The following is a 130995-nucleotide window of genomic DNA, read 5'->3' as shown; positions in this document are numbered from 1 at the left end:
AGTTCGTACAATTTCCTCAAATCGAAACCAGATGGTGGAAGTTTTAATCCGAATCACACGTGTACATGACCTCATACAAAGTATAGGCTACTCAAATGCTCACCGTTAATGGAAAGATAAGAATAATCACGTTCCCGTTATAAACACCCCAGACCAACAGCAGACAGGCCAAGAATAAATACGGTAACGCAATTACGTAACATCTTAACGTTCGTTCCCTGAAAGAACACGGTAATAGTGTTTTAAATAGACTTTTTGCGGTACTAGAGTATCTAGTTATAATGTAGGGATGCACCGGAAAAAATGAGGCCGGGGAATCGTTCTGGAAAGGAGAGGATTCGCTAAGTTGGCTGTTCGTGGCTAAATTTTGCGGCAGCTGAATGTCTATTGGGGCGTGATTCAAGGGGGTTGCATCGGTATAATAAAGCGTGGTAGGGGTGATCAACAGCGGGCACGCGCCACTGGCTCGGAAGAGCAACCCTTCATCGGGTTATCCTAGGCTTTCCAGCCCACGAACGATAATCTCGACCCCCTTCGGAGAGAGACGGTTTTCTCTGTCGCCTTGTAGGCTGCTGAACCCTTGGACGTTGCTACAGTTACGTGACATAACACCTTGCCCCGTAATTTTCCCTTCGGTGCACGGCTATTTAAACGCGCCGATTGAAAAGGGGAAAAGGAGGCAGAGACCAGTTCATTACGCAACGGAGATCGTACGATTATCATAAATGTTTACGGATGAAACTAAGGAAGAATGTTAATTGCCTTCGATCCTCCGTGGACCGCAAGGAGGTTACCTGTAATTGGGACCAATGGAGAACAAAGACTACCTTTGAAGCTATATACAGGGTGTCATTTACATAGTCACATGCTGTACATACATATGTCATGTACATAGTCATATGCTGTACATACATATGTCATCTATATAGTCACATGTTATACATACATATGTCATCGATAAAGTCATATGCTATACATATGTCATCTACATAGTCATATGCTGTACATGCATATGTCATCTACATAGTCATATGCTATACATACATATGTCATCTACATAGTCACATGCTATACATACATATGTCATCTACATAGTCATATGCTATACATACATATCTCATCTACATAGTCATATGCTATACATACATATGTCATCTACATAGTCACATGCTATACCTACATACATGTGTCATCTACATAGTCATATTCTATACATACATATGTCATCAACATAGTCATATTCTATACATACATATGTCATCTACATAGTCACATGCTATACCTACATACATGTGTCATCTACATAGTCATATTCTATACATACATATGTCATCAACATAGTCATATTCTATACATACATATGTCATCTACATAGTCATATACTATACATATGTCATCTACATAGTCATATTCTATACATACATATGTCATCTACATAGTCATATTCTATACACATGTCATCTACATATTAAAAAAGATATGCGTGGATTGAAAATATTATGTACGAAAAATCAGGATCATATTTAAAAATCTGTGACTTCCTGTAAAAATTAATGAAAGAGTGAATATTTTCGTAAAATATTACTACAATTAATAGGAAGTAGAGTCAAGTTTTATTACAAGTTCAAAGGATATTTTGAGAAGGGAAAGCTTTAAAGAAATATAGAAGTAGATTTTGAGATTTTGTGAAGTTATAGAACACCCGGTATATCCGAATCCATGAGAGCAGACGGGTCACTGGTTTTCGTAGTTTATCCACCATAATACCTTCTCGTGCACCTACATAAATCTACTGGCTCCCAATATATACACGGTTACCGCTGGACCAGAAGGTAATTCCATCTTCGTGCCACTTTTCTCTTTCTCTCGCGTCAGCCCACCCGTCCTTTTCTTTGTTTCTGTGTCTTTTCTGTGCTTTTATACCTGGTCCGGCTCGACAGCCGGCCGACAGTGAAATTATTAGAGGATACACGGTTTTCCCTGAGTTCGGTTTACCGCTGGCATTGGTCAATCGCAATTAAATATGAGTCTGAAGATTTCGAAACTTGGCATACGGAGAATTTAGAAATTTAGGTGCATCTTGAAAAATTTGAAAATTTAGAAATTTATAGATTTAGAGACTTAGAAATGTTGTGGATTTATAATAGGATGTGGAAGTTTGGAAATATTGAATGTAGGAATTTGAAGATGACAGAGTCATCCGAAGGAGTCAGCTTTTTGCATCAGAAAATTTTGCAAGTTAACCCTTTGCGCTCGAGAGGTGCCTCTCAGGCGCCATTCGATCTAATACAATAATTTGAGATAAGCATTATTTAATTAATTCGATAATAGTGCTCATGTGATGTAACATAGTGAAATAAACAATAGTGGAAATTATTAGTAGAGAGATTGCTGTTTGCAATCAATAAAATTATCTTCGAGTGCAAAGGGTTAAAAATATCTACGCCAAAAAAATTTCAGTTCTTCAAACCTCCATTTTGTTCTCTATCGAATATTCCTGAATTCGAGCTCGAATCGCCTATTTCTCGGAAGTCTACTTAGCAACTAGAGAATTTGAATCAAAATAGGGACCTGTGGTCTGTAGTCTCAAAGGGGATGATAGAATTCGCGGTGAACATCTGCGAATAGAAGGAACGTATATCAGCCGGTAGCGGTTCACGCTAAGTACTATCGAGGATGCCTAGACCAAGGTGAACAATAGGCACAGAACTAGAGACGAATAGAAAAAAAGGGTCAGCTAGTAGATCCGAAGACCGGCAATTTGTTCGTCCATCAGATGGCGTCTTCGTGACCACCGGATATTATGGTCGTTGTATAGTTGAGCTCGAAATTCAAATTGAACTGCACGGTCCACGCGTGGATATACGTGTACCATATAGCTCGCGGCTACTTTCCTACTAAATCGTTTTGATTATACTCATTACCCGAGGCCGGGACCATGCTGTTCTTTCTTCGGTGAACAGGGATCACCTTCGTATTCTATTATTCCCGGAAATCGTAGCCAAGAAACCGTTTTAATAGTATCGTATCATTTTGTCCAGACGATATTCTAGGATGTCTGACCGCGAGGTCTTACAGTCGGGTAATTAATAAAGTATAGCGTGTCAGTGTGTCGATGCGAAAAAACCGATCAATGAAATTACCGGGCGAATTTAATGGAAAGAAATACATATTGTAATTATATGAGTCATGTTTAGGACCAGAAATATCTCTTTTAACGGTGCGTGAAAGTTTCTGAGGATATCTAATTATGTTTTCTAAATTGTTTTATTTTGCGTGACATTATTTAACGCATAAATATTTAGAACAGTTGCACGGAAACAAGTAGGAACATTATCGATAACTTTCTCCATTTTATTCGTCGCGAACATTAAATTCGAAGAACGTGTATTGAGAATGTTAATGTAGAACAGCGAGTCAAAGGCGGTCCATTAGGCGAGCTTGTCGCCCGTTGCTTTGCATCATTTTTATCCACCGGAGGGAAAACGGGGCCACTATTTCCACGTACATACGTATATCTATTTAGTAGCTTTACAAGGTAGATAAGATAAAGGCTGGTTCGAATAGTGGAGCTGGTATCTAGGCGCAGCGACAGCCTGAAACGTCAATAATTGTCGGCGAGATTATCGGACGAATCGAAAGAAAGACAGAGCAATTAAACCGACCCCGAAAAAAGAGACAGATACATTCTCGATTTGTATAATCGCTCGGATACGTTGAATTCCTCGTTTGTCGATCGATAATTTCTGCAAAGAAATACATATCGAGCAACGCCTCGATTAGAGATAACGCGATCGAAGCTGGTAAAAAAAGAAAGGAAAGTTAGCGGGATTTACATATTTAATAAATACGCAAATGAACGGACAAACGGATTATTAACACGAGGTTCGCAATAAACGGACACGCCCGATGATTTACGGCCATTGAAGAAGTGAAATCTCCGTAGAAACATCGAAAGTATCTAAACGAGCGCTGATAATACCTCTGTCGACGAACGATCATCGTTTTGCTAAAACGTGTCGAAGTAAATCATCGAATAATTGGTTTTATTTGAGAAAAAGACGATTGCAAATTCACGTTAAAATGTTTCTTTTACAAACGCAGATCTTGAATGAAAGACTTAACGAATATAAAAAGATATTAGTTCGAAGGATATATCAGATTTATACCTCCTTAAGATGTAAATTTGTCGATTATTAATTGGGGCTCCCTTTTTAATTGGCAGTAAAAGTTTTACTCGATAAGGAAGATACAGAAAAAAAGGTCTTTTTTCCTTCGTTGAACAGATCTAAATATAAGCATTATTTATGCGCCATTGCAACTGTATTCCCTAGAAGGGTGTCAACGGAAACGCATTGCCGAACTATCGATCGACTGCAGTCGCTAGAATGCACAGGCGGTACACATAAAGGAGTATACGTGTACCGGTGGAAAGTTGCAGCTAGAACCGGGATAATCCAATAATTATCCAACGCGAGACGTTTATCCAATTTTTGTCCCCACGGTTTACTCAATTCTGAACTACCTGTGACACAATTTCGAGATTGAAACGCTAAGAGGCAGCGATGCAACGTTATTATGTTTTCTGTGCGACTTCGCGATTTCAATTATGTCGAGAATATCATATTTTTCAGAGAAAAGTATTATTTCTTAAATGTCAGATATATATTAAAATATTAGGTATTACTAGCAAATTTGATATTAATATCATATATACTTAACATACAAATATATTTAATGTGCGACAACTTCGCGATTTCAATTATGTGAATATCATATTTTTTATACAAAAATATTATTTCTTAAATGTCAGATATATATTGAAATATTAGATATTACTATCAAATTTGAAATTAATATCAAATATACTTAATGTGCGACAACTTCGCGATTTCAATTATGTTAATATCATATTTTTTATACAAAAATATTATTTCTTAAATTTCAGATATATATTAAAATATTAAATATTACTATCAAATTTGAAATTAATATCAAATATACTTAATGTGCGACAACTTCGCGATTTCAATTATGTCAATATCATATTTTTTATACAAAAATATTATTTCTTAAATGTCAGATATATATTGAAATATTAAATATTACTATCAAATTTGAAATTAATATCAAATATACTTTATACCTAAAGTCAGATACAAGAACCCACATGGAACCCTTTGCACTCCTCAATTTCCTTCACCTACCGACTCCTGAATTTATAAAATAGATCAAGAAAGAGGTTCTCAATAAAATGCATTGCAACAGGGCGCAGTACGTGACAAGTACATTTTTCTTTTATTGCAAGCAATAAATAAATGATAATATACATATTTAACTAATCTATTTATCTGAATTATTTATGAAATCCAAGAAAAATGTGATGTCGAGCCACAATCGGCATAGAAGTCCAAAGGGTTAAGTAAAAGTTGATCCAAAGAAACTGTACTTCTAAAGTAAGTGAAATACGAACCTGAAAATACAAATTTAAAGATACTTGCTCCACGGAACCAGTTTTTGTTAATTTCAACATAAATTTGGTTGAAACATGTTTCTTTCTGTATCAATCTCGAACGTCGAAAATCTAATTTTTGATCATAAAATTGCTGAAAATATGTGGAAACAGTTACCTCAGTTGCAGTAGTCAATGATCGGTGATAAATGATCGGTGAATTTCGAGATTGAAATCTGTTACAAAGCTCTGCTAGTTTTAATAAAGCGTGTCAAAGGGACATCGAAAAAGCATTGTCGATCGATGCTTAGCCGTAACGCACTTTTGAAGCGTAGAAACATGTTGGATACGTGGCCATGTTTCGTTCGCTGGCATGGGGACAGCCAGCGGACAATATTGTAGGGACTTGCGACATGCGCCGCAATTATCCGCTCGCCGTCTCATTTGCGATTGTAATTAAGATCAGCCACGGCTCTGAACGCGAGCGCATTCGAGCGTGCACCGATCGGAGCCGATTGCGCCCGCTTAGGTGCGAGTTGCGCTTTCATTGCGGCGCTAACGCGACTAACTGCCTCACACGCGAGTCTTCTTTCTCCTTTTGCTTTCTCTCTCTCTCTCCTCTTTTCTATCTCGGAACAGGTAGACGTATCATAGAATAGAGAATTTCATTCTGGAGAGAGAGAGTTTAATCGCGATTCAATTGGCAAAAAAAATCTTGGAGAAGGTTCAGAAACGCTATCGCGACGATCTTGTAATTACACGTTACAGAGGCGTGCACACGTCGCAAATTATTCTCGGGTCTCGATCGAAATTATCGTTGAGCAACGAGCCTGAGGAAAATCGATATTATTAATTCGCGTGAAACTAGTTCCATGTTTTTCGGTTTTTCACGGGGAAAAGGCGAGGCAGGGAAGGAAGCGTGAAGTTTGAATTAACGGCACGAGAAAACGCGTAGGTGTATCGACTTGACTACGTAATTACAAGACCGTTGGATCGAAGTACACGTGTTAAAGCGTACGGTAAACTGGCCGGGCTGAAAAAGCCCGGTTGCGTTATCAGGAAATATCGTGTTGCAAGAAAATCCTTGCTCGTAGCGGTACACATTTAGAACTAGTTTTTAACGAACTGCTTATTGCCGATCGGCCAGCTAGATTTTCCCTCGTTTGAAAGGATCGCCGCCCGGTATTCGCGGAGCGTTCACTCGTACGGTGACGTTTAATAAATTTCGTTTTGTTCCACGCTTTATCTCTCGATTAACTACCTTTTTCGTCCCGCTCGACCGACAGTTCCAAGCAATTACCGTATGACTTGTCTACATGCTACGCAGACGTGCCCGCGAGCCTTATTCTTGGGTTGGGCACTAAATATTTCGCGCAAAGAAATCGTACTTATTATACATTTTATTCATTACAACTTCGACATATTTCTCTGCTACGCTAACGTTGCCCACAGGGGAGCTCATGGTACTTGTGCAGTGTTACAGAGAGATACCGATTCAAATTATTTTATCTTTCAACTTATGATTATGTAACGATCGATGAAAAATTTCCATGTAACCTGAAAATGTAGAATTTTCAATTTCAAATTGCACTGTCACGTATCCTTCGAGACGCGTGAATTCCTGAATCTCGAAGTAGCGATTGTGCATCACGTTCGTAGATGAAATCTCCATCGATCGACACCCCAAGCAGCTCATGAAAACGCAGAGAAAATCATTCAACGGTCCCAAAAGGCCAGCATGCATGTTGCATAAAGAAGCACAAGGCACCCCAAAGAGCGGGGGTTTCTCTCGTGTTTCCGCCTCGGTAACCACATGTTGCGACTTTCCATCGGCTTTTGTTGCGTCCTTTGATTTCAAGTCACGCGGCGGCCCCGTGGATCTGTTTCTACGGGCGTTTCTTATTCCTTTCGTTTCCTTGTTCGGCGCATATTACTTCGTACCACGCGTGCAATTACAGGCGGAATCGGGCCGCGGCGCGTACGTGCGACGATCGCCAGCGGCAAGACGCGCGACCGATCTCTGATTGCACCGGCAATCAACGTAATGAGGTGGACGTGCAAGCCGACACACGGTGGCCACCTTACTTCGTTACATCGTGCCGCAACACTGTGCTATATAACGAGTTTCGTGCTTTGGGCTGAAGAAAGGTATCGGCCGCGGGCTGACAAACGGATGATAGACTGACACGTTTCATCGAACACCGGTTAAACATTCTTATGAAATTCTTTTTCTTTTGTATCAACATTCGTTTCGCTGTTTTATTTGCTGCGGTATCAAATAATATCTCGTACTCGAGTTCTCTAATTGTACTTCTAGTTCTACAGTTATCGTGCTTGGTCATCGGACCAGGGGTTCTCAGTGTTAAACGATGTACAGGAGGCATAGATTTTGTACGATAACAATTTTATTGTCCAGAATTTTAAATTAAATATTAAACTTAACACTAAAACTACCAAATGACCGCTCCACAAGTTTCTTATTATAAGGTACAAATTTTGTTAAAATACATTCATTGAAATCAGAATTGTTTTTCGTCAAGATAAATAAATGTGGGTACTCATTTATGTTTCATCGTTTGTTTACTTATTTTAGAACTTCATTTTTAATTCCAAGTTAAATACATATTATATGTTGGTAGGTTTAGTGTTAAAAATATTTATAAAATCAAAAATATTTGAGGTGGTTCAAAACGATATGTAAAATGAAAGAGCAAGAGAACTCAAGTAAATACGACTGTGTTAAAACACTTTGTTTATGAATTGTTTGACACAATTCAACTGTTTCGTATAAACTGACAAAATTAAGTTCCTATAAAGTTTACATCCATTTTCCTGTGCGAAAAGCTACGCATAAAAGCTGCCGAAGCTAATTAGCGAATGTATGCACATTGAGGTCTACGAATTCATAACCGATAAACTGTGGGCCTGATTCATTACACGATGAATTAAGCTGGATATTAAATTCACGAGCATAAATTTTGTCCGAAAAGCAGGTTAGCCATTTCAATCCAGCGTGTACACGATTCGCAGTAAAAGGATTAAACCCCATGAAGATTAAATCCGCCTTAATCCCGTAATTCAAAGAGCCACAAAGTTGCAGAAATTTTCAGCGTATAATTTGAACTCCGGGCCGAGTCGTTTAAATTCAAACAACGCGTCCTTTTTTCTGACGCCAAATGGTGGATGGTAAAGACCCGCAATATTGTCGCTCGACGATAATCGCGGGGATTAAGTCGCGACCAAGATCCATCGAGCAGGTGAGCCACTCTAAAAGCAAGCACGTCAAGTAAGAGGCAGATCGCGCGGAGCACGGGTTGCTTTTAGGGCTAACGACGCGGCCGTGAAGCGAGAACGATGAAAATGGAGAGTGGAAACGAGCGTTCTAAGCCTGGAATGCAGCATAAGTGCACGAGGGAGAATCCCTCCTTCGGCTTAGGTTAGGATGGTGTGTAGTACGAATGGGCAGAGGAAACGTCGAGGATTTGACTTTGCAGTTGGTGCCGCGCACGGTATCCTCTCTTTTTTTCCATGTGTTTAACTTGCAGCATAGTAGAGAACGAGAGAGAGGAGGAAACGAGGGTGGGAAAAGGAGGGTGAACGCGTGGTCTGGTAGCGAGAAGGATAAAAACAACGACGAGCAACGAGGACAGAGAGAGGGCCAGTAAAAGTGACGAGGGTATGATGTTCGCTTTAATATCCACCAGCAGGTATATATTCTCACTTGCTCTGCTCTTCTCTCTGTCTCCTTCCTTCTCGTTCGTCTTCCTTCCTGTTCTTCGACTCTTCTCTCTCTCTCGCTTGTTCAACGAGTGTCGATGGTATGACGCTCTCTCTTCGCATGGGAAACTCTAGCAATAGCTGACTGTTCGAAAAGAAAAGGGAGATAAATTTTCCGGGACTAACGTCGTACCCTGTGAAGTCGAAAAGTCCAAACCGAGAAAATGGGTAAAGAGGCCTTTTCATGCCCCGTACCCTGCAACACGCTGATGCGTAAAAGATGACACGCGGAATTTCACCACCCTCGAACGCAACCAAATAAATTACGGGGCAGAGAGCTCGTCATTTGTCAACCATCGGACGTTTAGAAAGATAAGAAACAATAAAGGGGTAGCAATAAAACGCATCTATAAAACGACCAGATTGCTGGAAGCCGACTAATTAAACCTGTCCCTTCTGCGTTTTTCCGACCATCCTGGAGGATCGTAAATAAATAAATGGTTACGCAATACTGCACTGCCGGGACACGCTAGACAAATATTAGATTCAACAGGGTGATGTTTTTTCAGTGTTAAGAAGGTTTTTTACACAAGTAACTTTTAATGGTTTGTAGCTGTGTGTTTTGTGGAAATTCTAGAATATTGATCGCAAGGTTTTTAGGCTTCAAACATGAAAGTTCAAAAATTCAAATTCAATAAATTTTCAAGTTTAAAAATTCAAAAATTCTACTCTCAATATTCGAAACTTCAATAATTGCAAATCTCAAGAACCTCAACTTCAAAGTTCCCAAAATGCTAAACTTCAAAAGTCTCAAAGTCTCAACATTGCAGCATCTAAAAATTCCAGAGCTCCAACATTAAAAGATACCAAAATACCCAAACCCTCAAAGTTCAAAAAATTCAAGAGGTGTAAAGTCCTCAAACCCCAAAGCAAATTAAAAAATGAAGTACTAAAATCCAAAAGATAAAAAGTGTAAAGACGCTTTGACCTCGCATCGTTCACCATTTTAACTAGGCACTTACGGACGGTAGCGTAAATGGCGTCCGGTCCTCCATCGTCGTCACGGGTCCTTTGTCGCGCGGCCATACGCGTCGAGCAATATTTCGAGGTCCTGGCATTAGGATTAGACACGGTGCGCAACCGAGAAACTGAACAGTTCAGAACAGATCCGTTAGCGCGACGAGAGGCCAAGTTGCAAGGGCACGGAGGCTGCAGGTCCTGCGGGATTATGTCCGCGCCAGTTACTGCTTTTATTGTTTCTCGCAGGACTAGACTGGCAGGCCGAGAAGAGGAGGGATCTTGTATCTTAGCTGGATCTACGCGTATTTTCACTTAGCGAGTTACACGATACCGGATACCGTCGATGTTCCTTCGCCAGGTTGGATCATTAGTACCGACTGTTGGAGGGAATCCGCAAGTACCTTCTCTTTCTTGACCCTATGGATCTTTGTTTTCTTCCCTCGTCTCTTTCTCTTTCTAGGATCGACACGCGGCCCCGTAGAATCGTAAAGGGAGAAAAAGGTAGGGTCAACTGTACAGAGGTTCCTTTTTGTTCTCCTCGTTCGAGGGCTGGCCGATCCTTTCGACGATGAAACAGTGAAACAGTGTTCGATGAAGGATTTCGTGTAGACAGGCGGGAGAAAAAAGTATCTTTGGCTGGTTGGGCGTAGCCGACCATCTAATGGTGTTTAGCTTTTAATACTATGCATGAGATTATCGAAATAAGACCTCTATAGGCGTGGGAGCGTTATGCCTGATCGTCAGAATAGTCAGCAAAATTACAAATTACCAAATGTCTCAATTCTTAGTCACCCTGCATTCTTAATTAATAAAAAATTTAATAACAAAAAATTATTTATCAAGAAGGAAGATGAAGTTTGAAAGAACCTTTCTAAATCCAATTACCTGACGTGATTTATTTACTTAAATAAAAGTGCACGCAAACAGTAATTGAATTCTGTTAATCTATCTTTCAAAGTCACGGTAAGCCTTCAATTAACAGCCTGTTATCTCCAACAGGTATTTATTTCAAGAAATTAGAAGGAATCTTATCTTATCTATGATCCTTCATTGCTCTTGAAACTCTGAAGACTATCTAAAAAACCTAATGTAATCCTCTACGAAGGATTAAAGCCAGCTCACGGAAATTGTTTCAATGTTATAAGAATTTGATGGACTTTCAGGAAAGGTCGAACGGAAGGGCCACGCTGCACGAGGGTCGCGATGATCTGCAATTAGTGAATCTGTGCGTGCCTCCGAGATCGACGATCGTCGTAAGTAAATTTCATTGGCGCGACTCTCAGAAGCTTCAATCTTGAACGAACGAATGAAAAGAGACTGTTAAAAAGAACGACGCCTCTAATTGCACCACGAATCTTCACTTTCAATAAGCTTATTCAAACTTTCTGTCTGGCACCTCTTCGCTTCTGTTCGATTTGCACTTGGACGCACGAGGGTTGTCTTTATCGGACCGATTGGTTGGCTGACTGTGCGAAACGAACCGCAAAATAATACTTACGGCTGCACGCAAAAGAAAACACGCCAGAATAATGGCACCGCCTTTAATTCTTTTCGGGGAAGAGAATCGGGTACGCTCGGGGCGCGCTAGTAGCCGCGACAATGGTACTAACGAGGGCCCCTAAACGGCCGAAAAAGAAAGCGTTAATTCCGACCTTTCAAGTGTAAATTCTTAACCGTGCTCTCGTTTTCGAACGAGAGAAACCATACCAGGTACGGATACTTCGTTTTCACCTTCCTCCGCTCCTTCGCCACCAAATGCACCCCCAACTTACAAGACATTTGTCCAGTTAACTCATGACGGTGCAGATGCTAAATTTTTCACAAGATTTTTAAAAAATTTTGACAAGAGATTTAGCTAATTTAAATTTATACATGGTCCAAAATTTTCCATATATTTTTCTATAGTTTAAATTATTTTTCATAAGTAACCCTTAAAAGTTACCATAAGTGAAACTTAAATTTAAAGTCTGACCCTTCCTCATATTGTAACAAATGAATTCTGTTTTAATACTATTATAAAGTATGATAACTACAATAGCTATCGAGTCAATAGCGATGACGCATTGCCGTTAGCAACGATGATTCGCGAAACACGAGCTCCTTTCGATAGGATAATTTCGTGTTCGTGACGTCCACGATGATTCGAGAAGCTGAGATTTGAATGGAAAGAGGAGGGTTAACTATCGTTCGATACAGGAGGGGATTGCATTTGGCAGCTGCAGTTTGTCGTTGCAGCAACGTTGCAGCCACACTTGCATTAGTGCAATGAGACGACTGGATTGAGTGGGGATGAAGGGGGAGGTTCTGTTGGAGCGAGAGGAAAGGATCAGGGTAGGGAAAGGATCTCTTTGTCCTCACCGAGATCCTTACGGCAGCATTGACCTGCTGCCCCACTGGCGTAGACCCACTGAATCTCGATTATCGAACGCTTCCTCGAATACTGTTAGCCTCTTTTCAAAAAAGGATGACACATGGTTGTGGCGCCATTTTATTAGGGAAGTTGGAGAACTTGGGATTTAGGATTTTGGGAAAATGGAATTTGGGGATTTAGGTGCTTAGAAACTTGAGCTCTTGAGAACTTGCAAATTTAACTTCAAAAATTTAATTTCAAAAATTGACAAATTGAAAATTCACAAATTTAAAGTTTGCAAAATCTGATCTGACAAAAATTAGTAAAATCACAGAGAACAGATTAAAAAATTTGGAAGTAGAACACGCCTTGAAAATTTGTAAATTGAAAAATTTCCTATTAGATAACCTCGCTACCCATAGTTACCAAGTTGCTCATATTTACTAAGACGAAAGTGATTCGGACGATTCCACGCCACTGGGTGACTTATTTCTCTCGCGATACGCAAAAGGCCCGGTCTGAACTGGCGAACTGGCCCTAGTAGTCCTGCTGTGCTGCGGTTAACTTCTGCCAAGGGGGCCTCCGGACCTCGGGCATTGTTGCAGCGCCAGTTTTTGACAGGTACCATAGGCTGCGTGCGCCCACCTACGTACGCTCCACGGATTAACATCCAGAGATGCTGTGCGAACGATCAGACAGAGAGAGTAGATCCACGTGGAAACAGGTCTTCCAACTTAGCTCATTGGTATTTTATTATCGGCTCCAAGTCGACCGAGAGAGACTCGCTCCCTCCAACGTCTGGCTATTAAGCCAGGGATGATAAGTTTCGTATACAACCGTTCTACCGTTAATAGTCACTTACTTTTGGTCAGATTCTCGGGGAACCTGTTTCGTGGGACCAGTCCAACGCCTATCGAATTTCAAACGTATATCGGAATCAACTTGCCGGATTATCGATCGATTTCTAGGTCACCGTCACTTTCCTCTTTGCAGAGAGTCCATTTACGATATTCCGTCGTTTCGATCTAACCGCAAAGGGACTGTTTCGCCTGAGACAAAAGTGGAATGGGCCTGAAGAGGGTCAGGTGAAACTCTTTTGACGAACCAGGTCCACGGTCAATCTCTAAGGGAGAAACGAGATGCACAGGTCGGGGTTGCCTGAACCTGACCTAACTCTTGACCATCCCCACAGGCGTACGCAAATGACCGGAAAACCTGGCTGTTGTTCGAGTCATCTTAACGTCGGCAAGTGTAACAGTTCAACTGGACCCTTTTGAAAGAAGAGCGATTTTTCCAGCCGATGCAAATTGCAGCCCCTTCTTCCATTATCCTTGGCGATTTCTCTTAAGTCTCTCGAAAGTTAAGCCAGCCTTGACGGAAGGGTCAGTCTCCATTGTTGCCTTGAAATCTCTTAAAATAACGCATCCCTGTCTGCTTCTTTGTCGGAGGGGTGGATTTTGCAGCGTCGATTTTAGATAACGCTTTCACCCTTCGAGCTACAACAATGGGTGACAAGTTATGACATTCGAGGATCTTCGAACGATGAACAGATCAATCGATGATCAACAGATTCATCCAACTTTTCCTGAAGATCATGATTTTTCCAAGTAACAACGAATACCCGTAACCCCATCCAGAAAGTAACGCAATCCATGTAACCAATAGCGTTGTCGGTTGCTCTACCGATCCCCTCCACCCGCGCCAGTGGACCAGAAGCTAAAAAGGCCCGAATCTACCCACGAAGCGTAAAACCCGGCTTCCTCTTCTCATCTACACGTGAACATCCGTTCACGCCACAAAACAGAGGCGCAAGTGTATATGCGCGTTCGGGGTTCGGCAAGAAGGCGCAAACTGAATCGACGTTTCCTTTGTGCTGCCCCGAAGCTGCTAGTTTTGGATGGATGATGCGGTCCGATTCACAATACGGCCGCTAATGTCCACTTACCTTCCCCGCGGGCCCTTCACAACTATCAGGCTGTTTTAGTGCTTTACGGCGGCCATAATGCCGTCTTTCTTGAACGGCAGGTAGAAGAAACCTCCGAGGGAGAAGAGGCTTGATGATTTGCTACAATATTACGACGTGGTTAGGTGGCTTGCTGCCATTGTTCCTGTTGATTGCGATCCGGTATTCTTCAGCTTTCGAAATTGGAAAATTGAAAGCACAATTATTATTCGCACCGCGTTTATTTCATTTTATTCGTACAGTTAACTGAATTTCATCGTTTGCAATATTGATATTCGTCCATGAACGCGGTTGACTTAAAACGTGAAATATCGACGATAATCCTCGTGGAAGGCTGACGAGAGTCACAGAAGGTGAAGCTACAGCATAATGAAGCCATTTCGATTTGTGTTTCCGGTCGGACGGTGATCGCCGCGAAACGCTCATTGGGTGGTCTCTCATTACGGCGGTTCCTTCAATGACTTCTTAGCACATTCGGCCAGGAACATATGGCTTCTGACCGTTGAATCGGGATGACTGGCCGCACAGAGGGCAGTATTGTAGGAGCCAAAGTGATTTTTCATGGGAACCGTACCCGTAAAAAATCCTATATCCTCTGTTGCACGGGATAATGAGTACTTTTGTAGTTTATGAATTTCTGACTCATGTCTGTTGCTTTTGTTCAGCATATTTGGATGCAATATTTGATGTTCACGATTTTTTGAATTTGGGATATTGATATTTTTGCCGATAGTTCAGTTGGAAGTATTAATATCTGGTCAGTAGTACAGATTATTGATTTCAAAGTACCGATATCTGTACGGTAACGATTAAGGGTATGGATGTGAAGTCTCAATGTGCAGTGAAATGTAAATACACTTAAGTGACCACAGTACAGACTGAATACCGATTAGGGTGCTTTAATTAGGGTAGTGACTTCCACGAATTCGATTGAAAGAGAGACGTGCCAGTATGATATCGGCACGTGCGATTCGAAGCTTCAGAGATTCCTAAGAAGTAGTGGGGACACTTAAAGGAACAAAAGTGCAGACGTCCAAAGCACACTTCTCAGCTCTACCTATTAAAATTTGACTTGACACTACCGATATCTCCTCCAAATCTATTCGATCCATCCAACGAAGAAGCATCACCTTCGCTTTCCAATTAAGACCATCGAAAAAAAGCGACGATACTTTGTCAAGCGATCGCGATCTTGGTAAGAGATCAAAGTCGAATCCGTGACGAGTAAACGGTCCGAAATAAACGAGCAATTGGCGGGGAAGGAAGGAAACGAAGAGGACAAGGAAGAAACGTGGAAAGGGGGCGACGAGGTGGGCGGAGGGGGCCCGACGGTAATTATCATTTCTTGTACAAGCCGCTGGTGTGGGTATAGTCACGGATATAGGCGGTTTTGCAACATTCGGGCCCTCATTGTGGCGTGGTTCCTCTCGTTCTCTCTCTTTCTCTTGTCGCTTCTCTCCTTCTCTCTCGCGAGTATACCCTCCTTTCTTTCTTCTTCTCTCGGTCGCACCCGCGCGCTAAAACAAAACGAAACACTGTGCACGGGCCTCTCAAGGATAACGACTATGAGGCCTAGGCTGAGACGGCAGCCATATTGCGGACAATTGAAACCGTTGCACTGGCTTTTAGGTACCTGCAGCTGCAACTCAGCGCCGTTTATATTATATCACGCACGTTTAACGCGCAGATGCTCGTCGCACGGCCCAATTAATGCCGGCTCACGCACGTTACCCGGAAAAAGGGAATTCTGGATAATTAGATTCCAGCCGAAAAATAGCCATGAAACCCCGTACGAATTTTTGCCTCCCGATAGATTTTAATCTTTTGCACGGCCTTATTCGACGGCGATTTTTTTTCTTCCTCAGCCGAATTCGCGCAGCTGCAGCCTCTATGCGGCGAGGTATTCATGAGGAGGACATTTAAATCGGCTAGCAAGAAGTGGCTGTCATTTCTTAATGAGGTGCCTTTTTAGCCAGATGTAGCTCTACCTACACCGCGACTTTCTAAGATAGCAATTCGCCAGACTTTTACTTAGGGCAGAGTATTTTTTCAACCGGACAGAAATACACGGCAACAAGCTGCGTTCACAGTTGTATGTACCCGAACAAAGAATGCATTTGGCGCATTAAGCGAGGACTTCTCGGCCAGGGAAGACGGGGGAGAGGGGTGGGTAACTTGATGCCCGTGACGCCGGTAAGTTCAGCACCGACGCTGTAAACCATATGGCAAAGCGGGGAGGTTCGTTTTATGGCGGTGGTGTGTGTATTTACGTACACCGACGAGCGGACGTCCCTAGGGAAAATGGCGTACATGAATATTCGTCGACCTGTAGTTAACCAAAAAATAATTGGACTTCGGAGATTTAACAATTTAAAATGATGTGTTCTCATTTCGAAGAAACTACATCAAACTATATAAACCAGAATTTCTAGGCAACTACCGTAACGTCCAAAATTAACAAGCTAGCAGAAGACCAAACTAAACTAAAAATTACTAACATTAAGAATTGCCAAAGAGATTCCTGCAGCAATTAGAAGAAGTCCAAAATTGGCAAGCTAGCAGAAGACCAAACTAAACTAGAAATTATTAACATCAAGAATTGCCAAAGAGATTCCTGTAGCAATTAGAGGAATCGGCTGATTAGGTTCCAGGTTTAGAGTGGCATAAATCGTCGATTTAAATCGTGAAGATTTTTATGATCGGCTGTCATAACGGTAGTCGATGTGCGCGCGTTCCGTGGATCGAGCATAAAATTCAGCTACATCGAATAAATGCAAATCACCGGTCACAGAATATTTTGGTCGGCTGAAACGAACTCGAATGGCGTCGATGGGAATGCAACTTCGACACCCGAGGAATGGCGGGGAGAGAAACTTGACTTGAACGAATCTAAAGGACCCTGGCAAACTAGCAGGGCCCAGAAGTCGTCCTACATGGTCAGGATCCAATCTCATTTGGTACTAGCATGCCTTCGCTCACTCACCTCCGAGCCTCGGATTACTGGCTCCGCTCCTCCTCTTCTTTCTCCTTCCTCTTCTCGTGGATCCTTCTTCATCGGCGATTCTCTCGAAAGCGCTATCCCTACCTTGTCCGTAGATCATTATCGCCAGACATTCCGAGCTGTATCTGCGGTGCAAATGCAACATGACAGGGAATGCTCTTTCGCGGATTCCGAAAGGTCCGATATTCCTCTGCTTTTCTACGGATCTTTTATTTGCTCCAGATGCCTCGAATCCTATCGCGTATTTATCGTCGAGCGTCTATGGATGGTCGAATGATGGATTTTCAATAAGGAGGTAATTTAACGCAAGGGGTGGTCGGCTAACGATCGAATATCAAAATGATCCATATTGATAAAAAGAAAGAAAGAACTTGGCAGTGATCCCTCTAATGATCTGTATAATCATAAACGAGGAGCAGAACTCCGCGTCTGTTCCGTGTAACCGGTCATGCTCACACTTTTGCATGATGCACGTACACTAGAAGCGTGTTAGGTTTCAAAGAAATGAAAGAAACAGAAGCGGTCGACGTTGATGAATGAAGCTGATGAATCAGACATCCTCCGTGAGTATTCTCGAAAGACCTTTCTTTACGATCGCGGGTGTCATGATAAATAGACCGTTCTTTATTTTTCTTTCTTTTTTCCTTCATTCTGCCACGTGATACCCGACGCGGCTATTTGGTGCGCCCTCTCGTACGCGCGTGTATATCCACGCGCTTTTATGAAGCTTCGCTGAAAAAAATCGACGTTTGCGATACTGTTGTCCTTATTTAAGATATGCTGGTATTCTTCTTGAAACTTTCCCCTACATTTTCTTTTGGGTAGTCTACAATCTCTGTCGATAGAAAAATTTGCTTGCCCAAGCGCAGATTATAAGGGATATTTTATTCCATGCGGTCGCAAAGTATTTTTATACGAGCTGGTTTCGAATCTCAGGATGAGTATACACCTCTATCTCCGGATCACGTTGCGCCGAGCTGACATTCAACGCTTTCCATATATCCAGTAAACTATCCTCGCGCGTATTCGACGATTATTCGCGCGAGATTCGCCGTTCAATACGGTGGCCGGTCAGTATCGAGCGGGTATCTCCACTAATTGGGATTTCGCGGGTTCCCGAGGGGAAGAGACCGGTGAAAAAACGTGAAGCAAAACGGAGGAGGGCGTGGGTCCCAACATGGTATGACGCGATAATGCGGTACGAGCTGCGTTGGCCGGGATCAGAGAGGGACGCGAGACGAGGCGAAGCCGAAAGAAGAAGCCTCGCAAGAAGAAGCGAGAAGAAGCCAGATTGTAGAAGGTGGGGGGACGAGAGGGTGGGGCCTGCCTCACTGACCTTGACTAGGCCCAAAGTTGAGGTGGGTTGAGGTGCTGCCGGGCCCTCCTGTCCACCTTCTCCACCCCTCTCTATCGTTCCCTCTCTTTTTCGCTTCCATAGAACCCATCCTCTCCTCTCTCCGTGCTATGCCAGGCCCCACCGGGCCAGCCCTGTAGTTCTGCATTCGCAGACTCCTCCATCAAGGACATCACAAAAAGTACATTAGACGAAAACACGTTGCCATTATACCCAGCGCGGCGAACCGCGAGAGGAGAGAGCGAAAACGCTACGTCCGCCGTGAGGCTAAAGGCTCGTCCAGCTTACAGACATTGTCTGCAGACTGTCTGATCGCATCGTCCGCGGACATGTGTCTGTGAACAATTGTCTAAATCCAGATGAACCCGAAGACAAAGGATTAGCACGAGATTAGCTGGCACTCGCATGTTATTCTGTGGTGTCTGTAGTTTGTCCGGAGACAATGGATGTGGACTATCCCCGGACATGTGTCTGCGGATAATTGTCTGTGGGTTTCGACAACGTTTGATGAGGTTGTCTTTGAGAATGAGATTGATATGCTTGGTCTATGCCACCAACGTCGCCGCCATTTTGGACCTGGTATCATCGCGAAAAAAGCCTGCGGGTATCTTCTACAACTATAACTTTAAGCCGGGCTCGAGACTTGCGGGTCCAAATTTTAGGTGGAGCTGAAATGCTGGCTGTCGGGCAAGGGATGTTAAATACTCTCATTAGTTATCTACGATTTGGTACTTTTTTGGCACTCTTTTTCTACGCAAGTCTGGTCAGTTAGGAAAATGTGTATGCATCTATTCAAGAATAGGGTGTTTGTATTTAATTTAAGAATTCGTGGAAGGGGTTGAAGCAACTTCTGTAGTAATTCACTATGGAGGCAGAGTGTAAATGGCCGAATGAAAATACAGGGTTAAGTTTATAGCCTTTTTATAACTCGCTATAAAATTTGAAGCTTATTTCTCCGATCATTCTGACCGTGGCGCACCCGTCAAATTTTTATTACGTATCGTTAGTTTCACCCGAAGGGAATGTTTTATTAAGAAATTATCAAATATTGGGTTTCCATTTTGGACCAATTTATTTCGAACGGTGCACGAGGGTCAACCCAAGGGTTTTTATGTTTTCCCGAGTCAAAAATTTGGTGAATTTTCAAGCACCACCGTTGAATGCATCAACGTCTCCTCCGTGGCTACCACAAAGTTACTCTTAGTGTGGGATTGAATTTTTAGCACGTCCCCCCTTGAATTCGCGCGAATGCCAAAAATAAGAAGGCGATGAAACGCGCCTTAACTGCCGCCTTTATTTCTGGCCCTCCTGGTGCACCTTACCGTTCTCTCTCTTTCTCTGTGGCCTCTCTCTTCCTCTAGCTCTCCCTCAAGATCAAGGTCAACTGTTCGGAGATGACTGGACTCTTTAAGCGACGTACCTTTTCTTCGTTACTCGTTTCACGGTTCTCGCTCTGGTGCTCGTTGGCTGGATCGTACGCTGCTCGAGATCGCGCGATCGGGCATGCGAATTACGCCGTTCCAGTTAGAAAGTTTGTCACGCGAAGCCGCTGCATCAGAAACGTACAAATCGCGAGAGGGTAAAGCAGAAAAAAAGTCGGCCGAACATTTGTACCTCGGTTCAAAGCGTGTTGCACACTGAATTCTGTCCCCGGCGTTCTGGAACCTGTCGTTCGCGCGTGTTGCATGAAACATGGGCTTTTCTTGTAATTATCATCGTTACAGCGGGGTCCACGCGATATTTTATCATCGAGACGGTCGCAGCGGTTTGTCGCGCTATAAATCCTGACTCCGCAAACGAGCAAGAAGCGAGCACGGTTCTTACGATTCGTCGCGAGGTCGCGGCGCTGGCTGTGCCACTATTTACGAACCTCTCGTGGCAGCCTGGAAAAGGATAAACCACGGTTTAATTCCAATGAGCACGAGATACCAGGCTAAACCGACGACGACGTCGACGATTCCGCTCGCTTTCTCTCGCGAGACCATTAAAACACTCCACGACGTTCGTTTTACGGATTCACCCGCGCCACTTTAACCATCGCGCCGTTTCGGTGAATTTATTACGTCGACTCTCCACACCGTGAGCGAACAACACTTCTGATGCTGTGCTTCTCGCTTTTTTTTGAAACGGTGATGTCTAAATTACGCTCGGAAGCGCTGTTGCGGGTGGTGCGCTTATCTAGGCAAGATGGCGGCGCAGCGAACATTTAGGTCTGCAGACTTGTACCAGTCGCAATTGAATTTTTTAAAGCAAAGTAAAATCTTATTAAAATTTTTTTTAGACCAAGAAATCTTCATTTTATATTCCACTGATATAACAGAAAGTTAATGCGTTTAGTTTCCAACAGTTTTTCTTTTAATCGTTGTACTTTCATATGAATTAATTTATTAAAGTCCATGGAGCTACATGGAATAAAACCCGAAATTGGTCGTGTTGACAAGTTTTTCCTACCGCAAAATCATTCCACTGGTGAGAAAAGTATTATGGGTTTAGTCTAAACAGCATGGAGTTCTCAGCTTATTTTTCTGTGGATTATTATTGTTTCTCACACGGTATGTGGTTCATCTGTGTACCATCCCTTGGTTTATTTGAATGAAATAGACAATTTTAAGTGCTTTACGTTTAACGTTTTCTTCGCTGTGATGTGACTCATTCCCCGGAATGGCTCGTAAATCGGGCGGTAATTTTTCGATTGAAGCGATTTTACGCAACGGTAAAATACTTTGAAAAATGTATCAATAAAGTAAAAATAATAACTTGTTTAATAAGCTGTGACGTAAGATAATTTTCTTCACTTTGGAAAAGCGATTTGGTGATTGAAACATTAAATATTTCGAATATCCGAATAATTCTGACTCACGAGATAAATATCGGTATGTAACAAGCTGTGCACGAAAAAGGGTCTTAAAAGTACCCGGGGCTTCCAGTGGAATCCCAAAACTCTTGCGGTAACAACAGCGCCGTATAATTAAGATGCTCGTTAAAATTTCAGATTAAAGTTTGAACGTGGAACTTTACTCGCTTCCCCGTATTTATCTCGAAAATTCCATAATTCTAAAATAATCTAGACAGATAATGTTAACGATCTATGCAACTAACTCGATATTTCTTCCAACTTTCATAGCCGCTTAAATATATTTTCACAGATAGTCTGTCGCACGAAATCAACGTTTTAATGCAAACATCGCTTATCAGGAACGCTCGCTACATTCAACGTCCATTACTTCATCAAACAGTCTTCGTTGTTTCAGCGATATTTTCGCTATTTTCAGGATACGGTGTCGTTGAACGTTATCGAAACCTTGAAACACATTTACCTATTACACAACATCGCGTATTACGAAGTACATTTACCTAATATGAAAATGACAAATGGTTCGATGTTAGGTGTCTGTAGGTGCGAGTGTGTGGTTTGGATGTATGGTGATTTGGGGGAATTAGGGATGGAGAGATTTAAGGTTATGTGGCAAGGAAGGGGTGGGAATTCGAGATTGAAAGTGGGGAGTTGGAGATAAATTTGGGGTTTGAAGGATTTGAGGGGTTTGGAGTTTTAGAAATTTGGGAGATGAGGAGTTTGAGGAGTTGGAAATTTACAAGTTGAGGATTTGAGAGATTTGGAGATTTGAGAAGTTTGGAAATTTAAGGATTTGGGGTTTGGAAAGTTGGAAATTGGGAATTTAGGGATTTGGAGTTTTAGAAATTTGGAAGATAAGGGATTTGAAGATTTGGAAATTTGCAAGTTTGGAATTTAAGGGATTTGAGGATTTGGGGATGGAAGGATGGAATTTGGGAATTTAGGGATTTAGAGTTTGAAAGATTGGAATTTGGGAATTTAGGGATTTCAGGAATTCCAGGGATTTGGAGTTTTTGAAATTTGGGAGATGAGGAGTTTGAGGAGTTGGAAACTAGCAAGTTGGGGATTCGAGAGATTTGAAGATTTGAGAAATTTGGCGCTATAGGAATTTGATATTTGGGCGATTTGGTCTTCTAGCAATTTGAGATTTAGAAGTTTGGGATTTGGGGAACTTGGAGTTTGAAAATTTGGGATATAAGAGATTGATATTTGGAACATAACAACGTGGGGATATTTGGAAATTTGAGGTCTAAGGAGTTTGGGAATTTGAGGATTGTAGAGATTTGAGGTTCAGAAGGTTGGAATTTGGAGATTCAAAGATTTGAGGTTTGGAAGGTTGGATTTGGGAATTTAGGAATTTTGAAATTTAAAGATTTGAGGATTTGGGTCAAGCTGGAAATTGATAGGTTCGACAATATGGATATTTAGAAAATTGAAAAGACAAACACTTAGAAATATGTGAACAGATGTGCAGAATGCATGGACCTAAAAATCTAACAATTTAAAAATGTTCAAAAGTTACAAACTTCCAAATCAAAAAATCCAAACTCATAGCCCTTGAAAAACTAGCAAAATAACTGAAAATATGTCGAAAACGTCAGAAAGTCTATTCGACGCCTCCCAGGATGATGCATCGCATCGGTCGATCCTTAATCTCGAGATTTCTCGCGCGTTAAAGTCAATTTCGTGGTTGTCCAAGGCCGATAATGGAGCTTGCCAGCTCTCGGATCGATTTTTCTACCGTCGAAGCTGGAAGAAAGACGCGAACGAGTCCATCGGTTCCGAGTGAGAACGTTTTAATTGCGTTATTTAAGGGCGACACGGTGAACCGTGCGATCAGGAAACAACGCGCGAACGGGTTTCCTTATAGAGTATGCCGGTTTCGCCGCCAGCAAGTCCCGGTTAGGCTGCTGCAATTCGTTTCGTGAAAGTCGAGCCAGCTTTACACCCACGCGACTTCTCGAGAGGCGCGATTGTCAAAGCAGGACCTGTTTCGTTCACGAGCCCGATCGCTCACGATACGTGGCCGGGCATCTAGGGCCCCATGAAATCGTTACGATATTTATGGTCCGCGATAATCGATACCCCTGCTTTCAGCAGTAGGTACTTGTTAACTAGTCGGGAAATAATGGCTGTCTTAAAAAGAAAAGCGTTCCTGATATATTTGCCTGGCAGAAGATAGAGATAACACCAGAGACATTATCACCGATACAGGTTTATTATCCCCGATTAAGGGACACCATAAGTACGTACTGCAAATGGAGGGCGCTGATTGTACGATGTTAATGCGAATTCGAGTTATTTTATTAAAGAGGTAAATTAGTTCGGTGCTTTGTATTTATTTAAATTGTATTTTAATCTTTCTTTACCTTGTTTCAAAGTCTATAGTCCAAATGTAGTCGTTCGGTAAAGTCGTTCAGTAAATTCGTTCACTATTATAAGATACACCATTGCAAGGCATTTTTTAAATGAGAACTATTTTCACAACTTTTGAATGTTCAGTAAAAGAGCATATTATAAGATCCACCATTGCAAAGCATTTTTTAAAATAAGAATTATTTTCACAACTTTTGTATGTTCAGTAAAGGAGTATATTATAAGATGCATCGTTGCAAAGCATTTTTTAAGTGAGAACTATTTTCACAACTTTTGAATGTTCAGTAAAAGAGCATATTATAAGATCCACCATTGGAAAGCATTTTTTAAATAAAAATTATTTTTACAATTTTTGGATGTTCAGTAAAGGAAGCTATTATAAGATCCACTATTGCAAAGCATTTTTTGAATGAGAACTATTTTCACAACTTTGAATGTTCAATAAAGGAGAATATTGTAAGATCCACTATTGCAAAGCATTTTTTGAATGAGAACTATTTTCACAACTTTTGTATGTTCAGTAAAGGAGAATATTATAAGATCCATCATTGCAAAGCATTTTCTAAATATGAACCATTTTCACAATTTTTGGATGTTCAGTAAAGGAAGCTATTATAAGATCCACCATTGCAAAGCATTTTTTAAATGAGAACTATTTTCACAACTTTTGAATGTTCAATAAAGGAGTATATTATAAGATCCACTATTGCAAAGCATTTTTTCAATAAGAACTATTTTCACAACTCTTGAATGTTCAATAAAGGAGCATATTATAAGAAGTCCATACTTGCTCCAAAATGTCACGTTGATTTGCATTATCTCTTTATTCGTAAAAAATACGAAGGTCGCGAATTCGTATCTCACAAAGAAAAAGTTGTAACACAGGGACAGAACGATTTTGGAATTTCGCAGAGTTCAGGGATCCGCGTTAAATATACCAGTGCTTCATTATTATGCGAGTAAACAATTTTTTCCGAAGCAAGTGGGAATTTGTCGACATTTCCTCTTCCCTTTTTCAACGTTCAACGACAGAGGTTAAACAGTGAGAATAATCATTCGTAATTCGACGAATTTCCAAAAACTCATCAACGATAGAAAAATAATTTCTTACGATTGAAAGAAGTTGGTAGCTCTTTTGACAGATCTATCCGTAAATAGAATCGTTCTAGTCATACTTGACAATAGAATGACTCTGTCATCGTGTTTGATATCGCGTGCAATGATACACGAACGCTCGAAGACGCGTCTCGTCATTGAACTTATAGCGGTACATCATTTTATTGTATCGCGTAATACCCCTATTCGAAATAATTAGAGGATCGTTTCGCTCTAACGAGATGACCAATCATCGTATAAGTTGTTTCGAGGCTTCGTAATGTCGTTAAAGAATAATTTGAATGCGCACGAGGTATTAATTTCCATCGGGATATTATAGCCTGCGTATTGGCTACAAGTATCATCATCAGAAATAAAACTCCGAACGGAGTACACGTCATGATTCCCTTGCTCGTTTTAATACATAGTGCAGCTTTCAAAACACTTATTTTTATACAATAGTACAACATACTTGTATACATACAATTACTTGTAAGTAATTCGAATTATTCAAGGATCGAGATATATAATTTTGAAACGTTTTACGAGGCAAAGTTACAGCTCCTAATTAGTTACCGATAATAGCTGTCCGAAATTTTTCGTGTTACTCCGCGAATACTTTCCACCCTTATTATGCGTAATTTCCCGAAAGTCTTAAAAGGCCGTTTAAAGGCAAAAACGTAAGGTTATTATTACAAATTGCCCGGATACCGAGAAAACGTTCCAGAATGATACATCGGTGTTTCTCGTACAAGAGGGGGAGCCGTGCCAAAATCGAAATTCTGTAAGGAAATACATGAAACGTGGCCGCGGGCAACGCCCACATTTCAAGTAAGTATAACTCACGACAAGTCCTTGGCATTAAATATGTAAATGTTTCGAGCAGCGACAGCGGCGGGCGTTTAATTCGTCGGTGAATCGGCAATCGCGTGGACATCTCGTCAATTGGATTTCGGACGGCGTTCCATGAAACCATTGGCCGGTAATTAGGTTGCGCATAATGATAACCGGACAAACACGTTGTCTGTAGCAAAAAACGTGAGCGCGTGTGTGTAGGTTGCACGGTCTTCTCTAAGTATGCGTGCGCGAGCGTGCAAAGAGGCAAACAAGCAGGCCAACCGATTAAATTATTATTCTCACGGAGGCTCGTTAATAGCGTAAAAGAAAAATACTCGGGACCAGGCTTGTTGTCGCTCGCTAAAGGAATTGCTTCGATCTTAATTGCCGTTTCTAAGAATCGGTAGGAAAAGTCGAAGGGCCTGTGTACGCCAGCGCATGCGCGTACCGGTCGAGCCGCGTCTTTTTTCGATTCCCGCCATTTGCACATTAATGAACGAGTACTGATTTATTACTTTGTTGTTCGCCTTCTTTTCGCTCTGGTTTCGCCATCCAACGACTTTCATTAAACCAATAATGTGTAATTTCTATGAATTCTTGCGTCACGACTTTACATGTTCGCTTCCCCGTTAGAAAATGGCGGCGAAAGCTTTTCAGAAAACACGCAATCCACAATTACAACTTTTTATTTTAGCTTAACACTAAACCTACCGGTACATAATATTACTCAACTTAAAATTAAAAATGAAGTTGAAAAATGAATAAACAAACGAAGCATAAATTAGTACACACATTTATACTTTATGTTGATGAAAATCAATTCTGATTTCAAGAAATGTATTTTAAGAAAATGTGTTCCTTATAAGAGGAAACTTGTGGAGCGGTCATTTGACCGGTTTGATGGTTTTAGTGTTCATAATTTCTGAGATATTCGACAAAATGTGTTTTACATATTGTCGTAGATTCTTGGAAATTTAATTTTAACCTAATAAGAAGATTCTAACACCTAAGTACCTATATAGAATCTAAAGAAACTCGAGGGAGAATCCACAGAACTCAGAGAAAATACACAGAATCTAGAAACCTAGCCTAAAAAGGAACCTACCTAAGGAACATAAACAAGATAGAATTCCTCGCGCTTAAACCAAAAAAGGTATGAATCGATGATTGTATATAGTTCGAAGAAAATGTAATTTGCAACAGTTCGATTTGTTCCTTTTTAAAGATTATTAGGATGGTTGGAATCTGGAATCAAACGAGGTAGAAGAATCGCGGTGGTTTCGGGCGAACTTGCAATTACTGCGTCGCGCGGTCATGGCGCGTTAAAAGCGTAGCTAATTAAACTTTTAAGGGCCTGGCTTTTAAGTGGAACGATTAATCTCTTGGACGGAGCCTTTAATTCTCAGCAATTTATTCTCTCGTTCGCGTTTCGGCTGTTTTTATTCGTTCTCTATCGTACGGGTCTCTCGCGAGGCTCACTTTGATGATAAATTGAAGAGTTTTATTTTCGAAACGCAGCAATTTTTGCTCGGACATGTCAATATGTGTTTGGGGTTTTACTGGCGATTTAAGATAAAAGTATACTGCGATAAGCCAAGAAATTTATGAATATAACATTTTTAAAATTTGGTGAATCAAGAACACGTGCGGAATATTAAGTCAGTTAATTAACTCGGACAATGTAATTACTTCGCGGTGTAACAACCATCGAAAAAACAGTAAATCATCTATTTGTTCTTATACCACTTTTATTATTTTCGACCAGAGCATCTTATCGAATTTAAAGTCCTTGGACATGAATTATGCGAGAATCCAAGGTCTTCTCGCTCCCGAAAGATTTGACTGGAATGGTCAACGACCTTCCTAATTACTATTACACCTACTGCGATTACTATTAAAAAAGGAATGCCAAATTCCTATGATCTATCTGAGGCTCGATACCAATGTATAATTAATTTCTTTCAACGGACTGTTCTTTCGGTTCGATTATCGAAAAGCAAAAAAACAGAAGTAACTGTAACTCGATCTTAGTAGATGATGTTCTCACTGGTCGTAACGAGAGGATGATCGTGCACGCGCGTGCAAACGCGAGCGCGTGTGCCGCGGTTACGTGCCAATGACTGTAAACAGCCGGCGAGCGGAGTAATTTGTGCGGCGCGCGCGCTCGAGCACTCGTGCCACTTATAGTAACGAGTATCGAGCGGATTCCTGTTATTCGACAGCCGTCGAACGACTTCTCGTGCGATTCCGCTCCGATTTTCGTCGCGAGCAATCGACCGTCTCGAATGACTTTATCAATTTCAACCTTTGGGACACGTATGATTATTCATTGCACACTTTATGGGACATACAAATTAACTCTGCGTAGGAATTTCCGCTCACTGAAAACTCGACACTGTATCCTTTCAATTTCGTTTCGTTCGCCATTTCGTTACAACTTCTGATAGGATTGCTGTAGAACATGTTCAAATTTGATCCTGAAAGTTAACTGTGTTTAGCCTCAACTGTGTTTCAACCCTCTGCACTCGAAGGTAATTTGACTGTTCGCAAACAGCAACTTCAAAACTCAGTTAAAAAGTTAAATGAATTCTTTTGAGGTTTTACTATTTCTCTACTAATAACTTCCACTGTTGTTTGCTTCACTATGTTTATACGTCACACGTGTCACATTATGGAATCAGTTAAAAAATGCTCATTTCAAATTAATGTATTAAATAAAATGACTGAGAGTCACCTCTCGCAAAGGGTTAAAACAGCAGATTTTTTGTGAAGAGAATAGTTTTCCAAATTAAGAAAGTAGGAAATTTATAATGGACTCATATCTGGTTATTGTTAATATTTCGACGGCCTCTCGGGTCGATACGGAATGTAAAGGGTTAATTAAATTCGGCGCGGCAGCATCGATCGGCCGACGAAAATGCAGCCGTTACGATAACCAATCGTGGACCGTTTAATTATTATTGAAACAATACTTTACACCACGAGAGAAGATGGAGCGTTTATCGGTGAACGGTGCCTTACGAGTAATGGCCACCGATAAATCGGTTTAAACGCAGAAGTAAAAAATTCTGTGGCCCCGACCGAGCGTGAATTCGAACCGTCTTGGAAAAATATTGCCTCGTTATACCTGTACCAACGTTTTCGGCCACTTGCTTCTTATCTGTCGTTCCATTTGCATGAGAAACTTGCAAACCGGACGAACGCGATACTCTTCGTGGTCCAACAGTGATTAGAGGTGCCTAAATCCCTGCTTTAACTCGTGGAGAGAGGAGAAACAAAATAACTTCTCATGTTACCTTGGACATTAAACACTCGTAAAAAGTTTCGCTCGAATATCATTGCGATAAACACGAGGAATACTCCAGCCGAGCTTGTACCGCACCGAGCAGCTATGATGGATGACTGAAACCGATTCTCTGATTCAAATTTATTGACCTCATTACTCACGCTACGACTAGCGAACCTTGAATATCGAATAATTGACGGAATCGAACCTAAACAGGAACGAGGCTTTCGTCCATGTTTTTCAAACCTCATATTTCTTAACATGGAGCTACCGCCATCTTGTCCACAGTAGTTACCCAATAATAAATGAGTTCGGAAGAGAAAATCAAATACAGAAGAAATTTATATAGCAGCATTCTAGCCTCAAAATTAAAATTGGTCACTTTCTTACAATTTAACTTTTAACATACCTTGATGTATCATCTGAACCCTATACAAAATGGAGATCCCTATACTAAAATTGCTTTCAAAAATGAAAGAGACGACACTTACTTTGTCAATAATAAAATGTTCAAGCACTTGACAGATACATGTTGCCATTGTCATACGAGGACATTGAATCTTGAAGTTAGACGAAGCGCACAGAGGGCCTTTTTCTCGGTCCACAAAAATGGTCCCCAGACGGCTCGTCCGCCTCCGTGATTCGTCTTCGTACACGCAGGTTGTGTACACACCCACGCGTGCAACGAGCGTACAGCGTTACCCACACACTCGACGATTTCCCGTTGTTGTTGTTGCGTGTGGAAGCCTCGAAGGCGGGCTGGATGCTTAGAAGGCTATAAAAAGAGAAAGCTGGTATAGAAGCACACAGTGTGTGTGCTCGTGCACGCTTGCCTGGCCTACGGTGGGTGTGCAACAGGGTCGTGTAAGTGCGGGCTGTAAAACGTACGACAGGATTATCCTAAGACCGTTTCTTAACGGCCCGCCGTGCGCATTGGCCGTGTTCCGTTCAGAAAATAAACGGTATAATAAAAATTTCGGGGATACGCTGTTTTTATGAAATTGCGAGAGAAAAACGAGGAATCTCTGTTGCTGGACCGTCCCGTCGTTTTATGTAATTCGTCGGACCCCAGAAATATGTACGATTGTGGATCGAGCTGTGGATCGTAAAGTTTCTACGAAATTTTGTAAAAAGCGGCCAGGTATACGGAGGTTTAACGAACCTCTCAATACTGTAAGCGGATGTTGAGGAATGTTCGACATACGTTCTGCAGACTGAGATCTAGACAAAAGGTCTGAGGGGAATTTACGAGAAGCATAATCTAGAAACCTAGGAAAGTATGTCTGGAAAAACCCTAGAGAAGCCTTAAGAGATGTCTAGTCTTATGGAGTTTCTAGAGAAAACCTACAGAAAGTTTAATCTGGAACTTGTGATCTTTGATCCTCCCCCTTTGATCCTCTTATCCTCTTCTCAAAGGATGAGAATATTACTCCTGCACTTCCTTTAAACAGAAGGGCAATTTATTCCTTTAAACTATTCTAATTAAATTACGAGAAGAATCTCAGCTTTAATACGCCCAGAAATATGTAGCCGCTAATGTTCAAAGTAAAGTTCCTAGGAAATTTTGTACAAAGTGTAATAAAAGGCGTCCCAGGAATTCTAGGTAGGTTTAACGAACCTTTCAGTACCGCTCGTACGTGGCCAACGGATACCGAGAACCAACTGGATCTTGCGGATCCTTGAATTTGCATAAAACTCCGGATCGATTTCCTCGAACCTCGTGCGGCGGTTCAAAAAGAGGAGCAAGAAAACTGATGAGAAATTTCTTCATCGGTGGCAGGATGCGGCAAACACGATCGGCTTGTAGCGAGAGGCAAATGTGATCGTGAAACGCGAGCCACGATTTTCTTGACTCTGCCTGTATCTCGTTGCTTAACAGCCAGCCATGTCGTGTACCTAGAGTAGCGTAATTATTGGCCCGTCTCCCCTCTATTCTGATCCGGCGTTACGTTATTCACGACATCGCTGTGCCGATAGTATGGACACGTATGTGCGACTGCAGAGACTGTCGCAACGGTGACCCACAAAATTGGGGTTGTTCGTGGTACGCGATTACTGTCGTGGGTCATACTCCTTGCCAGGACTACGGAGATAACGAGCGTCGTTCAGCCAACCCGTACAATTACCTTCGACTCGCGAAATTATCGAACGACGAGTAATTGACGATAATACATGCAATTTCTATTGTGCCGATATGGCGCCGTTTACGAGATGGTATGTACCCAATGTTGGCAGAAATTAATTTTTTTCATGCATTGTAATTTACGAATTATCAAAGTGACGTACACTTGGAATTTTGCAATATTGCGATTTCAGGAGTTTGAAACTTAAAAACTTTGAAACTAAAGTATAATAACGACTAAAGCAGACTAACTGTAAAGCAGGCTTTCTGTAAATCATTACTTTTTAACATAAATTTAGAGCCATAGAAGTTTGAACAACTCTTTCATAATTGTAAAATACTCATAACGGCTCTTCACAATATAAGCGCATTTACAACTAATTTCTTAAAAAATTCTTCCCCGCTAATTTCTCACGAGCTCCGCCTATATTCTACTCTACTACACCATCCCACGAGTGTAACTTCGAAAGCAAACGGGTGTCCGTCCCCCATTTCCCCAAAAAATCTAAGTTCCCGAGCGTAGGTTCCACGAATTCCCCTATCAACGTGTACTCGTTCGAGTTAAGCTATCTCGAGGTAATCGGGGTCCACCTCGAGCTCATGCCTGTCGTCCTTAATCATTCGATTGGATCTAATTCGCCTTCATGATTCTCTGTGTCGTGTTCGTTGTCGGTTCAAGGGCAACGCGCGTATCGAGCTCTATACTCATCTGTCCGTTTCTCTCGTTACTTGTATCCTTGCGAGTCCGGCAACTCGCGGGAACGATGTCGGCTATTGTAATATAAAATTTGAAGATTTTCGATGTTATCGAACAACCGAGACCTTTTCGAAAGGGAGGGCTGTCAGGTGCCTGCCATCTGCCGTCTGTTGGCTGGGCCCTTCAGGGAACGAAACCCATCACGGCGACCCTATTTACCGCTGCTAGCCGAAAACAGTGAAGTTTGGCTGTTGTTCTTCGAACATTGTAACTGGAGAGGATCGCGTAAATTGACACGGCCAACAGACAATTCGAATTTCCGGGTTCTTTGAGGCTGTCATTTCTCAGCGTCCATGTTGAAACAAGCATGTACAGACGATGGTACATTCCAGTTTCAATATAGGTCATTTAACTTGATCAGATTTTTATTGGGACATGAAACGTTCACTCGAAAGTTATGTGAGGGTAATAATTTTTTGTAGCTGAAGAATCTTGGAAGACTCGAGTAAATTTTTTTAAGAGTTTAGCGGAAAAATGGAACATCATGCAGTTATATTTTAAAGAATGCATCACTATCAAGACTTCATGACTTCAACTATCAAGTGAATCTATCAAAATTAGTGTAGTCAAATAAAGCTTGTTTGGTATAATAATCTAAAAGCAGAGGAATGTGCATAGAGCAAACTTTGTGTCACAAGTGCAGAATACAATAAAGAGGATTCTACATTTCGGACACAGAATCAGTCGACTGGAGGAAATTCAGCATTCTGGACATAAAGCACTACAAATTGTAGGCAAGCATAGCATGATCCCGACAGAATAGGCTATTCTCAACGAGGCGTAATACACAAAACATTCCTCACGAAATTCTGTGTACACCCTGTACCAGCCACATTAAACAAGCCACTTCGTCCAAAGTCGCGAAATTCACGAAACTCTGCAATCTATCTACGTTCCACGTGGAACTAGTTCTACATAGTTGGTTCTAAACGCAATCAAAGTCTCTGTGAGCGTTGAACAAACGGTCGAGTGAGTTTCGTGTTTCAGGTGGTTCACGTGAAGAACAGGCGATTATCGAAGGAACTTTTTAATCTCTTAATTGTTGGCTGAAATTAACAAAGTCAAAGGAACAGGGCTGATTATCGGGCGACGATATTTCAACGATAATCACAAAGGGGAAAAATAATTCCGTAGCTCGATAGCGATCTGTTCGGTTAATTCGTCACAATCGAGAACAATTTACTGGCCGACCTTCGTCTCGAGGCGTGCAGCAGCTGCGATCGCGATCGCGCGAGTGTCACGAAATCCGCTTCTGGAAAATCTCGGAACGAAATTGCGCTGTTAAACGATCGACGAGCAAGGGGAAAGGGAAACAGAAACGGGATGCTAAATCTGCTTTGCTCGTCAGCTAGAAGCGGCCTACATTTCCGGAGGCGAGCACCGTGATGCGATGATGCAACCGCGAGTGAGGCGAAACAGGTGCGGATGCATGCTACAAACGTGCAAACAGAAATTTAGGCTGACAGACGATACTTTGAGAGAACGTACGTGCTTGTAAATAAAGGAAACTCGGAGTGAAACGACGCCACTTTGCGGAGGAACATTGATGAGTGAAATTTCAAGCTTGCGTAATGGACATTTGGATTTGTGGATGGATCTCAGGATATAGGAATGCTATGACGTGGAGATACATACTCGTTCAACACTCTAGGATCATAGAGAGGATGTAGGATAGAGGAGAGGATGTAGAGGTTCAGAACTCTAGATCTAGTTGCAATTTTGGGATCGTTAATATATCTGAAAATATAGAAATAGTATGATGTGCAGGTACAGAGACGTTCAACATTGTAGGATCATAGAGAGGATGTAGGATGGAGCAGAGGATTTAGACGTCTAGAACTTTTGGATCTAGTTGAAATTTTTGGAGGTAAGGGATTTGGAACATAAGAATCTGGGGACGTAGCAATCTGTAGATGTAGCAATTTGGAGACGTAAGGAACTAGGGACTTACAAGTCTGGAGATGTAGGAATCCTGGAACACAGCAAACCGTAGGAGATTTGAAATGTAGCAATTTGAGATGTAAAAATATTGAGACGTTCAGATCTGGGGATATAGAGATCTTGAAATACGTATAGCGATCTAGGAACGTAGAGATCTAAGGAATGTAGGGATCTACCCACGAATGGAACTAAGAATGTAGAGAACTAGGGATATAGAGAATTGGGGATATAGGTAATTGGATATGTAGGGATCTAGGGATGTAGGGAACTGGGCATGTAGGGATCTAGGCACGAAGGGAACTAAAAATGTAGAGAACTAGGGATGTAGGGAATTGGAGATGTAGAGAACTGGGAATGTAGAGAACTAGGGACATAGGGAACTAGGGGTGTAAGAAAATAAACATCTGATAACCTAAAAATCTAGAAATCTAAAAATTTAGAAATCCAGAAATTCAGAAATCCAGAAATCCAGAAATCCAGAAATCCAGAAATCCAGAAATCCAGAAATCCAGAAATCCAGAAATCCAGAAATCCAGAAATCCAGAAATCCAGAACTCCAGAACTCCAGAAATCCAGAAATCCAGAAATCCAGAAATCCAGAAATCCAGAAATCCAGAAATCCAGAACTCCAGAACTCCAGAAATCCAGAAATCCAGAAATCCAGAAATCCAGAAATCCAGAAATCCAGAAATCCAGAAATCCAGAAATCCAGAAATCCAGAAATCCAGAAATCCAGAAATCCAGAAATCCAGAAATCCAGAAATCCAGAAATCTAGAAATCCAGAAATCCAGAAATCCAGAAATCCAGAAATCCAGAAATCCAGAAATCCAGAAATCCAGAAATCCAGAAATCCAGAAATCCAGAAATCCAGAAATCCAGAAATTCAGAAATCTAAAAATCTAGAAATCCAAAAATCCAAAAATCCAAAAATCCAAAAATCCAAAAATCCAAAAATCTAAAAATCTAAAAATCTAAAAATCTAAAAATCTAAAAATCTAAAAATCTAAAAATCTAAAAATCTAAAAATCTAGAAATCCAAGAATCTAAAAATCTAGAAATCCAGAAATCTAAAAATCCAGAAATGTAGAAACCTAGAAACGGCTTCCAAAGATGCTGAAATACCGTGTACCAAGGAATAAGTTTTTATTTATTCAGATAAAGTACGAAAAGTAGAAGCGGTTATATCAATATTCATTGAAAGGATTGGTGGCAATTGGTGAATAATGAGTGGACGGGAGCGATAAAAGTGTTTGGTACACAGAGGAAACAGTTAATGGCTGAATGCGGCACGAAAATAACGACGAACAGTGAATAATTAAAACGAGAAACGTTTCAGTAAAGGGCGCTTAAAAACGTTGTGGATTCATCTAGCCGAGAAGTTCAGACTTTCGGAGCCGGTACATTTAGCATCGATTCTTTCGACAAAGAGATGCTTTTCTCGATGACAATAACGAGGGACGTTTATTCAGAGAGTCTCGGAACCGATGGTAATACCGTTGATAGGTTTTCTGATCTATTTTCACGAAAAGTCTTTTCTGTTGGAACCAACTATTTATTCCATGAATATGAATAATTATTGATAGACATATCTTTATTGAAACCTTGTTTGTTCTGTTGCTTGATTAAAGGGACCTCAAAAATCAGCGTATTTAATATGTGAGGAAATCGTTTGGGACAAAAATATTTCTCGAATAAATTTTATAGATCGATAGATTATAAGAGGCTTTTGTATTATCATGCATTAACTTTCAGAAATGATATAAATATAGATATGTCATGTAATTTAATCTTTTTAGTATAAATTGATAAATGTTTTATCTCCATTCTAATTGACAGAATTGAAAAGTTCCAATAAGTAAAAGTGTTGAAAGCGTATTTTACAAATTTGAAATTGGGACATTAGTTTTTCTCACTTTAGAGTCATCTGACGGTGTGAACTGTTGTCTTCAGGATATTTGTACCTGTCTGCCATACTGTTAGTCGGTAAAAGAGGATTCTGCATTGTCGATATCCTTTCGGCGGGAAATAGAAATGTCTGCGGACTTTAGTTCCATTGATCAACCACAAGAGGCGACTGAGTTGTTCAAGACGTTCATTTCTGAAGAATCCTTAGTTACCTTCTTACGGAAAGAAGACTTCACGTTCCGGTACAACTTCTTAACTTATAACTACTGATCGTTTTATTTAATAAAGCATTTTGATGTAGGGCTCGAACGAAGAATTATAGGAGGAACTCCTCAAACTTTCAGAACTATTCTCAAATATTTTAATTAAGAAAGTTTTCGAACTTTCAAATTTACCTTTCGAATTTACAAATTTATAACCCTTTGAATTTACAAATCTTCAAGCTTGTAAATTTCCAAATTTCCGAATCAAAGTTTCCAAATTCTCAAATATTTAAATCATCAAAATTTACATATTTTCAAATTCCTAATTTTACAAGTTCTATATTCAGAAACTTATTAATTAAAATAAGCGACATTTTTTCCACCCCTTTCGCCATTTTTCTAAGAAATTCCATAACTACCAGAATACACATCAGTGCAAGAAGTTGCCAAGAACATTTCTCACTATAAAATTCTAATGTACCGCTCTAAAATAAAATATATTTAAAAGCAGCAGAACTTGAAATTTCTTACAAATTCTCTCATTTAAGCAATTCCTTCATAACTTTGAAAATATTACTCCAGAAACGCGTCATCCGAAGATTTTGAAGGATTTACAGATGCTGGCTGGTCTAAATGAAATTCCTAGCGTAGCAACGACCGAATACTTATGTCTTAACAGGTCGTAAAGAATGCAGATTCAGCAGTTCGTTGTCAATGCTAACTTTTCTGACGTCTCTTCAAGAATTTTAACCAGCTTTGACGTCAAGACGTTCAGCAATTTTTTTAATTGTCGCTAATTCAATTTTCCTTCCATAATACATTTTCCCATCACGTTTTTTGAAATACCGTTCCATGAAACTCGACGAAGATTGAAATCCTGGTAGAGAAATTACTTTCGAAATTACTCTTGAACGCTTCATCCATTTTGACTTCACTGCAGCTGAAATTAATTTGATAATTGCACTTTTATGTGTTTTCTACAAGAGTCATTTTAACGTCTTCAACTCTTCACAAAGATATCTTGTTCCAAGACACAAACTCTCGGTGGAGCAAGTTGACCGAAGTTTTCAACGAAAAGTGAAATATCATTGGCCGTTTCGATGGCTGAAGTAGGTTGAAATCGTAAATTGATTTCATCGATCCTTCGATGCTCGAACATTATTAGAAACGGCGATACCGAGATTATTTGCTTTGGCGTCGAGCTACCTGTTCAACAGCTTTGACAAATTTTAGTAGCTCGTCGATTCAACCTAGACACAACCCAGACCTACTTATCGATTATAATACCCGTTTGTTTCTGACGTTTTGATGTCTCTCTAAACAACACGATTACTCACAGTCCCCGTAAATCGGATACTTGATTCTACAATGTAGCTTTTCTTGAAATTTGATTAATCAGAACGAATCTAAATGAAATTTTGGACGGTCAGTGTGTAATACACGTTACATTGTAGGACAGTGTATAATCATGTTATTTATCATTCACACAGATGTATGGACCGTTTATATTTTCTTTATGCTTAATTCAAGGTAGCGTCAGGTTCTGTACAAATTATACTATGACACTGTTTATATTTTCTTTACATTTAATTCAAGGTAGCATCAGGTTCTGTAAACATTATACTGTATATCATTTATCTATTAGAATATTAAAAGTTGGTTTCCCAAATAAAATTGTGGATGCTACATGTATGTACTATTTTCATAGTTTCCCTCCACCGCACCATCTGATAAAAGTTGCATCTCGTCTCAAGTTTCGAAATTCAATGATTACAGCCTCTCACCTTACCAAGTTAATAAACTTGTAAATATAAAAATAAATTCGAGTTATGGATAGGAGGAGGCTGTATAACTATCTGTCTTATATTTCATGGCTGTCCACACCGTCTACCATGGGACCTCTCTTGCATGGACATGCATCACTGATTCATCCTCTAACCCATATCATTAACACATCCACATGTAACCGTAGAATGTTCATATGTAACCATAGAATGTTCATATGTAACCATAGAATATTCATATGTAATCATAGAATATTCGTATGTAACTGTAGAAATTAAACAGAAAAAGGCTTTAGAAGAAGAAAGAAACATCGAAGGGTTAACAATGAGACGTACTAGCAGATTAAAGGTTAAACCCTTAAATTACAATGAGTCTACATGTCTCTTCACAACTTCTTAAACACACTAATCGCTACTATGGTCAGATGTTAAGCTGACTTATGCTAAGTGACTATGGTCCAGTAAATAACAAGAAGTGCCCGAGTATCCAGGAATCCGAAAATTAGATGCAGTCGATCGCTGATTCACGTACTCGCCAAGAGTACATCTTCTTCCCGTGTTCCCTCGTTGAAAGAGGAAAATTACGACGGATCTCTCTCTGGCTGGCTGGCTGGCTGGCAGAGTTTTCGGTGTGGCGGCCACCGTTTTATTTATAGCGGAGGAGGTCGTGATGCGTTCCAAAAGCTACTCGTCGCACCAGTAGCACACGTACAAGCATACCGGCCTCGTCTCGTACCAGTTTCATCGACGATCAGAGCGTCTGTCCGTCTCTAAGTCGAAGAGACAACGGGGCAAAAAACGGGACGTCAAGTCTCCAGACCGTTCGCGAATCGATCGATCATCGGCCACGTATCGATCCCGTGGACCGTTCTTGACGCGCGATTCGTTCCACACGGTGTACACGTGTGCCGCGTTCCTCCTCAGGAACCGAGTGTTTCGCGATTTAAATTGGTGGCTCTTTCCGGAGGAAAAGACCGGTCATAGTGTGTGCGTGCGTGTGTGTGTGGAGGTGGATGAATGAACCGAACGGGATGAATTGAAAGAGTGGTAGGTTTATTCGTGCATACGGATACATTCCTTCGATCGTAACGTTATTTTCTTTTCTCTGTGCCGGGATAGACACGCTTGTGCAGTTATGTGAATCAAAGAAGTATTGTATACAAGCTTTCAGATATAATTTCCACGTTCATTAATTCGTGACACTGTCTCACCCGTGTAATATTACATAGGGCAGCGACCTCTGCACCTGTTACACCGGAACGTGTTAATTATCTATGTACATACGAATACTGACTATAACTCTACATTTTTACCACCGCAAAATATGTTAAAATTTTCAACCCCTTTTATTTTTTCTAAATATCGTAAGAATGTTGCAATACTTTTTTGATCCACCATAGGTCCTGTTTTGGCGGCAGTCGTGGTTCAAAAGTCAAGGTTAAGGCTGATGGTTTATGCGTTACTGTATGCACCTTGAAGATCCGCGTCATCAGCTATCGTGTTTAACGTTCGGCATGGATCCAAAGATCGGACGTCTCGCGACGATGCCTATTAATCGTTAATTCTCACGGGACAATTACGCCGTTTTCTGTCTAGCAGTCCGGTATCCGATCCGAGAGAGGGATAGATGCGATCGACACCGGAAACGGAGTCATCGAGTGCGTGAAGTGAGACACAACTGACAACCGGTCCGTGATAAATGCGGTTTCGAAACAGGACTCGACGTGGCTCGTGCCGGAAGTCGATGGACTCGCGAAGCTGACGAAAGCTGATCACGTAGGCGATCGTGTAAACGTTTCATTCATCTCATTGTTCACTCACGGTGTTTTTCGCGAGAAAGAACGCGGTTCGCGCGATCGGTCGTCACTTCTGCGAGTTGTTTTGCAGTCGTGTACCCTGAAGTATGGCGCATCTTCGACGGCCGGCTAGGAGGGAGCATTACAAGCCCTTTGGCAGAAGGAAGGTAAATTATAGAGGATTCGTAAATTATCCAGTCATTAACATGAAAGGTATTTCTAAGAAAAATAACAATAAAAATAAAAGAAACTTGATTGTTGAATATTTGAATATTTTGACGCTTAGAGACTTGCAAGATTTAGACCTTTGAGGACAAAGTCGAAAAATTAGAATTTCAGAAATATTTGAGTTATACTTGAGAATTTTAAACTTGAGGAATTTTGGCATTGAGGACTTTCAGAATCAGGAAATGATCTTGAAAATTCAAAAGTCTTCAGATCCGAATTTTATATCCCAGAAAATCGAAGATAAATGATATAGTACTTAATCTAAACGAAGTCTATGTTCCACTCGAATATTCTTTCTGTTTTATTAGCTCGCAGACAGAATTGTGGCAATAGAAATCAAAGTTCTATTCGATTTATTGACTCATCTGTAAGATGTGGGCTGTTTAGAGTTAATAATAGGTTCTCAGTGTCCGAGAGCGAATATAAAATGAAATACTAGCCTACCCTTCTGCTCAAAGTTTAAATTAATAAAATAAACGATAATAGCTCTCTGGGGTACAAGGAATAATTTAAAGAGCTCAGAGATGGTTATGGTCCCTTTTCAAACCTTTGTTAACCATTCAACAATTAACGCAAACAGCGTTGCACAGTTGCAATTACGATTAAATTAAAGAGCTAATTAACCTTTATGCTTCATAAAATATTACCTTGTGAAAAATAAATCATAGAGTGAAAACTCGATAAAGATTAGGAGGGGTCAATTTGAAAAAGTCCAGGAGCAATGGCAGAGTATAATAAGATTATTTTCATACGAGTGTCTTGTGTAACCGGTCTATTCTTGAAAATTGTACTTTAAATGACAGGATGCTCTGATGCCGCGTTTATACTGAAATAGCTGCGACGTCCTTCGATGCCCGAGTGTCCTCTTGGTCGCCAACTTTGCCAGATCAGCCTTCTCTAATATGTGTTTCGTATCGTTTACAAATTCAACATAGTTTCTTTCACTGCCCAAATGCAGATATTCTTCGATGCTTCTGGTTGGTCAACTCGGATTCTGAAGATTAGAAATTCAGGGACTTGGGAACTTGATTTGGGGCTTTTAGGCCTTTAGACATTTGATAATTCAAGTCTCAGAGATTTAGAAAGTTGGAAAGTGGAGGACTTAGAGATAGCTGAAAATTGAGGTACTTGGAGGCTTGAAAAATTTGGATCATTTGAAAATATGGAAATTTTATAATTTAGAGATTTCAAAGAATGTGGGAGTCGGGGAACTTTGGGAAGCTGGGAATTAGACTTCAAGCCTTTGAAAATTTGGTTGCTCTCAGGATTTAAATATTTAGGTATTTGGGAGTTGGGGATGTACTTCTCTGTTAATTTCAGGCTTTGTTATTCAGAAATTCGGATCTTTCTGAAAGTACGAAAATGTCTATTCATTATACAGAAGCTCTAACAACCATATTAATACCATGTACAAAAAAAATACTGACACGACATACAACTCCAGTTCTCCATAAACTTAAATAATTTCCAACAGTCTCGTAACTGACAATTATATTAATACCATGTATAAAAGAAAATGCCTTAAAATACTGACACGACATACAACTTCAGCTGTTCATAAACTTAAACAATTTCCAACAATCTCTTAACTAAAAATTATATTAATACCACGTTCTAACAGAAAATAACTTAAAATACTGATACGACATACAACTTTAGCTGTCCATAAACTTAAATAATTTCCAACAGTCTCGTAACTAACAATTATATTAATACCATGTATAAAAATAATGACTTAAAATATTGACACGATATACAACATCAGGTAAACTTAAATAATTTCCCTCAGTCCAACTGAAAAAGAAACAGCTTTCTATTCTCGTTCGCTGCGACCTGATCATCCAAACATTCGATTCATCCGAATGACACAGTTTCGTTGTACGTAAACCTTTGACCGCATCGACGGTGGTTGAAGACGCCTCGTGGTTTCGCGATTCGACGATCGGTCGTCGCACACAAGCCTCGCTACACAGACACACTTGCACACCGATAGCGGGAGAGTAGCATAACGGGTATATAGGTAGAGTTTGATAGGACACGTTGCCTTCAGGGTGCAGTGGCCTGGCGTTGTCGTGTGGGTCGCAACGGGTGGCGAAGATCGGGGGCGGCAGAGGGGTTGTGGATCGATATAGTTACGGGGGTGTCGTCCGGCTTCCCCGGTGGCGCCACAGAGCGGTTGAGTCGGCAAACCCTTAGGCCGATGTATCAACTAACCCAGGAACGCGGATCGCGTTCGTTCGAACGTAGTGTCAGTACGCGGAGAAACGTCGTCCCATCGTGGTTAACTGGTGTCCTAACGTGGTGTGTCCTTCGAGAGGTGTCACCGGAGGATCGCGTCGCGCTTCCGGTTCACCAGCCCCGAAAACAACACGCGTCCTGCCGGCAGGCTGCAGAAACACGCACGCGACCGTGGCCACTTTTCGACGTTTCCAAGCTGTTGATATTTGTTTTCCTCGTCTGTTTCCGCGCGAGACGATCGAAAGCAGGTGCGATGCCGATCTCTCGGGAATGAACGCAGCCAGAGAACAACACCTCGATAAACGGTGATAACGGCGTCGCGGGCCGAGTCGATCGAATGAACATGAACTCGCCACTCCACGATGTCGTTGACCCGCTTACGAGCGTCCTCCGCTTTCGTAGCCCCTCTGTCGCGAGTTTTCGTAGCTTTCCTGTGGATTTCTCGTGTTCGCCGACTCGAGTGGAACGTGCTCCTCTCCTCTCGAGTGCCGAAACGCCTACAGTCTACAGTGAGACGTCTATTCTCATTCTTCCGACTTTCTTTTTTTCCACCCCCCGTTTCACCCCGTCCGCTTCCTTTCTTCTTTTTTCCGGCTGGTGCTTACCGTCGACGCTCTCCGAGCAAATTACGCCGCGGCCGGGAAGGGAGACAAAAAGGACGCTTTTCCTTCGACGAGAAGAGCCTATTATTCCTCAAAGGACACTGCCATTGTTCTTAACCAAAGCTTGCTTTTGCTCAGGCGACGCGTCTTTTTCAATCTTTCCGCAACCTTCACGGCTCCCGTTGTCTACCGGTCGGATAATTGTTTCTTCGAGTTATCCACTGTTTACAAAAGGATGAACCGCCAGGATGGTACACGGTCGCAAAGAGGTCAACCGAATCGATTCCACTTCGTCGCGTTGCTGATAATTCTCGAGCGTGTTCGTCTTTCTTCCTCTTTTTCCCCTCGTGAGATTCGGATGGATACCAGAAACTGTGAGTTGTATCGGGGCACCGCTAATTAATTATCCAGTTAGCGAACAATCGAGGGAGTTGCGTGACGTGCCACTCGTGGCTTCAACTGCCTTTCGTGTAATACTTTCTATTTTCATATTACGTGACATCGTTGCTACGCACTGTCTGTTGCTTGCATTGTTCGTAGTTTTCTAAAATCTTTTACTTCAGAGCTTTTAATTTGTCCTAAAACTTTAGGATTTGACAATCTGAATTTAAACACGTGTATGTACAGAAGTCTCCATTTTTTAAACTTTACTATGACAGTTAAAATTTAATTCCAAAATTTGTATTCATTCTAATCTCTTCGCCTAGAAATCCTTGTCTAACCTATATGCTGCATACATGAATCGTAAGTCTGTCACAATTGTTCTCAGCAAGATCAAACTTCAACCGGACTTTATACTCGATCTGACTATTCATCAGGTTATTCAAGGATACGTATCAATTTACATATCCAGCATCATTGGATGTCTCGGTTTTAATTAATTCCTACCTGCCGTCCACCAAGAATTTCATTACCCATAAATTTCCATAACTTCGGAAGTATTTATAATCCGAGGCCATGGTTTCCACGATTGCCGCCCATAAACTCTCTTATTACATCGTGGAAGTTCCGTTTCATATGGCGAGCTTCGATCAAGTTGAAATTGATCCGAAGTAAAGCAATATCCGATACGTGATGAAACTTCGCGAGCGATCAAATGAACTAAACTGCGGTTCAGATGTTTCGGCCTCCTCGCGCGACAATAACGTCTCGTCGTTACTTTAATTGCCACCGGTGTAATTAACGAGCGAGCAGTCGTTAGACGGAGCCTGCGACGAAGACGCTCCTCGGTAGCCTCGTTAAGATCTTCGTTCTCGAGAGCAATTATATCAGCATATTTTGTGACAGTAGTGGAACGGCCGCCAGTCTGGCACCGTGGGTAGAAATCCCTATCGAACGATTCCTTGTAGAAGGATCGACGCGACAGGAATCCTTGCTGGAATTTTCCTATCCTTGCGATTCGATACTGTAACGGGTGTTCTGGAACGTCCACTCGCTTCGTGAATTACCTACATTCTGATCTTCTTTGTTAACTGATGGCAGGAAGTCGTGTGTCATATCATTTACCATCGTGTCATTTGGATTGGTCTTCACATATGGTATTGTCATATCTGATATACTGTCTTCATATGTGGTATGACTTCATATGTGGTATGTCTTAATATGTGGTATGACTTCATATGTAGTATGTCTTCATATGTGATATGACTTCACATGTATTGTCTTCATACATATGTATGTTGTCTTCAAACATGTAGTATGTCTTCATATGTGATTTGACTTAATATGTGACATAACTTCATATGTAGTATCTTGTCTTCAAACATGTAGTATGTCTTCATATGTGATTTGATTTCATATGTGATATGACTTTATATGTAGTCTGTTGTCTTCAAACATGTAATATGTCTTCATATGTGATTTCACTTCATATGTGACATAACTTCATATGTAGTATCTTGTCTTCAAACATGTAGTATGTCTTCATATGTGATTTGATTTCATATGTGATATGACTTTATATGTAGTCTGTTGTCTTCAAACGTGTAGTATGCCTTCAAACATGTAATATGTCCTCATATGTGATTTCACTTCATATGTGATGTGGCTTCATATGTAGTATGTTGTCTTCAAACGTGTAGTATGCCTTCAAACATGTAATATGTCCTCATATGTGATTTCACTTCATATGTGATATGGCTTCATATGTAGTATGTTGTCTTCAAACATGTAATCTGTCTTCATATGTGATATAACTTCATATGTGTTGTCTTCATACATATGTATGTTGTCTTAGAATATAACATACTGTCTTCATACATATGTATGTTGTCTTCAGACATATGTCCTTCGTACATGGTTGTCCGTATGAGTACATTTCCACATGGGTTCATGTAGGTCTCCACATATGATTTTTTCTTACTCTCTTCACATAAAAGTATGCAAATGGTTATTGCAGTAGTTTTTCTTTAGGTTATCATTCCTTGCTGATGATCACATTTAACCTCAGGGGTATAAAAGATTCTTACAGTTTCATGATTTAATTTGTACCACAAAATATTTCATGTAGATCATGTACATAATGATTGTATACAAAGGTATTCTTTAAAATGTAACAATATTAATGAAATATTAGTAAATAAAATTGAAAGCAAGATCCTTTCACCCTGAACTCTGACTGCGTCCATGTACCCGATTTCTAAAGAGTCTGAAGAGTCTCAAGGTGGAATCGTGTTGCCAACAGTGTCCTCGAGAGGGAACAGAGAGAGGACATCGATCAGAATCTCGAGCGTCTCGCGGAGGGTATCACGATGCTCGCGAAAATCGAAGCACCAGGTGGTCGAGGTGCGATGATCCTCGATAGGGTGTAGATCAGACACTGGTGTTTGGATGGCTTGCAAACGGAAGCGGAAAAAGTTGTGGATGAGCGCCTGAGGGGAAGTGGGTAGCTGCCCCGTGGCCAACATGGCGTAGCGACGCCAACAAAGTCGCCACATTTTCAAAGCTTTCGAGCGAAAAAAGTTCGAGCGATGATGCTGGCCGGCAAAGAGGAAGAAACCGAGACGCAATGCGGTAGCTTGTGCTAAGCGAGAGCTTAGCGGATCAACAGAGAGCCTCGGAACCGGCTAAGATATCGAAACTGGGCCATACTAAGTTCGAGGGCCCGCCGGAACTGGATCGCTCGAACAACAGCCCTGGCGACGACGGCGCTTTCCGGCGATGATCGGATATAATCAACATAATTCGGGCTACAACAAGCTTTTTACTCAGGTACATCATGGATCTGTCTTTTGGATCGATTCTTCGATGATTATTGTTGAAGAGGTGCACAGAGAAATTGCGAGACGTTTTTGGGTTTAATTCTTGTACTATAATTTTTGTTTATGGTTTGAGGTTGTAGTCTTAGGGTACAAACTTCTGTTCACTATATTTCTAGATGCAATTTCTACAAATACCAAAATCTCTCAAATTCCAAATTTCTAAATTTTATAAATTCCAAGTCCCAAATTTCCAAGTTCCAACCCCTCAAATCCTTAATTTTCACGCCCCAATCCTCACAAATTCCAAATTTCCAAATTCCAACCCCTCAAATCCCAAATTTCCAAATCCCCAAATTCTAAAAATCCCAGAATCTCTCAAATTCCAATCTTCCAAATTCCATAAATTTCAAATCCCAAATTCCCAAGTTCCAACCCCTCAAATCTCAAATTTCCACGTCCCAAACCCTCAAAATTACAAATTTCCAAGTTCCAACCCCTCAAATCCAAAATTTCCAAATCCCCAAATTCCACAAATCCCAGAATCTCTCAAATTCCAATCTTCCAAATTCCATAAATTTCAAATCCCAGATTCCCAAGTTCCAACCCCTCAAATCTCAAATTTCCACGTCCCAAACCCTCCAAATTCCAAATTTCCAAGTTCCAACCCCTCAAATCCAAAATTTCCAAATCCCCAAATTCCACAAATCCCAGAATCTCTCAAATTTCAATCTTCCAAATTCCATAAATTTCAAATCCCAGATTCCCAAGTTCCAACCCCTCAAATCTCAAATTTCCACGTCCCAAACCCTCCAAATTCCAAATTTCCAAGTTCCAACCCCTCAAATCCCAAATTTCCAAATCCCCAAATTCCACAAATCTCAGAATCTCTCAAATTCCAATCTTTCAAATTCCATAAATTCCAAATTCCAAATTTCCAAGTTCCAACCCCTCAAATCCCAAATTTCTAAATCCCCAAATTCTACAAATTCTAAAATCTCTCAAATTCCATAAATTCCAAGTCCCAAATTTCCACGTCCCAAACTCCCCAAATTCCAAATTTCCAAGTTCCAACCCTTCAAATCCCAAATTTCAAATTCCCCAAATTCCCCAAATTCCAACCCCAAAATCCCTCAACTCCCATCTTTCCAAATTCCATAAATTCCAAATCCCAAATTTCCCACCTAATTCCCACAAATTCCCTCTCTTCCTTTAAAAACTAAAACCCCAAGAATATCACATAAACGTTCTTGCAACTCCATCCATACAATACAGAAGTTAATTGAAAGTAGTACAAGATCACTGCAGCCCTCATAATCCCAAAAAGGGTTAATTGGCTACCTTTTCGAAACATTGTACCGCAGTTTCGTTAAAGTTTCCAAGTTTCATAGTTGGTAGTACAGAACGTTCTTCCAAAGGGGCAGAGCTTACGATGCAAAGCTTCGAATATAAATTGCAAGAAGTTAGGCGGAGAGGTTTTTACGGAAGCTGCTCGAGAACACGAGTTCGCGTGCTTCCACTGAAACGATATTGAACATGTTGACAAAAGTGGGATTTCAGTGCGGGTTAATAAGGGAACATAGGAAGTGTCCTCCACCGCTTGTTTTATAATAAACACATTGTTTGAAACGTTGACAAGGTAGGAACGAATTTATGGAGATGGCTCGATGGAGCTGAAATTTCTCTGATAGCTGCCTGTTACAGATTTCTTGTAATTTGGTTCGCTGCGTTTATGACAGCCTTATATCATCCATGGAATTTTATAGAAACTTTAGAGAAACGTTTTAATTTGACTATTTTTTGACACCTTTTATGGTCGAACATTTCACTGATTTTAATTCTAAACGTTTCATAATTTTATATATTAGAGTTCGTGGATTGTTTATTTTAAAAGTGGTGGAAGTGCGTTTTCATTTATTTTGAGAAAATGAAAGGGTAGCATATATTTCAATGAAAGAATATAGGTTAATTATATCATGACTGATAGGTCAGCAATTTTTTACTGATTCAGCAATATGTAATTTAGTTATATCAACTTGTTTTAGGTGATTTAACTAATAGTATATATTCATGCCAATGGATACCACTTTCAAAATAAATGATTCACATAATAAGCGTAATTTATATCCGAGAATTTAACACTAAACCTACCGACATGTGTACTTAATTTGAAATTAAAAATGAAGTCAAAAAATGAATACAGAAATCAAAGATGAATTAGTACATTTATTTTTTATTTTGATGAAATGCTGGTATCAAGGAATGTATATTAATGTGTATCTTATAACAAGAAATTTGTTAAGAGGTTGTTTGGTAGCTGTAGTGTTAATGTACATAAATATTCAATATTATTATTCAAGCGTATGCAGTATTATTCAATTTTACAATTACCATTCAATTAACTTCTTTGACGAGTCAAAGTGCGTCACGTGTGACTCGTGACGCACTTACAGCTCCAATGTATCAAACCTTACTAAAATTTTGAATACTCTTCAATTTGAAATTTAAGTGCATCACAAAGCCCAAATTTCCACGTCCTAAACCCCCCAAATTCCGAATTTCCAAGTTTCAACCCTTCAAATTCCAAATTTCTAAATCCCTAAATTCTACAAATCCCAAAATCTCTCAAATTCCATAAATTCCAAATCCCAAATTTCCAAGTTCCAACCCCTCAAATCCCCAATTTCCACGTCCCAAATTCCCCAAATTCCAAATTTTCAAGTTCCAACCCCTCAAATCCCCAATTTCCACGTCCCAAACCTCCCAAATTCCAAATTTCCAAGTTCCAACCCCTCAAATCCCCAATTTCCACGTCCCAAACTCTCCAAATTCCAAATTTTCAAGTTCCAACCCCTCAAATCTCCAATTTCCACGTCCCAAACTCCCAAAATTCCGAATTTCCAAGTTCCAACCCCTCAAATCCCAAATTTCTAAATCCCCAAATTCTACAAATCCCAAAATCTCTCAAATTCCATAAATTCCAAATCCCAAATTTCCATGTTCCAACCCCTCAAATCCCAAATTTCTAAATCCCAGAATCTCTCAAATTCCATAAATCCCAAATGCCAAATTTCCAAGTTCCAACCCCTCAAATCCCAAATTTCCAAGTTCCAAACCCGCAAATCTCAAATTTCCAAGTTCTAACCCCTCAAATTCCAAATTTCTAAATCCCAGAATCTCTCAAATTCCAATCTTTCAATTTCCATAAATCCCAAATGCCAAATTTCCAAGTACCAACCCCTCAAATCCCAAATTTCCAAATTCCAACCCCTCAAATCCCAAATTTCCAAGTTCCAACCCGTCAAATCCCAAACTTCTGAATCCCCAAATTCCACAAATCCCAGAATCTCTCAAATTCCATAAATTCCAAATCCCAAATTTCCAAGTTCCAAAATTTTCGTCTGCAAGAATGTTTAGTTCAGAGATTCTCACCTGTCCATATCCACACCCCCAAATTCCCAATCTCCCAACTTCTAACATCTCAAATATTTTCAACCCCCCAAATCTCCACCTTCAAATCTCCAAGCGACCTAAATTACCTAATGAAATTTATAATTGAAGTGTCTTACTCAACTAGTTATTTAGAGCGAATCGATACTACTACATTATTTAAGCCGAGAGTGCAGCGATAGAATAAAACTAGCGAATTAAAAACATCATCGGAAAGATAGAGTAAGGTGTACATCGGTGCAATATAAGCGGATTAACGAAACATTGACTCGTATTAAAAAAAGGCTAGAAGGATGAAAAACAGCAGCTGCAGGAGTAACGAAGCATAGGAGAAACGCTCGGTTTCACGCTTAAAACGTAAACCAGATCGATTTAGAGTGCAACGTAAAGGATCGAGGCTGTGCAACGATTGCACGGCTCGTCGGTTTTATTTCACGCCAGGCTGATTAATGTAAAACTTTTATGACGCATCGTGCTCCACACAAGACCCTTTATAAATCGAGAAAAGAGACGAAGACACCCGTTGGCCAACTTCCCTTGCAATTAATTTACTTTGCACAAGCAGGCCGATTCATTCACACCCTTCGTGTACTCTTATACCCTACTTCCCGTTGAGTATTATTAGACGGCGGATGTTTATGTAAATACTTTGTTAAACATTATTTACGAGACTCGAGTTCTTTCGTATTCTGCGTGTTGTTTATAATTTATTTAATTTGGAGTTAAATGAAATTTAGTGAGTAAAGGGATTTAGTACATTGGCCACTTTTCTTGAAATTTATTTAACAGATTCGTTAGTTAAGACTCGTTTATCAAAGAATGAAAAATAAAATGAAAAGGGAAATATATGAATACTAAAACATCAAATAGCATATAGAACTAGTTTTTACCTCAACAAAATATGACAGACATTTCCATAAAATCGGGACAATAAAATTTTGTAATATAAAACGAGAAATCTGAAACCAGTCATTTTGACTGGTAGTTCTAGTGTTAAGTTAGATTCAGGAATTTGTCAACCTAAAAGAAGTAGAAAAACTGAAAGAAAGAATGGAAATATTCCTTGTCCCTATCATTGTAAAAAGTTACGAATGTTTGTCCTAACTCGTCCTCAGGGTCTCCGGAGGGTTGAAGAAGGTCGTGGCAGCACGCATAAGGCGAGTTTACATAGTCACGCACGAGGAACAGGTAGGGGACGATTAAGTAAAAGGCCGTTGGCATGGCTACAACCCCCAACCGTGAATTCATATCCCCGAAAAAAATTCTGCCGAAGGAGACGATCGTTTCGTAAACGAATCCAATTTATATTCTCTTCCTCCAATTTTCTCTGCGTGCGAACTTCCCCCTCGGATGCAACGCGAATGCAAATAATACGACCGAAGGATACACGCCTTTGCATTTAATTAAGTATCTAATTACAAGACCTCTGACTTTCAGGAGTCCGATCAATACATCAATGTCGTTGGTAGGATTTATGAAACGCAATAGAAACTGCGTCTTTCCGAATTGTTCGCGCGGTTCAACGATTGACATGATTAATTCGAACACGAGTTAATTGAACGATAGAGATCGTTTTTGATCACAGTTGCCAAGAATGGCTACGTTGTAACCGATTTGTTCGACGTTTCACCGGATGTGCTGACGCAACCTACTACGTTATAGATAGAATTCTAATTTCTGTCGTGGATTCTTCATTCGACGTAATATCGATGCTATCGTTTGTCCGATCGAGGGTTAAGATTGTAATGTCGCTGAAAATATACAGCTATTTTCGTTGCGTGAGCGCAATATTTATGGGGGACAGTTTACAAATTTATTTTTTTTGTTAATATTAGTTTGTCACGATACTTTTACTGGGATGATTTGGGGAATTGTTTTTATTTTGGGGAATTATTGGTGTGCGTGCCAGTGGATGTAGGACGTCTGACTAGACGCAGACTGATTCTACTTGCGTGTCTGTCTTGGTAGAAATTTTACTATTTTTAATTATTTATTACCACTTACTTAGTTATTTAAGCTTATTGTTATACAATGCTAAACTTAATGTTATTAGTGTACTAAATTTAGAGAAACTAAGTTATTTTTATAATGCAGTTTTTTTAGGTTCCTTATGAACATTTGTCATGTACAAAAGTATGTCCTAAAATTCGTATGTGCCAAAATACCCATGTCCCAAGATCTTTCATGCTTCAAAGACTTCAAGTCTCAATATCTTCTTACGCAAAGTCACATCTTAAATTTCTCAGGTTGCAAAATCTCTACGTTCCAAATCTTTCTTATGTCCCAAAGTACTCACGTGTGTGAGTCTTCACATCCCTAAATGCTTCAAAGTTTTAAATCCCAATGTTCTACATCACAAAATTCGATACTTTACAATTGTTATACTTGAAAATTTTCAGGTTCCATAATTCTGTGCCTCAAAATTCTTGCGTTTATTAATTCTACGCCTCAAACTTCTCATTTGCCATAATTCTGCGCACCAAACTTCTCACGTTCCATAATTCTACGCTTCAAAATTCTCACATCCCATATTTCTACGCTCCAAAATTCTCACGTCTTATAATTCTACGCTTCAAAATTCTCACATCCCATATTTCTACGCTCTAAAATTTCTACGTCCAAAATTCGACGCTTTACAATTCTCACACCTCAAAATTTTCACGACCCAAAATTCTCATGTCCCATAATTCTACGCATCAAACTTCTCACGTCCCATAATTCTACGCTTCAAAATTCTCACATCCCATATTTCTACGCTCCAAAATTCCTACGTCTAAAATTCGACGCTTTACAATTCTCACACCTCAAAATTCTCACATCCCATATTTCTACGCTCCAAAATTCCTACGTCTAAAATTCGACGCTTTACAATTCTCACACCTCAAAATTTTCACGACCCAAAATTCTCACGTCCCATAATTCTATGCCCCAAAATTCTCACGTCTCATAATTCTATGCCCCAAACTTTTAACGTCCCAAAATTTCTACGCCCCAAAATTCGATACTTTACAATTCTCACACCCCAAATTCTCACATCCCAAAATTCCGGCGCCCCAAAATTCGATATTTTACTATTTTCACACCCCGAAATTTTCACGTCCCAAAATTCCTACGCTTCAAAATTCAATATTTTACTATTCTCACATCCCCAAATTTTCACGTCCCAAAATTCCTACGCCTCAGAATTCGATATTTCACTATTCTCATACCTCCAAAATTTTCACGTCCCAAAATTCTCACATCCCAAAATTCCTGCACTTCAAAAATTCGATATATCACTATTCTCACACCCTCAAAATTTTCACGTCCCATAATTCTACTCCCAAAACTTCTCGCATCCCATAAATCTCCGTCCCAAAATTCCCACCTCCCTCAATCCCACATTCCAACATTCTCCCCTAAAATTCCTCCATCCAACGTACCAAAGTCCCAAACCCTCAACATCCCAAGAATAAAAAACATCAAACTCCCAAAATTGAATATTCTAACCTCCCACCCTCCAAAAATCTGCAGTTTCAACTCATAAAAACTGCACAAAAAGCTTCAAAGAAATAATGAATACGAAATATCGACTCCGTTGAAAAGGAAACACAATCGTCTTCCATAAAGAATAAGTGGATGGGGGCGCGTAAAGGATTCGATAAAGATTGCGTCGTAATAATGTTGGTCGCTTCAGGGCGCAATTGAAACGAGTTTGTTTTGTATTCCAGGGCTCGGCGGACTCAAACTACTCACAGCCGAGCTCGGATCTCTCGCTGGACGAGGAGAAAGAGAGCTTGCGTCGTGAGAAGGAGAGGCAGGCCCTCAATCAACTTGAAAAAGCCAGGGTAAGTCATTGATCTTTCGCATGTTCCACTTTCCTCGTCTTTTCCCCGTCGAGCTTGTTTTTCCGTCGGTCTTTTGTAAATCGTTTCGTATCGATCGGCAACTTTCGAACAAAAGCGTCATTGCTTTCGACACGACTCGAGGCCAGGTGCGAGTCAATGAACGCCACACTAATCAAACCAATTAAACGTCTTTGACCCCTTTGTTTTCCACGTTTTTCACGTGGCGATTCGTTGTATTATGTCCATTATGAGACGCCATGTTGTCCTCCTTAACTGACTATAGAAAGAAAATAATTTATACGTTAATAGCTAGTTTGCAAAGTTTTGCAAAGATTACAATTTTAGGGTCAGGGTATAATTGAATGGTGTTTATAGAATGTCAGACATTTTGTTGCACTTTGTTTTATTTTATTTATTGCGGAGCTAAATATTCTAACCTGATTATTAAAGATTCCTGAAGTTACTCAAAGTGAAAAGTTAGAGTTGCATAATGTTGATGGCACAATAATATGATTTATTTGATTATTACACAATGATTACACAATCAAAGTTATTTTCGCTTTCCTGTCCCATAAGGGTTGAAATAAATATTTGAACTGCATAAGAATTATGAAAATTGCTGATGAACATCAGGATGACGGATCGGTCTACGAACAATAAATGAATATCGATTATCTTAGCAACGACCTTCAAAGGGTAGCATCGTAATAAACACGAACCCCCATCGATATACAACGCTTTTATTTCTTGCCAGCCGCGACCTGTCACGTGCACAACGTTCACAATATACCAATCATCCGTGACCTAATCGGCTTTTGTTTTATGCTTAAGTTACAATTGCACAATTATTCGACCTAATAGAAGAAATCGATAATGTGGACACTGGAACGTGCCTCGATTCGCTGTCCCGTTTCACGTTGGTGTTCAAAATATTGGGGATTAACGGTGTAATGATTTTTGAAATGAGTGATGAGTGAAATTGTTAATGACTGAATTTGATTACGCAGACGAAACCGGTAGCGTTTGCAGTGCGGACCAATGTGAGCTATGACGGATCTGTCGACGATGATTCGCCCGTCCATGGCTCCGCTGTCAGCTTCGAGGTTCGCGATTTTCTGCACATCAAGGTAAATTTGTTATCGTTCACTATTCACAATTTAATTAATTTTTAAGTTGAAATTGTGGGGGACTTGGAAATTTAGGTTTAGAAGTGTGATCTGAAATTTGGAGGTTAGGGACACGTAGTAGCTACAGGACGTAGATATCTGGGGGCCTTGGAATTTCGGGATATTGGGGTTTAGGGATCTATGAATACGGGAGCTTAGCAATTTGGGAGTCTAGGAATTTGGGGGCTTAGAAATTTGGGAGTTTTGGAATTTGGGGAATTTGGAATTTAGGGATTTAGATATTTGGGAGTTTTGGAATTTGGGGGTCCAGAAATTTGGGAGTTTTGGAATTTTGGGGGGCTAGAAATTTGGAAGTTTTGGAATTTGGGAGTTTTGAAATTTGGGAGTTTTGGAATTCGAGGGTCCAGAAATTTGGGGGGCTAGAAATTTGGAAGTTTTGAAATTTGGGAGTTTTGGAATTTGGGGGTCTAGAAGTTTGGGAGTTTTGGAATTTGGGAGTTCTGAAATTTGGGAGGTTTGGAATTTTGGGGGTCTAGAAATTTAGGAGTTTTGGAATTTGGGAGTTCTGAAATTAGGGAGTTTTGGAATTTGGAAGTTTTGAAATTTGGGAGTTTTGGAATTTGGGGGTCTAGAAATTTGGGAGTTTTGGAATTTGGTAGTTTTGAAATTTGGGAGTTTTGGAATTTGGGAGTTTTGGAATTTGGAAACGTAGGAATTTGAAAATATAGAAATATGGAGGACTAGGAATTTGGGAACTTGGAAGTTAGGACCTAGAGTATCGGAGACGCAAAAGTTTCAGGACATACAGATATTTGGGGACCTTGGAATTTTAGGATATTAGGATTTAGACATCCACAAATACGGGAGTCTAGGAATTTGAATATAATACAGTTTCGTAAATCTACAAATTTGAGACTATGAGTACTTATAGGTACAGAGGTACTTAGGAACCTCAGCTTTTGGGAAACTAGAAATCAATAAATTCCAGTATGAAGTAACTTCTAAATTCAGATATTAAAAACTAGAGAAGTTTGGTAATTCCCAAATGAAACTTAAAAATATAGATAACTTAAAAACGTGAAAATACAGTTCACATCCTTATATAATACAGATACAGATGTTCATATACTACAGATTATATCCTCATCCAAAAGATGTTATCCTTAAATAACATGGTAATAACGAGAAGAATAAATTGTACTGTACAGGAGAAGTACGACAACAACTGGTGGATAGGTAGGCTCGTGAAAGAGAACTCGGACGTCGGTTTCATCCCTTCGCCGGTGAAGTTAGAAGCCCTAAGGCAGCAGGCGAGCGCTGCGCGTGGCACGAAGGGTCTCTATTCTGCTCGTGGAGGGTCTTCAGGGAACCTTGGCGAGAGTGGTATGCCCTCACGTGGTTCCACACCACCTACACCAGGTATCCTAGCACGTCCTTCTTTCTTTCCGACCCGAATACCACGGTGTACTGTTCGGGAATTCTCTCATCTCGACCGATCGATGACAAGAGTCCGACCGAGAAAACAGACGGAGGGATCACGGCCAGTCGTATTAAACAAACCGAGTCAGAGAGAGAGAGAAAAAGAAATACAATGAACACTTTCGCTCGTTGCCATAAGTATCTGAACAAATCAAACACCGTAGCTTTCGTTCTCTGTCACACGCATTTTTTACGCGAGCTTCTCTACCCTTTCTTCACCCCCTTTTTTTAGTTTGCGACGTAAATCGTCGATAGCGATGGTCGATCAGGTAGAATAGGGTCTAGCGTGGGTCGTTGAAGAAACGTTTTAACGAGATATGATCTCGAAAAATTGAATCAATTAGGAAACTTTTTCAATGACTCATGTACACGAATACGCTTGACTAGTGGTTTTAGTTCGCTTCTCAGTCGATTACCTTCGCTGGTCGACATATCGACACTTCTTTGCACATTTATACACACACGTGCACACGTACGTACACTGTGAGCTGTAAATAAACTTTGGTATTAGGTTGATGCACATAAAATTGCTTTTACGATAAAACCACAACTTTTTCAAATAAAAAAATTTTTTACATAAATCATCATTTTTTTTAAATCTTCCAAAAATCTGTTATAGTAGTCTAATTTTTAAATTCAGATAAATTTGCTTTTAGTTACAGTTCCAAAACATGGAGCTTGTTTTAAAATTGCTTCGACTGCAAAATCATAAATTTTTTAAATAACTCATCAACTTTTTAAAATTTAAAAAAATCTGTTGTAGTAGTTTAATTTTTAAACTCAGATAAATTTGCTTTTAGTTTCAGTCTCAAAACATGGAACTTGTTTTAAAATTGTCTCAACTGCAAAATCATAAATTTTTCAAATAAAAAAATTTTTTAAATAACTCAACTTTTTAAAATCAAAAAAAAAAATCTGTTGTAGTAGTCTAATTTTTAAATTCAGATAAATTTGCTTTTAGTTTCAGTTCCAGAACATGGAACTTGTTTCAAAATTCCCTCGACTGCAAAATCATCAATTTTTCAAATAAAAAAATTTCTCAAATAAATCATAAATTTTTAAAAATTAAAAAATGTCTGTTGTAATAGTCTACTTTTTAAATTCAGATAAATTTGCTTTTAGTCACAGTTCCACAACATAGAACTTGTTTTAAAATTGCTTCGACTGTAAAATCATTAATTTTTCAAATAAAAAAATTGTTTAAATAACTCATCAATTTTTAAAAATTAAAAAAGAATCTGTTGTAATAGTCTTATTTTTAAATTCAGATAAATTTGCTTTTAGTTACAGCTCCAAAACATAGAACTTGTTTTAAAATTGCCTCGACTGCAAAATCATAAATTGTTCAAATAAAAAAATTTTTCAAAAACATCATAAATTTAAAAAAATTTTTTTAAAATCTGTTGTAATAGTCTAATTTTCAAATTCAGATAAATTTGCTTTTAGTTATAGCTCCAAAACATGGAACTTCTTTTAAAATTGTTTCGACTGTAAAATCATAAATTTTTCAAACCAAAAAAATTTTTTACTAAATTATACATTTTTTAGTCTTCAAAAAATCTGTTGTAATAATCTAATTTTCAAATTCAGATAAATTTGCTTTTAGTTACAATTCCAAAATATGTAACAGATTTTACGTGCACCGACCTAATCGCTTTCACTATCTCGAGAACCGATGCATCGAATTAGTACCCTAGACTTGCATTAAGCTTCTCACTTTTCCTTGAGAGAAAGAGGGACACTTATCGATGCACAGGACGGAAACGACCCGATAAGGATTTAATATGAAATTATGTTTCGTCGACAGGTGACGACAGCGACAGTGTGGGGAACGTACGTGGCGGTAAGGCAACATTGACCACACCACCGGCTAAGGAGAAACGGAAGAACTTCTTCAAGAAGCCGGTAAACGACATCAACGTGTCGCAATTCGTGTCTATCTCGATTCCCTTCTATGTGTGTTCTAACATCGTGCTTCTCATCGAATTTAGCCGGTAGAGAACGGGCGAAACTATGCGGAAAGTCTCGTCCGGGTTGTTTAAAGTCTGGCTCGAAACCGTTTGTATACTCGATACAAGATGTTTTACGATCCCTCTAGCGATCGGTAGTCAGACGAGATTAACATTTTTCATGGATTTGGCAAAGATTCGGTGTGTGCGATAAAGCCGGTGACGTGGACGAGGCTTTCGTGTCTAAATTTATCAGTCGGTGCTAGAAAATATCGTGGGCCACGCGAGGACTAGCAGATTTATTTCTGTGAGTATGCGACTGTGTGTTTAGGAGACTTAGATCTTCTGCATCGTGGTATATCTGTTGAAAGAAAAAGTACATCGAGCATTCGGAGTCTTGATCAAACGGACAGAGTTTGCATAATAATTTCTGTCTGCGAACGATCAAACTGTAAGCTTCGTTGACGATGCTCTTATTGACTGCTCTGTGGACCTGAAGAATTTAAATGAATTATTTGTTTTTCTGTTGATATGGAGAATTGGAAGATCTTTTAGTCGGTATTTGTAGAAGGTACAATTAGTACTTGTTTACGTTATTAGTCGAGTAAAATTGGTAGACTCGAAATGGGTAATTTGGGAGTGAGAGACAAAAATGTGGAATTTGGATAATAAGAATTGCGGGTTTGATAAGTTGGAATTTTTGGATTTAGGAGTTGAGGGAAAATTTGGAAATCTAAGAATTTAGAGATTATTTGGAAATTGGGGGAAAGAGAAGTTGGGGATTGAAGAAATTGGGAATTTGAAGATTTGGAAGTTTAGAGATTGGAGAACTGGTGGATTTGAAAATTTGGGAATTGGGGATTTGAGAATTTGGGGATTGAAGAAATTGGAAATTTGAAGATTTGGAAGTTTAAGATTGATGAACTGGTGGGTTTGAAAATTTGGGAAATGGGGATTTGAGAATTTGGGGATTGAAGAAATTGTAAATTTGAAAATTTGGAAATTTGAGATTGATGAACTGGTGGGTTTGAAAATTTGGGAATTGGGGATTTGAGAATTTGGGGATTGAAGAAATTGGGAATTTGAAGATTTGGAAATTTGAGATTGGAGAACTGGTGGATTTGAAAATTTGGGGATTGGGGATTTGAGAATTTGGGGATTGAAGAAATTGGAAATTTGAAGATTTGGAAATTTGAGATTGGAGAACTGGTGGGTTTGAAAATTTGGGGATTGGGGATTTGAAAATTTGGGGATTGAAGCAATTGTAAGTTTGAAGATTTGGAAGTTTAGAGATTGAAGAACTGATGGTTTTGTTATTTTGGGAATTGGGGATTTGAGAATTTGGGGATTGAAGAAATTGGAAATTTGAAGATTTGGAAATTTGAGATTGAGGAACTGGTGGGTTTGAAAATTTGGGAAATGGGGATTTGAGAATTTGGGGATTGAAGCAATTGTAAATTTGAAGATTTGGAAGTTTGAGATTGATGAACTGGTGGGTTTGAAAATTTGGAAATTGGGAATTTGAGAATTTGGGGATTGAGAAATTGGAAATTTGAAGATTTGAAAGTTTGGAGATCTAAGAACAGATGGATTTGAAAATTTGGAAATTCGAAAATGTCATAATTTAAATACTTAATTTCATAGTTTGGGGTTTGAGAACTTAAAGATTCAGTAATTCAGGAATTAAAGAATTGGGAGCTTACAAAATCACTAATCTGAAAATTACATTTTTAAAAACTTGAAAACCCAGAGCTTCCAAAATTTATCAACCAGAATGAAAATACAAGTCCTCAAAAATTGAAGAACCCTTAGAAACCCATAAAATTTCAAAATTTCTAGCATCGATCGATAACTCCACAATAACTCTACCTCCACAACAGAAATCTCCGTTACCAGTTTGCACAAATTTGCAGTCTAAAAATCTGACCAAACTTATCTTAAATAATTAAAACTCAAGGTAACCCAACTTGAATAATCGCTAGTCGCTTATAAACCAAGAAAACTAAAAGCTGTAAAAACCTAATCTCCCAAAAACACGATTCTTCCCAAGAAAATTGTTTGCAGAATGTCGTAGAATAGCTTCTAGGTGAGATTAGTCCGTAGGAGGTCGTTGATAGTTTAGGTCGATCGTAGTTATCGTACACACTGCTTGGCCAAAGTGCCTTTTAGAAGTTGAAGAATTATTCGAAGCGACATTATCAGCAAGTATGTACTTACTTTGGCCGTGCAGAGTAGGTCGCATGTCTCCACTTGACGTGGCCATTAACTGTTTTCAATGTTTTTGATGTTGCATTCCGTGCTTACGAAGTCCGACGTAAGTGAGACTATTCGTAGGGCTGATCCTGGTTAAGGCTCGTCTCGATCGAAGCTGATTTAACTTTGTTCGTGGGTTTTCAGGAGACGACTACACCGTATGACGTGGTACCTTCCATGAGGCCTGTTGTCCTGGTTGGTCCTTCGTTGAAGGGTTATCAGGTCACGGATATGATGCAGAAGGCGCTGTTTGATTTTTTGAAGCATCGGTTTGCTGGCAGGTTAGTTCACCTCTAACTTCATTCTCTGCTAACATGGTAATTATATATTAGGCTAGATGATTTACTGACGCCATATTACAAAATGTCACATTCGATGTTACATTTGATGTCATATTCGATGTCACATTTGATGTCACATTTGATGTTCAGTTTGCTAAAAATGGCTAGACGTTTCATTTATATTACACGACTTATAACAATGTTATAATACAGTATAAATAACAATGTATCAAGTAAATGTGTGTATTGTTTCCTCAGAAGTTTCGTTGCAGACATTCTTTATCACATATCCGTGCAATAAAGTGTAAAAGAAAATCAATACTTGAATACCTATTCTATAATTACCAAACGAATCTCAACTGCCGAAGAGAAATAGTAATTAAAGCTCTGGTTGCAGAATAATTATCACTAGGGTAATGGCAGACATTTCGCTAGCGAAGAGATCGTTGCTAAATAATCCAACAAAAAGAGCGATCATGGAACGATCCACCAGTAGGAGCAGCTGTCTGGCGGAGGTTCAAGCGGAGATCGAGAGGATTTTCGAGCTGGCCAGAACGTTGCAGGTAATTAAACGATCATCATCCCTTAAATCCATCCTTGATCGTATCTGTTCGGCTTCCAGTTAGTGGTACTCGACTGCGACACCATAAATCACCCGTCGCAATTAGCGAAGACCAGTCTAGCGCCAACGATCGTCTACCTGAAGATCTCGTCGCCGAAAGTGCTGCAAAGGTTGATCAAAACGCGTGGCAAGTCGCAAATCAGACACCTGAACGTACAAATGGTAGCAGCGGAGAAGTTGGCCCAGTGTCCGCCGGAGATGTTCGACGTGATCCTGGATGAGAATCAGCTGGAGGAGGCTTGCGAGCACGTGGCCGAGTACCTGGAAGCTTACTGGAGAGCCACGCATCCTCCCGTGATCGCGTCCGTGCCACGTCCCATTCCTGCACCCGATGTACCCGTGGATGCGTTGACACCTCGCGTCACATCAGGTATCCCGTTCATTCCGACAACGTCGTCAGATCGTGCGATTCCGTCGACTACGTAGTTTCGAAATTTTCTACGTTTCATTATCGCGGAGAATGGAGTCGACGGCCGTAGGGGATCTTCAGGGTATTCAGCTTTTGGGAATCGATCGAACGCGTATCGTCGTTTGGACAGATTATCATTCTTCATGGTTATCCTTTGTAGTCTTCATTTAGATCCTCGATAGTCATGACAATAGGTCGATTATAGTTCGAGACTCTTTAACAAGGTATCGACTAACATCTTGCCTCTTCAGGTACACGTCACGAGGCTGGTGACTCGAACCCTCCCTAATTATTCCCTTAATTTTTTCAATTCTCTTCCGAGTGTGTAATCATCCAACAAAATAAATATTTTAACAGCTTTTAGATTACGAAATCATTCGATAGTTAACCCCTTGTCTTACGATTTAATTTCCAACTATACGTGCCATAAAGATCGTCTTGTTTATATTTGACCTGACAGACTTATGACGTCTCTGAGGCGTCATTGTAAGCTAAGGGGTTAAAATAAAAACATGAAGACATATAATATGACAAATACTGTAATATTTCTAGATTCCAATAATATTTCTAGGACCAACAATTCAGACTGAGAATTTTAAAAATTAAGCCCCAATTAAACCAACAAATCATCTAACAAAAATCCTTCTCCACGAGTTAACCACCGCGCAGTGTTACGTTACTCGCTTGAAGAAAGATTCTTTTAGAAACTTTGATAACGTACGATGTATTTCTTGAGGATACTATCGACATTCGAAGCTAGTAATGAAACACGTGTGTAGTAACTGGTATCATTTAGCTGCACGTAGTCGTTGCATGAACTCATGTTAGAATGTAGAGTTATTCTTATCGAAAAAGACTGCTAGTGGTTATACAACCTATACTCAGCCTTGTAAATTATTACGATACGTTCGATATACGAAGGCACGTTTGCCGTCGAATGCACATTAAACGACGTAGAAAATATCTTACTTTTTCTTGTAATTTCTCCGCTCTACTTTTATGTCGTTTCGATCGGTTCAGGTATCACATTTATTTTTGTGTTGAATATCAAAGTGAAATTGGCAACTTCTGATGTAGTAACCTATTGGTTAAAATATTGACTAAAATAATTTTTATCGTAGTTTAAAGGACGAAGTTGGGACTCAAGCTTAAGGAAATTCTAATCTGAGGATCGGTAATTGTTAGCAAGAATGCAATCTTAGGGAGATTTTAAACTTAAAAAAATTCTGAACTTTTAGGGTGATCCTGAACTTAGAGATCTAAATTCATGAAGAGCTTATATCTAAAAAGACTTCAAATTTACAGAACTCATAAAATATACACTGTCGATGGTAAAATCTGATTTTTGCCAATTTAATACGCGTCATAAAAACAGCACTGATTTACAACTTTATGAGAAGGTACATAAACATTTTAATAGATTCATTTAAAAGTGAAAACAGAATACTCGAGCTATAATTTCGTGGTCTTTATATAGTTGCTCTAACGTATCTGAATTTCACGATCGACGTATATCACTCGAGAGAGCAAACAGCACAAGTACTTCCGCGTTCTACCGGTCGAAACTAGCAGTCTTTAAGATTATTCAAGAGATCGAGAATTATGCATAGATGATATCGTCACGGACGAGTGATCGATGAAGAAGCAAGACACCTTTACATTGAATTTCTTTTCAGCGACAATGTATGGATCGGCAAACTTGTATCAACCGCAGCAAGACAATGGCGCGCTTGCTCTCGTTAGTTTCAACCACGTGTTCATCTTGTTTTTTCTTTGTTCATCTACTCCCTTTCCTGCTCTCCGACACGAGAAAGAAACGGATCATACGATCTTTATGCATTCACCTCATCTATATGATCGTTTATCACATTCTTTAGCTGCAGCTTACCTCGTGCACGCTGCGCTCTCAATTACCTTGACACGAGTGGATTTCATCGCCGCTAATTAATATTCATTAGAATTCGATCAGGTGGTGGATGAGAAGTTTTGCAGAAAACCAGCACGAAGGCCGTTGCACCTTATAGATCATATACATTTTATCATACTGACCCTCGATTGATATCGACTTACCTTTACTTACATTTGTCACAGTTTATTTAAAATTACAACTTTGGGTTCAATTATAGAGTTGTGGAAGTGGATATCAGTAGACTGAGTATGACATGTATGTCTCTTATTTTGCACAAATTATATTAGTTTGGTATTATAATATTTTATGGAGTTTCTTATGTGAGATGAAGATACTATGAATCTAATGATGTCACTTATGGAAATAGACTCGTCAAAAGATTAGAGGTAGTATGAGTAATTTTTCCAATTTATAAAAATGTATCAGTCGAGGGTTGTCATTCGAGATCCACCCGTGTGCGCTACGCAAGACTGACCACCCTAGCTACAGCCTAAATGTCCTAACCGTATCACCTCCCAAAGCTCCTCCTCGTTTCACTCCACGCTTTGCATTCATATTGTCAACGAGACGGAGACCCGGTACAGATCACGAAAATAACGTAATAAAAATTGAACAGTATCGATAGGCCAGGTTCACGCAAAATTGGCAATCAGCTCTGACTCCGATGTTCTCTTTGTTTACGTGTAAAAGCCGTGGAGGCGGTGGCTGCCACGGGAGTCATCCGAAAACAGGGCCAGTTCACCTATGGTCGGGGTGACGAGAACAAGCCCAAAGAGTCGAGCTAAGAAAATGCTCTCACGTACAACGAGGGTCGGCCTTGAAAATATACGACCGACCTGTTCCACACTTCCTCCCTCATCACGGATGAGATTTAACGGGGTAGACCGACCGATGAATTGTGCAACTCGTCCTCCCCGACCAACTCCTTAATACGAGGATATTGAGAGAATTAGAGACTGTGTGTAATAGGGAAACCTCCTTTATGAGGTCGCGTTGTAAGTACAGACGGGTTTGGTGCATGGGCCCGGTGAACGGGACCTACCTGTTTCTCTTGCCCAAAGAGAAGGATTTATGATTTATTATGTATTACGATTACTTTTGTTCGTCACGACACCCACGATATTCCTCCTCGTTTTATCTGTTTGTTCCTTTTTTTATTCTTTCGGCTCCGTTTTTCGGGACCGTTTTCTTTCGTTATAGTCTAAGTTCGTCATTAACCCCTTAACGCTGTCACCCACATTTTGACCCAGTTAGTATTTTGCGTATTTGTACCATGATGATCTTTCAATCTTCGAATGGCGGATTTTGGGACTTTGGGATTTTGTTACTTTAAAATTTTGCTTCGTTACAATTTTGATATTTTGAAACTTTAGAACTTTGGTCATTTGTGGGTTTGGAACTTTGAAACCTTCGAACTTTCGATTTTAGAAATATTTGATGATCTGGTACTTCAAAATTTACTTTGGTACTTTGAATATTTTGTGGAAGTTCTTGGAAGTTTCAAGTCTCAAGCCACCATTTTGTATTCCTTCTCGAGTCGCGATAGAGCCATCTACAGTCCCAACGTCTCACCACTCGTCAAGTAATCAAATTAACAAAATCAAGCGACTAAGCGTTAAAGGGTTAAGATTCAGATTTTGTTGACTCTGGTTCCTTTTATTTGTCAATTTTTTTATTGTCTGTCTCGCAAAAGCCCTTCACCAACCCTTCTCAATATAGATTAGGAGGATAGAGTAGTTTAACGTGTTAGAGGCATTAACGAGAAAAGTTGTCGACATTAATTGTACCTCGTTCGCGGGTTTCCTTCGAACAGGATCTTCGAAATCCTTCTTTTGGGACATTGGCTTGTTTTTGTGCCCCTCAATCCTTTTCTAACGCGAGAATCTCGTTCCGCGAATGTTTCTATTTTTTTTCCGTTCGCTCGCTCGCGAAACGAGTCCACGGAAGGATGGACTTGAAAGTTTTTAGAGTTCCTCGATTTCTTGCGCTCCCACGCAAGGATACAACTCGAACGTCGGAGTCTTTGCAGCGTGTATTTTCCCTTCTCGTTTTTTATTTTGCCTTTTTTTCCGGTCTTTTTGCATAGCTAGCCCTGCATGCAACTTACTGTTAGTAGTGTGAGGTGTTTTCAGTGTTCTTAGATATGTGACACGTAGTAGGTGGATTGATTGGTTCCTCACCGTTTGACAGTGACCATTAACTGTAATCGAAGTAACATTCTCTCTGATAATATAGTTTTTTGGAGTGAAAACAACGAAACTCGTCTCAAGTTCGACGTAATGTTTAACGACTGGAGAAAATTAATTTTGCCCTGTTACGTCGAGCTTGGGAAATTAAAAGTCGAAAGGAAGTGATGTTACAAATAGTATTTCATTTTGTTTTGCGTTATTGTCAAATTGCATTACTATCAAGAATTGCATTAAAGTCAAGTTTCATTACTATCAAATATTGCATTAAAGTCAAATTTCATTGCCACATATGAATATGAAATCAAAACAACTGTACAGTACTGAGATAGTGTCGCTAGTGTATACTGCTGAGCATGGAGGACGTTACCATAGAAAATGGCGACCGTCAGACATGTTAAGTACACATAATAATGAAGGTGGTAATATAACGACTACGTAAAATATTACTACGAATATATTGCTACAAATCTTCCCTATTCGAAATACAATTGTACATTTCATCTTGAGAGTTTAAGAATATGTCATCACTGCCCTTTCGAATTTTTGATAATTGCCGAATGTCTGTAACGAAACCAGTACCACATAAAGCAGATGGTACAGTTGCAGAAATTCAGGCAAAGTGTGTGGAGAAGTTTGATGGAGAAATGACAAGTTTGTTAAAATCCAGGATCGGGCTCGTACAGCGGCGGACACGTGAGCGAAGGAACGAGAAGATCGAGGTTGGAGAGGATGGATCGTGATCGTGGTGATCGTGGCGAACACGATTATGGCACCGAGGAGGAATCGTACGTTGGTGGCGTCGATTATGGCAGTGCATCGAGGCGTCGCCAGCAGCAAGACCCGCGCGCATTGAATGCCATTTAGGAGCTGGGGCCCCGGGGCCTGTCGCTACAGCGCTGTCCCCACCTGCGCACCACTGCTCTTTAGTGGGGTCGCCACCTGGTACGCTACTGAACGTACGAAGTGCTTATAATGCTACCTTAGCGAAATTTGTCGCTCTGGTCTGTTAGTGGGGTTTCTTTCCTGTCCGCTACCCGTAACAATCGTTCATTTTCCGATTACGCTAGCCCAGTATACGCTTCGCTACCGCCAGGCTCCACGAAATTCTGTTCCCTTCTTTCGTTTTATCGCCGGTAATTGATATGCCGTCATGCAGATTTTCTACATCGTACGACTATTGTATCGTGAAGCGTGCACGCTATGAGAGATTCAGAAACTGTGCCAGTCGTTTTATTTTTGCTGAATATATTCTTGGGCACGTTTGATAAAATAATTTGCTACTTTTGTTTTAGAAATAACGCAGAGAAATTAAGGAAGTAATCAAGTAATTCTGAGATAAGTCTAAGATATTCTGATATTGAAAGGTTATGGTAAAATTGCCTGTCATATTTTCATAGCCATATAACGAAATAACGCACAATTATATCGAATAACACCTAGCCAAATAAGATAATATAATAATCATTTTTCGAGTATGTTACGTGGTGCCCAAGACTATTACTTGCAATTTGAAAACTGGAAGTGGGGCGTATTGTGGTGTTTCGCTAGGAAAAATGACGATACTTTTTAACACTCAATTTATTATGTCTAAACATTTCTTGCACGACGTTCATTTTACTTATTAAATGAACTTGCTTTGAATCGAATACTTAAACTGAATGTGTATTCTTGAAGATCTACGTCATCTTTCCTAGGGAAACTTTTGATTGTATGCGTGCACGCTAGTCAGGACTGGATTACTGAACACAAGAATGTCTGCATTTCTCAAACTCCTTCTCTGAATTACTAAAATTACCTCAAAGTCCGAAAATACAAAAGTGTAGCTTCTAAAGATTTAAAGTTTCAACAAATGTCCGAAAGACTATTAAAAATTTGAACTCTTAAAAAATTGCAAGGTTAAAAATTTCCGAGGCTTGGAAGTCTAAAAATAGCGAAATCAGTAAAGTGTTATGATTCGGGCCTGACTCCACGATACAAAATGTCTTCGAGCCTCGAGAGAAGTAAGAAGCAGCGTCCTATTTTTATGGTAAATTGTATATGCGTTCTAACGAGGCGTATCTCAAGACCCACAGATCCGTAGATTCTATTTTCGTATCGTTCGAATAAATCCCCTTAATTTCGTACGATCCATTCGAACGTAAACGATAGGAATAACGTAGAATCCTTGTCATGCAACGTTGTTGTGAAAAAAAGAAAATATGGCTTTTCTGTCCCCGTTCGAGAATATCGAGAGTGAAAGAATGCGAGCGAGTGAGAGAAACATAGGAGATTAGCCAGCGAAAACTTTCACGAGCATTTTTCCCAACAGGAATTCCGCAAACGATGGGCGGGGTTGAAAAAACAATAATCGAATGTCCTAGTCGATATGGTACGCACAGGATAAATCCCCCATTCGCGGAACCAGCTCAACGAGATGAGTATAATTAAAAATCAAAGAAATCTTGAATGAGAGCAAGGGAGAGAGGGAAAGAGAGAAAGATAAAAAGAGAAAAAAGAGCCCTGGGGCCTTAATTTTTGCGCTCACTCCTCCCGGGCCCCTATACCCACCCCCACGAGAAGCAAATTAAAGCTTCGTGATTGCGAATTACCTAGGAGAGCTTTGTGAATCGGCAACAGGTATTCAAAGGCACGAGATCTTCGCTCGAAAAATTAGGTAGACGAAGGAAAAAGGAAGAGACATTGTTACGAGAAAATTTCGAGATACGAATTTTTGCGTAGTATTCTTTCAATTCGGCCGTGAGAACAATGATAGTCGACTCGTAGGAGGAAACGACGAAGAAAAAAGAACACGAAGAAAGTCACTCTAGTCGAATATTGTTTTAGAATCGACCGTACGGATAAATTCTATATTAGGAATTTTCTTAGAGGAAATCGCGACGAAGCTCGAAACGAATTTTCAACGATTTCGAATCGGTGCAAAGACGAATTAACGCGTGGCGATGGGTTGGGATCAGATCATCGTGATAATAATCGAACAGTTGAAAGTTTTCGACTATCGAAGCGCGTTGACGATCGCCGCGCTAGGTTGACGTGTTTATACGTTTTATTAGAGTCTATTACGTGGAACAGAACACTAAACACACGCGACACGAAAAGGACATGCACACACACGCGTGTACATTATCGGTCAAAAGTGTGGGACCAAAGACGTAGAATCGAATTCTTTAAAATATTTGCAATTAGCTAATTCAATCTACTGTAGACCAATTGTAGATCTAAGACGTTCTTTCTTTTATAAAATAAGATAACTTTAGATCTTGCACGTGTTATACTACGAAATTTTCCTACTTTTTTAATCAGTTCTATTTATCAAGTTACGAAAATTATTTATTGAAGTTCAAGTTCGAATGCAAGTCGGTAGATGAAAGATTTTAGAAGATTTTCAAATTTTAATCTCACTATTTCAAGCCTTGACTTCTTAAAATAGGAAAATAGGTCTATTTCGAATGCATTAACCTCTTCAATTTTTATCGAAATAGATTTTAATTCTACTTACTTTAAATGGTAATTAAAAGTTCCAGAAGCGTTAACAGAAAACATATGTAGCCATAGGTTAAACTTAAAAATAACTGAAGTGTGGCAGCCATCTTGAAGAGGTTAAAAGAGTAGCGTATTAGCAAATTTATACGAATTATACGACATATCTTTTGCGATTAGAGAATATAATTTATATAAAGTATTTCGAGACGTAATTTTGATGAAGATCCCACGGTTTTGGCTGACGGTGTACGTGCACACACACAGCAACACATTGAACACTACTTTGTGTATATAGTATACATACATAAATAATAATATATAAATATGAATATATTGTATACGCGGTGAACACTTCCATCTCTGTCGCTCGACAAAAAATTCCGATCGAGGTAAAGTACAGGAAAAAAAGTAGAGTGAGAGAGACAGAGTGAAAGGGTGAGAGAAAGAGAAAGAATGAAGAAGATACTATACCATAGATAAACGAATCCAATAGTTATACCGTGTACATATTGTAAGAAGCCTTTAAAAAAAAAAAACGAGTCCTTTTCGTTTCGATTGCCGCAGTGTTGTCAGCTGCATCGAGGATCACTTTCTACACTAAAACTTATTTGTGAGATTATCATTGTTCGAACACATTTTCAGTCCTCTGGACGCTTTTGATGCACTATATTTCCTGCAAACTTGTATTTAACAAATACATTATTGACACACGTACACAGACACATCGATTGCGTGGATCGTGGCTGATAACACGAACTCGTGTTCGTTTTTTAACCCTTTCATTGCTAAATAATTTTGATAAATATGCAAAATTTTGCACAGTTTTAATTATGTATGTAGCCACTCTTCTAAAAGTGACCTTTACTCTAGAAAGAAGTTCAATTTACTCTCGTTAGATTTAATTGCAATTATGTTGATTAGCATTTTGTAAAAATAAATCGATCTTAAGATTCTACCCTCCCCTGGTTACACTCATATTAATATTATCGATACGTGATGGAACGAAATAAGAAATATCTAATTTAATAATTGCACCAACACGATATTACAGTGCTCGAAGTGCATCGATTTTTGAACGTATAGCACTGGAAGGGTTAATGGCACGTTTCTTAAAAAATGAAGAATTTTGAAGAAACACTTTAGGTAGGAACGAGGCGTTCCAAAAATGATTACGTTCGAATAGCGTGCTTTTATGACAATTTGCCGCATGCTGTGTGAATTTTAGTCAAGCTTTATTGTTTCGAAGCTGATGCACATTTGATGCCAATTTTCACGCGGATCGATCGTTGTTCGAGCTTTTTCTTTCACGAAACTCGAACCTGTGGATCGCCTCCTTCTTTCGACGTTGTTCCGTTTGTTCTCTCGAATTGCCGCGAAGGAGGCGCCATTTTGTCAGCGATCCTCGTTCCGATCGAGAGTAATTGAAAGTGATTTCTCGTCAGACTCGTTGTTTATTCGCCACCACAAATGATTGGCGCGGGAAGATTATATTAGCCAGGTGTTCGCGTGCTGAACAGACGCGAATCTTTTTTCAGCGCGTTTACACTGTTCATTGGCGTAGCTTTAGGTTTTTGCGGGGTGGACTGGGTGTTAACTTCGAAGTTCGGATTTTGGGAAGAGGACTGAGGAGTTGGGGATTTAGGAGTTGGGAAATTTGGAAATTGGGAAGATGGAGGATTGGAAATTTAAATATTGACGATTTGGGAATTTGGGAGAGTGGGAATAGGAGAGATTGGGAATTTGGGAGAGTGGGAATAGGAGAGATTGGGAATTTGGAAGAGTGGGAATTTGGGAGAATGGGAATTTGGGAGAATGGGAATTTGGGAGAGTGGGAATTTGAGAGATCGGGAATTTGGGAGAGTGAGAATTTGGGAGTGGGAATTTGAGAGATTGGGAATTTGGAAGAGTGGGAATTTGGGAGAGTGGCAATTTGGGAGAGTGGGAATTTGACAAATTGGGAATTTAGGAGATTGGGAATTTGGGAGAGTGGGAATTTGAGAGATTGGGAATTTGGAAGAGTGGAAATTAGGGAGATAGGGAATTTGAGAGATTGGGAATTTGGGAGAGTGGAAATTTGGGAGAGTGGGAATTTGGGAGAATGGGAATTTGGAAGATAGGGAATTTGAGAGATTGGGAATTTGGGAGAGTGGAAATTTGAGAAATTTGGAATTTGGGAGAGTGGAAATTTGGGAGATTTGGAATTTGGGAGAGTGGAAATTTGGGAGATTTGGAATTTGGGAGAGTGGAAATTTGGGAGATTGGAAATTTGGGAGATTGGAAATTTGGGAGATTGGAAATTTGGGAGATTGGAAATTTGGGAAATTGGGAATTTGGGAGATTGGAAATTTGAAAAATTGGGAATTTGAAATATTGGGAATTTGGGAGATTGGGAACTTGAGAGATTGAAAATTTGAGAAATTGGGGTTTTGAGAAATTGAAAATTTAGAAATTGGAGGCTTGAGAATTGCAAAATTGTGGATTAGGAATTTGAGCATTGGGAATCTTGAAACTGGGGATTTAAGTATTGAGGATCTCGGAATTAAGGGTTTGAAATTTAGAACCTTGAGAAGTGAAGATATAGAAATTGAACATTTACAGAATTACCAACTGGAAATTAATAAATTGAGAATTTAAGAATCAGAAATTTTATAAGTTGCTGACCTAAGAGTGCACTTCAAACTTAGATTTTCAAGAATTATAAATTTAAGAATTAACAATCTGAAAACGTTTAGTCTTAAAAAATCTGCAAATATACAACACTCCCATAAATTCCGAAACTTCGTACTTAAATATTTAATAACTAACTCTAAAAATGTCCAGCCTACTAAGACCCACCCTGCACTGCAGTTACGCCAATGTCCATTAAAATTTACCAGCGCCCAGGTATCATCGAGTGGATGTTTACGCGAAACATTCCTCGACTGGAATCTGCGTGGCGCCTTAACGATTAGATAGATGTTCGTGCGAAGATCAGCCTTCGATAATTTTCTAAATCTTCGCTTGCTGTTAACGAATTTCCGAGGCGCTTGATTTCGCTTGTCGACGTTGAAAGTTTCACTCTTTTACCTTTAGGCAAGGAGATTTTTTTTGTAAGGAAATTACAAGAAGAAAACGAGACGAAAAAAGCGAAGTACCGTGCGGAACGATTGCGTCGTTCGATATTCGCCGAGTAAAAAAAAATAAACCGTTCCGGGCAGAAAATTGCCTGATTATCGTAAAAATCCATTCGCAGCCGACGTTTGTAAATATTAGGTGAAATATATTTGACAGGATGATCGATGAGATACCTGCACGAGGATACTCACGCTTCCACTCGTGTACAGGCGCGTTTGCCTTTTCGCGTTCGTTTCGAGTTCGATCGAACACGAATGCTCAGTAGTAGCCAGAATTTCTTTCGAACTATGATTCTTCATGCCTGATCGAAGATATCCGTGCGCGGAACGCCGCGCTACTACGCGATTCGGCGATTATTTTAACGAGTTTCCGCTTCGTTCCTGGAGAGTAACTATGCATATAGCGTAGATCAACTGATTTTCGAGTCGTTAGCTGTGTAGGCGCTACCGACGTAATTAAAGCGATCGATAGAGGAAACGTGCGACGAGGTTGTTAGAATTATTGGAAATTTTGTATAATATTTTGTAAAGAGTCTCTCGCGATAGGCAGCGATAGAAACCCACATCACGCAGACCTGAAACGAAGACATGTTTAGGGCGTGTTACAGTGACACAAGTACAACATACACACATACCGACATGAATATTCTCGTAGAGAACGATTTCGTAGCTACTTGAAAAACGGAACAAGCGAGCATTCCGTCGCGTCGGCTTGTACGTACAATTTCAGTTTAGAAGTGTTAGCGGCTTCCGGTCCGTTCTTTCTTTCGGTGTATCGAGAAATAGTGTTCGAGAATCTGTAAACGTCCACTAGCTCGCTAAATTAACGTCAGACGAAAGAGATAAGAAATCGTAGCTTAATCGACAACAATTCGGGTTTACGTAAATAAATCTCTTCGTAGTTGTCTCTTCGTAAACGATCTATAGTTACGGCTCGCGCGTGACGCTCGATGCGTGCAAGATCACACCTATCTAGAGAAGACAAGAGAAATCGCCACCTGTCCCCCCACAAAAAATCACCAAAAAATCTTATAAAAAAATGTACACAGAAAATAGCAAAAATCGAACGGATACGCGATAACGGGAACGCTGAAAGTCCAATCGGGAACACTACAAGACTAACGATGTTTTAAACACAGTTTAGAACAGTGGTGGTGAGGTTTAGTCATTTTTACATACACACTATTATATGCAAAACTTATCAAGATTTTTATTGCTCTAGCCTTCATATCAGCTTCATATTTTGTTCTCCTTATAGAATTAAAACTCATCGAATTTTCCCGGTTAAACCTGAATATTACTCTCATGTTAATTTCGAAGTTTTATTAACGATCGATGAATGATTTACAAAGGTGTCCCAAAAATTTTCGCCACCGCTGGTTTAAAAGATTGGAAAGCGAGAGAGGGAAGACTGGAAGCGAGAGTGAACCTTTCCGGGTGTAAATGAGCGTACAATTCGTTGAAACAGGGCGCGAATTGATTCTTTAATTACGTGGGAGTGAAGTTATATCCGCGTTGGTTGCACCGTGTGCACGTGAACGTTGTTGATTAAATAAAAAGCCTGCTTATCGGCGTCGCGACGAACGATTTTCGTGCGATCGACGCCATCCACGAACGCAACCCTATTACGATGGTTGGAAGGTCCAAAAAAATCGGGTACGACGCATCGGTGGAGGGTCGAACGATTTTTCTCTGTTCCGTTCGTATGTCGAAAGTATATTGCGTGTTTCGGGTAATCGAACAACCCTCGGTCGATGGGGATCGTCTCTCGGTATGCTTAGAGATATCGCGAAACGCCTGTCCCTGTAACGAGCCTTAAGGCATTCGCAATAAATATTGTTGGCCGTGTTACACTATGATTTCGAAAATGTGTACAGAGAATTGAGACGCGGGTGCCATTGTCGATTTGACTCGATGATCGTGATTTTTGGCGTTTCTCAACATTTCTGTCTACTTTCTGTTATATTTGATAGAAAGTGACGTAATTCTTACTTTAGGTTAGAAGTTCGCATGCGGGTTCACATGTCATAGAGGTGCTGCTAATATTGACATGCGTCAAGACCAAGGGATACAGAATTGTATAATTTTATCGTTTGGATTTGTTCTCATTTAAATTTCAAATCTAATCTAATCCACCCCGACACACAACTCTATTATTCAAATCTTTTTATCCTTGTTCAAACATAACCTAATTTGAGACAAGAATAGATCTGAATTATATAGGACCTTGTAGGAGGTTAAGTTGATGATATTAGGTTAGATTTGAAGCTCATAAAGACAAATACAATTGAACGATAAAAAATTGCGTCAGGTTGCTGAAGTTTGAAAATAAACTTCAAAATCGTAAATAAACTTCAACCGAAACGATATTCCGAATTGTCAAACTTCTTGATATCGACAGCAGCAGCTCTACAAAAATTGATGAACGCCAAATCGTAACTCCATCGCGAACAAAATGGCGTCATCGACGTGTCACGATCCACAAATTGCAACGCCGTCCGAACGATCGTCGATTCGAATCAAACCGGCTCCGAGGACTTCGTCCTGTCGCCTGTGAGTCATAAAAAGAAAGAAAACGTGTTCAAATTTATTGCGTGCTTTCCCACGAGGAGGTAGTACGCAGTTGGCCCACGTGCACGACACGCGCGTGTACTTACGTACAATTTTGTATTTCTTTTCTCTTGTGAAGAAACGCGGGCGCGCACCCACGTCCTCGGTCATTTTTCTTTTGCGGCTGGTTCGTTGGATCAAAGGTTTTTTCCTGTGTATATTGTCTATTATTCCCCTCGTGCGATTGCTCTTGGTTGCGATGAGAGAGTGAGAGAAGGGACGAGCGAGATTCGTTTTAATTTCATTGTTGTTCGCACCGGAGAGCAAATACGAGTGCAAGAGGAGAAAGAGTGGAAACAATTGTGTCGGTCGTTTTCGGTATTGGTTTCTGGTTTGATGAATCAAACGAGATGTACGACAGTGTGAACGGTGAATGAATGCGTGTGAGAGAAAGAGATGAGGATTTGCGGTTTAATGTGCGAGAACTGCGGTTATTCGGAGACGGAATTGAGGCGATTAATTATCGAGATGTTGTAAATTGTTCTATAGCAAAAATGAAAAGTGCTACGGCCGTGGCAGCACGCCTCTCCAGAGTTCCTCGACGATTTTCCTCGACTTTCTGTCGCTTGAAGCTTCGAAGCAGATATTTGATTTCGTTTTATCGTCGGTGATTCTCGAGAGGCGTGATGCTCTGATCGTTTCGATGTTGATATGTCAATGCTGTGATGTTATCCTTTGAAACTTCAAACGAAAAAAAAAGTATATTTCCCCTTCCCCTTCCGCCCCTTTCGACACGCCCCGTCCCACCATTTTTCCAAATTAAAAAAAAAACGTGTCCCGCAAGAATCCTTTTCTCCTTGGAAAATGAATATTTCTATTATTGTAACACTCCGCATAGCCCTTAAAAATAGCTAGATTCTAATCGTATTTAATGTAAAGTTTATTATTGTTACATCTCAGTGATTCTCTCCTCTATCAGTGATATCAGGGAGAGAGAGCGGACGTACAAGTCGAAAACGTTCGCGCGTTCTAGTTGGGGAGAGAAGAAATTATTTGTTGAGGCGGATGAAAGTATCGATCGATGATTGACCGATTGTGACGCTCGTTTCTCTCCGATATGTCACTGGTAACCAAAATTCCTACATTTGTCGCATTTGTAAATAAAATTTTTATCATCACACGATGCAATTGTAATTTTCTTCAAATACCTTTGTTCCAAGTTTAAATCTACAACTTCCAATTAAAGTTTTTGAGTAACAATGTTTCAAAGTCTCATGTATCTCAGAGTCCTAAGTGTCCTCAAATCCTAAACTCCAGAAGTTCAAAGTGACTTAAAGTCCCAAGTGTTTTAAAGTACTAGATGTTCCAAATGTTCCAAACATTTTCCCAAGTGTTCTAAAATTATAAGTGTACCAAGTGTCTTAAGCTCCTGAAGTTTGAAATGTGCCAAAATCCTGTGTCTCAAAGTCCCAAAGTTCCTATGCCTCAAAGACTTTAATGTCCTAAAGTTTTAAAATTTAAAATGTCCCAATATCACATGTATCTCAAAGTCTCAAAAGTTCTAAGTGTCCCAAGTGTCTCAAGTGACTTAAACTCCTAAATTATCAAGTGTCCCAAAATCCCCAAATTTGCAAGTGTTCCATGTGTCCCAAGTGTCCTAAGTGTCCTAAAGTCCTAAAATTTCAAGTATCCCAAAATTCTAAGTGTCGCAAAGTTCTAATGTTTCGAAGTCCTAAAGTCTTAAAGTTCCAAGTGTCCCAAGTGATTTATAGTCCTAAAATTTGAAGTGTCTTAAAATCCCAAAATTTCCAAGTAACCTAAGTGTCCCAAGTGTCTCAAAGTCCTAAAATTTCAAGTGTCCCAAAATCCCAAAATTTCCAAATATCCCAAATGTCCGAAATGACATAAAATCCTAAAATTCCAAGTGTCCCAAAATTCAAAAATTTCCAAGTGTCCCAAATCCCCAAATTTCCAAGTATCCCAAAATCCCAAAATTTCCAAGTGTCCCAAGTGTCCCAAGTGTCCCAAATGACATAAAATCCTAAAATTCCAAGTGTCCCAAATCCCCAAATTTCCAAGTGTCCCAAAATCCAAAAATTTCCAAATATCCCAAGTGTCTCAAATAACATAAAATCCTAAAATTCCAAGTGTCCCAAAATCTCTAAATTTCCAAGTGTCCCAAATCCCCAAATTTCCAAGTGTCCCAAAATCCCCAAATTTCCAAATATCCCAAGTATCCCAAATGACATAAAATCCTAAAATTCCAAGTGTCCCAAAATCCCAAAATTTCCAAGTGACCCAAAATCCCAAAATTTCCAAGTGTCCTAAGTGTCCTAAAATTTCAAGTGTTCCAAAATCTGAAGCGCCCCAAAATCAAACGTACCAAACTTCACCAAACACTTCGCAACGCTGTAAAACAGGTAAGGATAAATAGAATCGAACTAACAAAATTACGACACGTGAAACGATACTTTTTTCTTCAGTGAATTACAAAAACGACGTTACAACAGAGATTATGTACACTCTACGGTGGCTGTATCGTTCGGAATAATACAAGGTTCATTGTACTGTTACAGTTGTTGGTAAGTCGCGCGCTGTGATTTCGATCAACCATCTCGTGGATTAAGTTTTCACTCCAATAACGTACGCATAAACGAAAATAGAAAAATAGTCTGGTTTTTGTAACACGCGATTTTGTATAGCGACTCTTTGGCAATGGATGCAACGTTCACCGTTAATAAAACGTGGATGCAAATAGTCGTCTCTATTTACAAACTACGAAAAAAAGCTATAACGTTGATAGTACGTGTTGTCTTTAAATGCCATTTCTGTTAAAGCAGGTAAACTCGTTAACCTTGTGCTATCGAAAGGAACGACATGCATAGAAATACAGAGTTACAATTGTCCATGATGGAGAATTGATAAAATTATTCGAGTCACTCTATTTACAACATCGAATCCCGTTTGATCGGATTGCACGAATATACAGTCGAGGATTCGAATAATAAGTTAAGACTCCAGACTCGCTTAGACGCTTTACAGTTGCTATAAATAAATAATAGAGTCTATATTTAACGATGGTAAATGCAATTCTAAGTATAAATACACGATTTTAAGCCTGCGAGATTATTCTGAACGTTTACTCTATTATAAATGTATACAAATTTTCGTTGCATAAGATTGATAAATAATGTTCAAATAAGTCTCGAAGGATTAAATAATCATCGAACGAACTGTGACTTAATCATACCTGATCCACACCTATATTGTTTAAAAACAAACTGTTTCTTATTAATAATCTGTCCGTTTCACATTAATTCATACATAGGTGTGAATGAGGCTTCGGAATAAAACAAACGACATTTACACATATACGATAGAATACACTATAACTAGCATTTTCGTACGTCTACCTTTGGTACAATTGTTTTCACTACTGACTATAATCATAAATTCTCTTTGTTCTGCCTTATCGACATAAAAAAGTGCCCTTTTCATTCATTTTCTCGCATCAGCCAGAAACTCCACATACTTACAAAACCATGCACTCCATCAAACTGTCTTTAGCGAAACTTTCACTGTTCAAATACTGTGTACCACACGTTGAAACAGAGCAATCGATCAAACCACTTCGAATGAGTTCCAACATCTGAAACGATCCATCAAACAACTGATCGATCAGAGTTTGCTCCGTCAAAACACGATATGAAAATCCTTTCCAAATGGCTGCCTACGATGAAAATTAGTGGGCGAAAAAGTTCTGTCGGAAAGAAACTACAGTGACTCAGGAAGTAGTTTTCTGCCATTTGCTTTTTAGGTGTAAAGGAAGGATTTAGGCTTTTTCCAAGTTCTAGATGCTCTTCTGGTTTCTCTGGATTTAGAGTTTTCTATGTTTGGGTGGAAATTTTTTGTAGGTCCAGATTTTTGTAGGTTTGGGATTTCCTAGGTTGAGGTTTTTATAGGTTATGGCACTAGAGTGGTGCTTTTAACGCTAGACCTAGAGTTAGGTAGATCTACATTTTCCTAGGTCCACCTTTCCCCAATTCTAGCTTTCCCTGTTCTAGCTTTTCTAGGTCTAGCTTCTCTAGGCCTGGGTTTCTCTAGATCTGGACATTTTTAGATCTAGATGTTGTCAACTCTGGATTTCCTTAGGTCTAGATATCGTCAGCTCTAGATTTCCTTAGGTCTAAATCTCTCTAGGTTTACAAATTGAAATTAGTTTGAAATCTCTAGATTTAAAGAATCTTCTCAGACATAGGTTTCCCTATATCAGAGTTTAAACTACTCTCAGTTTAAGCTACTAAAGCTTTCCTACATTCAATTGTCTGTATTCGTTCTTCCTTTAATCCACGTTTTATTAGACCTATATTTATTAGACATTCCTATATTTCCACCATCAATTCATACACAATTACCGAATAACGTAACAGTTCTCCTAAATTTTCCTCAAACCAAAAGCAAATGACAGAAGACATCCTTCCACTGAACAAGTCTACATGACATCTAAATGTACATTACACTAGCATCCCCCATAAACAGAACTTTTTCCGACTCATCAGACATCGAACTTCATATGAACAAGTAATTCTCATAGTCTGCATACGAGGTTGCAGTGATATGTTTCGAGGAGATTGGAGTCGAGGGTACACTTTGCGGCAGTTGTTGTACCCGTGGAACTTGTAACTGTGGCAGTTGCGTCGTATGTGGCACCACGATTCTCGGTGGTTGATTCAAACAATTCAGCGACAGGTGATGTTGATCCAGTTTGTGAATATTGTTGTTGTTGATGGAGGTAGAGTCCTGGTACAGGGGAAGATGGTTGTTGTTGTCGTTGGACTGGTTGTAGTGGGTCTGATGGTTGGCGTGCAGGTTCAGTCTTGACATCGCCATGCTGATGCTCGAGTCCGACGCCCACATACTCTGCAAAGAACAACCGACGATTGTGTAACGAATTCGACTTTCTATTATACATTCTTATGAATAATGCTTGATGCGCGGTTGACGCACCGCCTCGAGATGCGTTCGTACGCGTAATTACGCTTGCGACCATCTTGGAGCAGATCCAAGATGAAGAATTCCTTTGTTTGAAGCGTGAGAACGCGGGATCGAGGTTTAGCTGGTTAACAACCGTCGCGTTAGGAGTTTGTTTTTTAATGGCTGCCTTTTTTCCGCGACGAGAATGCACGACGTTTAAATTTATTTGAGAGTCGTCGAGTAACGGGAGAGATTCGACGACGTTGGGGGCAACGGAGATCTGGGTAAATCGAATTCAGTCGGATGGGACAAATGCTTTCTCACGCGAAAACAATGGCTGGGTTCAATGGTTGTATAGTCATGTTATTTTATGAAGTATGGATAAGATAACAAATTGCTTTAATTATGAGAAGATATCAAGGATTTATGGAGAGGTAAGAAAGATTAGTTACTTTTCTCCTGTGAGGATTGTAGTCAGGATTGCGCCTTATACGAAGATGGCGATCAGCGCTTGTCCATCGTTGCGTGACTTTAAGGGGTGAATCGTCAGGATGCAATTTTCTTTGGTACTCCTCGCCTTCGCAGACCTCGTACAGAGAAAACTGCTCCACTCGTTCTTTCGAGCTGTAGCAGCTCAGTAGCATTTGAATCAGCTCGTCCACTGTGGTCTGCTCCGACACCAACAGACTTTTGTATTTCGACTGCAAAAATCAGAATTATAAATTGTTTCTTTAGAGACAAATCTGAGTAACTGTAGATAGATGAATTATAATAACAACTAGAGTAATGTTACATGAAATACAGTAACATAACACGTTATATGCTTTACAGTAAAAACAGTAAAATAAAGAACAGAGTAAGATTAACCGTATCTACAACAGAAGAAACTACAAAAATATAAAAGAATCAAGTGAAATAAAATAAAAGATACAGTATTTCCTTGAAGTACAATAAAGTAAAGTAGAGTAAAATGAAATAGCACAGGAAAATAGTAAAGTACAGAAAGAGAACAAGAAATGAAGCTACATAGTAACTGTGAGTAACGTTAAGCCAACAAGTCAAATGAAAATAGAATATAATAAAATAAAGAGTAAGATACAGTAGAACGAAACACCTAACCTAACCAACCTAACTTAATCAACCTAAAATAAAGAATAAGATAGAGTAGAATGAAACACCTAACCTAACTAATCTAAAATAAAGAGTAAAATAGAGTAGAATGAAACACCCAACCTAACCAATCTAACATAACTAACCTAAAATAAAGAGTAAAATAGAGTAGCATGAAACACCTAACCTAACCAACCTAAAATAAAAAGTAAGATAGAGTAGAATGAAACACCTAACCTAACCAACCTAACTAATCAACCTAATATACAGTTGAATAGAGAAGAATAGAGTAGCTGTGACATCAAAGAGCAGGCTATAAAAGCAATACAGAGAAAACAGCACCAAATAACACGAAAGAGCGTATGTGTGACTTACCCCGGACATGAGTGCGCTGTCGTATATTTTGACAAGTCCGCCACGACGTGTCTGCAACGAGAATCTGCAACAAGAAAACATCCGTGAATCCTGGGATATCGTAACTAGTCGGCAAGATCAAAGGGAATCGGCGAACACTACTTCTACGTAAAAACACGGGGACTCGAACTTTCAGTCAAACAGTGTCTTGTCTATGTAACGTACACCTACGCCGGAAGTCTCGAGCTACCAAGAAAACACTGCTGACTTTCGAGCCTTTCGTGACTCGACACTTAACGCTCAAACATTTGTTCCGCGCACGTTTCTTCATTTCACTTTCAAGATCTTCGAATGTGCGATTGATAGAGGAGTTTTGGATTATTTTAGCAGTGGGAGTTTTTGGGGAAATTTTAGTGAGGGGAGGTTGGGAAGGGCGGTTAGAAATTGGGGTTTTGGGAGATGGAGATTTGAGGATTTGGGGATTTGAGGATTTGAGGATTTGGGGATTTGAGAGTTGGAGTTTTGGGAGATTGGGAATTTGGGAGATTGGGAATTTGGGAGATCGGGAATTTGGGTGATTGGGAATTTGGGAGATTGGGAATTTGGGAGATTGGGAATTTGGGAGATTGGGAATTTGGGAGATTGGGAATTTGGGAGATTGGGAAATTGAGAGATTGGAAGCTTGAGAGATTGGGAATTTGGGAGATTGGGAACTTGAGAGATTGGGAATTTGGGAGATTGGGAAATTGAGAGAATGGAAATTTGGGAGATTGGGAACTTGAGAGATTGGGAATTTGGGAGATTGGGAATTTGGGAGATTGGGAATTTGGGAGATTGGGAATTTGGGAGATTGGGAATTTGGGAGATTGGGAATTTGGGAGATTGGGAATTTGGGAGATTGGGAATTTGGGAGATTGGGAAATTGAGAGATTGGGAGCTTGAGAGATTGGGAATTTGGGAGATTGGAAACTTGAGACATTGGGAATTTGGGAGATTGGGAAATTGAGAGAATGGAAATTTGGGAGATTGGGAACTTGAGAGATTGGGAATTTGGGAGGTTGGGAATTTGGAAGATTGGGAATTTGGGAGATTAGGAACTTGAGAGATTGGGAATTTGGGAGATTGGAAACTTGAGACATTGGGAATTTGGGAGATTGGGAAATTGAGAGAATGGAAATTTGGGAGATTGGGAACTTGAGAGATTGGGAATTTGGGAGGTTGGGAATTTGGAAGATTGGGAATTTGGGAGATTAGGAACTTGAGAGATTGGGAATTTGGGAGATTGGGAACTTGAGAGATTGGAAATTTGGGAGATTGGAAATTTGAGTGATTGGGAATTTGGGAGATTGGAAACTTGAGAGAATGGAAATTTGGGAGATTGGGAACTTGAGAGATTGGGAATTTGGGAGATTGGGAAATTGAGAGAATGGAAATTTGGGCGATTAGGACCTTGAGAGATTGGAAATTTGGAAAATTGGGAATTTGAGAATAAATATATTCAGCAACCTAATGATTTATGAATGTGGTACTTGGCACCCAGGAATTGCACCCTAATACAATGTGTCAAATTATACTCCCAAAAATTTATACATTAAAATTTGCAAACCGTAAAATTCAGAAATGAAAAGACTATACATTCACATTCCGAAAGTGAATACAAAAACTTGCACATCCGAAAATCCCTGAAACAGTCTATAACTCCTAAGATTGTCAGAATAATTAAATTTTTCCCACGCGCACTTCCCTCCATTCTCGCGAGTCCTTGATTAAGAATCGCGCTAAGGAAGTCGATTGACCGTTCGAGGTTCGTAATAAATAAAAGCGAGTCTCAGAAGCGTTCGAGCCAGACGACTCGAAGGCAGAACAAAGGGAATCTCTCGAAAGGACGTTGCTCGTCGTTGGCTCGTGCTCAGCGACCCACAAGAAGTCGTATTTAAGGTCGGTCTCGAGCCCTGAAATTACATCGCGAAGCCGACCGAAACCGAAAGGGGAAGTTGAAGAACGTGCGGAGGATCCTACCTGGAATCACCGCGAGGATGACACGATTGCAAAACAGCGGGTCTCGCGTCCTCGTCGAGCGGCAAGACGGTCCTCACGTTCGGTCTTCGCACGGTCACCTCCATGGTTAAGTAAAACAACCTGGGGTCACGATGCTTCATACGATACTTGTTCAATAGGTTTTGAACCACCTCGCGACAGGTCGTTTCGTAGGTGATGCTCAGAGTCTTGTATTCGATGTCTGGCCGCAGGCAGTTTGCGTACACCTTTATGGTTGTCTGAAAATGAAGATCGAAGACTGTCATTAGTTCACATGGTTTGCGATGTTATCGCGTAATGTGGCTATCTGGGAAATTGCGGTAAAGAGGAGACTGAATTATCTCTGATAGCACTTTTGAGAGTTGGAGATTTGGGAGTTTGAGGGTTTGGGAATTTGGAGATTTGTGAATTGGAGTTTTGGAAATTGGGGGTGTAGGAATTGGTGTTTTGGGAGTTGCAAATTTGGAAATTTGGGAGACTGGGGATTTGGGAGAACGGGAATTTGGGAGAGTGGGAATTTGGGAGATTGGGAATTTGGGAGATGGAAACTTTGGGAGATGGGGAATTTGGGAGATAGAAACTTTGGGAGAGTGGGAATTTGGGTGAGTGGAAATTTGGGAGAGTGGGAATTTGGGAGAGTGGGAATTTGGGAGAGTGGAAATTTGAGAGATTGGGAATTTGGGAGAATGGAAATTTGGGAGATTTGGAATTTGAGAGATTGGGAATTTGGGAGAATGGAAATTTGGGAGATTTGGAATTTAGGAGAATGGAAATTTGGGAGAGTGGGAATTTGGGAGAGTGGAAATTTGGGAGATTTGGAATTTGAGAGATTGGGAATTTGGGAGAATGGAAATTTGGGAGATTTGGAATTTGAGAGAATGGAAATTTGGGAGATTTGGAATTTGAGAGAAATCTACTATATAGTAGAAATCTACCGATTATTTGGTAGAAATCTGACGATATGACTGAGCGAAAAATTAACTCAGCATCTCTTTCACACGATTCGATGTCAATTAACGCAATTAAACTCGACACTTGGTCAAACACCAGGGTTTAATTTTATGGAATTCGTTGGTGGCTCATTAAGGTTCTAAGAAAGGATTCTAAAGGAGAGGAAGGACGTCCTGTTGTCACAAGAAGAAAAAACGAGACGCGACGAGAGTCTTGACAATTAGTCCATAATTAACTCGGAGACAGACGTTGGCCACGCGCATGGCATAAAACGCTATCAACCCTTCAGATACGCCTGCTACGAGGGATGGTGTGCACCGAAAATAAACCAGACACCAGATCACCCCGTTCGCAGATGTGTCATATGAGTACACATACGCTCGTGTGTATTCATATGTCAAGATTAAAGCCGCGTTTACTCAGCGGTGGTCTATAAAATTAAATAGGGGCACGGGTATTGATTTTTACTTGAAAATTGATAGGGTGTTATCGGCAAGGTCTTAACCCTTTCGTTGCTTATCGTATGTTGGCGAGATAATGTGGACGATGAATTTGATATTTATTTGTTTGTGTCTACATTCTTATATATCTATTATGCGCATTTGTATTTAAGTCCTCATATGCTCAAATTTCTTCTGACTCCTATATGCATAGCTCTATTTGTATCTTTATATATGCTCATATTCTTATACATCATATTCTTATACTTCACATTTCTTCTGATACCTATGTGCATTAGTTCTATTTTTATCTTTATGTATGTCCACAGTTTTGTACACCTATTATGTTCAATTGTATCTAAATCCTCATATGTTCAAATTTCTACTGTCTCCTATATGCATTAGCTTTACTTTTATCTTTATGTATGTACATATTCGTATACACCTATTATGCTCAATTATATCTAAATCCTCATATGTTCAAATTTCTACTGTCTCCTATATGCATTAGCTTTACTTTTATCTTTATGTATGTACATATTCGTATACGCCTATTATGCTCAATTATATCTAAATCCTCATATGTCCAAATTTCTCCTGACTCCTATATGCATAGCTCTACTTTTATCTTTATGTATGTCCACATTCTTATATACCTATTATGTTCAATTATATCTAAATCCTCATATGTCCAAATTTCTCCTGACTCCTACATGCATTAGCTTTACTTTTATCTTTATGTATGTCCACATTCTTATATACCTATTATGTTCAATTATATCTAAATCCTCATATGTCCAAATTTCTCCTGACACCTCCACATGCATAGCTCTACCTTAATCTTCATATGTCCACATTTTTATACACCTATTATGTTCAATTATATCCAAATCCCTGTTTATGTCTCTGTCCATGTCCATGTCCCTATCCAAATCCCTGTCTATGTCCTTGTCCATGTCTATGTCTCTGTCCACATCCCTGTCCACATCTATGTCCAAATCTCTATACTCCAGCCTCCTATATCTTCCACCCAAATATTCCACATCAAAATGCAATACCAAAAATACCAAAAGTTATAATATTTGTGCAACAGTAATCCAACTAATTGTAAAGTCTCTGTCCATGTCTACATCCCTATGTATGTCCATATCCCTGTTCACATCTATGTCCAAATCTCTATAGTCCAGCCTCCTATATCTTCCACCCAAATATTCCACATCAAAATGCAATACCAAAAATACCAAAAGTTATAATATTTGTGCAACAGTAATCCACCTAATCGCAAAGTAGGCATGTCTGACCTGCGATACCAGATGTTACGAGTCGAAGAGTGGGCCTACACGTTCGCAAGTGCCACTCAATGTTTCGAAAACACGTGTAGGCAGACTTTATGACCACACTGTTACGCTTTATTTCCGAGCGTAATGACCCCACACCAAATGCGGCGAATTGTGCCGGGCAAACTTGCTCCGAGTCTCGTACGTGTCTGTACAAATCGGGACACGCGATTGGACCAGTATAGATTTTTGCTAAGCTTCGGCTACATTTGTCGAGCACGTTCCCGTTAGCACATGAAAAGATTATCCTTTCAATTTGTATCTATCGTTTGGACTTCAATGTGGGTTTATGTTGGACGTTCAGATCGAGATCAAATTGGACAATGTGAATGGGATCTCTTCAAAGCGTTACTGTGAAGCAATTATAGTTACTAAATTCAAGGTTGAGTCACTGACAATAGTTTGAGGTGTGGTATATGGTTCATACACAAAGTCTCTTTGTTTGATACCAACATCTGTTGATATTCAATAAAGCAGTTTTGTGTGGAATGAGCAATAAAGTGTCAAAGGTTTGTAACGACGTTTGGATGAATCAACAATTAGTGATTCATCAACTGTTGAGAAACCACGTTCTCTTGAAAAGGTATACGCAATATACAGTTTTCATAAAATTCACATATGTTGATGTGTCAGTTGCTGTAAATTTAGTGTTCATAATGAATGTTCACAATGATCATTGTTAGCAGTGATATTAATTTGGAAGCTAATTTTTAGAATAGCATCAGAAGAATTTTATCTTAAGTCTAAGACTCTGCAATGATTTAAAATGCAGACATCACAAAATTAATGTGCTGGTGCAGTACATACATATACCACACATGAGGTTAGGTTAGATGGTTATAATAGTTATGATAGTATCCTGAAAACTAAATTAGAAATTAAAGAAATGTTTTGACATAATAAACTAGAACTTGAAAATTTTCTTTCACCTTCAAGGTGTTCTCTTTAACCACGTTCCATCATGGATTTCTACAAAAGTCAAAGACTTTTAATAAACAAAAAATGTAGAATCAGCGATGCATCTATTTGTCTAACCTCACAACAATCTTCAAACATAAATGTCCACTCTCCAGACTCATATATTTACACAGCACCCAAAATAACTCAAAAATCCTGTATCTCAGACCGACTTTTTCTCCACAGACTTTTGTTACACACCAGTATTCCAGTTTTAAGTAAACAAACAGTTCTTACAAGCGTTCAGCGTAAAATTCTTGCTAGTACTTTACGACGACCAAGAATCGATAGGCGTCTCGTTCCGTTCTAACTAGCGGTGCCCTAACGAAACGGAAACGTACACCGTCGTTCGCGTAAACACGACGTCCCGTTAAAATACGTCCTCGATTCTGGATTTTCGTGCACGTTTTCACGGACAAGAGAAAACAGCGATTTTCTGATTCATCGGCTATCGAGATTCCGATGTGCTTACGCGCGAACGTTAATGCGGTTTAGGTGGAATTCTCAGGAGCCGATCTTTGTTCGACTTTTTCTCGTTACTGTACGTGGCTGCTGCGAAGGACGTTTCTTGTTCGGTTTATTTCTGATTCCTTTGGTAACCGAACTCTTTTCACGGAACTTGAACTATGATAGTAAAGATACTAGTAGTGCTTCTGGATATTTTATTGAAGCATGGCAAGAAACTGTAATTAAGAAAAATGAGGAAGGTTTCTTATAGAGAAGCTTTCTTTTAATTTTTGCAAAAATACGAAAGTGTAATAGAATGTCTTAAAATTGTAACATTAATAAAGTGTCTTAAAATTGTAACATTAATAAAATGTCTTAAAATTGTAACATCAATAAAATGTCTTAAAATTGTAACACCAATAAGATGTCTTAAAATTGTAACATCAATAAAATGTCTTAAAATTGTAACACCAATAGAATGTCTTAAAATTGTAATATCAATAGAATGTCTTAAAATTGTAACATTAATAAAATGTCTTAAAATTGTAACACCAATAGAATGTCTTAAAATTGTAACATCAATAGAATATTTTAAAATTGTAACATCAATAGAGTATCATAAAATTGCAATGTTAATAGAATTACAATAAATACAATTAAACCAAAGATCGATCGACGTTGACTATCTAAATCAGTCCTATGTATTCATAAATTTTCTTGAAGCATCTGTAACATGTACCTGTAAGGAAAATTCGAGTGCAAAGATCTAAAAGTTAAAGTTAGAGAATTAAGAGTTCAATTCTATGCAGATGTAGTTAACCTTACTAAACCTACCGTCATATAATATGTATTAAATTTGAAATGAAAACTGAAGTCAAAAAATAAATAAACAACTGACAAACCATAAATTAATACACACATTAGTACGCCATCAATGCTTTATCTCAATGAAAACCAATGCAAATTTCAAGAAAGGCAATTTGACAAAGTGTGTTTAACTAATAACTGTGCATAATAAGAAACTTATGAAACGATCATATGCCCAGTTTAGCTGACCGAAAGTTTCAGTATTAATATCAGCGATCATATTCAAAATTGCATACTCAAAACATCTCATGACACCTAAAAATGCACAGAAATAAGACATTCACACAACACGATTATTCAAATTGTCTCATTCGAATAACGGTACGTATAAAATGATGCGTTCCGAGGGAAGTCGTTGATGATGATTTCAGAGCAACCTAACCGCCATGAAACCAACGTGTTTTCTCCGGTAGCGGCGGGCTAATGAAAGAGAAAATAATGCGGAAGGTAGAAAAAGCATGTAGACGAGAGCATACAAGTGTCAAAGAGGGGTCTGTAGCTCGTCAACGGCTCTTCGAGAAAGAAGAGATGCCACCCTGTTAAGAGACATCAATATCTCGCAGCCGGCTGTACAACGGCACAGAAATATACGTCGAAGAGATATTTTTGTATGAACGAGGTGTATGGGGTTAAAAGTAGGTGTCAGATATGGTGGTCACGTTTGAGGTCGTCTTATATCTATAACTGGGTTGTAGAGATCTGTGTTTGTGAAGAAAGGTGTCCAGATGGCTTTGGGAGGATGGGTGGAATTTTGGAAGATTGGGAATTTGGGAGAGTGGGAATTTGGGAGAGAGAGAGTTTGGGAGAGTGGGAATTTGGGAGAGGGGAAATTTGGGAGATTGGGAATTTGAGAGATTGGTAATTTTGGGAGATGGGGAATTTGGGAGAGGGGGAATTTGAGAGATGGGGAATTTGGGAGACGGGGAATTTGGGAGATGGGGAATTTGGGAGATGGGGAATTTGAGAGATGGGGAATTTGGGAGAGTGGAAATTTGGGAGATTTGGAATTTGAGAGAGTGGGAATTTGAGAGATTGGGAATTTGGGAGATGGGGAATTTGGGAGATTGGGAATTTGGGAGATGGGGAATTTGGGAGAGTGGGAATTTGGGAGAGTGAAAATTTGGGAGATTTGGAATTTGAGAGAGTGGGAATTTGAGAGATTGGGAATTTGGGAGATTGGGAATTTGGGAGATTGGGAATTTGGGAGATTGGGAATTTGAGAGATTGGGAATTTGAGAGATTGGTAATTTGGGAGATTGGGAATTTGAGAGATTTGGAATTTGAGAAATTGGGAACTTGAGAGATTGAAAATTTAAGAGATTTGGAATTTGAGAGATTAGGAACTTGAGAAATTGGGAATTAGGAAGATTGTAAAAACTTAGTAAATGTCTACCACCCCTATATCCTGCACCCCAACATCCTACCACCCCTCCCAAAAAAAGCTTCCCCTAAGAAGCCAAAAAACTCTCCCCCAAACGAATCGTCTTAACAAGGAAGTGTCCGAATTCCGACGAAAAGGAAACGTCTACAAAGCCAAAAAATCCACCAGTTAAATCTAGCGTATCGAATGCAGAATGTAAAAAAAAATTAGGGGGACGAGATTAAGGAAGAGCATCAGGGTTGCCATATGTTGGGTGTCCGTAATGAAGGGTCTCGTTAACAGGAATTCATAAAGCCCCATAAAACCTGTTTGTGCTTCGAGGAATGCATTTTAGGGCACTTTCAGGTTTTCAGGCATTAAAATCACCGTCCCCAATGAACCTCGCTAACAGAAGCTAAAGTATATGCATACAACCTTCGCGATAAACTTCGAATCTGCTGTTGGTTGATTCATCGACACTAAAAATAGTCGCGTTATCGGTAGCTTATCGTTATCGGCTGTTAGTAGAACAGCGATCGCAGTCTGGCGAACCGTGACACCCGGTAGATCGAGTATCCCCGTTTCGAAGCAAGGTAAACGACACCTTTCAACGGAAACGCTATCGAACGACCTTGATGATTTTCCGATCGATTCTAATTAACGTGCCTATATAATTACCCTCAACGTTTCACTTCGACACTTATGGAAATTAACGTTGTTCCTTGTATTTCGTGGGTTCGTCGAACACCGATTCCCGAAACGGTATGGGATTGTGGGAAGCTTTATAATTAGAGCGAACTAAATCGTACACCCGCTGGAACTTCTAGAATTTCTGTCCCACGACAATGGAGCCACTCAACGCGCAACAATATGCATTTTCTGTTTTTTCATTGCATGACGCGTTGTTGTAAACTTAGTCCAAACGCCATCTTGTTTAAGTTGGTTTACGGACTTTTAAGATGGTCTATAATAATACACTTTGTCTGTATTTTTATCGTATAATGTCTTTTTATAATAAATTAATAGATGAGGAAAGTCAAACATTAAATAGTATGTAATTCGTAGAGCTTTGAATGTTGTCCACATATGAAACGCCATCTTGTTTAAGTTTGTTCATTATGAACTTTTAAGATAGTCATCTACTTAACCTATAACAATATACTTTTGCTGTATCTTTATCGTATAATGTCTTTTTATAATAAATTAATACATGAGAAAAGTCAAACAATAAATAGTATGTAGTTCGTAGAGCTTTGGATGTTGTCCACACATGAAACGCCATCTTGTTTAAGTTGGTCCATTAGGAACTTTTAAGATGGTCGTCTACTTAACCTATAATAATATACTTTGTCTCCATCTTCATCATATAATGTCTTTTTATAATAAATTAATAGATGAGGAAAGTCAAACATTAAATAGTATGAACTTCGTAGAGCTTTGGATGGTGTCCACATATGAAACGCCATCTCGTTTAAGTTTGGTCGTTATGAATTTTTAAGATGGTCGTCTACTTAATCTATAACAATATACTTGTTCTGTATCTTCATCGTATAATGTCTTTTTATAATAAATTAATAGATGAGGAAAGTCAAACATTAAATAGTATGAACTTCGTAGAGCTTTGGATGTTGTCCACATATGAAACGCCATCTTGTTTAAGTTTGTTCGTTACGAACTTTTAAGATGGTCGTCTACTTAACCTATAATAATATACTTTGTCTGTATTTTCATCGTATAATGTCTTTTTATAATAAATTAATAGATGAGAAATGTCAAACAACAAATAGTATGTAGTTTGTAGAGCTTTAGATGTTGTCCACATATGACACGCCATCTTGTTTAAGTTTGTTCGTTACGAACTTTTAAGATGGTCGTCTACATAACCTATAATAATATACTTTTGCTGTATCGCTATCGTATAATGTCTTGTTATAATTATAAACTAATATAGTTATTAAGTTATAAACTAATAGATGAGAGAAGTCAAATATGAAATAGCATATAGTTTGTACAGCTTTTTATCAAAAACTGCTTCAAAATTTGCAGCTAACGTAAACAACTGGAAACTTCATCTATGAATTCCAAACAAAATAGTGACCTATCCTATAAATTCTACCAAATACAATTCTACCGAATCGCATGACAGAAATGGCGCAGGAAATCGCGAGATAATAGGTAAAACAATCCTCTGGCTCCTAGCAGGGTATTTTCCCCTTTCATCGTTGTCCATAGAATTCGAGGTGCGATGCCTTCATTAATTTTCATGCGAGCCCACGTAGACGGTGCACGGCCTCGGTTTGAATGGTGGCAGTATCAGCCAGTCCCAGGTAGAAGCTCCCGCATAATAAATTTCTTATCCCAGAAGTCCATTGAATCCCGAACGACGGGTCCTCCTTTGCCCCTTTCCCTGTTGGCACGTGCTTTTCGACTCTCAGCTGCCACGTTCTCTCTTTATCCAGGGTCTTCAGGTGCTGTTGCTGTTCGAGCACGTGTCCCCTCTCTCTGATTTCCGGCCGAAAAAGAAGGATCTGACGCTTAGAACAAAAACTCGTCCCTGAACGGGGAGGAATTCGTGTCTTCGCTCCTGGAATTATTGTTCTGCACGATCGCCTCGGCTCGGACGGAAATCGAGGCCACGAGGTTTTTAACGATTTCGACGGGTTATGTTAGCTCGATAGAAAGTGATTTCATTGTAATCTGGAGCGGGTATTGAATTTCCTGGGCATGGAATTACCGAGGCGAATATCTATTATACAGAAATTTTCAGAAACTCGATAGCAACGTAATATTGTTACCATGAAAAATAGCTGCGGTCTTGTTTGGAGAAACGTGTATGAAACACGTTGGCAACAAAGGGTTCGCTGAGCAGGTAGAATACGAGCTGTCACACGACGCGATCAAAATGAAGACACTTTTGCTACCACTGTCCATCGGTGTTCTGCACGCGTTAGCAGTTGCTCATCTCGGATATCGTATTCTTTGCCATTGATCGAACTAATCAGTAATAAATAATATTTCAAAGCGCCAAAATCAATGAGTGCATCAATGAGTCAATCTCCCTAAGGTGAAGAACTTAATTAACAGAATGTTCAAAGCAAAAAGAAACGAGGAAGCTAGGTTACCCAACTTTTATTCCCGTTACACATCGACAGAAGTTATGTAAACCGGGTCGTGCGACACATGGTGGCCGAGCACAAAAGGAGCCACGAGTCACAGGAGCACGATCTCTGCCCACTTTGTCCCTCCACAAGTTTCGAGCGTGCGAAGTGTGCTTCGTTCGGCAACAATTAAGCTTCCCAGGCTTTCGTGACGCATTGTTCGACGACGGGAAAGTGGCGGCGCGAAAGTAAGAATCCGCAGGAAGCTCGCGATTTCTCATCGAACCGAGATCGTCCTGGATCCCGGGATGATCCCGAAAGGAGCAGCGATTCACCCAGAAACCCGGAGAAAGTGTTTAATTGTCCACATGGTGCAACTCGAGCTTTGTCACTTACTTTGTCACAGCTTTGTTTACTGAATCAGATACTTTACTATAAGATAATAGTCGACTTTGCAGTTGATTTATTTCAGGTTTAGATGCGTAGATTATCGCGTAGAATAGCATTGAAAAGGTCAGCTCAAATTATTTCATCATCGTTTTCTCGTTGCAACAAGGTTCATAACCCCATTACGTCTAGGAGAGATACGGGCGGAGATGTGTCTTTAAATGGCGCCACTTTATCTGTCGACAGCCAGGAATTGCAATTTTCACAACCCTTTTTACCGGAAAAGCTATGATGTTAAATCGAGCGCAACGAGGTCAACCACGGCTGTCTGAACCTCGCGTCGAGAGGTCAAGAATTCCACGCGAGGGTCAATCACTGTCGCTTGCATTAACGGAGACAAACGTTTCGTACAATTGCCTGACTTCGAGAATCACGAGTCACTTCTTCGATGTTCGAGTACAAGTGTGAACCCTTCAGTTGTCAGTTCAACTAATTCATTATTAAGTTCATTAGTTTTGTTGTCATCATCACAGTAATACAATGCTAGGATCTACATTTATTGATTTCTTGTCAGGAACATACATTTTTATTGAGCAAGTAGGGAGATTAGGAACTTGGGAGAGTGAGAGTTTGAGAGATTGGAAATTTGGGAGATTGGGAATTTGAGAGATTGGAAATTTGGGAGATTGGGAATTTGAGAGATTGGGAATTTGGGAGATTGGGAATTTGGGAGATGGGGAATTTGGGAGATGGGGAATTTGGGAGATTTGGAATTTGGGAGAGTGGGAATTTGGGAGAGTGGAAATTTGGGAGAGTGGAAATTTGGGAGATTTGGAATTTGGGAGATTGGGAATTTGGGAGATTGGGAATTTGGGAGATTGGGAATTTGGGAGATTGGGAACTTGAGAGATTGGGAATTTGAGAGATTGGGAATTTGAGAGATTGAGAATTTGGGAGATGGGGAATTTGAGAGATGGGGAATTTGGGAGATTTGGAATTTGGGACATTGGGAATTTGGGAGATTGGGAACTTGAGAGATTGGGAATTTGAGAGATTGGGAATTTGGGAGATGGGGAATTTGAGAGATGGGGAATTTGGGAGATTTGGAATTTGGGAGAGTGGAAATTTGGGAGATTGGGAATTTGGGAGATTGGGAATTTGGGAGATTGGGAACTTGAGAGATTGGAAATTTGGAAAAGTGGAAATTTGGAAAATTGGGATTTGGAATATTGGGAATTAGAAAGATTCTTCGATGTTCAAGTACAAGTGTGAACCCTCCAGATCAGTCCAACTAATCCATCATTAAGTTCCTCAGTTTTGTTGTCATCATCACATAATCCAATCTTAGGATCTACATTTCTTGATTTTTTCTCCAGAACATAAATTGAGCAAGTACCCTGACCACACTTGAAACTCAACTTGCCCAAACAATAGTAATTTCCTTAATTCGCTCGTTATGTGCAACAATTCTATATTATGTTACAGATAATGGAATAAAGAAAACGGCAGAAGACTGTCCATTGTGGCGGCCAACAAAGAAGCAAGGATCCATTTATGGAGGAACGCAAACAAGCAGCGATTAAATAATAGAAGAAACGGAGTTTACAAAGTGGCCCGCAGTAACAACGATCGTAATCGCGTTGTCAATCAACCCACGGTTGTTTCAACGAGTAACAACATATTTTCCAGGTTGATGGTCTCGCCGCAGATCGGTTGTCTCGCTCTAATCGCATCTCTGCGATCCAAGGAGCCGAAGAGACGATAATTAGTGTCTCGTTGCGGCCGATTATCGGGGCAGAAAATACGGGCTTACACGGCCTGCTAATGATACAATCGAGCGATTTCATTAAAAACGAGCCTTAATAAAACGAAAAGTGCTGAAAGTGTGCTGAACGTTTAACGCCGGACGTCAATGGTCCGTTCACTGAACGTTCAGACATGCTAATTTATCCTTATCAGGCATCGTGACCGAACGCATGGTTTCACGAACGCTCGTGTATTCGAAAGATAAGTGAAATTACGTAGGCTCGAATTTCAACCCTGCACGAGATCCTTTTTAGATGATTAAAGTGCACGTGAGGCGATTACCGCCGAGATTTAAACGAGTTTTGTCGATGATACCAATGATCTTAAATTTGAGAGGATGAAGCTGTTAGTGTCTCCGTTTGATACGTAACAGAGAAAGTTAATTAACACTGCCGTACTTGGTGGCGTGGCTATGTACTTTTAGGGATTATCTTTCACTTCCTTTATTAATTTTTGACACTTTGATATTCAACAGAAGTAGATGAAACCTGGTGGGCATGAATTCATCATCAAAATAAATTGCGAAGTCCAAATCAACATGTGTACTTATTAGCTTTAAATGTTCATGTAGCTCCAAAGGTAGACATTCCTTTTCCTCTGTTCATCAAGACTTCTCTGACTATTATGAATAAATCATATTCTCTTGAAACTTGACCTAACCTTATTGTTTACACTTGATACTTCAAAAAATATCAATCACTCAATCTCCAGTAATTACGCAAAATTTTGTAAGAACCCAAGGAAGACAGTCAAAAATCCAAGACCATAAGTAGCTTCTCTAGGACCTCAACCTTTCTTTCAACAAATCGAACTTCATAGCACAACGAAGCACACTGTACATCTTCGTGTACATCTTCGTTCTGTGCTGCCACGGAATGTGGAAGAAACAGGCACGCTTATTCGATCCATCATCATAGTCCAGCACCGCAATTATTTGCGGAGGACCACACAGAAGTAGGCGTTCTCGAGTTCGCCGGTCGAAGGAGAACCGTGTCCGGTCGCGTTCGTTGGTCGACGTCCAAGTGGCTGACAATTGACACCCGTTTCCGGTGCTTGCATAAAGAAGCAACCAAGAAGGAGGCCCCTCGGAAGAATACGGGGCACGTGCCCTTATCGCGTGCCCGCTTCCTCGTACCGGGACCGCCCTAGTCCAGCGTCTTCCTTGCAATATGTTCTCCATACCGTGCAACATAATATCATCATGCTGAAAAGCTTCCTTCCTGTCCATTTTCTTCTGATACTCTCCGGGCCATATGGCACTGGGTTCGGGGCTTCTTGGCACGAGATGAAAGCAAAACCCGGGTGCATGCACGAGAAAAATTCTTCTATTTATCGATGTCATGTCTATACTGACTTATACGATTTAAACTTCTTTTTATGGCGAATAGAAGCAAGTTGAAATATGTGCAGGTTCATGCAATAATTAAATGACTGTAAGAAATGCATGGATAAGATATGGGTTCTGCGGTTTAATGAACATTGTATGTCCACGTTGATGTGTATGTTTTAACTTTATAACGAATGCATTTGATACGGAGTGTAATATATGTACCAGGAACGTTTTAATGGCCACTGGTCAGGAAATCGGAGCAGCTGTTTGAACAGCCCGAAGGTAGACCACTCCAAGGGGACAAGAAACAGACGGGTTTTCTATTTTTTTTAAATCATCTCGAGTGGGCTGCGAGCAAACACTACTCGACCCCTGTCGTCGTTGAAGTCGCGTGCTTCAGCGTCGTGGCGCGGCCCACGAACCTCTTCAGGAAATAAGCCACTTGATGCCTCCAATTAAAACGTAGTCGCGGGCCGAAAGGGAAAAAAGAAACCGACCATCTAGAAGAAAAGAAACTTCGTCGCGGAGAGATCGCAATTAACGACGAAACTCTTACGGTATCAGATTTTCACGCTGATTGACACGGTGAAAACTCGCCTTCAGCTTTCCACGAGCCTCCTATTTCCTCCTTCTCGTTCTCACCGTGGTGCTCGAATTATAAGCGATGATCTTCCCTGCTACATTGTGACTGCCGCAACTGGGTCGGTCTTAATCACCGGATAAATTAAAGCGTGAATCCTGGTTGAAAGTAGTCTTCGAGATGATGTGTGGAACGTGCGAAAGATTGATACGGAAATTGGGTCTCGGTTGAGGAATTCAAATTTTCTTGCTGAAAGCAGCAAGAAACTGACCGTTATTAATTGTTCTGTAAATGGATTGGTTACCTTTCATGTGGAGTGACTATGTTACTTTCAGTGTATTCATTAACATAGGGTCTTTGTACTCTTATTTTCTTGAGTTCATATGTTTCTATCTCCTTGCAGTTGCATATACACATGTCTTTAAGTTTCTACATGTTTCCACATCTTCATATTTTGTTCATCTCTGTATATGATCTGAAATGTGTGTGAGCTAATCCTATAGTTTGATATCCTTGTGATTCGATATTTCTACAACTTAGTACCCTTAGAACCGATGTATCCATGAATCTATATATGTACAACCCATATGAGCCTATACATGTACAACCCATGTGAACCTATACATGTACAACCCATATGAACCTATACATCTACGATCCAATATGTGACCCAAATTACCTATGATGCAGTACCAATATCAGGTGATGCAGAACCAATATATCTACAGTTCGATCTACCTATGAAGCCATACACCTATGATCTGATATTTCTGATCTAATTTTACAACGCGAAATACCTATCCGACGTATCCATGAATCTATACACGTACGACCCATATGAATCTACACATACATCAACAATCCAATATGTGATCCAAAATACCTATGGTGCAGTATCCATATGAGGTGATGCAGGACCAATATCTCTACGATTCGATCTACCCATGAACCCATGTACCTATGATCCAATGTACCTATTCCATATCTCTATTACCTTATATGTCTCTGATCCAATGACCCTATGACCTGCTGTACGATTCATTCCTATGTCATCCATCCCTAAATTCCTACGTGACCCAAGTTCTTCCTAAGTGCTTCCTATGCTTCTATACCCTCCACATCTCGTGTACCATGCCTCTGACCATAATTCTATATTTCTCTGTGCCTCATGTCCCACATCCCAAAGTTCCTCTTGTTTACATTTACTAGCGCGGTGCGATCTATGACATTAAGAGGAGGTCGGTGACAGACGGTCGCAGGTCCATATAATTGGTCCTTCCTCTGTTGCTGATTGTTTTAAACGAGAACAACTCGACCAACTTCGAGTCCCCCGTTACCACCAACACGCGCGCGATGATTAGCGGCACAACCGGCATGCACGGAACGCTTACATCCGGTTCGTAGACCGTGGAAGGGTGACAATACAATTCCACGCTAACTCGAGGTAAGTACGACTCTAATCTCGTAAAGAATCGCGAGGCTCATTTTCAGTCACGAAAGACATTACTCTGTAGTCTTCGAGTTTTGTGAGCAACAAACGGTCAAACGTTTTGGTTGTAACAGGATATTAAATATCCCAGATGAAATGTTTAAAGGGTACAGTAGGTCATATTAGATTAGGGTATATTGAGCTATATTAAATCTACAGGGTGTCTTGAGAGATGATGGAGGACTTTGGAGAAAATATTGAATTAGTGAAGGGTCTGATCGCTAGCACAAAATATGATTGATTTATAGATAAGGGGAGAGTTATAATATGTGGAACAATTAAACCATTGTAATTATACTATGTACACGTTTTCACCGTGGCATTCGTGTTAAGAAAGCTGAAGAAATCTAATTGTACGCAAAACTTTAATGAACGCTAATTATAGTAACTTCTTGTCACGTGTTTTCACTTTCCATTTTACTCGTTACACTTCCAATCGGTTCCATTCACTTGATTAAACTTGATATTTGTACTTAACGAATTTCATTCATACTCCTGTATATTTCACACCTCCGTGCACTTCGTTTCCATCTGATACGAGGTGTGACTGAAACTGGTACTAAAACATGAAAAATATTTTAATTCTCATACGGTTTTATTGCACTTACAACCGGATGAGTGTCTCTCACCTCACAGTGACGCAATTTCACGATCACTTAATGAAACTTAATTATCTACACTCCTCAGAGCAAGTTTAGAGTAAAAATAAATCCCGTGGAACGAGATCCAGAGACGTTATACCGGTAACTTGTATCAATTTTATCGGAATCTTTAAACGCTGTATTTATTAAGTAAGATACGAAGATAATGTTAACATCGATGTGTACCGTGTCTATTTACACGTCTGGGCCACATCGGTATTTCCAGCTGTATCTGAAGCCGTCGGGCGATAAATCCCTTCTCTCAGAGCTTCTGCTGACCACACAACGATCTGAGCGTCGAGTTTATGTGCCAAAAGCTCCATCAAGAGCTTTCGTCGACTCTCAAGTAGCGTGTATACGCGTCATAAAAGGAACGCATCATTAATCTCCACAGAAATTCGTTGAGATATGGTTATCATCGCATGAGATCGTCCAGCTTTCTTCGAGCCTTCTTAACCAAAACCCACCCTTCGGTACACGATGCATACACCTGACTACGATTGCGGTAACTAAGGCGATAAGGTCGACAAGGCAGGGTTATCTGGAACGGAGGTGGTTTTCATGAATAATGCAAACGCGACGCAGTCACCGCGAAATGTATGCATGAAGTGTTAAAGGGAGTCACTTAAAATTCCATAATACCGTTCTCCTAGACCTCCTTCAATGTTTTGAAAAAATATATAATTGAAGTTAGTTTCCACATTTTCGAGAATTGTCAAAGGTAGACAAGATTATTACTTATAGGTCAAAAATAAACGACTGGCAGGCGGTGACGCGCGGCTTCGTTTAACCCGTCCGCTTGACATCACTTGACCAAGTGTCAATAAGTCGGGCGCTGTGTCAAGACCGAAAAAGTTCAACCTTGTTGCTATTTTTCTAGAACGCTAATTGGAGATGTATACAGCGATTCTGGAAGACAGGATTCGATGTGTAATTTTGTTGTGTTACATACTTATACACGTATCTTATAGACTTATACACATATCACTTACATAGCACTCATCTTTGTATTGAGGGCTTTAATGATAGGGTGCACCTATTCCACTATTTTCGTTACACTCTAAGGAAGAAATTGATGTATCACAAGTGCCATTTTGCAATACTTTTATGTCATGAACTTACGTTAGACTCTGAAGTATATAACTTAACAATTTATCAAAAATCATTACACTTCGATGTCTACCTTTGGCAACCATTTTGTATTGAAGACTTTAATGATAGGGTGCACCTATGCCACTATTTTCGTTATACTTTAAGGAAGAAATTGATGTATCACAAGTGCCATTTTGCAATACTTTTATGTCATGAACTTACGTTAGACTCTGAAGTATACAACTTAACAATTTATCAAAAATCATTACACTTCGATGTGTACCTTTGGCTACATTTGGCAACCATTTTGTATTGAGGGCTTTAATGATAGGGTGCACCTATACCACTGTTTTCGTTACAGTCTAAGGAAGAAATTGATGTATCATAAGTGCCATTTTGCAATACTTTTATGTCATGAAATTACGTCGAAGTGTATAACTTAACAATTTATCAAAAATCATTACACTTCGATGTCTACCCTTGGCTACATTTGACAACCATTTTATATTGAAGACTTTAATGATAGGGTGCACCTATGCCACTGTTTTCGTTACAGTCTAAGGAAGAAATTGATGTATCATAAGTGCCATTTTGCGATACTTTTATGTCATGAATTTTAGGTCATTGTACTGCACGGTGATATAACTATTGAATGCGCAACACGTAATTCCTTGCATCCCAACAAGTTATATCATTACATATCACCATGTACCACCTTGTACCACCCTTCCAATATAACGAAACTTAAAATTAAAAGACATAAGATAGCTAATTTAATCCCTAACTGCCAAATGGATCCTAAATTCTTTAAACGAAGTTTACAGCAATAAACGAATTAAGCCACCATTCACATGGGTCCGAAGCGCGTAAACAGTTGATACGCTGCACCATCGTGTTTATGATGTATTATGAGTTAAATAACGCAATGATAGGCACGGCGCCAGTAGCACGACGTATCTCTTTCGATTCACACAACGGGTGTCACGAAAAGAAAATGGTCGCACGCTTTTATCTCCGTCCTCCTTTCCATCGTAAATCAGTCACGCAGTACATTCTATTACCCGACGTTGTTATTTCTACCGGATTTTATGCGTTCGCGATAGACACGTTTTCCATTGTTCTTTATTGTCACTTGATAAAATTAATTTGCTCCTGGCACGGATGTCAATGATCGGTCTTATGCAAACGGAACCTGGAAAACTGGCATTATCGATCGGTTAACAATGATAGACGATAGGAATCGTACAGAAACGTACGATTTCCCAGCACGACGGTGAGAGCTTCTTATCGCTGTGTTACCGCGATTTCAAGCTTCCCCACGGCTCTGACGAAAGAGTTAAAGCACGAACACGAAACTTCCGGTGCAATGAACTCCGTCGAAGTAACGCGCGGCTTGTTACGACACCAATATTAGTTTTACGACTAGCTTCTGGAAATAGATCGGTGAAACCGTTCGTCATCGAAGGCGTTCGACAGAATTGTGTGCAGTTGACGCGAAACGGGGGACGCAGGTGCAGGACGCACCTGCACCCCCCGGTGTGGGGAAAATAGATTTCTGGTAGACGTTTGATAGTCATCCCTATTTTCACTTCTCTTTGTTGGTATAATGATATGTTGGTCTATTTTGAAAAATTCTGATGACGTTTACAGTTGCGGAGAAGTATAGTAACAATTATGGAAGCAAATTAATGTAGGAGTGTTGGTACATCTACTTCAAAAAATTCTGATGATGTTCACAGTTGAAGAGAAGTATAATAACAATTATAGAAGCAAATTAATACAAGAGTGTATTAACATGCAGTGTTGGTACATCTACCTACTACAAAAAATTCTGATGACGTTTACAGTAAAGAAATATAGTAACAATCAGTAACAATTAGTAAGAAATAAAGTAACAATTAATGTAGGAGTGCAGTAACATGACATGTATTAACATGGAGTGTTTAATATCTAAATACAAGTTGTTCAATTATGGATCAGAAGTGTCCCAACAATTTTTCATTACAAATATTCTATTCACCATTAAATTTCTATAAAAATTCTCTCCATCTCATATTTATATACCAAATACAATTTTAAGGTAGAATTAATGATACTAGTAATTTAGGATCAAATATTTGACAAGAGTTAATGAAGATCGTAATTTTTCACACTTTCCCAGGATAAAAATTGCGAAAGCATTTCTCTTCCTTCCTGTCTAACCAGGATCACGAGTATCATCATCATGTTCACACTTCCGGCTATTTGGTACCCTTGCACGTTTCTCATCCGGCTATCTTTCGAGCATCGGCCCGCCTGTATTCCCCGGATCAATGGTTCGTTCAATTCATTGATGCGGTTCATGCTGCATCCTTTCAAAAAAATTCACACTTATGCTGACCACCGCTAGGTTTTGTTACCAGTTATATCGACAGGTGAGTCACGCCAAGTGTTTGCAGGAAATGATTCTATTGAAATCTAATTCCTAGTCATGTTTCCTAATAATATATTACACAAAAAGTTTTCAGAGAAATAGTAAATCGTACTGTAAGGTATTAGACTGTGAGTGGAGACAATTTTAATATGCAAGTTAATTATTATTGATTTGCTATTTGATGTTGATGGTATATAGAGAGGATGTAGATATAGAAATTTGGAAATATATGAAGATTTGGGGATGTAGCAATTTGAGGATATAAGGATTTTGAAATGTATGAATTTAGATGTATAAAACTGTGTGGATATTTTAATTTGATGTAAAATATTTGATGTAGAATTTGGAAATATAAGAATTTCAGAATGTAAGAATTCATAGATGTAGAGAGTCGAGTATATGAGGATTTGAGGATGCAGCGATTTGAGGATGCAGCAATTTGATGATACAATGATTTTGAAATGTACCAATTTAAATATATAAAGTTATGTGAATATTCTTCCTAAAATAATTCTAGAGTCCTACATTTACCCACCAAGTTTCCTACCAGGTATAGTCCCAAACTGTTTCCTATCCAAAATTCGACCTCAGACCCACATCCAGCCATAATAATTCAGGGGCGGCAAACAGCGACAGAAGGCAAACACGATTATCAAGCGTCCGCGGCGCGTTGATATCAAGCCAAGATATAAAATGGGGGAGGAGGCTACAGCGAACAGAGCACAAAGGCGATAAAAGAGGATAAGGAGGAGTCGGATGAAGGAACATAGTACGACAACGCAACGGAGAGAACGCGGAGGGAAAGACTCACGAAAGAAAGAGTGAATGGGAGCACTGTGTGCCAGATGGTCGGCTTGTACATCGCGATCTCGAGACTCCTTCTATTACTATTTTCCCAATGATGAAGGAAGATCTGTACCGGTGCTTACCACTACGGGGAATCTGTCGAACGGGAACGATAAAACTGCCCGCAGCCCGATTGCGCCCGATGCTCTGACCTCTGATATAATTAACGAGAATTTATTGACTGATCGAATTGCAATTAATAGGAGCTGTCTGTTAGGGAAACTTGAATGACAAGATTACAAAAATCTGCGTAAATAGATGACTTGATTGGTTGAACAGCTAGCCTCTATTGCTTTCTGACAATTTTACTATTAGAATGTAATCGACAAGTTTCTATTTTAAGATTTAAAAATTCCTTTCTTGTACAGTCACTTCTTTTTTAAAAAATTTATTATAGACTTTTAGAGATGAACCTGTGTGCTATGTTTCTTTATTTTTATCATTTATCATTTTTATTCTTGTCAAAGAATATCTTCATACATGTTATCCTTCTAACATGCTCCTGATTTTTAATAATCTCTCAAGAAATATTTAAAATGTTTAACTCCAATTTGTATTCTAACCGCAATAAAAAATCAAGCTCATTAATTTTCCCACAATTAGCGGCAATTATACGTATTTTGCAGCAAACCTGAAATCGCGGATACAACTTTATCGAGTCACCAATCGCGCCTTCGTGGAACGCGTAGTTTTCATGCGGCTCTTTTTTCAGGCGTGGAAACGCGTCTCGTCGCGATACCAGGAAGAGGATAACGAGAGCGTGTGTGCAACAGGTAGCAGCGACGAAAAGAAGAGTCAGTGTATTTACTTGGCGATGGAAGACGAGATGATTAATTCCTGCGGTCGAACGAGTAACACGAAACTCGGGAACAACCCGCGGACAGGTTACGTTCGTACCTTTCTCTGCGGGATGAAATGATACTCGTGCTAGGAAACGATTGCTCTTGAACGTATAATTACATAATTTCTCGTGGCAACTCTTGTCTCGGGTACAGTTAAATGGCTAGTCTTTAATGATCGTATTACGAGACAGGAAAACTTCCAATGCATACTCGTGATTATACATTTAGACTTTATAAAGTGATTTAAAATTTATAAAGGTGATATATAGATCCATTCAAAAATCATCAAATAGTGAATCAGACCAAATAGACAGATGTGAGAAACCTCGTCAAACCTCGTAAGATGTCAAAAACCTCGTCAAACATTGATCCCACTGAAAGACCGATTGTAAGTGCCAAATCGAATGTGTATCGATAGCATCAGGACCAAGCGATGAACGAACGCTTTCATCAGTTTCAACGTTGGCGATCGAATAAATCCACTATGCAACCCTGATCCAAGCGAATTCTATGAAAATTGTCAGAACGTATTTTTCGCGTTGGCACACGTGTGTGTCCAAACCACGGTCCCACCTCCTTCCTTCACCTCCGCATTGTGCCACGGAACCGAACGTATCATTATTCGAGCCCCATAAAGGGAGCTCGCGGATAGCCAAGCCGTGCGAGAAGAATGTTAAGTGTCGCAATTGTGATTGTTCGACGTTGTACGAGCACGAAGCGTGGCCATCTGCACCGGAGACGCTAACCGCAATTGTTGCACTCGTTCTATTTCGACCAGATGTCGATCAATGATCGAAGGGCTGACACTTTTTCTTGTAACTGAAAGTACTGTTGTAACAGACTAATTGCGTAATATTTATTGTATTTGGTGTTGCAAGATTTTTGGGTTGGCTACCGGTAACGATATTTCATAATTCTGGATGTGTATTGATGTACAGTGGCATGTTTCATTTGCTCGTCACGAGATAAATTCCGAAAGAAACGGTTGAAATTTATTGAATCATACTTCAAGCTTCGATACAGTTGACAGGAGTGGATTGATAGCATCAGTCATTCACCAATCAGATTGAAAAACATGAAACACATCAATTTCTAGAACTCATCTTGTAACACGTATGCATATACATACATATACACGTGATACGTTACATAGCAGAAATAAATTTCATGTTTTTAAATTCCAAATAAAATTTCATGAATATCATAATATGCATAGGGTTAGTCTAGTCCAGGTTAAGAAGTCTAGTAGTTATGCTAATAAATTTTTAATGAGATGTCCAAGAATTTGCATAATGTTCCCAGAAACAATCCGAAGAAGCCGGTAATGACTAAATATTCGTCGAAGCTCGTCTCAACAAGCAAGGACACCGTACATCGCGAATTCAAGGAATGCAACGTGCGGCCCACATGTAGACATACGTTGACACAAGACCTTTTGGCACCTTGCTGACAAATGATGTTCTGCCGGTAGCGCGTTAACACGTGCTCTTACTGTGGACACTGTGTAATCGTGCGTGAAGCTCTCGGGGAAAATCTGGTTATGCATTCTATTAGAGTTTCGTAATAAATCTATAGAAAGTTTTCGTTTTAAGGGAAAGTAAGATGGATCAATTTAAGACAATCAAGTCATTTTTGATGGAAGAAGAATTTTATTCGAGGAAATTTGTAGGATGAATCCTAACCTAAACATTTTAATAAATGATGTTGATGATTGAATCCTAATCTAAAAATTTAAATAAATGATGTTGATGATCAAATCCTAACCTAAGAATTTAAATAAACGATGTTGATGGTTGAGATCTAACTTGAAAATTTAAATAAACGACATTGATGGTCGAATCCTAACCTAAGAATTTAAATAAACGATGTTGATGGTCGAGATCTAACTTGAAAATTTAAATAAACGACATTGATGGTCGAATCCTAACTTGAAAATCTAAATAAACGACGTTGATAGTCGAATCCTAACCTAAAAATTTAAATAAACGACATTGATGGTCGAATCCTAACCTAAAAATTTAAATAAACGACGTTGATGATCGAATCCTAACCTAAAAATTTAAATAAACGATATTGATCGAATCCTAACCTAAAAATCTAAATAAACGACGTTGATAGTCGAATTCTAACCTAAAAATCTAAATAAACGACGTTGATAGCCGAATCCTATCCTAAAAATTTAAATAAACGATATTGATCGAGTCCTAACCTAAAAATCTAAATAAACGACGTTGATAGTCGAATGCCAACCTAAAAATTTAAATAAACCTTATTTCTGAAATTCAGCAAAAATAATCTCATTGTCTGCAATAATCGCTGAACAAGAACGCCCAGTAGCAGAGTAATGCAGCGATCAAGATCCGCAATAAACATGCAAAATGGTTCTCTAATTGCCGGTCATGCGTCACAAACAGGCTACACGATTCTCGGTACACTGGAATGATTACTAAAGAGTAGTTTCGCGTAGCCGTACGAGTACGAGCCAGCTGCGGGTGCTTTCACCGGTAGTTCGTGACCAATCCTCAGCGACATTCATGCCCGAAGAATTCGAACGACGATCTCCATGAATGAAGTCTCGAACTACGTCCACTCGGCCAAAGTCGAGTAATCAGACTTTCTTGTTTGCGGTAACGATCGACCTTAATCGTTTACGTGCGTCCGCGCGAAGAATTCGAGTGGATTCACTTGAAACGATCCTCAGGAACGTACTTGAAAGGTGAACGTGCGTCACTCGTTGCGCAATCGACGATTGTCGCGTACGTTAAGCAACGAATTCCGGTTCACGATCGGCTCAAACGCTAAATCGCGGATGTGACTCTAGAACGCTAACAAGGGACATATGACTTTAAATTCGCGATTTTGCTGGCATTGAAAGAGGCAAGGACTGACCGAGGAATCAACCGTGAAGATTAATCACCGGGAACGGCGCTTAATGACCGGATCGGTTCACGGGAATTAACCTTCGCGCCATCTGAATTTCAAATACTTGCTCAACGCGGTCTTTAGGGTCACTGGGGATGTAGGTGGAGTCGGGTAGTCTTATGTTCATAAGTTTGAAAATTTTCGAATTAGCTTGGTTTTGCAATTTTCAGTTTATAAGTTCTTAAGTTTAACAAATTTAGAAGACTCAAATCTGTACGTTCCTGAATTACCAAACACATAAATGTCTACAAATGTTCAAATCATCAAATCCTCAAATTCGTAGCTTTCCCTAACTTCTAACCTCCTAAATTGTCCACATTCAGACCTAAATCTCTAAGTTCCCAAACTATGAAAGTTCGTAATGTAACTTCCCAACTTTTCAAAACTCCAAATTCTCAAATGTCACAAAATTAAAAGACCCAAATTCGTACGTTCTCAAAGTTCCAAACACCTAAATCCTTCCATATATTCAAATCTCCAAGTTCTCAAATTCATAACTTTCCCTAATCCCTAATCTCTGAAACCCACATTCAGACCTAAATCTCTAAGTGTCCAAATTATGAAACATCCTAATGTAACTTCCCAACTTCTCAAAACCCCAAATTTTCAATTTTCCCAAATTTAGAAGATCCAAATTCGTACGTCCTTAAATTCCCAAATACTTAAATCTCTCCATGTATTCAAATCTCCAAGTCCTCAAATTCATAACTTTCCCTAATCCCTAATCTCCCAAATTTCCCACATTCAGACCTAAATCTCTAAGTTTCCAAATTATGAAATATCCTAATGTAACTTCTCAACTTCTCAAAACCCCAAATTCCCAAATTCACCAAATCCTCCAGTTCCCAAATCTCTGAACACCTAAAGTCTCCCAAGTCATCAAATCTGAAATCCCCAAAATTCCATTTACAGATCTAAAAATTTCAAAGTACGGATGTGAAACTTTAGCAAGAAAAATCGATTCCCTAACGAGATCCAGTTCGTGCTCGGAGATCGCCACGTGAGTCTAATATAGTAATTCTTGCGACTGGCGCCAGTCTCAAGATTTTTTCTTCCCCCGATACAATTCCAGGAAAAACGGGTGAACGGCACCGATAACGTAAGGAAAGGGTACAACTGGTCTCTCAGATAAACGGAAACAAAACGGTTTTATTTATATTCGATGATCGATAGTCGGCCGCTATCGACGGAAGCAGAATCACCGATTCTCGGTAGCAATTCGACATGGCGGAAGTCTCTGCGAGCGAATTCAATTTTATCTGAAAAACAGTGCGTGTCGAAGGACCGATTACGCAACAGTTCCGGTGGTTAATTCTAGAAACGAAAGACCTCCTGCCTATTTATGGATATGTTTGTACGATAATACGCGATTTTGTTCAAATTTTAAAATATACAAACCCACCGTTCTCGTGCGTAGTTGCTGGCTAGAAAAATAAATGTTACGAGTCGATACTTGGCGCGTAAAAAGTCGCGAGAAACGGTGCCTTCTAATCCGGTCATAAAACACGTGGATCTCTAACAGCGGCCATCGGTGACCCCATACTTTTTCCGTCGCACATGTCAACGGTGTTTTTGTAGGATTCGGTGGTGTGTTTACTTAAGAACCATCGGTTCCAACTCGCATGTCCTCGATGCGCTCCAAGCAGTTCATCTTGCCGCTTCTTACGAGAACAGAAGCTGATAATAACCTATAATTATCTGTGAAGCTGAAGAACACTGAGTGCTTTCGTGTGCTCTTTAAATAGATACTCTCAAAATTACGTCGGGTGAAAGCTGGGATGACAAACAAGAGAACAGACATAATAACCGTTCTGGCATAATCAGTACATTTTGGATTGCTATCATGGTGATGTTTTGATTGTTACGTGGGAATCACTGTCTACAGCTAACTGGAACTTTCTGATGACTCGTATATTTTAATTATACTCTGTCATGTTAGATGCAAATTTTAGACAATAATATCTGCTAAGTATTTAACATCTCATCTTTGATTGTTACAAATGTTTCAAGGGAACCATTGTCTACATGTTCAGAGCTAACTTTCTGCTGACTCGTAGCTAACTTTCTCATTGTACTTAAACTTTGTCATACAAGACTTAATTTTTTTACTAAAATTTACTAAGTATATAAACATCATCCACATCTCAATTTGTTCATCTTCACAATTCAGCTTAAAACGAAAGGTCAATTTAGCATCAACGTCATCTATTTGATAAACGTGATTGTCAGACTATTTGCGAGTAAAGTGACAAATTGAAATACTATTGTAGCCATTGTCTGTATTGACATTGTTGGCTCCAGTGTTTCTGGCATAATTGTTCTTGATCGGTTATCAAGTTCTCATCCTTCTACATCGTCAGCTGCCAGTGATCGAACAATATGCCTACCGGTCGTTTTCTTACGAATTTCTCGCACTTCTCGATACGTAACAATAGATACCTCTCGTAGACACGACTTCGCATTGTCTCTGGAACAATATCTAGTCCTTACGCAACTGGATTTCCAGGCACTATGAGAACCGGCAAGTTTGGGGAACTTGAAATGCAAGATTTCTCTTTTCCATGCGTTTTTCTGGTGACTCGGAAGCTATAAAACTTGATTGTGGAAAGAAATTATAGAACTTTGGATTTAATAAAATTTTACAATTTACTTTTACAAGAAAGATGTTTTAAGTGGATCCTAATAAAGTTTATCGAGTAAAAACTAGTTTTTGGATTATAAATCAAGGGTCAATATTCCATGTACCCGCATGTGGATATCAAAAAGGTTCTTTGTATATCTCGTAGATTTTCTAGCAAGTATCACAATGCATCCTAATAAGGATACGAGTCATCCTTGGCCAGGATGTTTCCCCTATAATGTGCATCGTATAATCGTCGCAGTTATGGCTCCTTTGAGAACATCTTTTTTTATGTATCCGCTTGAACCGAGTCAAGTTATTCTAGTTCACACTGCCGCGGTGCGATTTATTATTATGTTAATAATTTCATGAAATACCAGGTGTTCCGCAATATTATTAACCCTCAGTCTAGATTCTAACAATTTATGTCTTTAAAAATACTAGACATGCACACATATGCAAATAAACATTAAATGTATGATTATACATTTTAATTCAGATATTTGATTAAATACCTGAATTAAATTTGGACAAGGTTTGCAAAATTGTCAGATATTTGATTAAACATCTGAATTAAATTCGGAGGTTTGCAAAATTGTCAGATATTTGATTAAACATCTGAATTAAATTCGGACAAGGTCTGCAAAATTGTCAGATATTTGATTAAACATCTGAATTAAATTCGGAGGTTTGCAAAATTGTCTTTTACTTTTCTACGTTTATAACAGTTCAATTATACGCTTTCAAACTCCCCGTTATCTTTTTCTACATCTAACTTTCTGTACAGCAATTTCACCATTGTACACTCGAAACAATACTCTAACAAAACCTCCTAATTACACTAAAAAAAGAACCATCAAGACATACGGTTAATTATAACCATGTAAGTTGACGAAAAGGTTAAAGATCTCAGTATCTGACCTTGGAGTAAAGTCCTCAACAATGCAAAGTATAGAACAAAGCAATTTCGAAACGCTTTATAACAAAATCGTGCGTAGAGTGTTTGAGAGTCGAAGGACGATCAACGAATTGATAAAAGTCAGATGAAACGACGCGTTTTATCAAGACAGTGTACTGAAGAAAACCGGAACCACGGGCCGCCGCGCCGGATGTTGCGTGGTTCGAGGGACAGGTCCGGGACCTACGAGCGGAACGAAAACCTGAAACACGATTTCGTATACACTTGTCGCGATAGTAAACGATCGAATTTCTTCGTTGGAGAATCCATCGGTATTTAATAAGGTTACATGAGAACCATGTTATGTGGATACCTAAGAAAAAAAGCTTAAAGCACTTATCAGTGAAACTGGTTCGGAATATGTAGATTAGGTTGACGTTTTGTTGGTATTTTGTTTGAAGTAAAAGTAGCAAACCGAGCAAACAGGACATTGATGTTATAACTGTTATTGATTAAACTTGAAAATTGGATCAGACATGTTCACAAGCTTTTCAGAAAATATTTTCAATTAGAAATGTTTGAAGTAAAAGTAGCAAATAACCAACTTTGATATTATAACTGATTAAACTTGAAAATTGGATCAGACTTGTTCCCAGACTTTTTAAAAATTATTTTCAATTGGAAATGTTTGAAGTAAAACTAGCAAATAACCAACTTTGATGTTATATCTAATTAAACTTGAAAATTGGATGAGACTTGTTCCCAGACTTTTTAAAAATTATTTTCAATTAGAAATGTTTGAAGTAAAAGTAGCAAATAACCAACTTTGATGTTAGAACTAATTAAACTTGAAAATTGGATGAGACTTGTCCTACTCTATGAAGAGCTTGAGAATGAATGAAGAACTTTGAGAAACCATCTTCAATTATAAATGTCCTACTTTATATGAAGTATATTTCTAGAGAGACCTAAAAAAGTCTAACAGTAACAAAAGTTCACAAGGATTTAAGATTAAAAACGAGTAAGAGTCGATTGAATTTCAACAGCAGGTAGACACGGACTCGCGACCAATAAAAATTGCGGTCGTCGCATTTAAAACGCGAAGTAATGCATTATCGCTGTGGCATCCCAGTTTCAGCTCCACATATTAAACACCTGTCTGCTGAATATATAATATCGACGGCGTATTCACGTTATATCTGCATTGTATGGCCCGTTTCACACGCGGTTGCACAAAGGTCCGCTTCAGACGGATGACTTCTTCCGTTAGCTTAATCCAGGAGCCACCTGTGTCCTCGAACATCCTGGTCATCAGCATTTTTCTAATTTCCTCACTTATCAAGGGGTAAACAATTAACACTCCTTAAAAAGTAATTCCCTAAAGTAAGTTTTCAACACTCCTTTCGATAGAAATTATGTATATATTTTGATTTTTCGTGGCTTTCACCACTCCAGTTTATCTGGTTTCGTAAACCCGCAGTTTTTGTCGGCGGGATTCTGTGTGAGAACCCCGCATGCCGAGGCGTCGCACATTGCGGGTCACTCACAATGTGGAGTGAAAAACTATACGGAGGCACGGTAACCATGGTGGAGCCACTTAATCGTACTTGTTCCAGGGATCCTCGCTTCTACGTAGGCTCGAAATTTGTTCGGAGGAACGACGACGTTCTGGCCGACTTAGATAACGTTAAAAGCTGTATAATTGCTGGAGGAGGGATGTGGAAATATAGAAATGTGGGTTTAGGGGAATTTAATGATTATACGGTTACAAGGACAATGGGATTTGGGGACAAATGAAATGTGGGGAAATTGGAATTTGGGGACGGGGAGGAATTTTGAGATATAGAGATCTGAGGATTTAGGAATTTGGGGATATGGAGATCTGGGGGTTTAGGTATCTGGAGATATAGGGATCTAGGAATTTAGGTATATGGAAATTTAGAGATCTAGGAATTTAGGTATATGGAAATGTAGAAATCTAGGAATTTAGAAATCTAGAAATTTAGAGATCTTGGAATTGAAGGATTTGGAAATCAAGAATAGGGATCTGAGAATTTCGGGACCTAGGAATTTAGGGATCTAGGAATTTAAGAATCTAGAAATCCAGAAATCTAGAAGTCTAGAAATTTAAAAATCCAAAAATTTGAGAAGCTAAGAATTTAGTAATGTAGAAATCTTATAACGTGGAACTTCGAAAATCCACTAACTAGAAAATCTAAAAATTTGAAGAGCTAAGAACGTAGAAACGTAGAAATCCAAGAATGTGGGAATTAAAAAGCTTAGTAACTTGAAAATCTAAGAATTTAAAAATGTGAAGGCCATATGGATTTAGGAGCCCATGAATTTAGAAATGTATACATGGAAACAGTAGAAATCTTTTCTAATTTCCAGGCAGCGGTCACAAAAGTTTTATCGTTCCGATAAGATAAAGAATGGCAAAAGAGCCCTGATCTCCCCGAGTCGGTCGAGAAACAGCCGAGAACCGGTATAAAATAAAATGTATTCTGGTCATGTTTTTTCGAATACGTTAACTGACTGCACGAAGATGGCGATGATGCTGTTGCGGCTTTTGCGATACCACACAGCTTTACGTAAGAGGTATGAAAAGCGAAAAATCCGCTATCTCGTGCAATGATCTCGATATCTTCTTTGCTGACTGGCTGAATCGGTGCAAAATAATATCGTATCAATTGGTATACTATTTTTGCGTATACGAATTCTTCGAAAGTGTCATTTCCGCATACTTCTGTGTATCATCTTGGATCTTTCACGGTTAATAAAGATAACATTTATAGAACGTGAAATGTATTCGGGCTCGTAAAGTTTGGGATTGAAATGAAGACTTCACAGGGGTTCCGCTCTCCCTTTCTTGGCAGATGTTGGACTGGACTCCCTAAACATCTTGTCGGGATCAAGGGCCTACGGAGAGCGTCGTGTTTCTGGCCGCGCAAAAAGGGATGCGAAACGCATGCAGTTGCAACTGGACTTGGAGACACGGATCGTGAGAAGTTCACCCTCTTTTCGAATCGCTTCCCACATATATTTTAGGTCCCTCTAAAGCCCTCAGATCCCTCACTCATGAGCTCCGAGTTCCTTTTATAGCTAATTTCAGTTTTGGAAAAAGGAAGTAATCACACGGAGATAAGTCAGAATTTGGAGGATGTTGGGACTTGTTTTTTCGCCAAAAATTCACGAACAGCGACAGATCACATGGTGCGTTATCATGCAACAGAAACCAACTTCCCGGCGCTCGATATTCGGGCCTCACACGAACGATCCTCTTCCACAAATGTTCCATAACACCCAGATAATATTCGCCATTAACATTTTGTCCCTGTGGAACGAATTCCCGAAGTATAATTCCTCTAGAATCGTAAAAGCAAATTAACATTGTCTTCTCTCGGGACTTCTGGAATCGCAATTTTTTGATTTTGGAGAGCCTGGAGATTTCCACGTAGCACTTTGGCGCTTTGTTCGAGGTTCATACTTGAAGCACCAAGTCTCATCACTAGTTACAATTGATTCCAGGAATGTACAGTTTCGTCTGGCTGTTTTGATAAGATCCTCGCAATATTCAACGCGAGCAATTTGTTGCGCTTGCCTGTGATTTTGTGACGCGGTGACGAAAGGTTCTGTCGCATTAAACGCTATAAGTTTACAATTCGTTGCTCGATTCCAATAATGATTGTTGTGTTTTGTAGGGGAGGTATACTGTTTTCAGATAACATATTGTTTTAATAGAAGGTGCTAGGAGAACTGTGTATGGAAGACAAATGTACCTAACATGTCCAAATGACCTCCAAATAATTTCGAAACGATTCGTAATTGATGACGCGATTATTGAAATAAAGGATGAAGCACCGTGTCCACGTTTTATCGTCCTGTTTGCGTAATCGAAAATAATCGCCGCTATTTCGGTCGCGAGAGTAATCAAGCGAGGCAGTGCGTCGGAAACAATCGTGGATTAAACACACGTCACGTCGATGAATCCCATTAGCCAGGCAAGGACACACGTGGTCCAGCTGTTAATAAGTGCAGGGAATCGTGTTGTTCTCGTTTTCACGAAACCGTTTCACCCGTCATGGATAACCGTTCTGTTCTCCTAGTTTGCTTTATTAAGCAACCACGTCATTGCTTCTTTTTTTTCCAACCCTCCCGTGTGACTTTCGATCTCTTTCACTGGATGACGCACAGACTTTTTTTTCATCCGGATCCCTCTTGTTCGTTATTGTCCATTCAGTCGCAAACGGGTTTTATATCGGACCTCAAGCAAAAGAAATTCGCGATCGGTGTCAAAAGGAACACTTTTAGTCGACTTACCTGTTGAGGGGCGGCGTCGGCAGGAGAGAAGCTTGAAAGGGCAGTTAAGGGTGCCAGCGAAGCACACGAGGATGCTCTCGAGGGCGGTGGTGTGTGTCCAGGGGTCGGACTTCCGCTTCCGCAGCTACTCGCACCCCCGCTCGAAGCGAGACTCACGCTGTCCGCTCGCCCTCTCCATGGCGAGACCGACACGTGCTTCAACATGCCTCTTCAGGGTCACCTACAATCAATGTACAATTTTTATAACCTCTGTACATTGTAGTTTGTTCAGGTGAATTCGACAAACTGTTCCTTTGAGAACTGAGAACCCTGACCGTGTGCAGATTTATGGCTAGGAAAGTCCTTTGTACCCGTAGGACCTTCATGGTGTGTTTAGATTAAGTAAGAGTCTTGGGGTATATTTAGGTTGAGCAACTTGCTGGTTCGACCTTTAAAGCACTTAAGAGTGAGGAAGTCTTTGTTCAACTCCTGGTTCAGCTACTTGCCTAGCCACTTTACTACATGCCTAGCTACTTGTTCAGCTACCTGCTCTTATAGACATTACTACACACACTTACTATTATCAAATACAATTTATAAATTAATTTATGACAGCTGCAGAGTGCATCTTATGCCACATACTAGAATCATAAATGCATAAACCAGATCACCTTATTCAGGTTTGAAAATGATCAATCTCAGAATATAACTGTCACAGTAATATATGATTGAAAATAAAGTGAACCGTTTGAATATCAATAAACCGTTAATTATTCAATCGATCAAATCTCCAAGGTACAGATTAAATTTACGGTATTAACAAAATCAATTAGCGAGAACCAGTCTGAAAACCCAGCAGGAATCCAGTAAACGGGATAAAATGGCAGATACAGTTGCTCCAATTTCTAACGTTCATCCATATTCGAGTTTTAACAAACGTAGCGAGACATTTATTCGAAATAGAATGTTAATGCAGCAGGTAGTATCTTCAGCCTTTCGCTCGAAGGTTGTAAAAGGACATAATGACCGTGAAGGCCGTTCGATAATTGCCAGGTAGCTACACGATTATAGAACGAATAGTCTTCGTAAATCGACGAGGAATACTTGAAAAACCGGACCTGATGTAATATCGGTGTAATTCGAACTGGGGACCAAGTTACGGTTGGAAGCTGAAGTGAAACCCTTGGGAGACTGGTAAACAACACAGCTGCATGCCAGAAGCTCCAAGAAGCTTAAACATTCGCGAAGAGTGCGCCAGACGTCGACATCCAACAGGAAGTGTACGTGGCCCGATTGTTAAACGTTTCCATAACGAGGAAGAGCAAGAAAATGGTAACCATTCTCACAGTGTTAACTGTATTCGCCTCGTTAATAATAATTGCCTATAACGCGATCTGTGCCGTTTAATATTACTACGCCACTGAAATTCCGTATACAATGGAGACCAATCATATTCGTTACGTATTAATTAATTAAGAGGTGCATTTGCATCGAAGGGAAACCCTTATATAAGGTTAACTTACAGTTAGTTATTAAACTGTTAGTTATTCAAGCTTTGATATTCATGATGTGTAGGTATTTATATATATTTTGTTGGTAGTTTTCTTCAAAATCGAGTGAACTGGCAAGGAAGTATAAGTGAAAAATTATTGGAAATATAGAGGACGATTATTGAAATAAATGTCATCTGTTTTTATATGATGCGTTTTGTTGTAACGAGTTGTATCTAAGCAAGCTTAATATGGCGATGTCTTACATCCCTACGAGATGTATGTTGACGCGTTGCATTTCCACGCTTAGTATCTCTACGCGCAGTAACTCCACGCGTAGCAATTCCACTGATAGTATCTCCACGCGTAGTAACTCCACGCGTAGTAACTCCATGCGTAGTAATTCCACGCATAGTAACTCCACGCGTAGTAATTCCACGCATAGTAACTCCACGCGTAGTAATTCCACGCACTGTAACTCCACTCACAGTATTTCCATGCGTACTAACTCCACGCGTAGGTATTTCTACGCGTAGTAACTCCACGCGTAGTAATTCCATGTGTGGTAATTTCATGCGTAGTAATTTCACTCGTAGTGACTCCACGCGTAGTAATTCCACGCGTGGTAACTTCACGCGTAGTAATTTCACGCGTAGTGACTCCACGCGTGGTAATTCCATGCGTAGTAATTCCATGCGTGGTAACTCCACGCGTAGTACCTCCACGCGTAGTAACTCCACGCGTAGTAATTCCACGCGTGGTAACTCCACGCGTAGTAATTCCATGCGTGGTAACTCCACGCGTAGTAATTCCATGCGTAGTAACTCCACGCGTAGTAATTCCATGCGTGGTAACTCCACGCGTAGTACCTCCGCGCGTAGTAACTCCACGCGTAGTAATTCCACGCGTGGTAACTCCACGCGTAGTAATTCCATGCGTGGTAACTCCACGCGTAGTAATTCCATGCGTGGTAACTCCACGCGTAGTAACTCCACGCGTAGTAACTCCACGCGTAGTAATTCCACGCGTGGTAATTCCATGCGTGGTAACTCCACGCGTAGTAACTCCACGCGTAATAACTCCACGCGTAGTAATTCCATGCGTGGTAACTCCACGCGTAGTAACTCCACGCGTAGTAATTCCACGCATAGAAGCTCCACGCGTAGAAACTTCACGCGTAGGGACTCCACGCGTAGTAGCTCCACGCGCTGTAACTCTACGCGTAGTAACTCCACGCGCTGTATCCCTACGCTTAGTAACTCCACGCGTTGAATCATTACGCGTTGTACTACTATCCATTGCAAAGCGACGCGTTGTATCTCTACGTGCCGAATCTCAACGCATCAAATTACTATGCATTGTACCCCTACGCGCTGTATCTCTACACATCAAATCTCCACGTGTTGTACCCTCACGCGTTGAATTTTTCCGCATTATATTCTTACGCATTGCATCTCTACGCGTTGAATTCCACTGCATTGTATCTCTACGCTGTGTCGCCACATTACATGATGACGCGTTGTACTACGATATAACAAAAAGATATGCACTGTGTTCCGAGAAAACTATCGCAATAAGAAAATAAAGCTTTCGATATACTGTCATAAATAAATATCATATCAAAATGATTAGCGCACCTAATGAGCTACTTGCAATGTACTTCCATTTCATACTTCCCCAAAGTGTATTTAGAATATACGCAAAGTGCAACGTAACTATGGTATTTGATAGCTCTAGCTTATTGATCATGAAAGGCTTTCACTATAATCATACTTTTACTCATCGCACGCGTACCGCGAAAGTGTGATAACATTATCACGCAATTCCTCGCTGTATACTCACTTTTACCAATTCACAGCTGAGTGCAGGCCGCACTCGCGCGGTCCGTTGCGTACGTCAATGCGCGGGAATCATGTTTACACTCGGCGAACAAGTGGCATTGACTGCATCCGATTGCACTGTCCGACACTAGACCATAAAACTGTTCCAATAAGAAACAAAACGAACTGTCCAGTAATCAACAACACATTCCTCGTTGTTGCAATCACTATTAAAACGATCCTCGATTTTTAATGTGCACCTCGTACGAATATTGTTCGATCCAAATAGTCTAGTAAATAATTTTTAATATTGCGGAAGGACGAGAATGTCGCGCGTTTTTTGAATAGCACGCCTCGAGGAGAGGTGGAGGCACGAAGAGGACGCGACTGCACGCTGCGAGAGCTGCGCTACAACTGAAGCGGACGCGTGAACCGTCGCGTAAGCTAAGCTGGAGTATACTACGAGAGCCGGAGGAAAGAAAACGACCTTCCAACGAGTCGCGCTGATCGCTCGCTTGTGTGCGATAGCGTAGGCTTCCTGCAGTTGTGTGGGGGCGAGACAATTCGGAGCTGGACTTCATTTGGACTTGTACAAACATGGAAATATAGAGAAATGTGGACAGTATAGAATATGTGGAGATACCTAGGTATATGCATGTACTAGACATCTCCATAGGGGTGTAAATATCTGAAGAGATTGGATTTTGCAAATTTAGGGATTTTGGGAGGAGAGACTTGATTTGGAAATATAGGAACTTGAGGTTATAGGCGTAGAAACTCCACGCGTAGTAACTCCACGCGTAGTAATTTCACGCGTAGTGACTCCACGCGTAGTAATTCCACGCGTGGTAACTCCACGCGTAGTAACTCCACGCGTAGTAATTCCATGCGTGGTAACTCCACGCGTAGTAACTCCACGCGTAGTAATTCCACGCATGGTAATTCCATGCGTGGTAACTCCACGCATAGTACCTCCACGCGTAGTATCTCCAGGCGTAGAAACTCCACGCGTAGTAACTCCACGCGTAGTAATTTCACGCGTAGTGACTCCACGCGTAATAATTCCACGCGTGGTAACTCCACGCGTAGTGACTCCACGCGTAGTAACTCCACGCATAGTAATTCCATGCGTAGTAACTCCACGCATAGTACCTCCACGCGTAGTATCTCCAGGCGTAGAAACTCCACGCGTAGTAACTCCATGCGTAGTAATTTCACGCGTAGTGATTCCACGCGTAGTAATTTCACGCGTAGTGACTCCACGCGTAGTAATTCCACGCGTGGTAACTCCACGCGTAGTAACTCCACGCGTAGGAGTCTAACAATTTAAAGATGTGGAGAGTTAAGGATTTGGGCAGGTAGTGGTGGAGCACAGAGAGAATTAGGCATATTGGGAAATATTTTGGAATATATCTATTTGGGGATTTGGTGATTTGGAGTTGTAGAGGACGGAGAGCTTTCAGGATACCGAGATTTGGGAGTATGGCAATTTGGAGACATCGAGATTTGGGAATATAGTAATTTGAGGATTTGAGAATTTTGGAGATGCGGGGATCCAAGAGTGTAGAGATCTGGGGATATCAGAATTTGAGAATATAGCAATTTGGGGGTTTAGGGATTCGGTGACGTAGGGATTCAAGAATGTAGAGATCTGAGGATATAACGATTTAAAAATATAGCAATCTGGGAATTTGGGGATTCGGGGTCATCAGAAATTTCAGAATGCAGAGATCTGGGGATATGAGAGTTTGGAAATATAGGAATTTGGAGATTTAGGTATTTGGGGATGTAGGGGTCCTAGAACGCAGACATCTGGATTATAACAATTTGGAAATATAGCAATTTGGGGATTTAGGGATTCGAGGACGTAAGGATCACAAAATGCAGAAATCTTGTCATAACAATTTGGGAATATAAGAGAGGAGTATATAGATAACATACGTATAAACGTACATATAGTATATGTACATGTATTACACATCAAGTTATGTTAGAACAAAGTTAAGTCGTGCGATTAGGTCACAATTAAATTAGTCTCCCTTAACAATCATTTAGTTACGTCCAATTAATAATAACTAATCCACAATTATATTATACAAGTCACTTTCCTCTGCATAAAAGTCGGAAAACAATTATAATGCATTTCAGTTGTTAAAGTCAGGCTAAAGCGTTCAAAACAAAAACAATTCGTCAAACGCTCCACCCAGTGCCTTCTTACATAATCAAAATCCTTTGTGCATCCTGACGATGCATTCATAATATATGCACCCTACGTCGAACCAAGCGGAGGGGTCAACAAAACAAGGCCAAAGCAACGAATTAAACCCTGAACATCCTTCGAAAAACATGAACGAAAACACCCACGAGTTGCTGAAATATATACTGAAATATAGCGTGCAAGTTGCATCGATAGCGCACACATGTCTACTCTCGAATACCTATATTCCTAGATTTCTGTATAGTCAGATCTCTATCGATGATTGTTTCATAGAGGAAAGTGCATTTCGTGAATCTGATGTTGTGGAATTTCTGTGTTTTCGAGTATCTATGTTCTGGAATCCTATTTCTGGAATTATGTGTCCGTAGATCTCTATGTTGTTATATGTATACTTAATAAATTAATTTATCGCTTAATTAATTTTATAGTTTTAATATATGTTGTTTTTTTAGTATATACAGATGCAATTGTCTCAGTCGTTTCTAATTTTATCTTCGCAAAGGAATGTCTACAATTCATTAAACACCGAAGAAACAACCCTTCCATGCCAGAATATCTTTAAATAATTAAAATTCCGAGAACACTTCCAGCAGCGTCCTAAGCGAGTAAATTACAAATGTCCTAAGGAAAACAAGTCGTAACTATTAATGAACAGATCAACATACCTAAAAAATGCACTACACCTGTTAATGGTCCGTGTGAATACACGTGTTCGAACGTTTCATTTTTCCATTATTTATTATTCTGCTCACAAGATAAAGGAAAGGATTGAACATTACATATTACGTGATTCCTGCGAGAGTCGCAACAGTGAAGAATGAATTCTAACGAATCCACCGGCAGAAATAACGTAATCAAAAATTTCATCGACAAGTAGGCTGAGAATATCTTAACTGAAACGCTGAGGGACACATTTTTCAGAGGAATCTACAGGAAACAAGGAACGTTGAAGCAGTCTGGGTCCCTGATAAACTCCTACGCGATAGAGGCGACTCGCACGCGTCGAATCGACGTTGAGTTCAGACTGTGGTGACAAAATTTCATTCGGCGGTGAACAAATAATGTTTCAAAAATTCAAGGACAACTTCTTATGTGATCGTTTTTAATGTGAACAAGTAGGTGTTTTTCTCAGAGAAAATAGATTTTATGGCGAGAGGGAAAATGTAGACTTTGAAATTTAGTTTGGAGGAAATTTTAAATGTTGAATTTCAAATCTAGTGAATTTTTTGGAAATTTCTTATTTTCCGAATTTCAAATTCCACTAGTTTCAAATTAACCTAGTTCCAAATTACCAAAATTTCCCTAGTTGCAAATTCTGCAAATTCTAAATTCCTCTAGTTCCAAATTTCCCAAATTCCACATTTCTCAAATTACCCTAGTTCCAAATTCTCCAAATTCCAATTTCCCCTTGCTTCAAATTCCTCTAGTTCCAAATTCCCCTAGTCCGAATTCCCCCTAGTTGCAAATTTCCCAAAGTCCAAATTCCCCTAGTTCCAATTTCTCCAAATTCCAAATTCTCCTAGTTTCAAATTTCTCAAATTCCAAATTTCCCTACTTGCAATTTCGCCAAATTCCAAATTCCCTTAGTTCCAAATTCTTCTAGTTCCAAATCCCCCTAGTTCCAGATTTCCTAAATTCCAAATTCGTCGAATTCCAATTTGCCCTAGTTCCGAACTCCTCTAGTTCCAAATTCCTCTAGCTCCAAATTCCCCTAGTTCCAAATTCCCCTAGTGCCAAATCCCCGTAGCTCCAAATTCCCCTAGTTCCAAATTCCCATAGTTCCAAATCCCCCTAGTTCCAAATTTCCCAAAGTTCCAAATTCCTCTAGTTCCAAATCCCCCTAATTGAAATTTTCCCAAATTCCAAATTTCCCTAGTTCCAAATCCCCCTAGTTGAAAATCTCCCTAATTGCAAATTCCCCAAATTCCAAATTCCCCTAGTTCCAAATCCGCTTAGTTGTAAATCCCCCTAATTGCAAATTCCCAAAATTCCAAACTCCCCTAGTATTAACTCACCCTAGTTACAAATCCTCCTAGTTCCAAATTCCCTTAGTTGCAAATTTCCCAAATTCCAAATTCTGCAAATTTCAAATTTCCCAAATTGCTTATAGTTCTAAGCAATATATAAAAATATATTGCTAATATACTATCAGCAATTGCTTATAATTACTAACAGTTCCAAATTCCCCTAGTTCCAAATTCCCCAAATTTCTCTTCCCCCAAATATCCATAAACCTAAAAAGGAACAGTAACAATCCATACCCTCCTACCACTCCATACCTAATTTGCCTACGCCAACAAGTTAATTAACATCCGAACCACAATTAACGAACGAAAAAGCGTGCGAATTTTTGCCTCATCAAAGACGTGTAACCATAAAAAGAAAAGTTTCGTTTTCTAGCGGTTCAGATACGATCTAGATTCGATGAACGCAACTCCTCGAGCAGAAGATGAACGAAAGTTATGCGTTTGCTTTCATACCGGAAGCAACCAGGAACAATTTCCTTCTCGTCGGTGATAATCTTTTTACCGATTTCTCCCACGGTTTGGCTTCTCTATGCTCTTCAATCTCTTCCAGATTTCTAACAGGTGAGAAGATTTCACACGTTTGATGCTAGTGTTTCATTCAGTCACCGCAGCGACAAAAAGCTTCGACATCACTGGATGGCAAGTTAGGTCCATGGAAAGCGTATTATTATACCTGGGTGGGATCTGTGTTGTTAGAAGACCTTCTATGGGGTCCATAGTAATTCGAAGCCTATCGTTCGCGGAACACAGGTGCAGGAATTAGAAACGTATCGAACGGGATGTCTGAAGACGATACCTTTCACTATGCGTGTCTTAGAAGATTATCTGCACTTGATATTTTAATTTATATCGTTTTACATATTCATGAAATTGTTATTAATACATTGTATGCCAGAGTTTTACAGAACTTCTGAAATTGCATTTTTCTTTACAAGTTATAAGACTTTGACATTTTTTTCTTCACTTTGAAGTTTTTATTTTGCTCATGACACTGAAATTATATTTTTATTACTGATGTGTACTTATATTTTACTGCGTTGGAATTATATTTTGATTATAAAATATATATTGAATTACATAATGATTCCTGCGCTGACGAAACACTGAGAAGTTTTAAAAGTTACAAATTTGCAACTTGACGAGTTTGTACCAATAATGCAGAACGTGTAATATTTTGCTGATTAATCAATTATAAGTTCAAGGCTTCGGTTATCGTATCAGTAACATTAATTGAAAAAATGAAATCAGTGATATCTTGTTTGCAATATTGGTTTGGAATATTTGAGACCTTATCTAGCAGGATATCAAGACATTGACCTACAGATTAACCCTTGGAAGATCGAATGACTGAGAGGAGATTATAAACAACAAACACGAGTCGAATTCGTGATCCAAATATTGTGTTTCAAAATTTTTATCTCTTGTGATAGAAAAGTAGTCGCTGAAATTTTTCTAAACAACCTCGAAATCAATAACAAATTAATGTACCATAATGTACATCAAATTCGTATATCAAACTAATACAATCAAAAATGTTTGAAGTTCTTCAGCCTCTGGAAAGTCTTCCTTTACTCAAAAAGAATAAGCTCGCAGAAAGCTGTTTCCCATGAAATTTGCTTGCCAATTGCGGCTGCACCGTGAGCGATCTAGTTGCCAAAGCTAATTGAATTTTCTCCTCTAGATCGGGAATTGGGGAGTGTAGAAATTGGGAATGTGAGTAATGGGAAACACGAGAATTCGGGAATATGGAAATTAGGGAATGTAGAAATGGGGAAATGTGGGAATTGGGGAATGTGGGAATTGGGGAATGTGGGAATTGGGGAATGTGGAATTGGGGAATGTGGAATTGGAGAATGTGGAATTGGGGAATGTGGGAATTGGGGAATGTGGGAATTGGGGAATGTGGGAATTGGGGAATGTGGGAATTGGGGAATGTGGGAATTGGGGAATGTGGGAATTGGGAATGTGGGAATTGGGGAATGTGGGAATTGCAGAATGTGGTAATTGCAGAATGTGGGAATTGCAGAATGTAGAAATTGGTAAATGTGGGAATTGGGGAATGTTGGAATTGGGGAATGTGGGAATTGGGGAATGTGGAATTGGGGAATGTGGGAATTGGGGAATGTGGAATTTGGGAATGTGAGAATTGGGAAATATGGGAATTGGGTAATGTGTACATCAAACTAGCACAATAAAAAATGCTTGAAATTCTTCAGCTTCTTAAAACTCTTCCTCTACTCAAGAAAAATAAGCTCGCAGAAAGCTGTTTCCCATGGAATTTGCTTACCAATTGCAGCTGCACCGTGAGCGATCTAGTTGCCAAAGCTAATTGAATTTTCTCCTCCAGATCGTCGTGAACGAAGCCAGACCCGCTCGAGGAAATGCTTCTCACAGGAGGCTCGTTGTTCGCGACAAAAGGCACGCGTGTTGCAGAAACGAGTCGCGATATCACGCGTGACTGAGACCTACGACTTCCATGTTGCAACGTGTTTACTTATCATACTTCTTTTTAGGGGTTGAGATCACTGCGAAATGCCTTTGATCGTGCCGACCGAGAACGTCTTTCTTACATTCTGGGTCTTCGACCTCTCTTAATGTTCGAGTATTACCAAAGAAAATTAACACATTTGATACTGTGGGTGGCGTCAGACCTTGTCGGTACAATTAGTGAATGAAGAACATACTGAATAAATTAAAGATACAAACATTTCTAATGGTGGATTTTTTTTGTATTTTTTGATAAGGATTATCTCTGTAATTAGTTGTGCGAGAGGAGACATCTTTGGCTAATTGGAATATTTATCTCTGGTGGGTTAGATAACCTAGTTCTGGTATTACGGGCAATGGTGAGCATGAATGAGTTTGTGGCACATTTGGAGAGTTAGGAATTTGGGGAGTTTGAATTTAAGAGTTTGAGGAGTTAGGGATTTGGGATATGGCTATTTGAGCATTTTTGGAATGAGGGAATTGGGGAATATGGGAACTGGAGAATGTGGGAATTGGGGAATATGGGAACTGGAGAATGTGGGAATTGGGGAATGTGGGAATTGGGGAATGTAGGAATTGGGAAATGCAGGAATTGGGGAAGGTGGGAATTGGGGAATGTGAGTATTGGGGAATATGGAATTGGAGCATGTGGAATTGGGGCATGTGGAATTGGGGAATGTGGAATTGGGGAATGTGGGAATTGGGGAATGTGGAATTGGAGAATGTGTAATTGGAGAATGTGGAATTGAAGTATGTGGAAATTGAGGCATGTGGAATTGGGGCATGTGGAATTGGAGCAAGTGGAATTGGGGTATGTGGAATTGGGACTTGTGGAATAGGAGAATGTGGAATTGGGGAATGTGGAAATTGGGGAATGTGAAATTGGGGAATGTAGGAATTGGGGAATGTGGGAATTGGAAAATGTAGGAATTGGTGAATGTCAAAATTCGCGTACTTAGGTATCCCAACCATCTAAATTTGAAAATCTACCCTAATAAACATCAAATTGTTCTTCACACTCAAAATATTTCTTCCAGCCACTCTAACCTAAATATCCAAAACCTCGCAGAATGCGTGTTCCAAAACACTCACGAATGCAAGTATAATATTTCTACGAACAGACACAATTAGACTCTAAACGTTCAGCATTATTCAAGGCTCAATTAACAGTCCACGATCTTCCATCGAATCGCGGCACACGAAGAGTCGGCGCAACCGGGCGTGCACTCGGGAACTCGGCTAGAAAGAAGGCAAAGAGAGCGAAAGAGTAGAGATCGGAATCACGGTGGTCAGCCACTTTATCCTCGTGCACGTAGCGAGCCCGTCGAGCACCACGAGCTTCGCACACTGCCTACGGCATGTGTGGACACCGCTATGGGAGTTTGGCAGCAGCGGTCCAGGCCGCTCTCATGGTATTGCGTTACTTTCCCACAGGCTCTGTCTCTTCCTTGGTGTGCACTTCTTTCCAGGTTGCGTACGCCCACTGTGCACCTGCATACACACGCGAATGTATATGTATGTGCGGCGAGTCGAAAACGGGCGGACTGGTATGGCGAATAAAGAGAACGGGAGAAGCACGCATCTCACCTTGCAAGGCAAACCTGTTCGAATGTGCTTCGACCAAATCTCACCATAACCGAGTGTTACGACCTGAAAATGTTACCTTACAGATCTTTAAATGTCCGAGATGACGGAAGCGGAGAGTGCAATTGGGAACAGAAGGATTGAAATTCTTCGGTCGGGAAATTGTGGGCTTTGGAAGAAATATTGGGAATGCCAGGTGATGGATGTGGAGGAAATTGGGTAGGAACGGAATTTGGACTTTTGTGGTGGAACGGATTCTGGTGTAAATTGTTAGGTTAAATGTACTATACCATAAGTGTCAGATCTCTATGGCAGGTCTCTATGTCAGATCTATACGTCAGATCTTTATATCCTCGTATACAAGATTTCTATTTCCTCCACTCCACATATCCACACATTCTAATATGTTCAAATCACAGTATCCCAGATAGCTATATTCCAAATCAGCTCCATATATCCACACATTCTAATATGTCCGCATCACAGTAGCCCAGATAGCTATATTCCAAATACCTACATATCACATCCCTACTTACAAGGTTGCAACATCACCAGACTACTACATCAGCAAATTGTAGGATATCTAGATGCCTATGTACCAGATCTCTACACCCCTAGATTCCTATGACATAAAATTCTAACATGTCCAAATCTCTACGCCATCAAATTCTGATATGTTCAGATCTCTATACCATCGAATAGTAATATGCTTAGATCTCTACGCCCTCAAATTCTAATATGTCGAAATTCCACAATCGTAAATCCTTATAACCCCCGATCCTATATCTCCAAATTCTAATATGGTTCCATCTCTATGTCCCAGCTCTCTATATCCCAACTTCCTATATTTCACCTCCCTATATCCCTGCTTCCTATATCCCAACTCCCTATATCCCTGCTTTCTATATCCCACCTTCTTATATCCCCGCCTCATATATCCCACCTTCCTGTATCCCAGCTCCCTATATCCCAACTTCCTATATTCCACCTCCCTATATTCCACCTCCCTATATCCCTGCTTCCTATATCCCACCTTCCTATATCCCAACTCCCTATATCCCTGCTTTCTATATCCCACCTTCCTATATCCCAACTCCCTATATCCCTGCTTCCTATATCCCACCTTCTTATATCCCAGCTTCCTATATCCCACCTTCCTGTATCCCACCTCCCTATATCTCAAATTCTTACCCCCCAAAACCCTACACCCTTAAATTCTAACATAGCTAAATGCATGTTACACCCCATGCACCCTTATTCCAAATCCCTATATCTTACTTCCGTGCATGTCAAATCCCTATACACCACATTCCCATACCGTCTAAGCCTCATATCTTCACATCCACAAATTATATCACATATCCACCTTACTCTTCTCGAAACAAATTTCCTTTATAAGAAAATAGAAATGAGAAAATACTCGTTTATCACCTACTCAAATCAATACCAGCTCTGACAAGATGTCATCCACTTAATCATGGGAAAATCCGAAATACTGTATAATCAACCTAACTGCGACAGTTATAGTACATCACATGCAAAGTACATAAATGAAAAAATAACAAGAATGTGTAGAACGTAAATTTTCCGAGGTAATACACTTCATTGACAAAGTAGAGGAACAAGATAATTAGCACGCTTCGACGTGTTTCCTCAGCTGAGAATGAATCACGATGACATGCCTCGGTAAGAACGAAGACGAATGTCCGATATGAAGAAACTGTGAATGGCGTGACACTGACAAATAATAATCTAAGCGCTCTTGACAAGTTTGCAAATTGTTATGTTGAAAAGGAAGAAATTATTTTCCCTCGAAGATCACCGATCGTTCGACACGACGGAACAATCGATGGGATTTGATGTCAATCCTCTGTCGCGGCAACGTTCAGCTTCCGGTCTGCGTGACGGGACTGATTTCCGGGACGGTTCCGTGCTGCATGCATCCAAAGGGACCCCAACATCGAGTGGTCTCTTTCCCCATGGTCATTGGCGAGTTCGCCTCGTTTCCCATGGGTGTTGCTTTCGTCTGGTAACAGTACGCTAAACCGATAACGCTTGGCTCTTTCGTTAACCCTTTGTATAGTGTTTGGAACTCGTTCTAATTAAACAAGGACCACTTTATTTAATCACGCTCATTTTTTTAGAAAAATGGTACTTTTACGAATTTCATTTTTCCTGAATTTCACGAATACAGGCTTCTTGAATTTTATAATAAATTCCACTAAGAATCATTCATGACAATTGTTTCATGACTTCAGCAATAAATTTTGTAGGATCGAGTTTTTTAAAAATTTTGAAACTTGTTGAAGGATCCTTAACACTTAGCTTGCTGGCTTTATGAACCCATTTAAAAAATTCTGAATTTCTCAAATTACAAATTCCCCAAATTCCAAATTCCCCAAATTCCTAATTCCAAATTCCCCAAATTCCAAATTCCCCTAATTCCAAATTCCCCAAATTCCAAATTCCCCAAATCCCAAATTCCCCAAATTCCAAATTGCCCAAATCCCAAACTTCCCAGATCCCAATCTCCCCAAATTCCAATCTCCCCAAATCCCAAATACCCCAAATCCCAAATACCCCAAATCCCAAATACCCCAAATCCCAAATACCCCAAATCCCAAATACCCCAAATCCCAAATACCCCAAATCCCAAATACCCCAAATCCCAAATACCCCAAATCCCAAATACCCCAAATCCCAAATACCCCAAATCCCAAATACCCCAAATCCCAAATACCCCAAATCCCAAATACCCCAAATCCCAAATACCCCAAATCCCAAATACCCCAAATCCCAAATACCCCAAATCCCAAATACCCAAATTCCAAATTCCCCAAATCCCAAATCCCCAAATTCCAAATTCCCCCAATTCCAAATTCCCCCAACCCCAAATCCCCAAATTCCAAATCCCCAAATCCCAAAGAAATGATCATACTGGAACTCGATCTTTTTACCGATCACACAGTGGTACATAAAGGATTAAAATGAAAAAGCATCGGATTTCCGCACTCGATACAAGTGATCCTCGTTGAGCCAAGTAGAGCAAGAAAGTCGGGGCAACTGGGCCCAAAAAATTTTAAGTGGATCGAGGGAAGCTCCGTGTGATATCTCTCAATTGCATAGCTCGTTGTAACAAGATTCGCTGACGGCATCTAGTTCACGAGATAGTTCTTCGATGAGTTCTTCATTCCCATGAGTGTTGCTTTCATTGCTGGAGCAACGCGAACCCGTCTGACGCCTCCGCTATTTTCAAGCCGGCTTCATTAGCCCAGAAAACAAAAAACAACCGAAGTTATTTGCCCGACTGAAGAATCTGTTTTCTCCAATCCAGTTTCACAACCTTTTAATGACACTGAAGTTCCTTCTCTTCGGATTAATTAATTCAAATTTAAATTGCTATTAATTTTGGAGGAGATGGGGTAAACTCTTGTGGTTAGCTTTTTATGGAAGCTGGGGTATTTAACCTACTCTGGGAAATTTAAGTTTTAGTTTCATAAAAGTAGTTGAATTCTGTGCATTTTGGTTTATTTTCTTTAAGATGTTCGCCTTGTTTGCAAATTTTCAATCTTCCAAATTTTCAATCTTTCAAATTCCAAATTCCTTAGATTCCAAATTCCTCAAATACCGAATTCCCTAGATTCCAAATTCCCTAAATTCCAAATTCTCCAGCTTCCAAATTCCCCGAGTTCCGAATTTCCCAAGTTCCAAATTCCCTAGATTCCAAATTCCCTAGATTCCAAATTCTCCAAATTTTAAATTCCCCAAATTGGAAATTCCTCAGATTTAAAATTCCCCAAATTCCAAATTCGCAAAATTAAAAATTCTCCAAATCCCAAATTCCCCAAACCCCCAAATCCAAAATTCCCTAAATCCCAAATTCCCCAAATCCCAAATTCCCCAAATCCCAAATTCCCCAAATCCCAAATTCCCCAAATCCCAAATTCCCCAAATCCCAAATTCCCCAAATCCCAAATTCCCCAAATCCCAAATTCCCCAAATCCCAAATTCCCCAAATCCCAAATTCCCCAAATCCCAAATTCCCCAAATCCCAAATTCCCCAAATCCCAAATTCCCCAAATCCCAATTTCCCCAATTCCCAATTTCCCCAAATCCCAAATTCCCCAAATCCCAAATTCCCCAAATCCCAAATTCCCCAAATCTCAAATTCCCAAATCCCAAATTCCCCCAATCCCAAATTCCCCAAATCCCAAATTCCCCAAATCCCAAATTCCCCAAATCCCAAATTCCCCAAATCCCAAATTCCCCAAATCCCCCAAATCCCAAATTCCCCAAATCCCAAATTCCCCAAATCCCAAATTCCCCAAATCCAAAATTCCCCAAATCCCAAATTCCAAATTGCCCAAACCCCAAATTCCCCAACTTCCATATGTTATTATGAAATTAAATGAATTTCATTTCTTAAATAAAATTTAAGTTGTAGTCACTTTAATAAAACTAGTTCGTTTAGTTTATGTTCAGTTGAATTCCGTGCAATTTGGTTTATTTTCTATGAAACCACGTTCCTCAAAAATAAAATTGAACAATTTTCCAC

At 39.7% G+C, this 130995-nt stretch overlaps 2 protein-coding genes and 1 long non-coding RNA gene across 8 annotated transcripts; 2 read left to right on the top strand and 1 right to left on the bottom strand.

The window, feature by feature from the left end:
- The first annotated feature begins 31322 nt into the window (after window positions 1–31322).
- Window positions 31323–75900, top strand: LOC100875269 (Ca2+-channel-protein-beta-subunit). Of its 6 annotated transcripts, none has more exons than XM_076532368.1 (10): window positions 38740–39065; window positions 39618–39981; window positions 53240–53356; window positions 54364–54483; window positions 55692–55902; window positions 57770–57867; window positions 60309–60445; window positions 60843–61008; window positions 61068–61437; window positions 66242–75900. In XM_076532368.1, the coding sequence occupies exons 2-10, from the start codon at window positions 39922–39924 to the stop codon at window positions 66436–66438; spliced, it is 1476 nt and encodes a 491-aa protein (XP_076388483.1). In that variant the 5' UTR covers window positions 38740–39065; window positions 39618–39921; the 3' UTR covers window positions 66439–75900. The 6 variants fall into 6 exon arrangements, with proteins under 6 accessions (XP_076388485.1, XP_076388483.1, XP_076388482.1 ...); XM_076532367.1 differs by having other exon boundaries at window positions 39615–39981; XM_012285007.2 differs by having other exon boundaries at window positions 39419–39981.
- Window positions 75901–77167: 1267 nt separating this feature from the next.
- On the bottom strand, window positions 77168–118632 carry rau (RA domain-containing protein rau). The gene is made up of 6 exons (XM_003703106.3): window positions 118147–118632; window positions 114836–115055; window positions 83175–83431; window positions 81177–81240; window positions 80144–80392; window positions 77168–79637 (listed from the first exon to the last, which is right to left on the bottom strand). The coding sequence occupies exons 2-6, from the start codon at window positions 115037–115039 to the stop codon at window positions 79287–79289; spliced, it is 1125 nt and encodes a 374-aa protein (XP_003703154.1). The 5' UTR covers window positions 115040–115055; window positions 118147–118632; the 3' UTR covers window positions 77168–79286.
- A 49-nt stretch (window positions 118633–118681) lies between these two features.
- On the top strand, window positions 118682–123268 carry LOC105662462 (uncharacterized). The gene is made up of 3 exons (XR_013038338.1): window positions 118682–118771; window positions 120795–121457; window positions 122920–123268. It is a non-coding gene; the product is annotated as an uncharacterized LOC105662462 (long non-coding RNA).
- Window positions 123269–130995: the final 7727 nt, after the last annotated feature.

The sequence above is a fragment of the Megachile rotundata genome, chromosome 6 (genome assembly GCF_050947335.1).
Source record: "Megachile rotundata isolate GNS110a chromosome 6, iyMegRotu1, whole genome shotgun sequence".
In the NCBI taxonomy this organism is placed as follows: domain Eukaryota; kingdom Metazoa; phylum Arthropoda; class Insecta; order Hymenoptera; family Megachilidae; genus Megachile; species Megachile rotundata.
The sequence above is the reverse complement of the archived record's forward strand: the minus strand, read 5'-3'. Positions and strand labels throughout refer to the sequence as shown.

Bases quoted from the DNA above. Each gene is read 5' to 3' on its own strand.
- LOC100875269 (XM_076532368.1), top strand. From the start codon at position 39,922: ATGGCGCATCTTCGACGGCCGGCTAGGAGGGAGCATTACAAGCCCTTT. The intron at 39,982-53,239 runs GTAAATTATAGA...TTTGTATTCCAG, and splicing joins AGCCCTTTGGCAGAAGGAAG to GGCTCGGCGGACTCAAACTA. The intron at 55,903-57,769 runs GTATCCTAGCAC...TTTCGTCGACAG, and splicing joins TTCCACACCACCTACACCAG to GTGACGACAGCGACAGTGTG.
- rau (XM_003703106.3), bottom strand. From the start codon at position 115,039: ATGTTGAAGCACGTGTCGGTCTCGCCATGGAGAGGGCGAGCGGACAGC. The intron at 81,241-83,174 runs GTAGGATCCTCC...TTCTTGTTGCAG, and splicing joins CATCCTCGCGGTGATTCCAG to ATTCTCGTTGCAGACACGTC. The intron at 80,393-81,176 runs GTAAGTCACACA...TGATTTTTGCAG, and splicing joins ACAGCGCACTCATGTCCGGG to TCGAAATACAAAAGTCTGTT.